Consider the following 113,603-nt stretch of genomic DNA (forward strand, 5'->3'; position numbering starts at 1 on the left):
CCTATTGATGCACGCCAGAATCCCATTGGCTTTTTTAGCAGCCGCATCACATTGCTGGCTCATGTTTAACTTGTTCCCCACGAGGACTCCAAGGTCTTTTTCGCACACACTGCTGTCAAGCCAGGCATCGTCCCCCATTCTGTATCTTTGATTTCCATTTTTTCTGCCGAAGTGAAGTATCTTGCATTTGTCCCTGTTGAACTTCATTTTGTTAGTTTTGGCCCATCTCTCTAGTCTGTCAAGATCGTTTTGAATTCTGCTCCTGTCTTCTGGAGTGTTAGCTATCCCTCCCAGTTTGGTGTCGTCTGCAAACTTGATGATCGTGCCTTCTAACCCTTCGTCTAAGTCGTTAATAAAGATGTTGAACAGAACCGGGCCCAGGACGGAGCCCTACGGCACTCCACTTGTCACTTCTTTCCACGATGAAGACGACGCATTGGTGAGAATCACCCTTTGGGTTCGTTCGCTTAGCCAATTACAGATCCACCTGACCGTAGTTTTGTCTAGCCCACATTTTACTAGTTTGTTTGCCAGAAGGTCGTGGGGGACTTTGTCGAAGGCCTTACTCATGCTCCTTCTGCTTGGAGTCCTCCTCCTCCTTGCCTATGGGTTATACAGAGAGGAATCCAAGGTAGAAATCTACACCTTGTGCTGGTAATAAAAGTTAAAAACACAGCAGGTAATGGTGGGATGAATGGGAACCAATGTAGACAGCTGTGGATGGTAAAGGGATGAGCCATTGCTCTCGTTTAGCTGTGGATGGTTAGGAGATACATAATGTCTACCATTTTGGCATCCACTAAACCAGAGGTTCACGTGCTATTATCCTCCAGATTTTTCAGTTCCCAAAATTCTCACCTACATTGGCCAGTGGTCAAGGAATGTCCAAAAGATCTGGATGTCCAAAATAGCTGGAAGGCCCGAGTCTGGAAACTCCTTGAGGCCACATCTCATACTTGCTATGAAACGTAAACAATGTTCTAAAGGTGTATAGTTGCAGTCCTGTAATTTTGGATTGGCAATGCTTTTCCATATCTTTCATCTTCCCTGGCAACCTTGAGATGCCTACATGAGCTTCCTTGCACACTCCACCACTGAATTGTGGCCGTTCCTTACATTCATTCATTTTTCCTTGCATGCTCAAGACCGGCAGCTTCAGATGCTACATGAGGGAAGCAGAAAAGGAGCAAATTGCCACAGAAATTGGTAAGAAATTCATAATTTTCATAATGGCACCAGGCAATGGCATTACTTTGGGTAATTATATACATATATACATGCATATATATATACAATATAATTTACAATAATATATAATACTAGCTGTGCCCGGCCACACATTGCTGTGGCAAAGTATGGTGGTATGGGAAATAAAGTATTGAGGAATTGGTGGTAGTTAAGGTAAAGGGTAAAGGTTTTCTCCTGACATTAATTCCATTATAAATGGGTAATATAGCTGTGTGGAAGGGCCTTGAGTCTACACTGCCATATAATCCAGTTAAAATCAGATAATCTGTAATTTATAGGTAGTGTGGAAGAGGCCTAAGTGAGGCCTAACTCTGCCTGTCCCCTGGGCTGAGTGGGTTGCTAGGAGACCAATTAGGCGGAGCTTAGCCTTTTAACTGGCAGCAATTGGATAAAAACAATTATTCCTCTCCCTCTAATTAGGACTTTATTTTTCTTTTCTTTTTGTTGTATGAACGTAGAGACATGGATGAGGGGTTGTGCTGCCAAGTTTAGTGTTTCTGGGATGTGTAGTTTTGTTGTTTTGTCCTAGGCTGAAATTTCATTACCCTTTTATATATATATAGTTATAATATATTGTATACACATATAATATTAATATTGTTTTGTAATATGATATAATACTAATAATACAATATAATAATATTAATTATATATTACATGTAATATTATTAATAATATTACAATATATAGATATAGTATATGGTAATTTATTGCCAGTATTGTGCTATGCTAATAATATCATATTGTGTGTAAATTTAATTTGTAAGCCGCTCTGAGTCCCCTTCGGGGTGAGAAGGGCGGGATATAAATGTATTAAATAAATAGTAATAAATAAATAAATAATGGGAGGAAACACAAAATGACATATTCATGTAATAAAGAGAATCCAGTGTGTACCATATGCTTCCTTTTCTCAGAAATTGTTCAACATTGTCCAGAGATTTGAACTCTAACTATTGCTAGAATTAATTTTAAAACATTTGGATTGTTTGTGCTCTCTCTCTCTCTCCTCTCTCTCTCTCTCTCTTGAAATAAAATTCCTTCGGATAACATGTCCACCATGTTGGAGATAGCAAAAAGGAATCAGGAAATAGATGAAATCCTGGCAAAACTGGACCAGTTGATGCCCCATGTTACTTTTAGTGATTTCAATAAGACCACCAGTGCCAAGAACAGCAAAATCACCATTTTGAACCCAAAAGACACTTACTGCGTTGGAGACCACTTGATGTTGCATCTGGAATTGTACGATCACTCAGGAAATAGGAAGAACTATGGAGGAGACTTCTTGAAAGCAAGGATTTATTCCTCGAACCTCAAGGCCGGAGCGTCTGGGAATATCAAAGACTTTGGGATTGGGACGTACCTGGTCAATTTCACCTTATTTTGGGAAGGAGACGTCAGAGTCTCCATCTTGCTCGTCCACCCCAGTGAAGGCGTTTCTGCTCTCTGGGCAGCGAGGAAGAAAGGCTATGACAAAATTGGTTTCAAGGGCAAGTTTCTGAATGGAACATCTGAACCCACCGCTGAATGTGGATTTCACCTGAACAGAAAAGCAGAACTGTGCGAGTATCTCGATGAGCGGGACCAAGAAGCCTTCTACTGCCTCAAACCAAAGCATGTGTCATGTGATGCTATAGTTCGCCTAGAACCCTACTACAATCCTGTTTCATATCTCTCAGCCTTGGAACAGAGTCTTTTGAAGAGGTATTTGCTTTTCTCAGTTTTACTCAGTGCACTTTGCCCAGTCCATTGTATGATTTTATTGCTATGTTTCATCATGTCTTTTATAATGATTGTGATTTTATTTTATGCCTTTTAATTTTATTTGTGTGTTTTTTGTATTTGATACCACTGTATGCTTGTTTTATATCTGTGAGCTGCCCCGAGTCCCTCTGGGGAGATGGTCGTGGGGTATAAAATAAAATAAAATCTGGGTAGATGTCCAGAAGTCGAAGCGCTGTTGGGGGAACAGGAACAGAGACTGTTAGAAGTGACAAAGTATCAACACTTGTATATAAAGAAACTAGTTTTGCCCAGCCACGCGTTGCTGTGGCTTATGGAAATCCTTTGTTGGCCAGGTGGAATAGCAGTGAATAGCCTTGCAGTCTCAAAGCCTGGCCGTTTTCTGGAGTAGCTGGAGCTGTTTGTTGTCCCATCCGGGAGATAAGGCGGTATATAAATAAAGTTTATTATTATTATTATTATTATTATTATTATTATTATTATTATTATTATTATTTTATGACACAGCAAACAAGATAGATATGCTGGATTTCATATCACAAAATCACAAATCGAACACTTCCCAAGTGTCTAGGACTGTGTGATGTATTTTCGGATGATGTGTGCAGATCTCAGCAGGGTGGCCTTTTGCAGTTGGCAGATCGTAATTTTGTCAATGTCTATTGTTTCCAAATGCCGGCTGAGATCTTTTGGCACGGCACCCAGTGTGCCCGTCACCACCGGGACCACCTGCACTGGTTTCTGCCAGAGTCTTTGAAATTCGATCTTGAGGTCCTGATAGTGGCTGAGTTTTTTCCTGTTGTTTTTCGTCAATGCGACTGGGATGGCGACATCAATGATCCAAACCTTTTTCTTTTCCACAACTGTGATGTCTGGTGTGTTGTGTTCCAGAACTTTGTCAGTCTGGATTCGGAAGTCCCACAGTATCTTTGCATGTTCATTTTCCAATACTTTTGCAGGTTTGTAATCCCACCAGTTCTTTGCTGCTGGAAGGTGGTACTTATTATTATTATTATTATTATTATTATTATTATTATTATTATTATTATTATTATTATTATTTTCTACCTTCTAATCCAGTGGTTCTCAACCTGTGGGTCCCCAGATGTTTTGGCCTCCAACTCCCAGACATCCTAACAGCTGGTAAACTGGCTGGGATTTCTGGGAGTTGTAGGCCAGAACATTGGGGACCCACAGGTTGAGAACCACTGTTCTAATCTGTCTGGTGTTCATCTATCTCCTTTCTCTTTCGTGTGAAATGTGATAGAATTTTCCAATGATCAAGGGCCATAGTGGTGGGAATAACCTCTCAAGAGGAACACACAGAAGGTATTTCTCTTTCTGTTCCATCTTTAAAACATGGCACCATGAGACTGTACTTTATAGGGTCAACTAAGGTTTTCCCAAATAAACCCATTCAATCCCAAGGTTGGGTTTTAGCAAAGAAGAAGTACTCTTGTTGGGGCTTAGTGAGTCCCTAGTATCTTTTCACTCAATTAGCCACTAGAGATAGGAGATCCAAACTATTATTTATTTATTTATTTATTTATTTATTAGTGACATTTATATCCCGCCCTTCTCACCCCGAAGGGGACTCAGGGTGGTTTACAAGTATATATACATACAATATATTATATTATACTAGCTATGCCCGGCCACGCGTTGCTGTGGCGTTGTCTGGTGGTATTGGTGAGAACTTGTTGAGGTAGTGATGGTATTGAATGTCTGTTGTATGGTTATCTTTATGTTTAGTATGCATTTGGTTGTTTGTGTACTGTGAAAGTGGTGAGGGTAGAGGGGGTCTATGTCCCTGTGTAGTATTGTATAGTATTTATACGTTGTCCATGTGTTGTGAATGCTTGGATTGTGTCCTGCTGCATAGTAGAAAGGATTGGGCTGGATGGCCCTTAGGGGTCTCTCCAAACTCTTGTACCTGTCCCCTGGGCTGAGTGGGTTGCTAGGAGACCAAGTGGTTGGAACTTATCCTTCTAACTGGCAGCAATTGGATAAAAACAATTATTCCTCTCCCTCTAATTAGGACTTTATTTTTCTTTTCTTTTTGTTGTATCAACCTAGAGCCGTGGATGATGGGTAGTGTTGTCAAATTTCGAGATTGGGGGGCCTGTAGTTTTGTTGTTTTGTGGGTCGCCGTGATGCCATCACTCTTTTATATATATAGATGACTATATTGCAATATTATTAGTAATATTGCATGTAATATAAATATACAATTATAATAGTGAATAATAATAATTATTATTACATTGTATTACATCATAATTGGGGCCCTTGGTGGCAAGTGCGTTAAAGCGCTGAGCTGCTGAACTTGCGGACCAAAAGGTGCCAGGTTCAAATCCCGGGAGCGGAATGAGCACCCGATGTTAGCCCCAGCTCCTGCCAACCTAGCAGTTCGAAAACATGCCAGTGTGGGTAGATCAATAGGTACCGCTCTGGTGGGAAGGTAGCGGCGCTCCATGCAGTCATGCCAGTGACCACATGACCTTGGAGGTGTCTACGGACAATGCCGGCTCTTCGGCTTAGAAATGGAGATGAGCACCAACCCCCAGAGTTGGTCACGACTGGGCTTAACGTCAGGAGAAAACCTTTATCTTTACCTACATCATAATATTATTATTAATATTACATGTATAACTAGACCTTTATTTCTGACCGGAACAAAACTGAGAATGACCAGCAAAAAAAGAAATGTGCCACCAGAACCCTTCAGTCCCTTTCTCTTCAGCCGTCCTCCTTTCTAGCTTGCGGGTCATCAAGCCCTCCTCTTGAACCTTTCCCCCACTTTCATATCTTCTCAGTCGCCTCTCTAAGACTCTTGCTGTGCTCTGTTTTGTCTAGCAGAAACTGACAAAGTGAGCTCAGATCAAGCATGGGTTTCTTCAGCCCTCCAAGTGTTTTGGACTTCAACTCCCACAATTCCTAATAGCTGTTAGTCCAAAACACCTGGAGGGCTGAAGAAGCCCAAGTCTGGCTTAGATCCTCTTCTCAAATCCTCCAATTCTCCCATCCCACCTGTGTCAATCTTCCTTTTTAACCTTCTTAAGATATCATTCTGATACAATTCACATTTATAAAATGTCATCCTCTTCACTCTTAATCTACTCTTTCATCCCAAATTAAAAAAAAACCCAAATTCCAAATTTATTTAATGCTTAAACCATAGGTCTTTCGCATGCAAGACAAAACAAACAAATACAGTAGAGTCTCACTTATCCAACATTCGCTTATCCAACGTTCTGGATTATCCAACGCATTTTGGTAGTCAATGTTTTCAATACATCGTGATATTTTGGTGCTAAATTCATAAATACAGTAATTACAACATAACATTACTGTGTATTGAACTACTTTTTCTGTCAAATTTGTTGTTAAACATGATGTTTTGGTGCTTAATTTGTAAAATCATAACCTAATTTGATGTTTAATAGGCTTCTCCTTAATCTCTCATTATCCAACATATTTGCTTATCCAACGTTCTGCTGGCCAGTTTATGTTGGATAGGTGAGACTCTACTGTACACAAAAGCCAGTATAAAACATGCCATTAAAACCCTATATAAATCATTAAAACATTAAAATGCTGCAAATATCAATGTCAGGATATGCCCTTCAAATACTACATATTTCATGGATTAGCACCAACATAATTAAAAACAAGATAAAACCAAGTAAGTACAGCATTATTAAAATCCATTTACCCCATTTCACCCCATTTGTCTTTCTCTCAAAGGTCTAATCTTGGAGTTGAGATTCCTCATGCAATAAAGGAAATTCGTGTGGCACAATGTGGAGGTGAGTTGGAGTTCCTCATTTTGGCCACAATTTGGGTGGCAAGCCTTCAAACCAGCAAGATCAATGCTGTATTTACTTGAAAAGATGGAGTTCATGGATGGCTGAAGATATCTTTTATAATAAGATTTGATACCTATACATTTCTCTCTCTTCTCATTGACTCTTGCTTCCTTTTTCCAGGCAACCAGACCAAGGCAAGTGAGAAATGTAAGTTTGGGGTGAGCTCCCCATCTCCCAGTGGCTTCGTGTGGCAAAACCAGTGGTATCCTCTCTTCTGCAACATGTCCCCTTTCAACACTTCGAAGCAGATTGAGACGTGCTTAAAAGGCAAGCTGGTCTATTTCATAGGAGACTCGACTATGCGCCAGTGGTTGGAGAACTTCAAAATCAAAGTGCCCAGTAAGTTCTGTGCTTAGTCATACTACAATATAATGCTGTAGCTCTCCATCGCTTTCTTCCTCTTTCTCTACAGTTAGAATAATTTATGTCACATGTTTGCTGAGATCTGTAATTTTAGTATAGGGTTCTCTAAGACATGAACATTGTTGAAGTGTTCATCCAAGAGAAAAGGTTTGAGAAAAGTATCAACGTTCTTGCCACAAGAGGGGAGCAAATTGCCATTGTAGTAGGATAATAGCGTTGAGGCTTAAGACGCAATGTAACGTGTTTCCCATTGTTGCAGTACCTCCCAACATTATTGCATTGCATTTTTATAGATGGGAAAACCCTCATTAATGGCTCTAATACTGCTGGTATTGAACTATTGTTTCTAGAATGGCGATTTATTTATTTATTATTTATTTCTCACATTTATATCCCGCCCTTCTCACCTGAAGGGACTCAAGGTGGCTTACAGTAATGGCAGCAATTCAATGTCCAACAAAATCAGTATCAAAACAATGCATAAAACAATTAAAATTATTAAAATACAATATAAATTACAATATATACATTTTAAACATAAAATCAGATCCATTCACTCAATCTAGTTCATTCAATCTAGTATCCAGATCGACATGTAGTTGAGTGGGAATGGTTCTCCTCTTCTCCTTTTTCCTATTTCCAAACAAACTGAAGTTACTGTACTTCTGGTGTCCAGACAAAGAGGACATCGTGGTATATAGAAACCACATTATTTTTACTCCATTCTCCATTTTATTATTTTAAAAATTCACTTCACTTTATTTCTTAATTAGTCGCTCTCCACCAGAGTGCTCCGAGCTACTTACAATTTAAAATATCATTCCACAATATAAAAACATTTAACATAAAAACATAAAAATTGACATAATTGTGCCACTGCATTGCTGTTGTGGGTCACAATTATGTAGTTAAAGGTAAAGGTTTTCCCCTGACATAGAGTCTAGTCATGTCCAACTCTGGGGGTTGGTGCTCATCTCCATTTCTAAGCCGAAGAGCCGGCATTGTCTATAGCTACCTCCAAGATTATATGGCCATGTGCATGACTGCATGGAGCACTGTTACCTGGAGCGGTACCTATTGATCTACTTACATTTGCATGTTTTCGAACTGCTAGGTTGACAGAAGTTGGGGCTAACAGCAGGAGCTCACCCCCGCTCCCTGGATTTGAACTGCCGACTTTTCGGTCAGCAAGTTCAGCAGCTCAGCGATTTAATCTGCTGTGTGACCGGGAGCTCCAATTACGTAGTTACAGCAGTGCAAAAAGCATTAAAGCTGTACAATTGCACAGCTGCAGAAGAAGAAGAAAAGAAAAATTAAACATATGTGTAGGGTGGACTTGGCCGCAAGGTGGGCTTTCCTTGCAGCTTTGATTGCCGCGGCATATGCCCTAAGATAGGAGCCTAGCCGTGTTCGGTCTGACTCGTTATACCCTGATCGCCACACGCACTCTAGTTCCCTCTTCTTTCGCTTCATCGCTGCCAGCTCCTCAGTAAACCAAGGAGCTGGTTTAGCTCGGTTACTCGAGAGGGGACGCTCCGGAGCAATCGTGTCTATTGCCCTAGTCATCTCTCCATTCCAGAGAGAGACCAGAGCATCAACAGGATCACCTGCCGAGGAGGCGGGAAATTCCCCAAGAGTCGTCAGGAATCCTTCTGGATCCATAAGTCTCCTGGGGCGGACCATTTTAGGTCCACCACCCCTGCAGAGGTTGGGGGGCGCAGTAAGTCTAAACCTGATCAGGTGATGGTCGGTCCATGGCAACGGAGCGATGGTGAGCTCCTCCACACCGCCACCTTCCTCCCATCCCTGACAGAAGACCAAGTCCAGTGTGTGTCCCGCACTGTGGGTGGGGCCTGTTACTAATTGGGACAGCCCCATGGTTGCCATGGCGGCCATGAAGTCCTGAGCTGCACCTGAGAGGTTGGTCTCGGCATGGACATTGAAGTCCCCCAGCACTATGAGCCGCCGGGACTCCAACGCCAGGCCCGAGACCACCTCAGCTAGCTCAGGCAGGGAGACTGTAGTGCAGCGGGGTGGTCGGTACACTAACAGAATCCCTAATCTGTCCCGGTCTCCCACCCTCAGGTGGACACATTCAAACATGGTCGACTGTGGGACGGGGCACCTGGTCAGGGGGATGGAATCCTTATAGACCACCGCGACCCCACCTCCCCTCCCTCCAGATCTCGGCTGGTGCTGTACGGAATAACCTGGCGGGCAGAGCTGGGTGAGATTAACTCCTCCCATCTCGTCCAGCCAGGTCTCCGTAATACATGCCAGGTCTACATGCTCATCCAAGATGAGATCTTGGATGAAAGATGTTTTTCCGTTCACTGACCTGGCATTAAACAGCACCACCTTTAACCTGGAGGGACCGCCATCCTGGCTACCCAGATTAGCTATGTCAGGAGACCGTTTTGGAACTATTAATGTCCTACCAAAAACCCTAGGCCGAATTAAATGATTTGGTCTCCCTTTCCCGTATCTCCCCCTCCCAGACACCACCTCTATAGGGGCTCCCCACCCATCAGAACACCCTCCTCCCCTATCACACTGTCCTTTCCCTTTCTCTTCCCCTGGTCCAAACGATGTTATTTGGTTTACTAGTTTTCTGTTATAGATTGGCATCCTTTCACACCCATTCCCTTCCCCCACCCTGCAGTCCCCATAACCCTCCAGCCTCCCCCACCCCCCTCCAACAATACAAAGTGCAAATGCAGTTGTAAAGTGCAGAGGGTGCATGAGCAGCATAGGTATAGGGGTCTGAGATGACTAAAGTGCAAGGCAGGCAGTGGGGATTATGATGGTGAACTAATTCAATATGGTGCAATATGGTATTATAAGGTGCCAGGGCAGGACCAATTAGAGATGATAGACTTAGTAAACTAGTCAGGGGGACCAGGCTTCACAGTGCATAATAGTTATTATAACAGCATTTAAAGATTGTTATAGCAGCAATATATAAATAATGAGTGGACCTCAGTAAGACAGACTCTTAGTTCAATAGCCAATGCTGCGGAGTAGCCAGTTGCAACTAGCTGCAATGAATCACTCTGACCAGGAGGTCATGAGTTCGAGGCCCGCTCGGAGCCTATGTTTGTCTTGTCTTTGTTCTATATTAAAGGCATTGAATGTTTGCCTATATGTGTAATGTGATCCGCCCTGAGTCCCCTTCGGGGTGAGAAGGGCGGAATATAAATACTGTAAATAAATAAAACAAATAAATAAACTGTCTCCATTAGGTCCAAGAGTAGAAGGCAACTCCAAGTAAAGTAATCCTCACAAGACAGTGGACAAATTATTTTCCAGAAAACAATTCAAAACAAAACCAATTTAATTTATTCCCCACTAGGCCTTGTCTATCTCGATATCCACATAACTGGAAGGCAACTGAAATTCATTGCTGTCGACACTGCCAAAAACATTCAGATTCAGTGGAAAAAACATGGACACCCGTACATCGGCTTCAGTGAGTACACCATGAAGGACTATTCCTACGTCACTCGGGATATAGATGGCATCGCTGGGGACAAAGACACGGCCGTTGTTTTTACCTTGGGCCAGCACTTCCGCCCCTTCCCCATTGAGATCTTCATCCGAAGGGCCATCAATGTCCGCCGAGCCGTCCAGCGCTTACTCCTGAGGAGCCCGGGCACCAAGGTCCTCATCAAGGGAGAGAACACCCGGGACTTCGACATGGACCAGGAGAGATTTAGCAACCTCCATGGCTACGCCCAGAACCTTGCCATGAAACACATTTTTCGGGATCTTGACGTAGCTTTTGTGGATGCGTGGGACATGACTGTTGCTTACGCCACAAACAACGTCCACCCACCTGATAATGTGGTCTGGAATGAAATTATAATGTTTTTAAATTATATATGTCCGGACATTAACACAAAGTGAATACTGTAGTTGAAGAAAAGCCAAGGATTGCACTTGAAGAGTTGAAGAGTTGGGACTGAAGAGATTGTATTTCCCCTTCCTTTTCTGAATTCATTTTGGGAATATGGCATTTCTTGCTGTATCAATGCTCAAAGTCTTTGCTGTAAAAATCCAGTTTGCTTGCTTGACTTAGGAACGCAATGTCTGGTGGTATGACAATCCTCCTCATTAGGGATTGGTATGGATATTGAGTATAATATGTGCTGTTTTGTAAGCCACTCAGAGTCCCTTTGGGAGATGGTGGCAGGATATAAGTAAAATTATTATTATTATTATTATTATTATTATTATTATTATTGTTGTTGTTATTTTATTGTATGACACAGCAAACAAGATAGATATGCTGGACTCCATATCACAAAATCACAAGTCGAACACTTCCCAAGTGTCTAGGACTGTGTGATGTATTTTCAGATGATGCACGCAGATCCCAGCAGGGTGGCCTTTTGCAGTTGGCAGATCGTAATTTTGTCAATGCCTATTGTTTCCAAATGCCGGCTGAGATCTTTTGGCACGGCACCCAGTGTACCGATCACCCCTGGAACCACCTACACTGGTTTCTGCCAGAGTCTTTGAAGTTCAATCTTGAGGTCCTGATAGCGGCTGAGTTTTTCCTGTTGTTTTTCGTCAATGTGATGAAACCTTTTTCTTTTCCACAACTGTGATGTCTGGTGTGTTGTGTTCCAGAACTTTGTCTGTCTGGATTCAGAAGTCCCACAGTATCTTTGCGTGCTCATTTTCCAATACTTTTGCAGGTTTGTGATCCCACCAGTTCTTTACTGCTGGGAGGTGGTACTTGAGGCAATTATTATTATTATTATTATCATCATCATCATTATCATTCCCATCTGTGGGCTGTTGCTTTATTCTCCATTAAGGCAGATATGAAGGGGTAGGAGGAAATGGCCATATAAGGAGGTACGAGCAGGCCAGGAACACAGCCGATGGGTTAACACATGGTTTCCCTGAAATCATGTGTTTTGAGAGAAACGAAAGTAATGAAATGTAATACTGCACCACAAATATGCACCAATGGTTTGATATGTGGGCGGTCGTAAACCGAACCCACTGAATTGTATAAATAGACACTCGACCCTGTCTGCGGGGTTCTCCCTTTTCAGCATCTAGTTGTGCGTGGGATGAACCTCTGCAGCTGCAGGAACTTTAGTAAAACTGCTTTCTTTGGAAAAAACCTCCAGTTGTCTGTCTCCTACTTCCACTGCGTCCGCTCAGACACACGACAAGCTGAGAAGAGGGGAAGTCTGGTTTCCGCTACACCATATTTCTTGGACAGATTTCAGTGGGGTTTTGAGTGAATTCTGTCTCTGTAGCTTAAAACATCATCCTGTTGTTCCCACCAACAGACTAGACTCCTGGGATTTTGCGCATCTCCTTAATGCTCATGATCCTGAATATAACTGAATACTGCTCAAGCTTGCAAATCTATAACCATAATATAAATTCAAGATGGAAATTTAAAAAGCATGTAATTTGGTGTTAAAAGAAACAACTCCATCTCCTTGGGCTAGAAAGCAAAAAAAAAAAAATCACAATTTCCAGTTGAACAGGAAGTAAGATTGTTTCCTCCCTTGCCCTGGGCACAGTGGGTTTGGGTTCATTTTTTGTTAAAGGTCTCAAAAGGCAGAGTGGAGAGCGGACTTCCCCAGCCGCTTCTGTTGGGCTTTTTCAGAAAGGAAGCGTGGTTCACCTCCTCCCTCAAATGTGTTGCAATTTAAGATATATATATATCTTCTGCTGTGCCATTCATCTAAATCAGTGGTTCTCAACCTGTGGGTCCTTCCCCAGTTGTTTGGGCCTACAACTCCCAGAAATCCCAGCCAGTTCACCAGCTGTTAGGATTTCTGGGAGTTGAAGCCCAAAACATCTGGGGACCCACAGGTTCAGAGCCACTGATCTAAATAAACCTCCAGCTGCACCACTGCTATATTAACTTACTACAGCACTATTACTGATAGGGTGGTTTCGATGCTTTAACCCAAAATTGGACAAAAGGTGATGTTTGAGGCCACACCGGGTCTCTGAAGCCATGGTCCAGTTCTGCCGAAAAGGTTATATTGACAAGTTGGAACATTTCCAGAGAAAGATGACCAAAATAGTCAAAGGTCCGGAAGGCAAGCCCTAGGAGGAGTGGCTTGGGAAGTTTGGGATGTTTAGTTTGGGGAAGAGAAAGTTCACAGAGGATGTGAAAGTCATGTTTTGGAATATTTGCAAAAATGCCATATTGAGGAGGAAGCCAGCTGGCTTTCTGACCAGGACACGTGAAGGAATTCCACCTCAACATTAGCAAAAACTTCCTGATGGTAAGAGCTGTTTAACAGTGGGCTCCACTGCCTTGGAGTGCTTTGGGTTTGTTTGTTTTTTTTAACAGAGGCTAGATGACCATCTATTGGGAGGGCTTGGGTTGTGTTTGCCTTCACAGATGGTCCTGGGAGTCATTTCCAGTTATGAATATTATCAGAGCGGAAGCACTTGGTAGCGTAGTTTTGTTCCACACTTTTATACCTCATGTTCATCAATAGTTTGGATACATGCTATTTTTGGACAAGAATCCCCAGGAGGCTGGAGGATTCTGGAAATTGCAGTTCAAAAAAAGGATTGTTTTTGCTGTATTCGCTTTCTGCAAAAAGGGATTCAAATGCCAAAGTAAGAACACAGAGGCTACAGCTGATAATAGGAGCCAACACTTTCCCTTTGTACACACATACGCTTATCTGTCAGAATCAGAAGGGTTTGATGTGGTTGACCTCCTCCCTCAATTGAAATGAAACTACTGAAAAAGTTTGGTTCCAGCTTCATTCTTTTCAGAGCAAACACGTTGGGACTCAAAGAGAGGAGAGCGACATATTTGTCTGTGTGTGTGTGTGTTATTCATGTGAAAAATGTTGCCTTCCGGTCCTGCAAAGCTGTTTCCGTGGCTCAATGCAGCACATTTCCGAAAATCGCAAGCCTACAATCCTGACCTAAGCAAACAGTGTCAGGGTGGTTTTAAGTCCAAAAACGGTCCCATTTGTTCTAGTTGTGGGACTGAGCGCTCTATCGAGTATTTTGGAGATGAGGGGAATTTTCCGGACTCTCCAAGTTATGACCTAGAAGATGATACATAAACACATCATCCACTGACAAGAGTTTTCCGAACTGCCACCTTGGATGAAGCTAGATTTTTTTGGAGCAACTGAGGATGGCGAAAGCGACAAATGGGAGAAGATAGAAGAGAGTTGCTTCTAGCCATTTTGAGGCTCCTTTGAGGAGAGAAAGAGCCAGGTAATAATAATAATAATAATAATAATAATAATAATAATAATAATAATAATAATAATAATAATAATGCTTTCTCAGCCATGGCTATGCAATGAAGTCCACTTGGTGCCACCACTGGAGATGCCAAGGGAAGAGGTAGAAGAGGGTTGCTTCTAGCCATTTTGACGCTCCTTTGAGAAGAGAAAGAGCCAGGTAATAATAATAATAATAATAATAATAATAATAATAATAATAATAATAATAATAATAATAATAATGCTTTCTCAGCCATGGCTATGCAATGAAGTCCACTTGGTGCTACCACTGGAGATGCCAAGGGAAAGATGTGGCTCTGTATGAAGACCTTTTTATTTCAAATATTAGGCTCACAGTTAACTTTGTAAAACTGTTTTAGCTCTGTATGTATTTCAGGAATTTTTAGTCTGATTTCACTTATTGTTCTTTTAGTGTTTTAACTTGTAAGCACCCCACTCTCAGACCTATTACACAGTGTAGAATGGAGATATTTGGAGAGCCAACATGGTGCGATGGTTTGAGCATTAGACTATAATTCTCGAGGCCGGGGTTTGAATCTTTGCTTGGCCTGGGAAACCCACTCTTGGACAAGTCACACTTTCTCGGCCTCAAAGGGAGGCAACGGCAAGCCAAGAATGTTCCTCTTGGGGTCACCATATAGTAGTAATGACTTAAAGGCAAACTGCGGCAACAGTGAGAGCAGGAAGCCTTGTTCTTGGAAGGAGGTGCATCTGCTTGCCTGAAAAACAAACCGAAAGAATACCTCCTGGCTAAAGATTATTGCAGATCCACGTATCCGATCTGGATTCCAGGAAAATAGAGTATCTCTATCCCTCCTCATCATTGGAAAAAGTGAGTTCAGGATCTGCTTTTATGTCCCTACATTTAGGGAGAATCTAGCATTTTTCTGGACTTTGGAGGAGGGAAGCTTGGCTGGGCTTTTTGGCTTCCAGACAAGGACTTTTCAGCATTTCTCCAATCCATGTGACCCCTGCAAAACCGAAACTATCTTTCTTTGCTCTCTTTCTCTGAATGATGACTGGATGGGTGTTATTAGTTTATTTTTACTGAGTCGGAGCTGAGCCTTATCTACTGAAACACTTGGCTTCCTGGCTAGAGAAGAACACCGGGCATCTTTCAAGAGCGAAGAGTCTGCACTCAGTAAACTCTGAAGGCAGCGGGAAAAAGAAGGGTTAGAGCAAACAGATCTAGCCGGAAGCAGAAGGCCTGGAGACTAAATATTTTCAGGTAATCAAGTCAATTGATTGATGGATTGGTTGGTAGATCTGAAATAGGTTTGATGCAAGTTTGATGTGTCCCATACAGAGGTTGGGAGATGGAGAGAAGGGCACAAATGACCACGAAGGTTGGTGATTCCCATCTTTTTGGAATTGTAGCTCCCTTGAAGAACATCTTGTGACCACAGAAAGCAGTGGCCAAATTCAAGGGATGTTCATCAAGGGTAGACCCAACACATAGATTCAAAAGAAGGTGGTGATTCTTTTCTCTTGAGAAGATCATAGAGGAAAACATTCCCTTCTAAGTGTGCTCTTGACATCACAACAGTTTGGTCTATGCTTTCCCACTTCCAGAGCACAAGCAAAGGCTTTGAGCTATGGTTTGGCTTCCCTCAAGTCCATTTCATGTCCTAATATTTGGGGAAGTTATCTTTGGATTACAAATACCAAATTTGGACTACAATTTTGGATTGTAGTCCAAAATGGTAACTGACTCATGCTGTGATCTTCTCGGTAGTAGGGAGATGACTAATGTTCTCAGATTTTCTTCTCATGTGCAAAGGAAAGGTGTTAAAAGCAGGAAACCAACGCTTTTTAAAACAAAGATACTATGATTCTAATGTGAAGTACTGCTGTTGTGTCCAGTCTGCAATTAAACCTGCTGGTGGGGCAATTTTGGCTGCTTCTGGATTCTCTTTTTATTTCGTTTTCAGAGGGATGCCTTGGGTGTTTTGATGCCTGTCATGTCCAGTTGGAAGCATCTTGTCATAGGCTTTGTTCTTGGTGCAGTCACAATCAACATCTACATTCCATTCAGAAAGAGCTGTGAGGTAGGAATCCATGCCCTGTTGGCATTAATAACATCATGTGCAAAGCCTGGACAAGTTGGGATTGCGATGACAATCCCGCGGCTGACATAGCAAGGAGAAAGTGTGATGTAAAGAGGAGCTTTCCCAAGGCCTGTAAAGATCTCCCTTTTGGAGGTACAAATGGAAGCTGAGCAGAAGAAGGGAATTTTTGGGGACCTTCAGTATCCCACCAGCTTGGTGGGATCCTGTTTGGGGAAAATCCTCATTTTCCCAACTTTTTGTATGGGTTTCTAAGCAATTAGCAGAATCTGGGGGTTTCAAAGTCTGAAGAAAAGGCTGGCGCTCTCCACCAACAGTGGTTTGAGTATTTACTCAAGGTTGGCATGTTTGCTTCCCATTGGGTGGTTCTTTCATGTCATTTCATGTTCTTTAACTTTCCTGGTTTTGTTCCGTGGTGTCTAGAATACACAAGAAAAACCCAATAAAAGGCTGTCACCCTGAACAAAGGTATTCACCAATGGAGTTTGGGTATTTACTCAAGGTTGGCATGTTTGCTCCCCATTAGGTGGTTCCTTCATGTCATTTCATTTACTTTAACTCGCCGGGCCTTTTTCAGTTGGGTTCCCGCAAAAGATGAGGAAGAAAGAAGCCACCTTTGCTCCCTTGCTTCAGGCCAAGGGTGTTTAAGCCAGCGGCTGAACTCAAGTGGCAGTTGGGTTCCCACAGAAGTTGAGGAAGCAAGAAGCCACCTTTGGTCCCTTGCTTCAGGCCAAGGCTGTTTAAGCCAGCGGCTGAGCTCAAGTGATAGGTGGGTTCCCACAGAAGTTGAGGAAGCAAGAAGCCACCTTTGCTCCCTTGCTTCAGGCCAAGGCTGTTTAAGCCAGCGGCTGAGCTCAAGTGGTAGTTGGGTTCCCACAGAAGTTGAGGAAGCAAGAAGTCACCTTTGCTCCCTTGCTTCAGGCCAAGGCTGTTTAAGCCAGCGGCTGAGCTCAAGTGGTAGTTGGGTTCCCACAGAAGTTGAGGAAGCAAGAAGCCACCTTTGCTCCCTTGCTTCAGGCCAAGGCTGTTTAACCCTGGACATTTCCCCATTCCAGAGGTCAGCCAGGGATTTGACAGAATCTCATGCCAAGGGGACAGGAAAATCCCCAAGAACCATCAGGAATCTGTCCAGATCCATAAGACTCCTGGTGCGAATCTTAATCAGTTCCCTACCCTGCAGAGGTTTGAAATCCCAGTGGGTCTGTAAAGCTGGTAGTAATCGGTCCATGACAATGGAACTGTATGGTATGAAGTTCCTCCATACCATATCAGGTTCCATCTCTCAACATCCTCTAGCCACAATGACTTGTATTGGGGATTCTGGAAGTTACATCTCAAAAAATAGCTCTTCCATGTTGTGCTAGGAACTCAGCTCTTGGTCTTCCCTCATTCCCATTCCCTATTAATGTTGAATAAAACAGAGCCAAGGGATGGAACCTGGGACAATGGCGTGAAAGGCAATATGTCCCCACATTGAGTTATGCTCTTTTCTTGTCATTATGTCTTCAGTCTGTGTCCCAGATGGAAGGGACCACAAGGCAAGCAGCAAGTGAGCCGCTAACTGCAGACACACTTAAGTGCTCCCAAAGCTTAAAGACCAAACCAGTCCCTGTTTCAGGTATGTATTTCAGGTAACAACAACAACAACTCTTTACTGATTAGTCAATTTTGACCATATCAAAATATGTGAAACATACAAAACGTACACACTTACCTATACATACAGTAAAACCATGTAAAAACAAAGCATCCTGGCCTACTAGACTACCAACCCACTCCTAGGTAGTTGTGCAAATACAGAATAAAAAGATTAAAATTAAAATTAATTATTCCCTTGAGGTAAGGTTTAAGCGGGGGCAAGGGTAAGTAAAACTAGTGGCTTGTCCATAGTAAATTTTAAATTGGGATTTTGTTATTGGCATTAATATCACAGCTGTCCGATTCCATCTTCTCGCAGATGGCCAACGCTTTTTGTGTAAAAAGGGTCAGTTTTAAAATAGGGTTTTTATCTGAACCCTGTAGAAGGATGTGCAGTTTCTCCTTATTCTCTAAATGAGTATGATTCCCCAGCAGAGGCTCTAAATAGAAAGATAACATTGCATTGGATTGCATGCTGTTGGTTTTTCTCTCATTGAATTAATATCTTTCAAAACCCTTGTAATCATAGATGGCAGCAGTAGATGTCTTCCCCTAGAAGATGGACTCTCAGACCAGATCAGAATGGGCTGGATAAAAAAGAGGAAAGAAACCAAAGAAATCCTGGCCAAGCTGGACCACTTGATGCCCCATGTTACTTTTAGTGATATCAACAAGACCACCAGTGCCAAGAACAGCAAGGTCACCATCTTGAACCCAAAAGACTCTTACTGCGTTGGAGACCACTTGATGGTGCAACTGGATTTGTACGATCACTCAGGAAATAGGAAGAACTATGGAGGAGACTTCTTGAGAGCAAGGATCTATTCCTCGAGCCTCAAGGCCGGAGCATCTGGGAATATCAAAGACTTTGGGAACGGGACCTACCTGGTCAATTTCACCTTATTTTGGGAAGGAGACGTCAGAGTCTCCATCTTGCTCATCCATCCCAGTGAAGGTGTTTCCGCGCTCTGGGCAGCAAGAAAGAAAGGCTATGACAAAATTGCTTTCACAGGTAAGTTTTTGAATGGAACTTCTGAATCCACCGCTGAATGTGGATTTAACATGACCAGAAATGCAGAACTGTGCGAGTTTCTCGATGAGCGGGACCAAGAAGCCTTCTACTGCCTCAAACCAAAGCATATTCCGTGTGGAGCTTTAGTTCAATTGAAATCCTACAACAAACCCATCTCCTATCTCACGGACTTGGAGCGGAGTCTTTTAGAGAGGTATTTACTTTTTAGTAATCAACTCAGTCAGTGTTTTATTTTAATATGGTATTGATCTGTATCACTTCTTTTTGGGAATCTTCCAATGGTTCAAGGTCATACTTGTACGGTCAGTCCTCCATATCCATGGATTGAACCAACCATCTTTGGCATGGCAATATTTTATTTTTGTTCCACAGTAAACCTTGATTTTGATATTTTCTGCCAGGGACATCATTTTACTATGCCACTGTATGGCCAATGGACCTTGCTTATCCACAGATTATGGGATCTAAGGAGGGTTCTGAAACCCAACCCTAATGGATACCAAGAGTCCACTGCATTCTACTAATTGCATTTTTCTTCTGATATTTGTTCATTGCTGATGAAAACAACTTTCCCAGAGGAAATCATGGCAATGTTGTGATCTACTTTCCACAGTGTGAAAGGCAAAAGGAAGAGAAGGTTTTTCCTCTCCTGTTCCACATTCAAAATATGGTAGAGTTGGCCAAGATATACTCAAAGTCAAGACCATTTCCCAAATAGGCCCATTCAATCCCAAGAGTTGGGTTTTAACAAAAGCACTCTTGTTGGATTCTTGATACTTTCTTTCACCCTGCTTTTCTTTCATTCTGCTTTTTCTTGAAGGTCCAACATTGGAGTTGAGATCCCTCATAGATTTGAGGAAATCCATGTGCTACAATGTGGAGGTGAGTTGCATTTCCTGGCTTAGGATGGTATCTGGATCAGTGTAAACAAAAGACATTCTGGGGTGTTACGTACTTCCTAGTTCTTGCTTCCAGGGTTCTGGGATTCTCATTGGTGGCTACGGACGCCTTCTTTGTCATGAGCTCATGCAGTCCATTCACCTTTGCTTCCTTTTTCCAGGGAACCAGACCAAGGCAAGTGAGAAATGTAAGTTTGGGATGAGCCCCCAGTTTCCCAGTGGCTTCCTGTGGCAAAACCAGTGGTATCCTCTCTTTTGCAACATGTCCCCTTTCAACACTTTGGAGCAGATCCAGACGTGCTTGAAAGGCAAGCTGGTCTATTTCATGGGAGACTCAACTGTGCGCCAATGGATGGAGAGCCTCAAGACAAGATTGACCAGTATGTTCTCTATTGGGTAATTTTCCTAGGAAGTATTGTTTCCTATAGGACAATCCAAGGTTTCTCAGCCAGGGTTTCTTTTTTAATAGAATTTTTATTGAAGTTTCAAATATTAAATACAGCGAAAGTGTGAGAACATTTTTTTTCGATAGAAAAGGTGAGTGAAAAGGTAGTACAGATCAAGAATAAGAATAAGAGAGAGAGAAAATACCCATCCACATAGTTCATCCTGATCCAAAAAGAAAAGAAAAGAAAAGTTAAAAAAAAGAGATCTTTGACTTCCGTTCTTCCTCCTTGTGCCCTTGATGGTTTGGGTATAAATCCATACCCTCGTTTAGTTCGAAAAAAATTACCCAATAGTATTGTTACAGTTTTTTCTTCTTCCCTTCTTAACACTCCAGTTATATTTCGAAAATGTTTTATTTACTCACGTTTATATAATCCTCAAAGATGAACCAATTGGTCATTCCAAAATTTTGTTTAACCATTGTGTTTTTGTTGGAATTAATTCTTGTTTCCACAATTTTGCAAAAGCCATTCTAGCTGCCGTAGCAAAAAAAGTGAACAGTTTATCTTTGTTGGAATCCTTAAAGAGCTGAAAGTCGAATATTCCTAACAAATAGATTTCTGGTTTCATTGGGAAGTCAATCTGTAATACTTTTTTTGCATTCGCTATGAACCATTTTCCAATATTTCTCTGTTTTGTCACAGGTCCACCATGAATGATAATATGTCCCTTTTTGCTTTTTGCATTTCCAGCAATTATTATCTACAGAGGTTTCTATGACTGGGTGGCGAAAACTTATCGTATATACTCGAGTATAAGCCGACCCGAATATAAGCTGAGGCACCTAATTTTACCACAAAAAAACTGGGAAAACATTGACTCCAGTATAAGCCGAGGGTGGTAAATTTCAGAAATAAAAATAGATACCAATAAAATTACATTAATTGAGGCATCCGTAAGTTAAATGTTTTTGAATATTTACATAAAGCTCAAATTTTAGATAAGACTGTCCAACTCTGATCAAATCATTATTCTCATCTTCAATGTAAATGTGCTTATTTATCCTTTTAATAATAATAGAGTAAAATAATACTAATAATAATAATAATACATACATACATACAGGAAAATAATACAAGTAATAATAAATAGAGTAAAATAATAAATGCAATAATAGTAATAATATCAGAGTGAAATAATAAATGTATTCTTAATAATAATAATAATAATAATAATAATAATAATAATAATAATAATAATAACAATTTGACGAAAAACAACAAGAAAAACTCAGCCGCTCTCAGGACCTAAAGATTGAACTTCAAAGACTCTGGCAGAAACCAGTGCAGGTGGTCCCGGTGGTGATCGGCACACTGGGTGCTGTGCCAAAAGATCTCAGCCGGCATTTGGAAACAATAGACATTGACAAAATCACCATCTGCCAACTGCAAAAGGCCACCCTGCTGGGATCTGCACGCATCATCCGAAAGTACATCACACAGTCCTAGACACTTGGGAAGAGTTCGACTTGTGATTTTGTGATACGAAATCCAGCATATCTATCTTGTTTGCTGTGTCATAATAAAATAATAATAATAATAATAATAATAATAGAGTAAAATAAATGTAATAGTAGCAACAACAATAGAGAAAAATAATAAATATAATAATACCAATAATAATAGAGAAAAATAATAAATGTACCATATATTCCCGAGTTAAGGTGACCCAAATATAAGGATCTTCCCAAATATAAGGATATAAGGATAAGGAACCAGGATCTTCACCCGAGTATAAGCCGAGGGGGGCTTTTTCAGTCTTAAAAAAGGGGCTAAAAAACTAGGCTTATACTCGAGTACAGTAGAGTCTCACTTATCCAACACTCGCTTATCCAACGTTCTGGATTATCCAACGCATTTTTGTAGTCAGTGTTTTCAATATAACGTGATATTTTGGTGCTAATTTTGTAAATACAGTAATTACAACATAACATTACTGCGTATTGAACTACTTTTTCTGTCAAATTTGTTGTATAACATGATGTTTTGGTGCTTAATTTGTAAAATCATAACCTAGTTTGATGTTTAATAGGCTTTTTCTTAATCTCTCCTTATTATCCAACATATTCACTTCGCTTATCCAACGTTCTGCCGGCCCGTTTATGTTGGATAAGTGAGACTCTACTGCAGGGGTCCCCAAACTTTTAAAGCAGAGGGCCGGTCCACAATTCTTCAGACTATTGAGGGGCCGAATTATCATTTGGAAAAAAAATACAAACGAATCCTATGCATACTGCACATGTCTTATTTGTAGTGCAACAACAACAACAACAACAACGAAAGAACAATACAATATTTAAAAATGAAAACAATTTTAACCAACATAAACCTATTAGGATTTCAATGGAAAGTGTGGGCCTGCTACTGGCCAATGAGATAGTCAAGATTGTTGTTTTTGTTGTGTGCCTTCAAGTCATGTCAGACTTTGGCCGAGCCTAAGTCTAAAATTAATTATTTATTTACTACATTTATATCCCACCCTTCTCACCCTGAAGGGGACTCAGAGCAGTTGTATGTACATATTATATTATATTATTAGCATAACACAATATTAGCATTATATATTACTATATTGAACTATACCACTATACTATTATTGTTATGATTGAGCCTCATGGCTCTGTTACTGACAGACGTGGGCGTAAGACTCCTCGGGAGTCAGATACTCTCGAGGAGCGAGAGAGAAAAAGACTGCGAGACATATTTGCAGCACCATCTGACGAAGAATCTTTCGAAGGGTTTACGGAGAGAATGGAGGAGGGGCTGGTTAGCTCAGAGGAGGATGAGATGGATTGGACTCGGGTAAGGGAGGAATTGGGTGCCACTGGCCATGATGGGGCAGAAGATGAATGGGGACCTTCAGGATTAGACCCATGGCTTAGCTGGAGGGATGGGACGGGATCCACAGCTGGAGATGCTGTTGGGCGTAGTCAGAGGTGTTCCAGCTCTGACGAGGAAAGTGATGAGGAAACGCCCGGGTTAAGGAGGACAGCTGACAGTGATGAAGATTTGTAACTGGCATAAAATGGGGCTTGGGAGCAATTGCAAATTGCGTCGGGCAAGGTAATCTGGGCAAACGCTTGGGATCCGTGTGTGTGTGGGACGCTTCCCTGAAGACTTGTGTGCTTTCCTGTGCTGAGACGTAAGTTGATTGGAATCCAAGGTCAGACGGCGGGAGGGATTGTGTGGGCATTTGTTTGTGCAAACCTGTGCTTACTCTTATTAGCTTGACCTTCCGTCGTCTTTCTGACGGACGCCATCTCCTGCTTTGAGAACCCGGACTGAACTGACCACGGCTTGTCTTCCCCCCTTCTTGGACTTGGAAAAACTACAAACGTCTGCTTCTGGCTTTGATCTACGGAACGGAACTGGTCTACTCTACTTCTGCAATCCTTGGCTGAATTGCTCGTGTTGGAGATCCTGTCTACTGTGTGTGTGTGGGAGCGACGCAAGTTACTCTAAGCACAGTGCTGGCAGCAGAGAGGAATCTGCTGCCAATTAGTTGCATTCTTTGTATCTTTTGTTCCTTGGCTTTTGTTCTGTTAATACCTAGGCTGAAGCAAGCAGTTTGTTTTTACCCGGATTAAACTCCGGTTTAATCCGGTTTATCTTTTGAACATTTACTTTTGTCCCTTTTTGCTACTAAAGGCAAAAACTGCCTGGCCCTTGTGTTGTTACGGGCATTTTTGAGTTCTGTAATCTAATAAACTCTGTTACTTTGAATCTTGTGGCGTTCTGTCTTTGACAATTATATAATATGTAATATATAACATATAATTAATATTATTATATGGTATTACTATTAGTATTATATTGTATAACATAAGATTATTATCAATATTATATGTATATACAATATATTATATTATTAAAACTTATATAAAAATATTATATTATAAAACTGAGGGCAGGGGCCAGGTAAATGATCTTGGAGGGCCGCATCCGGCCCCCGGGCCTTAGTTTGGGGACCCCTGCTCTACTGTATATACAGTGATTCAATTTTCTTCTGTTCTCCATTAGGCCTTGTCTATCTTAACATCCATAATAGTGGGAAGCCACAGAAATTCATTGCTGTCGATACTGCCAAGGACATTCAGATCCAGTGGAAAAAACACGGGCACCCTTTCATCGGAAGCCACGAGTACTCCATCAAGGACCACTCCTATATCGCTCGGGATATGGACACCATCTCTGGGGACAAAGACACGGCTGTTGTTATTTCCCTGGGCCAGCACTTCCGCCCCTTCCCCGTTGAGTTCTTCATCCAAAGAGCCATCAACGTCCGCCAAGCCGTCCAGCGCTTACTCCTGAGGAGCCCAAGCACCAGGGTCCTCATCAAGGGAGAGAACACCCGGGAGATGGACACCGACCAGGAGAGATTTAGCGACTTCCATGGCTACGTCCAAAACCTTGCCACAAAAGAACTTTTCCAAGATCTCAATGTGGGTTTCATTGACGCATGGGACATGACAGTTGCGTGCAACACTCAGAAAGTTCACCCTCCGGATTTCGTGGTTTGGAGTGAGATTCATATGTTTTTAAATTATATATGTTAAGACGGTTGTAATCAGAGAAAGCGCGGCAGACTAGAGAGATGTGGACCAGCTAGAAGGTGTCCAGAGAAGGGTGGCCAAAATGGCCAAAGGTCTGGAAGCGAAGACCTTTGAGGAAAACTTTGGGCGCTGGGTATGTTTAGCCTGGAGAAAAGGAGGCTGAGAGAAAGGGGACACGGGAGCCCTGTTTAAATACAGTAGGGTCTCACTTATCCAACACTCGCTTATCCAACGTTCTGGATTATCCAACGCATTTTTGTAGTCAATGCTTTCAATACATCGTGATATTTTGGTGCCAAATTCCTAAATACAGTAATTACTACATAGCATTACTGGCTATTGAACTACTTTTTCTGTCAAATGTGTTGTATAACATGATGTTTTGGTGCTTAATTTGTAAAATCATAACCTAATTTGATGTTTAATAGGCTTTTCCTTAATCTCTCCTTATTATCCAACATATTCGCTTATCCAACGTTCTGCCGGCCCGTTTATGTTGGATAAGTGAGACTCTACTGTATTCAAAAGGAGTTCACACTGAGGAAGGGGAAACCGTGTTTTCTGATGTTCTAGAGCAGGGATCCTCAAACTTTTTAAGCCGAGGGCCGGTCCACAATCCTTCAGACTGTGGAGGGGCCGGATTATCATTTAAAAAAAAAAATACAAACAAATTCTGATGCACACTGTACATGTCTTATTTGTAGTGCAAAAACAACAACAACAACAACAATGAAAGAACAATATAATATTTAAAAATAAAAATAATTTTAACCAACATACATTTATCAGGATTTCAGTGGGAAGTGTGGTCCTGCTTCTGGCCAATGAGATAGTCAAGTTAATTAGGGTTGTTGTTGTTGTTGTTGTTGTTGTTGTGCCTTCAAGTCATTTCAGACTTTGGGCGAGCCTAAGTCTAAAATGTATTTATTATTTATTTATTTACTACATTTGTATCACACCCTTCTCACCCCAAAGGTGACTTAGAGTGGCTTACAAATTATATGTACATACAATATATTACATTATTAGCATAACACAATATTAGCATTATATATTACTTTATTGAACTATACCACTATACTATAATATTATTAGTAATATTATATGTAATATAGAATATATGATTAATATTATTATATGGTATTATTATTAGTGTTATATTGTACAGTAGAGTCTCACTTATCCAACGTTCTGGATTATCCAACGCATTTTTGTAGTCAATGTTTTCAATACATTGTGATATTTTGGTGCTAAATTAGTAAATACAGTAATGACTACATAGCATTACTGCGTATTGAACTACTTTTTCTGTCAAATTTGTTGTATAACATGATGTTTGGGTGCTTCATTTGTAAAATCATAACCTAATTTGATGTTTAATAGGCTTTTCCTTAATGCCTCCTTATTATCCAACATATTCACTTATCCAACGTTCTGCCGGCCCGTTTATGTTGGATAAGTGAGACTCTACTGTATTACATTATAATATTATTATCAATATTATATGTATATACCATATATTATATTATGAAACTGAGGGCGGGGGCCAGGTCAATGACCTCGGAGGGCCGCATCCGGCCCCCGGGCCTTAGTTTGGGGACCCCTGTTCTAGAGACTAGGACACAATCCATGGAGCCATGGATTCAAATAGCAAGAAAAGAGATTCCACCTAAACATTAGGAAGTACTTCCTGATGGTAGGGGACCGCGGTGGCACAGTGGGTTAAACCAATGCAGTTCGAAAACATGCAAATGTGAGTAGATCAATAGGTACCGCTCCGATCTACAAATAGTACAGTAGAGTCTCACTTATCCAACATAAACGGGCCGGCAGAACGTTGGATAAGCGAATATGTTGGATAATAAGGAGAGATTAAGAAAAAGCCTATTAAACATCAAACTAGGTTATGATTTTACAAATTAAGCACCAAAACATCATGTTATACAGCAAATTTAACAGAAAAAGTAGTTCAATACGCAGTAATGTTATGTTGTTATTACTGTATTTACAAAATTAGCACCAAAATATCACGTTATATTGAAAACACTGACTACAAAAATGCGTTGGATAATCCAGAACGTTGGATAAGCGAATGTTGGATAAGTGAGACTCTACTGTAATAGTTAATAGAAATGTACTACATGCAAGGATAACGGAAGTGAAGAATATACAAAAAGAAAAAAATGATTGACAAATTAATAGCATGTGCACAAATTGTTTTAGTGAGGGGTTGGAAAGATAAAACAAAATGGACTCTTGACGAATTGGTATACAGTAGAGTCTCACTTATCCAACATAAACGGGCCGGCAGAATGTTGGATAAGCAAATATGTTGGATAATAAGGAGGCATTAAGAAAAAGCCTATTAAACATCAAATCAGGTTATGATTTTACAAATTAAGCACCAAAACATCATGTTATACAACAAATTTGACAGAAAACTTAGTTCAATACGCAGTAATGTTATGTTGTAATTACTGTATTTACGAATTTAGGGGGATGGACACTGGACGATGGGACTTGCATATGGGAGTTGGAGCTCACCCGCACCCACTGAACCCAGCTGACATTGGATAGAGGCTACACTTGGAACACAGGCAAACAAGGCCTTTCTCAAATGACCCGGGCACCGCCGGGTCTCCAAGCTAGTTATATTATAAAACTGAGGGCCTCATCCGGCCCCCGGGCCTTAGTTTGGTGACCCCTGCTCTAGAGATTAGCTCCAGGACTGAACCATCTCATCCAAATCTACGGGGGAGTCCCAAGCTCCACCCCCAAAATGAGAGCCAATGGAACAGTCCTCCCAGGAACAGCAAAGCAGGAAATAAGCAGGAGATAGGAACCCAGTAAGACATCACCATCATAATAATTTTATTTTTGTATGCCGCCTCGGACCGGGCTGTGGCGCAGGCTGGAAAGCAAGCCAGCTGCAACAAATCAACAAATCACTCTGACCAAGAGGTCATGAGTTCGAGGCCAGCCCGGTGCCTGCGTCTTGTCTCTGTTCTATGTCATGGCATTGAATGTTTGCCTTTATGTGTGCAATGTGATCCGCCGTGAGTCCCCGTCGGGGTGAATATAAATATATAAATATATAAATATAAAGGGCGGAATATAAATACTGTAAATAAATGCTGTAAATCTCACCTACGGGGACTCGGAGCGGCTCACACCGGGGCCAGCCCAATATAATAATATAATATCATAAAATCAACAGTTGAGACATCAAAGAATGCATTTGAAAACAAATTAAACAAGTCGTGATTTAAAATAGACATCATGAAAATATTAAACAATCATCCAATGATACAGCCATTAATTAATCAGCCCCAGAGGGTTTTTAATAATCTATCCCGTATTTATTATGATTTTACCATTTATGTGTTATAAATGCAATTTTTTATCCTGTATTTTTGTTTCAATTGATATATTGTATTACTGTTTTATCTTTAAATAGTGTGATTTGTATTTGTTGTCTATGTTTTGTTTTATGTTGTTTGGGCCCTGCCCCATGTAAGCCGCCCCGAGTCCCCACGGGGAGATGGTGGCGGAGTATAAATAAAGTTTTTTTATTATTTATTATTATTATTATCCAAGGCGCTAAAAGATCCAATAAAGGACAACAGTCTGGGCGACAGTCAAAACTGATGAAGAAAGTGTCTATTACAGAATAGAACATACCGTATATACTTGAGTATAAGCCGACCCGAATATAAGCCGAGGCACCTGATTTTACCACAAAAAAAACTGGGAAAACATTGACTCCAGTATAAGCCGAGATTGGTAAATTTCAGAAATAAAAACAGATACCAATAAAATTACATTAATTGAGGCATCAGTAGGTTAAATGTTTTTGAATATTTACATAAAGCTCTAATTGGCCAACTCTGATTAAATCATTCTTCTCATCTTCTTCCATGTAAATGTGCTTATGAATCCTTTTAATAATAATAGAGTAAAATAATACATGTAATAATAATAATAAGATCAGAGTGAAATAATAAATGTATTAATAATAAAAATAAAAAATAGAGTAAAATAAATGTAATAGTAGCAACAATAATAGAGTACAATAATAAATGTAATAATAATAGAGTAAAATAATAAATGTAATAATACCAATAATAATAGAGAAAAATAATCTGGTGTCGGCAGGTTTTTGAGTAATTACATTGGACTACCGTCGATTTCTGGGCCTGGATACATTGCACAAGATTTCCCTAGCATAAAATGATGCATTTTAATATATTGGGTTTATGGTTCCCGTCCCCTTGATCTGGTCATGTAAGTGCTATTTATTGTTATAATTGTATTTTTTACTTTGTTTAATAATGTGTTATTATGTTGTTATGTAATGTTTGTGTTGCTTTTATGACTGTAAACCGCCCTGAGTCCCATCCGGGAGATAAGGCGGTATATAAATAAAGTTTATTATTATTATTATTATTATTATTATTATTATTATTATTATGACACAGCAAACAAGATAGATATGCTGGATTTCATATCACAAAATCACAAGTCGAACACTTCCCAAGTGTCTAGGACTGTGTGATGTATTTTTGGATGATGCGCACAGATCCCAGCAGGGTGGCCTTTTGCAGCTGGCAGACCGTAATTTTGTCAATGTCTATTGTTTCCAAATGCCAGCTGAGATCTTTTGGCACAGCACCTAATGTGCCCATCACCACCGGGACCACCTGCACTGGTTCCTGCCAGAGTCTTTGAAGTTCAATCTTGAGGTCCTGATAGCGGCTGAGTTTTTCCTGTTGTTTTTCGTCAATGCGACTGTCACCTGGGATGGCGACATCAATGATCCAAACCTTTTTCTTTTCCACAACTGTGAGGTCTGGTGTGTTGTGTTCCAGAACTTTGTCAGTCTGGATTCGGAAGTCCCACAGTATTTTTGCATGCTCATTCTCCAATACTTTTGCAGGTTTGTGATCCCACCAATTCTTTGCTGCTGGGAGGTGGGACTTGAGGCATAAGTTGCAATGAATCATTTGGGCCACATAGTTGTGCCTCTGTTTGTAGTCTGTCTGTGCAATTTTCGTACAGCAGCTGAGGATGTGATTATTATTATTATTATTATTATTATTATTATTATAAATGTACCATATTCCCGAGTATAAGCTGAACCAAATATAAGCCAACCAGGATCCTCACCCGAGTATAAGCCGAGGGGGGCTTTTTTAGTCCAAAAAAAAGGTTGAAAAAGTAGTCTTATACTCGAGTATATACAGTAAACAAGTCATGATTTAAAATAGACATAATTAAAATATTAATCATCCAAGGCGTTAAAAGATCCAATAAAGGACAACAGTCTGGGCGACAGTCAAAACTGATGAAGAAAGTGTCTATTACAGAATAGAACATACATCAAATAGGCACAACAAGCTGGGAAGATAAATCTGAACGGAAATCAAACTATAAAGTGACAGGGCAAGTTTCAATGTGGATATGGGCCAGGTTATCATATCACACACAGAATCTTGGTCCCTGCAAATTCCCTTATTCCCAGTGCTAAGCAAAGTCATTCTGCACATGCCCAGGAATGATTTTATTGTCTGTGTGCACATTAAGCGCATTAACTCTGCTTCCGATGCGCTTCAGTGCTGATTCTCGGATGACTCCCAATGAAGGGTTACGAACTGTGTTAACTTTCTCGCTCTCAGGTGCGGCCCTTCCCTTTGCCTCGGGACAAACGCCAGCTGCAACGGGGAAAAAAGCCGAGAGGGAAATACAGTCCTGAATGACTACATGCCATTTTTTGCATACCTCTCCCTGGTCATTGGTGGACTTTGAGAGGGAGGGAAAGCATCGAAGAAAGAAGAGCAGAAGTAAAGGAGGAGTAAAAAGAAGACGCTTCGTCTGTCCATAATAGATTGCGGCAAGTTTAGTTTCTACTGGAAAGAGCTTGGTTTCGATTCCATTATGTTTTAAGTTCTTGGCAGCGGGTTGGACTACATGGCCCATGAGGTCTCTTCCATCTCTAGGATTCTGCGATTCTAAGTCTTTAACTTGTGTTTTTAGAAACCGAACTTTGCTTTCATTGTGTTTTAACTTTCTTCGGTTTTGATTTGTTAGTTAGATGGCATTTTCATGAATCCTCCTGAAATCCCACCAGAAGAAACCTGGCATTTTACTAAATCCTTCCAGGTCATTTTTTTTTTTGGATGAACTTCCAAACTTAATGGGACTTGCTTCTGAATAATTGAGAGATTCTCTATGTCCTTTCCGAGGCTTAATTCTTTCGGCTTCAGCCCCTGCCATGAAATTGCCATCGCTCCTGGCACTTCTGCTTGTCATGGTTGTCATCCTCAGCTACGCCTTCCATCGGATCCGGATCAAGGTAAGTGGACGAATCCAATGTAATGTCAACATTTAATGTGGAAGCTGGACAGTGAAGAGAGCTAGCGAGATGAGAATCCATTTGCAATGTCGTTCTGGAGGTGGGAAGTTCTACCTCTACTTCGGTCTACCAAAAAAATTGCAAATGAAGAGACCTGGGAGCAAGTCAAAAGGGTTAAAGTGAGGATATTTGGACACATCATTGAAGAACATGACTCCATGAAAGGACAATAAAGGGTAAGGCAGCAGGAAAACAAGGAGGTCATGTTATGGATGGGTTGACTCCTGCTTTAGAACTATATTTTTGCACTTTAGTTCAAGTCGACCCTCCATGCCAGGGGTCCTCAAACTTTTTAAGCAGAGGGCCGGTCCACAATCCTTCAGACTGTTGAGGGGCCGAATTATCATTTGGGGAAAAAAACCGAACCAATTCCTATGCACACTGCACATATCTTATATGTAGTACAAAGCAACAACAATAACAATGAAAAAACAATACAATATTTAAAAATGAAAATAATTTTAACCAACATAAACCTATGAGGATTTCAATAGGAAGTGTGGGCCTGCTTCTGGCAAATGAGATAGTCAGGTTAATTAGGATTGTTGTTGTTGTTGTGTGTCTTCAAGTCGTTTCAGACTTTGGGCGAGCCTAAGTCCAAAATTACTTATTTATTCATTTACTACATTTATTTACTACATTTATATCCCACCCTTCTCACCCCGAAGGGAACTCAGAGCAGCTGTATGTACATACAATATATTATATTATTAGCATAGCACAATATTGGCTTTATACTATATTGAACTATACCACTATACTGTAATATTATATGTAATATATAACATATAATTAATATTATTATATGATATTATTGTTAGTATTGTATTGTATAAAATGATAATATTATTATCAGTATTATATGTATATACAATATATTATATTATTAAAACGGATATAAAAATATTATATTATAAATGAGGGCGAGGGCCAGGTAAATTACCTTGGAGGGCCGCATCTGGCCCCCGGGCCTTAGTTTGGGGACCCCTGCTCCATGCTATTTCCTCCACCAACCTGGTTGATCCATTATTCTATTTTATTTTAATTTGATGTACCCAAAAACTGGCAAAGTAGTGTAAAAGACCAATGCTGGAAATGTGAAAAACATGTAGGCACATTCTTCCACATGTGGTGGGGATGTAAAACAGCAAAGGAGTATTGGGGAAAAAAATTCATGAAATCATCAAAATAAACATTCAATTGAGACCGGAGTACTTTTTATTAGGAATGATTGACATGAATCTTAACAAGACTCAAGAGAGTCTATTTAACTATTTTGTAACAGCAGCCGGAATAGTACAGTAGAGTCTCACTTATCCAACACTCACTTATCCAACGTTCTGGATTATCCAACGCATTTTTGTAGTCAATGTTTTCAATATATCATGATATTTTGGTGCTAAATTCGTAAATACAGTAATTACTACATAGCATTACTGCGTATTGAACTACTTTTTCTGTAAAATTTGTTGTATTACATGATGTTCTGGTGCTTAATTTGTAAAATCATAACTTAATTTGATGTTTAATAGGCTTCTCCTTAATCTCTCCTTATTATCCAACATATTCGCTTATCCAACATTCTGTCGGCCCGTTTACATTGGATAAGTGAGACTCTACTGTATATGCAAAGAAGTGGATTGGATACAGGTGGGCACATATATACATATGTGGTGGCAATGTAAATATGTAAATGAATTTTGCGGGAAGGTATTTAGAGAAATAGAAGCTATAATGGATATGAAGATAGGAAGATTTGTTGTCATTATATAATGTTAAGAATTTGGGGGGAAAAAACAGAGAAGGATGCAATAAATAACATGCTAACTGCAGCAAAGTTGTTGATAGCAAGGAATTGGAAAGGTAAAATAAATATACAAATCGAAGAATGGTATAAAGAACTATGGAAACGATATAAACGATAAGTTGACATGTAGGGTAAGAGGGGTTTGGAAGGAAAACGGCTTTGACGAAGTTTGGGGAAAATTCGTTGAGAATGGTTTAAAAGAAGTAGATGGGGAATTACCTCCACAAGAAGAAATGGTATTTTGGAACAAAAGTGAATAAAATAACTTGGTTGATACAATGAATTAAGTTTGAAATATAAGGGTATGGAAGGTACTGATGTATTGATTATTTTAAGAAAACTAATAAAAAAGAAATTTAAAAACAAGATACCACTTGAACTGCCATGGCTCAGTGCTATGGAATCCTGAGAGCTGTACTTTGACAAGGCCTTTCACTTTCTCTTCCAAATAATGTTGGTGCCTCGCCAAACTACAAATCCCAGTCAAAGTGGTATCAAACTCCATTAAGTCTACAGCTGAAAAGCACTAGTCTCCAATGGGTTGCCATATGCTGAAGCAAGCCTTATAGCACCAAATAACAACAACACTCGTGGCTAGCTTGCTTCCTCCAAATATCAATAGACCTGGGTGCAAAAATCAGCCTATTCACATCACTCCCAATCTGGAGATTCAGAATAAAACAATTAATTATTATTTCTTCCCTTGTTTCTTTATTTTTTCATACTTTTGTTTGTCATCTTTGAGGGTCCCAAGGAGCACCTGGAAAGAAACCAAGTTGCTGCAGATATTGGTGAGAACTCAATGTTAATAAAAATGTTCATAATCACATTTGCAATGCATATCTTTATCTATCTATCCAAATCTATCTATGTCTATACCTATAACTATATATATGGGCCAAAGAGAAGGTTCTGGCATTCGGTACAATAAAAATCTGTTGGAATCTACCAGCGTGTCTTGGTGCTTTTTTTTTTTTTAGATTCCAACAGATTTTTATTGTACTGAATGCCAGAACCTTCTCTTTGGCCCACATATATAGGGGCTCCCACATACCAGAGGGTCATTGAGGTTTTATGGCTGGTCCATTTTATGGCTGGCATCTGTTCCTTGTCAGCAGACCAGAGATATCAAGGATTGGAGATCATGACAGAGGGATATTATACTGGTTACTATAATGAGAGTAATGGCATTTCGTTACTATTTTGTTATAGCAATTGCGTATAATTACTATGACTGGGAAAACTTTAAGGGCTTCTTTCTCCTTCATTTTTACAGCTATTGCGGTGAAACTCGCTACTTAAGACACTCCGATTTATAGCACACACCTAATATCTATATCTATATCTCTACATGTATCCATCTCTATCATCTCTATAATCTCTATGATATTTCTGTCTAGTTATATCTGTCTATCTGCCTGTCTGTCTACCTATCTTCTATCCATCTCTCTATGTGTGTGTCCCTATCTCCATCTCTATTATCTATCTATTACCTATCTACCTATCTACCTCCCTCTCTCTCTCTCTCTCTCTCTCTCTCTCTATATATATATATATATATATATATATATATATATATATATATATACTAGCTGTGCCCGGCCACGCGTTGCTGTGGCTTATGGGAATCCTTTGTTGGCCAGGTGGAATAGCAGTGAATAGCCTTGCAGTCTCAAAGCCTGGCCATTTTCTGGAGTAGCTGGAGCTGTTTGTTGTATGAACGTAGAGGCATGCTGCCAAGTTTAGTGTTTCTGGGATGTGTAGTTTTGTTGTTTTGTCCTAGGCCGAAATTTCATTACCCTTTTATATATATATATATATATATATATATATATATATATATATATATACACACACACACACACACACACACACACATAAACACACAGTTGAGTCTCAGTTATCCAACATTTGCTTATCCAACATTCTAAATTATCCAACGCAGTCTACCTTTTAGTAGTCAATGTTTTCGTAGTCAATGTTTTCAATACATTGTGATATTTTGGTGCTAAATTAGTAAATACAGTAATTAGTACATAGCATTACTGCACATTTTTAAAACATTTTTTTATTTTTTTTTAAACACAAAAAATACATACCATACACATACAAAACATTTACAATTCCCACCACCAACACGAGGATTGTTTTCCTTTACATATTCATTTCTTTTTGAGACAATCTTTATATCTTTATCTTTATACATTTCCATTCTATATACGATATAACATTTGTATCTTATTTCTTATGGCTTGATCTCCGGATAGCATTACTGCGTATTGAACTACTTTTTCTGTCAATTTGTTGTATAACATGATGTTTTGGTGCTTCATTTGTAAAATCATAACCTAATTTGATGTTTAATAGGCTTTTCCTTAATCACTTCTTATTATCCAACATATTCGCTTATCCAACGTTCTGCCGGCCCATTTATGTTGAATAAGTGGAATTCTACTGTATATATATCCATCTCTATCTCTCATCACTGTCATCTCTATCACTATCACTATCTCTGTCTCCATCATCTCTATCTCTATTTATTTATTTATCTATTCACCCAACTCTGTCTCTATCTCTATCTCTATCACTAGCTCTTGCTCTAGCTCTGTCTATCTCTATCTCTAGCTCTATCTCTATCTCTAGCTCCGTCTCTAGCTCTGTCTCTATCTCTAGCTCTAGCTCTAGCTCTAGCTCTATCTCTAGTTCGATCTCTATCTCTATCTCTATCTCTAGCTAGCTCTATCACTAGCTCTATCTCTGTCTCTAGTTCTGTCTCTATCTCTAGCTCTGTCTCTATCTCTATCACTAGCTCTATCTCTATCACTAGCTCTATCTCTATCTCTAGTTTTGTCTCTATCTCTATCTCTATCTCTATCACTAGCCCTATCTCTATCACTAGCTCTATCTCTATCTCTAGCTCTAGCTCTATCACTAGCTCTATCTCTATCTCTAGTTCTGTCTCTATCTCTATCTCTATCTCTATCTCTATCTCTATCACTAGGTCTGTCTCTATCACTAGCTCTATCTCTATCACTAGCTCTATCTCTATCTCTAGCTCTATGTCTATCTCTAGCTCTATGTCTATCTCTATCTCTAGCTCTATCTATCTCTATCACTAGCTCTATCTCTATCACTAGCTCTATGTCTATATGTCTATCTCTAGCTCTATCTCTATCACTAACTCTATTTCTATCTCTAGCTCTATGTCTATATGTCGATCTCTAGCTCTATCTCTAGCTCTATCTCTATCACTAGCTCTATCTCTACCTCTAGCTCTATCTCTATCACTACCTCTATCTCTATCTCTATCTCTATCACTAGCTCTGTCTCTATCACTAGCTCTATCTCTATCACTAGCTCTAGCTCTATCTCTAGCTCTATGTCTATCTCTATGTCTATGTCTATCTCTATCTCTATCTCTATCTCTATCACTAGCTCTATCTCTATCACTAGCTCTATTTCTATCTCTAGCTCTATGTCTATATGTCTATCTCTAGCTCTATCTCTAGCTCTATCTCTATCACTAGCTCTAGCTCTAGCTCGATCTCGATCTCTAGCTCTAGCTCTAGCTCTAGCTCTAGCTCATCTATCTATCCCATTATCAAAAATTTAAAATATCTCTACAGTCAAAGAAGAGCAAAGGAATACATGGTTGATGAAGGACAGAATCCAAAACCAGACTGAATCGGAGTGGGCAAAAAGGAACCAGGAAATAGACGAAATCCTGGCCAAGCTGGACCAGCTGATGCCCCATGTTCCTTTGAAGGATATCAATAAGGCCACCAGTGCCAAGAATAGCAAAGCCACCATCTTGAACCCAAAAGACTCTTACTGCGTTGGAGACCACTTGATGGTTCATCTGGATTTGTACGATCACTCAGGAAATAGGAAGACGTATGGAGGAGACTTCTTGAGAGCAAGGATCTATTCCTCGAACCTCAAGGCTGGAGCGTCTGGGAATATCAAGGACTTTGAGAACGGGACGTACCTGGTTGACTTCACCTTATTTTGGGAAGGGAACGTCAGAGTCTCCATCTTGCTCATCCACCCCAGTGAAGGTGTTTCTTCCCTTTGGGCAGCAAGGAAGAAAGGCTATGACAAAATTGGTTTCACTGGTAAATTTTTGAATGGAACATCTGAATCCACCGCTGAATGTGGATTTCACCTGAACAGAAAAGCAGAACTGTGCGAGTATCTCGATGAGCGGGACCAAGAAGCCTTCTTCTGCTTCAAGCCAAAGCACGTCCCATGCGGAGCTTTAGTCCACCTAAAATCCTTCAACAAACCCATCTCATATTTGACAGCTTTGGAACAGAGTCTTTTAAAGAGGTATTTTTTACTTCCAATGTGTTTTATTTTAGGAGATAATCACGTCAAAGAAATGGATAAATGGTCTAAGGGTGCAGTTTGCCACCACTTTAACTGCCATGAGACAATACTATGGAATAATGGGATTGGTAATAGTATGAATTATTAAGCTTTTTCTGCCAAAGAGTGCTGAGGCCTCCGCAAACTATAACTCTCATTATTCCACAGTTTGAGCCAACATAGTTAAAGTGAATTAATTCTAGAGTGCAGGAACAATTCTAAGATAGGAACAAACATAAATGAACATGTAAATATTGTTTTGAAACGTACATGGATTAAGAAGAGAACTTACTGTATATACTCGAGTATAAGCCTAGTTTTTCAGCCCTTTTTTTAAGTCTGAAAAAGTCCCCCTCGGCTTATACTCGGGCGAGGGTCCTGGTCGGCTTATATTTGGGTTGGCTTATACTCAAAAATATATGGTACATTTATTATTTTTCTCTATTATTATTGGTATTATTACATTTATTATTTTTCTTTATTATTGCTGCTACTATTACGTTTATTTTACTCTATTTTTATTATTATTAATACATTTATTATTTCACTCTGATCTTATTATTATTATATTTATTATTTTACTCTATTATTACATGTATTTTTCCTGTATTATTTATTATTATTATTATTATTATTATTACATGTATTATTTTACTCTATTATTATTAAAAGGATACATAAGCACATTTACATTGAAGAAGATGAGAATAATGATTTGATCAGAGTTGGACAGTCTTATCTTAAATTAGAGCTTTATGTAAACATTCAAAAACATTTAACCTACTGATGCTTCAATTAATGTAATTTTATAGGTATCTGTTTTTATTTCTGAAATTTACCACCCTAGGCTTATACTGGAGTCAATGTTTTCCCAGTTTTTTTTTTTGTGGTAAAATTAGGTACTTCGGCTTATATTCTGGTCGGCTTATACTTGAGTATATACGGTAATTATTCAATTTTAATTATTCTGTAACCCACCTCGAGCCATTAGGAGAGGCAGGTAAGAAATAAAATTAGTTATATACTATTATTATTATTATTATTATTATTATTATTATTATTATTATTATTATTAAAATCAATTCCATGAACTGTAGAATATTAAGGTTACTGAAATTCCTAAAATTAAGAGCTATCTTAGTGCAGAATCCTTGTGATCTCCTAAAACACTCATATGGAAATTGTATTATGTTCAATAATAGTAGCCTGAATTTGGGATCTCCTCTGTGCAAAAGGTAAAAAAAACTATGTTTCGGCAATGTCTTGTCTCTCATCTCAATGTTATTTTCTTTCTTGAAGGTTCAAGACTGGTGTTGAGATCCCTCAAACGTTTGGAGACATTCACGTCGTAAAGTGTAAAGGTGAGTCAGACTTCTCAGTTTTCATCACAACGTTGGTGGCTTCTAAGTAGACAACCTAGAAAGGAAAGTCCCTTTTTCCTAAAATCCCTTTTCTCCTGGAAGTAGACTTGTTGGAATCGCAAATAAGGAACAGTTGAAACTCATGACATGTACGTTTGACAACTAGGAAACATCCTTTGACAGATCTGTGTTCTTCCAAAATACCAATGAGACCCTTTGGTCCCATCTAACTTGAACGTTCTCCAAAATGTTACCTCCCATTGCCAGCTCCAGTACTTCCTAGTTTCTCCTTCCAAAGACTTTGATTCTCATTGAATTTTTATCACGATCTATGCTTTCTTCCCTAATCCAGCTCCTTCAAGATGTCATCATCTTAAAGGGTCCATCTATACCAGGGGTCCTCAAACTTTTTAAGTGGAGGGCGGATTCACAGTCCCTCGGACTGTTGGGGGACCAGACTAGGATGAAATAGTCCAAAATTAGGATTGTTGTTGTTGTGTGCCTTCAAGTCATTTCAGACTTAGGTCAACCCTAAGTCTAAAGTTTAGGACAGAGGCCAGGTCAATGACCTTGGAAGGCCTTAGTTTGGGGATCCCTGATCTAGACGATCTCATAAGACCATAGGTAAGGAAAGGGACCTCCAAAGACCATCTAGACAATCTCATAAGACCATAGGTAAGGAAAGGGACCTCCAAAGACCATCTAGACAATCTCATAAGACCATAGGTAAGGAAAGGGACCCTCAAAGGCCATCTAGATGATCTCATCAGGCCATCAGAAGACCATAGATAAGGAAAGGGACTCTCAAAGACCATCTAGATTATCTCATCAGGCCATCAGAAGACCATAGATAAGGAAAGGTACTCTCAAAGACCATCTAGATGATCTCATCAGGCCATCAGAAGACCATAGATAAGGAAAGGGAACCTCAAGAACCATCTATATGATCTCATCAGGCCATCAGAAGATCATAGGTAAGGAAAGGGACCCTCAAAAACCATCTAAATGATCTCATCAGGCCATCAGAAGACCATAGGTAAGGAAAGGGACCCTCAAAGACCATCTAGATGATCTCATCAGGCCATCAGAAGACCATAGATAAGGAAAGGGACTCTCAAAGACCATCTAGATGATCTCATCAGGCCATCAGAAGACCATAGGTAAGGAAAGGGAACCTCAAGAACCATCTATATGATCTCATCAGGCCATCAGAAGATCATAGGTAAGGAAAGGGACCCTCAAAAACCATCTAGATGATCTCATCAGGCCATCAGAAGACCATAGGTAAGGAAAGGGACCCTCAAAGACCATCTAGATGATCTCATCAGGCCATCAGAAGACCGTAAGTAAGGAAAGGGACCCTCAAAGGCCATCTAGACGGTCTCATAGGGCCATAGGTAAGAAAAGTGACCTCCAAAAGCCATCTAGATGGCCTCATAAGGCCATAGCTAAGCAAAGAGACCTTCAAAGACCATCTAGGCAATCTCATAAGACCATAGGTAAGCAAAGAGACCTCCAAAAACCAGCTAGACTTAGGTCAACCCTAAGTCTAAAGTTTAGGACAGGGGCCAGGTCAATGACCTTGGAAGGCCGCATCCAGCCCACGGGCCTTAGTTTGGGAACCCCTGATCTATACTATAGAACTAATCTGAGATGATGCCATCTTGAAGGACCTCACCAATGCTATGAATCACAGGAGTTGTAGGTTTTCAATAAGGTTTGTAGTCTTCTCTGGCCAAGAGTGCTAGGGCTTCACTAAACTACACCTCACACAGTTTCATAGCATTGAGCTGTGGCAGTTAAAGTGGTGTTGAACTGCATTAATTCAACAATGTAGATCACTCTGAGACTATTTTCAAATGCACCTATTTATCAATAACTATGATGGTGGTGATGATGATGATGATGATGATGTATTTTATTTCTAGGCACCAAGACCACAACAAGCAAAAAGTGCTGGGTTGGCACAGACTCCCCAGTTCCCAGTGGCTTTGTGTGGCAAAACCTGTGGCACCCCATCTTTTGCAATATGCCTCGTTTCAACACCTTGGAGAAGATCAACACTTGCTTGAAGGGCAAGCTGATTTACTTCATGGGCGACTCGACCATAAGACAATGGATGGAGATCTTGACCAGAAGAGTCACCAGTATGTCCTTAGGTTCAATGAAACTCTGATTTGAGGAAAAGGTGGACCACGCAAAACATGTGGTCCTCCTTTCTGACCTTCCATGGCCTCCCAGGAGACAACCAAGCTTCCTGAGGTCCCAAATGAAAAACATTAAGCCCCAAACCAACCAACAAGTGGAGTGGCCCTACTATTCCTTTACCATTACCCTGAAATCTATATATATATATATATATATATATATATATATATATATATATATATAAAATTGGTGGTCAAAACTGAAGCTGAAATTGATGTCACAGCATTTCTGATAGAGCCTCTGGCAGAAACCAGTGCAGGTGGTTCCGGTGGTGATCGGCACACTGGGTGCCATGCCAAAAGATCTCAGCCGGCATTTGGAAACAATAGACATTGACAAAATTACGATCTGCCAACTGCAAAAGGCCACCCTGCTGGGATCTGCACGCATCATCCGAAAATACATCACACAGTCCTAGACACTTGGGAAGTGTTCGACTTGTGATTTTGTGAAACGAAATCCAGCATATCTATCTTGTTTGCTGTGTCATACAATAATAATAATAATAATAAGTTTATTTGTATCTCACCTCCATCTCTCCCGAAGGGGCGGCCCACAGAAATATCAAATACAAAACAGTAACAATATAAAATACATCAATAAACAAAGACAAGCACCAATTATAAAATTTAAACATTGACCAAAAAAAACCCCACTTACTAAAACATGAAATTAAAAACAGTGAGGTTGTAATAATAGATTAGCTAAAGTGCACGTAATACTACTACTACTAATAATAATAATAATTATTATTATTATTATATAATAATAATAACCTAAAAATCTGAACCAAGTTCACATCAATCACACAAAATATTAATAATATTTGTGTATTAATATTTTGGTTTGTTATTATTAATAATGATAATACTTGTTGTTATACTTTTAGAGTCTTTGCACTAGTCACCTTCTGTTATATGTGCAATTGATGTTAAGTTTTAAAGGAAATTTTATATAATGTGCATATTTTACAACTGTATTGTGTTAATTACTATTTTAAACCATTGTTTTTATGAAGTTATGTTGTTATGCTGGATTTATTCCTATTGCAAGCTGCCCCGAGTCCCTTCGGGGAGATGGTGGCGGGATACAAGAATAATGTTGTTGTTGTTGTTGTTGTTACATAATAATAAGTTTATTTGTATCCCGCCTCCATCTCCCCCGAAATATCAGATACAAAAACAATTACAATATACAATACATCAACAAACAATAACATGCACCAGTAGTAGCTTTTACACATTAAGTTGCAGAAAGTCATATGACAGATGTGGATAAAGTCTCAGTTGCAGAAAGTCATATGACAGATGGGTGGCAGCAGAGCTACACAAAACACGACAATAGGGATGCACCACGAGGTTCACTCTGTCCCAAATCTATATATATAAAAGGGTAATGAAATTTCGGCCTAGGACAAAACAACAAAACTACGCATCCCAGAAACACTAAACTTGGCAGCACAACCCCTCATCCATGCCTCTACGTTCATACAACAAAAAGAAAAGAAAAATAAAGTCCTAATTAGAGAGGAATAATTGTTTTTATCCAATTGCTGCCAGTTAGAAGGCTAAGCTCCGCCCACTTGGTCTCCTAGCAACCCACTCAGCCCAGGGGACAGACAGAGTTAGGCCTCACTTAGGCCTCTTCCACACTGCCTATAAAATACAGATTATCTGATTTGAACTGGATTATATGGCAGTGTAGACTCAAGGCCCTTCCACACAGCTATATTACCCATTTATAATGGACTTAATGTCAGGGGAAAACCTTTACCCTTGACCTTAACTACCACCAATTCTTCAATACTTTATTTCCCATACCACCAGACTTCGCCACAGCAACGCGTGGCCGGGCACAGCTAGTCTATATATATAAAAGGGTAATGAAATTTCGGCCTAGGACAAAACAACAAAACTACACATCCCAGAAACACTAAACTTGGCAACACAGCCCCTCATCCATGCCTCTACGTTCATACGACAAAAAGAAAAGAAAAATAAAGTCCTAATTAGAGGGAGAGGAAGAATTGCTTTCATCCAATTGCTGCCAGTTAGAAGGCTAAGCTCCGCCCACTTGGTCTCCTAGTAACCCACTCGCCCCAGGGGACAGGCAGAGTTAGGCCTCACATAGGCCTCTTCCACACTACCTATAAAATGCAAATTATCTGATTTCCAATACCACCGTACTTCGCCACAGCAACGCGTGGCCGGGCACAGCTAGTCTATATATATAAAAGGGTAATGAAATTTCGGCCTAGGACAAAACAACAAAACTACACATCCCAGAAACACTAAACTTGGCAGCACAACCCCTTATCCATGCCTCTATGTTCATACAACAAACAGCTCCAGCTACTCCAGAAAACGGCCAGGCTTTGAGACTGCAAGGCTATTCACTGCTATTCCACCTGGCCAACAAAGGATTTCCATAAGCCACAGCAACGCGTGGCTGGGCAAAACTAGTTTCTTTATATACAAGTGTTGATACTTTGTCACTTCTAACAGTCTCTGTTCCTGTTCCCCCAACAGCGCTTCGACTTCTGGACATCTACCCAAAAGAAAAGCTCCAGAAACTGCTGGCCGTGGATTTGTCTAGAAGTATTCAAATGCAGAACAAAAAACACGGCCACCCTTACGTCGGCACGTACGGCTACACGATGAAGGACCACAGCTACATCGCGCGGGACATCGACAGCGTGGCTGGCGACAAAAACACGGTGGTGGTCATTTCGGTGGGCCAGCACTTCCGCCCCTTCCCCATCCGGCTCTTCGTCCGACGGGTGGTCAATATCCGGAAGGCCGTCCAGCGGCTTCACCTGAGGAGTCCGGACACGAAGGTCATCATTAAGGGAGAGAACGTCCGGGAGATGGAGGTGGACCAGGAACGGTTTGGAGACATCCATGGCTATGCTCAAGCTGTGGCCCTCAAGGAGGTCTTCCGGGATCTGAATGTGGCATTTGTCGACACTTGGGACATGACAATTGCATATAATAGCAACCATGTGCATCCGCCGGAGCATGTTGTTTGGGAGGAGATTAATATCTTTTTGTCTTGCATATGTTGAAGAACATTTTAAAGAATGAGACAGGGGTGCTGTGTAGGGTCTGGATTATCATATTCCTTCCATTCAAAGGCATTCACAATTCTTTTTTTGAGATGTATATATTTGTATGTCTTGCAATCAACGAAATACAGTATTTTAATAGTTTTTAATGGTTCCATGTAATGTTCATTGTTTGCTTTTCACAATCCTACGTTTCATTTTGTCTTAATGTTTGTATGTCATAGATTTTAAATTGTAAATTGTATTGTTTTTAAGTGTTGTAAGCTGCTTCCGTTCTTGTTTAAGAGAGAAAAGAAGAAAGATACAAATCCTCACCCTCATCCAAGTCAAAAATGAGCAACTAATGAAAGTTAACCATCACAAGCATTTATCCCATTGGAACCATGGTGGTATTGTTCCAGCATTTAACCATTATTTGAGTGCATCTACATTGTAGAACAAATGCAGTTTGACACCACTTGAATTGCCCTGTCTCAATGCTATGAAAACATGGAATCTGTCCCCTTGATAGGTTGTGTGTTATTTATGGCTATATAATTGTATTGTTTTACTTTTCTTAATAATGTTTTATTATGTAATGTATGTGTTGTTTTTATTATTGGAAAACGTTCTGAGTCCCATCCGGGAGATAGGGCGGTATATAAACAAAGTTTTATTATTTTATTATGACACAGCAAACAAGATAGATATGCTGGATTTCGTATCACAAAATCACAAGTCGAACTCTTCCCAAGTGTCTAGGACTGTGTGATGTATTTTCAGATGATGCGCACAGATCCCAGCCAGGTGGACTTTTGCAGTTGGCAGATCGTAATTTTGTCAATGTCTATTGTTTCCAAATGCCGGCTGAGATCTTTCAGCACGGCACCCAGTGTGCCCATCACCACCGGGACCACCTGCACTGGTTTCTGCCAGAGTCTTTGAAGTTCAATCTTGAGGTCCTGATAGCGGCTGAGTTTTTCCTGTTGTTTTTCGTCAATGCGACTGTCACCTTGGATGACGACATCAATGATCCAAACCTTTTTCTTTTCCACAACTGTGATGTCTGGTGTGTTGTGTTACAGAACTTTGTCAGTCTGGATTCGGCAGTCCTACAGTATCTTTGCGTGCTCATTTTCCAATACTTTTGCAGGTTTGTGATCCCACCAGTTCTTTGCTGCTGGGAGGTGGTACTTGAGGCATAAGTTCCAATGAATCATTTGGGCCACATAGTTGTGCCTCTGTTTGTAGTCTGTCTGTGCGATTTTCTTACAGCAGCTTAGGATATGATCCATGGTTTCGTCGGTTTCCTTGCACAGTCTGCATTTTGGGTCATCAGCTGATTTTTCGATCTTAGCCTGAATTGCCTTTGTCCTGATGTCTTGCTCCTGGGCTGCAAGGATCAGGCCTTCTGTCTCCTTCTTCAGGGTCCCATTTGTGAGCCAGAGCCAGGTCTTCTCCTTATCAGCTTTTCCTTCAATTTTGTCAAGGAACTTTCCATACAATGTTTTGTTGTGCCAACTGTCAGCTCTAGTTTGTAGTGCGGTTTTCTTGTACTGGTTTTTTGTCTGCTGTGCTTTGAGGAGTTTCTGATTTTTGACTTCAATCAAAACAGGTTTATTATTATTATTATTATTATTATTATTATTATTATTATTATTTTGCAGGAGCTGATGCCTCACCAAACTACAACTCCCAGGTCCCATAGCATTCAGTCAAGACAGTTAAAGTGGAATCAAACTGCATTAATTCTACAATATAAATGCACCTTAGATTGTCCTCATAGAACCACATGGTTCTACCGGCTGTTAGGAATTGTGGGAGTTGAAGTCCAAAACACCTGGAGGGCCGAAGTTTGCCCATGCCTGGTATGAATCCAGATCTATACTGTCTTAATATATATTTTCAATTCTATTGAGAGATAAACCCCCTGAATATTCACTTTCAAAACCACAGTGAGTGACCAGACTGGTTGTATTTTCCAAATGTCATTTATCCCGAGAAGCAGAACATTGGAGGGCAAAACTAATCTTTGAGCTGTTTTTCTCAACCGAGGAAAGGGTTACTGGCCTAAAGCCAATCCATAGTGATTCAGGTGCCAAGAACTGATTTCAAAGAAGTGTTGAGAACAGAACAAGAGGCCCGGAGCAGGGAAACAACACATTCGCTTTCCAGAAAAGCTGGAAACAACATGGAAGAATTCACTGGCGGAGATGTTTACAAGAAAGAATTCAACCCTCAAGCCTATCTGGAATATTTCAAGTTTGGAAGCCACACTTTGGGAGATGAGTCCGTCACCTATTACCTGGAATGCCTTTGCAAGACCTTCGCTTCAGGTAGGATCGTTCCAGCAGTCAAATTAGGCTGGAAATTACTCCTGTCTTCCGCTCTGTGTGGAATGAATGCAACCTGACACCGCTTTCATTGCTAGGGATCAAGGCTATGAAATCCTGGGATTTATATAGGCGCATGCAACTCTTTGGCAGAGAAAGACCTTGCAAAACTACAGCTCCTCTGCTTCCATAGCACGGAGCCATGGCAATTAAAATGGTGCCAAAATGCATTCGTTCAGCAGCATAGAGAGTCTCAGCTCATTTGTATGAAGACAAGGAATGCTTCCACACTCGATAATAATAATATTATTTAATTATATAATATAATTTTAATTATAATTACATCATTATATAATTTAATTTAATTATATAATTGATTATATTATTATTAATATAATAATATAATTTATTTACATGCTTCCCTTCAACTCCAGGGATTCAGAATGGATTACAGCATTTACATACATAGGCAAACCTTCAGTGCCTTTACAATCATATACAATGAAGATACACAAACACAAACAAAGGCAAGGCTTCTCCTTTCATTTCCGGCTTCTGGCGGTGATGCTCATCTCTGGCTTCTGCGGAGGTGCTTTTTCTCCACTTTTGAGCCAAGGAATCTTCATTGTCACCTCCTGGTAGTGTGATCAGCAAGACTGCTTGGAGCATCTCTTGCCTCTTCCTGCCAAAACGGTACCTATTTATCTACTCACATTTGCATGTTTTCAAACTGCTAGGTTGGCAGGAGCTAGGGCTGACAGACGGGAGTTCACCCTGTCTTGTGGATTCAAATTTCCAACCTTCAGGTCAGCAGTTCACCCAACCTTCAGGTCAGCAGTTCACCCAACCTTCAGGTCAGCAGTTCACTCAACCTTCAGGTCAGCAGTTCACACAACCTTCAGGTCAGCAGTTCACACAACCTTCAGGTCAGCAGTTCACACAACTTTCAGGTCAGCAGTTCACACAACCTTCAGGTCAGCAGTTCACTCAACCTTCAGGTCAGCAGTTCACACAACCTTCAGGTCAGCAGTTCACCCAACCTTCAGGTCAGCAGTTCACCCAACTTTCAGGTCAGCAGTTCACCCAACCTTCAGGTCAGCAGTTCACCCAACCTTCAGGTCAGCAGTTCACACAACCTTCAGGTCAGCAGTTCAGCAGCACAAGGGTTTACCCATTGCGCCACTATAGCGCAATAATGGCCTTTTTCAAAAAATATTTTGAATGGTCTCCTTCTTCTTTGGGGAAAAATAATATGGACACAAAAATTTTCCTGACTTTTTGTTTGAAAACAAGCAAACAAACCGCCAAATTCACAAGGCTCTATGAATCACGGAGGAGGAGGAGTCTATCTAAAACAAACGGGGCAAAGAACAAGCGGAGTCTAGAAACGGGAAAGATCCCAGGCAGCTTTCCAAGATGAGAAGCAGGAGCGGAGCCAAAGCTGTCACACAAGAGACAAGTGCCTTGGACTGAAAAGCTCCCTCTGGCACTTGGTCTGCTGGACTGTAATTGCTCCTTTGGGAGCAGAACAGCCCTGGGTGTATCTAAACCAGGCATGGACAAACTTTGCCTTGGACTGAAAGCACCTTGGACTGAAGAGCTCCTTCTGGTTCTTGGTCTTTATGGGGTCTGCTGGACTGGTGACCACTGACCACCCTTCGGGTTCGGTCACTCAACATATTACAAATCCACCTCACAGTAGTATTATCAAGCCCACCTTTTACTAGTTTGTTTACAAGTAGATCAAGGGGGATATTGTCAAAGGCTTTACTGAAATCAAGATATGCTCCACCCACAGCATGTGCTAGGGCAGTTAAAGTGGAATAAAACCATGACTGTGAAAGCAGAGAAAGTGCATTAATTCTGCAGTGTAGATGCACTCCATCTAGGGAGCAGAACATAGTTGGTTGAGGAGCAAATCACTTGGAAAGAGGCAAAGGGAGGGAAAGGAACATGATGATACATTGAAGAGAACTAGGATTCTATTAGGCATGTATACAGAGCCGGCCCTAGGTAATTTTCAAGTGTAGGCGAACAGCATTTTGCCCCCCCCCCCCCAAACCAATCACTGAAAAATAAAAGTGTTGGATAAGCGAAAATGTTGGATAATAAGAAGGGATTAAGGAAAAGCCTATTAAACATCAAATTACATTAAGATTTTACAAATTAAGCACCAAAACATCATGTTTTACAAGAAATCAACAAAAAAAGCAGTCTCAACTGTGCCCCTGTATGTTTTGCGCCCCAAGCAACTGCTTAATTCACCTCATTCTTGGACTGTCTCTGCATGTATATTTATACAGTTGCCTTCTATATATGTCGATTCTGCATCCACGTATTCAACAAACCAAGGCTCAGAAATATTCATAAAACTTGACTGACAAGCAAATTTTGCACGTTCTCCTTCTTACAACTCAGTCTACAGGACACTAAGTTTATGAAGATCTGTGTCCCTGGTTTTACTGGACCAAATGTTTTTGGGGTTTCTAATTGATAAAGACCCTTTACTCTTCCTCTTCCTCCACTTCTTTTTTACTTCTAGGTTCCGTGAAAGGAGAAACCTTGATCGATGTAGGCAGTGGCCCCACCATCTACCAACTCATGTCGGCCTGCGAGTCCTTTGAGACCATAATTGCCTCTGACTACCTTGACCAAAACCTCCGGGAGATAGAAAAATGGTGGAAGAACGAACCCGGAGCTTTTGACTGGAGCCCTGTGGGGATTTATGTATGTGAGTTGGAGGGGAAAAGGTATGGGAACACTCCGAAAGCAAACCCATCTCCCCTGGTTGCTACTTCCCTTTGTCATCTTCTTATCTATAGACCTTGCCACTCATGAGGCTTCCTGAAGGCCATAAATATGTATTACCTTTTGAGTCAATGGGAAGTAGATGATGGGGTATGATGAAATGTTCAACTTAATGCGAGGAAGAAGAAAGGATGATATAGGGCTAATACGTTGGGGCTAAAGGCTGGCTGATGAAAAGCAAAAGGACAGAGCAAACCAAGTATCAGAGAATGAAACAAAATGTGAAGATACCTCTCTAGACATCTTTAGCTGCTCTATTCCATGGTGCATGGTCATATCTGTGGTTTAGAGATTCTATGGACTGAAGCTGAGGCCTTCTGCCTTCCCAAAGTCTGTCTATACTCTACCTCTGCAGCTGCATGAAAAACAGAAACATCTATCGTTCTTTCCATGGTTTGTCAATCACAACCTTTTCTTCGGCCTTTTCTGTGAGCTCTGGAGAACCTTTGAATGCGAGCATTGTCTGCATCTGAAATTTCAGGCATATTTAGCACAATGCATACTCTGTGCAAATTGGAAAGCCATTCCATGTTTGTGGCATCACCCAGTCCATTCTAGGACAGTGTCAAGTGCACAACAGGAAACATTGAGCTTTGTTTTATTGCCTGGTCCACAGGCTGGAAGCAAAGGTCATGTTGTGTGAGAAGAACATTCCCATCCAGACATCTTTATGTTAAGCCTAAGGGCTTTGACAGGGCTTGTGACCATTTGCTAGGAGACCTGAGAGCTCTTGGTGACTTGACACTGGCTTGATAATGACTATTGGCCACTTGATTGGAGACTTGGGGGTTCTTGGCCATTTGATAAGAGACTTAAGGGTCCTTGGCCATTTGATAGGAGACTTGAAGGTCCTTGGCCACTTGATTGAAGACTTGAGGGTTCTTGGTCACTTGATAGGAGACTTGAGGGTTCTTGGACCTTTGACACGAGACTTGAGTGTTCTTGGTCACTTTATTGGAGACTTGAGGGTTCTTGGTCACTTTATTGGAGACTTGAGGATTCCTGGACCTTTGACAGGAGACTTGAGGATTCTTGGACCTTTAACTGGAGACTTGAGGATTCTTGGTCACTTGATTGGAGACTTGAGGATTCTTGGACCTTTAACTGGAGACTTGAGGGTTCTTGGCCACTTGATTGGAGACTTGAGGATTCTTGGACCTTTGACAGGAGACTTGAGGGTTCTTGGCCACTTGATTGGAGACTTGAGGGTTCTTGGTCACTTTATTGGAGACTTGAGGATTCTTGGCCATTTGATAGGAGACTTAAGGGTTCTTGGCTATTTGATAGGAGACTTGAGGGTTCTTGGTCACTTTATTGGAGACTTGAGGATTCTTGGCCATTTGATAGGAGACTTGAGGGTTCTTGGCCACTTGATTGGAGACTTGAGGATTCTTGGATCTTTGACAGGAGACTTGAGAGTTCTTGGCTACTTGATTGGAGACATGAGGGTTCTTGGCAATTTGATAGGAAATTTGACACTCCATATAATTCCTTGGTTTCCTTTCCATCCCTTTCTTGCAGAACGAAGTGGCCCGAGAAGGAGGCCAAGCTCCGAAGAACCATCCAGCAGGTCCTGAAGTGCGACGTCAACCAACAGAACCCAATGGCCCCCCTCCGCTTGCCCTTGGTGGACTGTGTCCTCTCCACCGAATGCCTGGAGGCCGCCTGCAAAGACCAGGCCAGCTACAGGGCCGCTCTGAGCAACATCAGCTCCTTGCTGAAACCTGGGGGCCATTTGGTTCTTTCTGGAGTTTTGGAGACCACCTTCTACATGGTGGGCTCACGGAAGTTCTCCAGCTTGTTTCTAACAGAGGATTTCCTGAAGGAAGCCCTTCCGGCAAGTGGTTTCACCATTGTCCAGTTCCAAAAGAAATCCAGAGATGATAAAGTGATGCTGGATTTGTGTGATCTTACTGAATTTTACTTCATCGTAGCCCAGAAAGGGAAGGAGGCCTAACACCATCAAAAAGTTTGGGAGACCCATGGATATCCTCAGAGTAGACTGTGTTTCTTATTCGAATTTTAATTCAATGTAGTCTGCCATTAATTCATAATGTATCCCATAGAACAACCTATGTTGTCTAGGTACAACACAGTGTTGATGGGAAAGGGAAATACAATAAAGTCTTCCAGGAATAACAATAAAAATGGCCTAAATTCCATTATTTTGGTCAATGTTTGTAATACCTTACTTTTTATTACAGATCACAACAGATGTCCCAAATAATACATTTCCCAAAAGATCAAGAAGATAGCTTTAACATTACACACATGCAAAAATGAATAATAAATAGATAGATATAGATATTCCAGAAATGTAAACACGATTAAGGTATTTTATTCAGATTTGTAGTCAGAAAAAAAATTCGGAAGAGGTTGAAACTTTTTTCCCCCTGAGATGACTTTTGAGGACAGTGTCTCCTGATCTGGCATGAGATCTCAACAAAGCCCTGAAATGACCATCATTGTGCAAAGGTTCTTCACAGGTAACAGGTCCTGAATCATTGCTCCCTCTTGAAGATCACAAAGGACAATTGTGTCCACAATTGGCAGACATTTCTTTTGCTTTCTTCTTATTTGCTTTCTCATGGTTACATCAGTGATTCTCAACCTGTGGGTCCCTAGATCTTTTGGTCTTCAACTCCCAGGAATCCTAACAGTGAACTGGTTGGGATTTCTGGGAGTTGTAGGCCAAAACACCTGGGGACCCACAGGTTGAGAACTACTAGGTTACATCAAGGAGTTTTCCACTAATTAGCAAGAAGTTTTCAGCCAAGCCCAAGTTGTCCAGATGGAACTATTTTTTGGTGTCTATTGAAGACTTCTATTGCATCTTTCCATCACACAAATGGTTTAGCAAACAATGCACCAAGCTTCTGATGACCAACTTTGTCCCCAACATCTCCTCCAAACATCTCACCGTACTTACAGAGCACACCGTGTACATGCAATGAGTAGGTCAACCAGGTAAATCTGCTGAACCATTTGAGTTGAAAACTTAGATGTCTCTTCTTATCCACAAGAAAAATATATCCTGGCAATGGAGTCCGTGGATTTTGCACTCATTGAGCTTTCACTTGCTCATCAGTCACAGTCTTCTTCATATAAAGTTCAAGGTCTAGCAATGACACAGCTTCTTCTCTTTGCTCCTGTTCCATGGTTTCTTTGGCAGGGCTTGGATTAGTGGTTCTCAACCTGGGGTCCCCAGATGTTTTTGGCCTTCAACTCCCAGAAATCCTAACAGCTGGTAAACTGGCTGGAATTTCTGGGAGTTGTAGGCCAAAACATCTGGGGACCCCAGGTTGAGAACCACTGGATTAGATGAACCATTGGTAGACAGCTCAGTTTCCACAGTTTCCTCAGTTTCCACCTGTAATCCAGGTCAAATCCTCTTTATCTACCAGTTTCAAGTAGGCCAACTTGGTCACTTCCACTATGTCAGCTATTGCTACTACAGTAGAGTCTCACTTATCCAAGCCTCGCTTATCCAAGCTCCTGGATTATCCAAGCCATTTTTGTAGTCAATGTTTTCAATATACAGTAGAGTCTCGCTTATCCAACGTAAACTGGTCGGGAGAATGTTGGATAAGCAAATATGTTGGATAATAAGGAGAGATTAAGGAAAAGCCTATTAAACATCAAATTAGGTTATGATTTTACAAATTAAGCACCAAAACATCATGTTATACAACAAATTTGACAGAAAAAGTAGTTCAATACACAGTAATGCTATGTAGTAATTACTGTGTTTATGAATTTAGCACCAAAATATCATGATATATTGAAAACATTGACTATAAAAATGCATTGGATAATCCAGAACGTTGGATAAGCGAGTGTTGGATAAGTGAGACTCTACTGTATCATGATATTTTGGTGCTAAATTCGTAAATACAGTAATTACAACATAACATTACTGCGTATTGAACTACTTTTTCTGCCAAATTTGTTGTATAACATGATGTTATAATTTGTAAAATCATAACCTAATTTGATGTTTAATAGGCTTTTCCTTAATCCCTCCTTATTATCCAAGATATTTGCTTATCCAAGCTTCTGCTGGCCCATTTAACTTGGATAAGTGAGATTCTACTGTATATTGAAAACATTGACTACAAAAATGGCTTGGATAATCCAGGAGCTTGGATAAGCGAGGCTTGGATAAGTGAGATTGCAATGTAAATTGGTAGAAAGGTATGTAATGATAGTATTAATATTCGAAATTTGGTTGAGACGGTGCTTTCAGTTCTAGAGGGACTCTAATTTTAGCTTCTCGCAAACTTGGCATGGGGATTTGGTTCAAATTCATGAGTAAATCAGAATTTTTTGACCTGAAAATTTGGGGAGGGATGAACCCCTAAACTTCCGCCTTGGCTACGGGCTTGATATATATTTATTTATTACGGTCGATGACCAGCAACATAACGGGCTTGATAGTATCAGTTCAATTCTGCTGAAAGGTAAACCCCAACATTTATCAGCATTAATAGCCAGGTGAGTGACCAGACTTGTTCTATTTTGCAAAGTCATTTATCTGGAGAGGCAGAAATTAACCTTTGAGCGGATTTTATCTACGACTCCTCCAATGAGGAAAGGGTTACTAGCGTGTTGCTAAACTATAAAGATTTAGCTGCCAAGAACTGTCCTCAAAGAGGAATCCGAAACAAGAGGCCCAGAGCAGGGAAAAAACTCATCCGCTGCCCAGGAAAGCTGAAAACACCATGGAAGAATTCACCGGTGGAGAGGTTTACCAGAAAAAATTCGACCCTCAGGCCTATCTGGAATTTTTCAAGTTGGAAAGCGACAGTTTGGGAAACGAGGCCGTTACTTTTTACCTGGAATGCTTTTGCAAGACATTCACTCCAGGTAGGATCTTCCCAGCGTGTGGAGACCCTCTTTCGGAGATCTTTAGGCTGGAAATTACCCCGGCTTCTGCTCAGTGTGGAGTGAATGCAGTTTGACACCACTTTCACTGCTAAGACTCAATGCTAGAGAATCCCAGGAGCTGCAGTTTGGAGAGAAGCATTCTTGGCAGAGAAGGCTAAACAGCTTGTAAAGCTACAACTCCCAAAACTTGAGTTTAAGCAGGTAAAGTGGTGGCAAAATGCATTCAGTCTAGTGCAGAGAGTCTCTGCCCATTTGCACGAAGAGAGGGAGGGCTTTCACACTGGTCTTAGGAACCCAAATCCCTCCAGTATTTTCAGTTGGTCATGTGGGTTCAGTGTGGGAAGTTTGGCCCACTTTTATCATTGGTGGGGTTCAAGGGATTCTTTATTGTAGATGAACTAAAAATCCCAGCAGCGACAACTCCCAAATGTCAAGGTCTATTTCCCCCAAACTTCACCAGTGTTCACATTTGAGCATATTGAGTATTCATGCCAAGTTTGGTCCAGATCCATCATTGTTTGAGTCCATGGTGCTCTCTGGATGTAGGTGAACTACAACTCCAAACTCAAGGACAATGCCCACCAAACCCTTCCGGTAGTTACTGTTAGTCGTGGGAGTTCTGTGTGCCAAGTTTGGTTCAATTCCATCACTGGTGGAGTTCAGAGTGCTATGTGATTGTAGGTGAACTATAAATCCCAGCAACTCCAACTCCCAAATGACTACCCTGTTTCCCTTGAAATAAGACATCCCCAGAAAATAAGACCTAGTAGAGGTTTTGCTGAATTGCTAAATATAAGGCCTCCCCCGAAAGTAAGACCTAGCAAAGCTTTTGTTTGGAAGCATATCCGCCGAACAGAACATCAGAGCAGATCGGTAAATGTACGTACCATAGAGTGTTGTAAATGGAAATACTGATAGTAATAAGAAAGGATTCAAAGTTTGTCTGGTTATGCTGGTTTGTGATGACAACTACTGCACAGTATATAATAAATATTCATTTTTTTGTTCAACAATAAATGTGAATTTTTCTTCATGGAAAAATAATACATCCCCTGAAAATAAGACCTAGTGCATCTTTGGGAGCAAAAATTAATATAAGACACTGTCCTATTTTCGGGGAAACACGGTATATCAATATCCCCTCCCAACCCCACCAGTATTCAAATTTGGGAGTATCGGGTATTTCAGCCAAATTTGGTCAAGTGAATGAAAATACATCTTGCATATCAGATATTTACATTATGAAGTAGCAATGAAAATATTGTTATGGTTGGGGGTCACCACAACATGAGGAACTGTATTAAGGGGTCACGGCATTAGGAAGGTTGAGAACCTTCTTCTCACCTTCTTCTCTCCTTCTTCTCCTCTTCCTTCTTTAAATGGGAGTTCCTGGAAATAAAATCATATGTCAACAAAACTGTGTTTGAAAAATAGCAAGCAAACTCCTAAATTCACAAGGATCTGTGATCATGGAGGAGGTAGAGTCTATCAACAAAGATAAGTGGAGTCAAGGAACGGGAAAGATCCCAGGCAGCTTTCCAAGATGAGAAGCAGGAACTCAGCCAAAGGTTTTACACAAGAGACAAGAGCCTTGGACTGAAAAGCTCCCTCTGGCACTTGGTTTTTATGAGGTCTGCTGAACTGTGATAGGTCCTTTGGGATCAGCAGGCCAAGCGTTACCCTTGAGTCCCATCTGGGAGCAGAACCATGGGCAAACTTGGGTCCACCAGCCCTGGGCAAACTTGGGTCCTCCAGGTATTTTGGACTTCAACTCCCACCATTCCAGCTTAAGCGGCTGAGGGGGAAAAGGAAAGGGCCTGAGGCCAGGAATGGTGGGAGTTGAAGTCCAAAATACCTGGAGGACCCAAGTTTGCCGTTGCCTGATCTATACGGTCAAACAAATGAGGCTTTGGCACCACTTTGACTGCAATGACTCAGTATTATGGAATCCTGGGAGGTGCAGTTTGGTGGGACACCAGCACTCCTTGGCAGAGAAGGCTGAAGACCTTGGAAAACCACATCTCCAAGGATTCCCATTCATAGAGCCATGGCAATGAAAGTGAAGAAAAACCTTAATGTGGGTTAAGTGCATCAATTCTGCAATGTGGATGCATTCCATGTTGGGAGCAGAGTCTCTTGGAAAGGATGAAATGGGATGGAACGGAACATGGGAACTGTAACAAAGTGTGAATTTTTTAGTTTACAGATGTCACGTTTAATTGTGTTTTAAAAGGGTCAATATTTCAGTTACTCTGCACTCATGAGTTGGTTGCCATGGGGAAGGTGGAGAAGTGCAGGTTTGAAAAAGAAGCAGTAGTCTGTGCCCTGATGAGGTACAGTGAAGACTGATCCTCAGTTGAAGGGATCAGGGAGACTCCAATGCTTATTTTTGAGTCAATTGGTAAGTTTGGTGACTTATTTTAAGGTAGTCTGTCTCCTGATGAGGAACAGATAATCTGTGATTGTAATTCACAGGGTGACTGCAGTTTAGAGCAGTAAAGAAAGAAGTGGCATTTTAAGAAGTTTGAAACACCTCATTCTAGCCTTGCAACTGGTAACCAAAGTGCCTCTAAAGAGAAAGTTACTGTAACCATTAAGTTTTGTGCCAGAATAAATGTGTTATTGTTCTTTTAAACATCTCAGCTTCTGTCATATATATTACCATCAAAACAAACAAGAAGAAAGAAGGAAAACAAAATTTAAAAGGTCTCCTCTCTAAGTAGCTAGTGGTTATATCTTCCCATAGTGATGGCAAGCGTGGATAATCCCCTTTACATCTGGTGGCCGCATTATAAACATCTTTACACTGGTGGCAGCGGTTATAATATAATAATATAATTAAATAAACATCCAACATCTCTTTTCCGCAGCAACACATTTAAGAGAAGCTGGATTCTATTAGATAAGAAGTATATTGATACAATCCCCTTATGTATATGTTGGTTCTGCATCTGCAGATCCAACCAAACATGGCTCAGAAATAAGTGTGAATAGAGCAAAGTAAAACCTCAGGAATCCTCTCCGGTGTTGATCCTTCCAACCCTGTCTGCAGGACACTATATTTATGAAGCCCTATGTTCTTGGTTCCCCTTCCAGTTGACTCTTCCTCCTTTTTTCTTCCAGATTTCCTGAAAGGAGACACTTTGATCGATCTAGGCAGTGGCCCCTGCATCTTCCAATTCATGTCAGCTTGCGAGTCCTTTGAGAACATCATTGCCTCTGACTACGTTGATGGAAACCTCCAGGAGATAGAAAAATGGTGGAAGAACAAACCCGGAGCTTTTGATTGGAGTTCTATAGGGATGTATGTATGCCAGCTGGAAGGAAACAGGTAAGGGAACAGCTTCTTGCCTGTAAGGGAATCTTCTCACCTACTAGATTTTTTAAATAATGTTTTTATTAAGTACTAGCTGTGCCCGGCCACGCGTTGCTGTGGCAAAGTGGTGGTGGTATTGGTTAAAAGTTGTTGTGGAATTTTTATTTGACGTTATTTGTATTTTTTTTAATTAATTTTATTGTAACTTATCTTTTTTATTTATTATATTTTATTATTTTGTTGTATTGTTTTTAGTTATTTTGTTATAGTATTTTATTGTATTAATTTTTTTAGTGTTTTTTATTATTTTTATTGTATTATTTGTATTTATTTTATTTTTTTATTCTTTTATTAACTGCTAGGAGACCAAGTGGGCAGAGCTTAGCCTTCTACTGGCAGCAATTGGATAAAAACAATTATGTCTCTCCCTCTAATTAGGACTTTATTTTTCTTTGCTTTTTGTTGTATCAACCTAGAGGCATGGATGATGGGTTGTGTTGTCAAATTTCGAGGTTGGGGGGCTTGTAGTTTTGTTGTTTTGTGGGTCGCTGTGATGCCATCACTCTTTTATATATATAAGATTTCTGTACATAGAAAGAGTGAGAACAATGGTAGGTATAGGAAAGATAGAATGAGGGGGGAAAAGGAGAAAGGGAAAAAAATAAAAAAAATTAGGAGAGGCAAAAAAGAAAAGAAAAAAATATTTTTAAAAAAGTCTTTGCCTTCCAATTCATTCCTTTCAGGCATGTTTCATATCCATCTTATATAGATCCCGCCTTCTGTCTTTTATGTTTATAAGTATCATTATCTTACTGACTTCTCATATTGATTCTATAATTAATGGTGTTCGTTGCTTCTCTAGGAAGTCCTTGACTCTTGACCAGTCTGTTACTTTATGTCCTAATTTTATTATTTCTGTCAGAATGTCCATTTGCATTATCTCAAGTACTTTAGTAGTCCATTCATGTATGTCTGGTATTTCTTTTTGTCTCTATTTTCTGGCTATGATAATTCTAGCGGCTGTGGTTAGATAAAAGAACCATTTCTCTTGGTTTTTGTCTAATTTGATGTCAGTGATACTCAAGAGGAAGTATTCTGGTTTCATTTTAATATTGACCTGGAGGATTTCTTCCATACTCTTCCTAACTTCTTCCCAGAACTTCTGGATTTTCTTACATAACTAGATTTTTGAAGGCCACAAATATGTATTGCCTTTGGGGTTAATGGAATGTAGGTGATAGGATTCAATGGGATGTTCATGAAATACAACTTAATGTGAGGAAGGAGAAGAGCTAGCCTATATAGAGTTAACTAGCTGTGCCCGGCCACGCGTTGCTGTGGCAAAGTGGTGGTGGTATTGGTTAAAAATTGTTGTGCAATTTTTATTTGACGTTATTTGTATTTTTTAATTAATTTTATTGTAAGTTATCTTTTTATTTATTATATTTTATTATTTTCTTGTATAATTTTTAGTTATTTTTTGTTATTATGGTATTTTATTGTATAATTTTTTTAGTGTTTTTTATTATTTTTTATTGGGTTGCTAGGAGACCAAGTTGGAGGAGCTTAGCCTTCTAACTGGCAGCAATTGGATAAAAGCAATTATTCCTCTCTCTCTAATTAGGACTTTATTTTTCTTTTTTTGTTGTTGTATCAACCTAGAGCCGTGGATGATGGGTTGGGTCGTCAAATTTCGAGGTTGGGGGGCCTGTAGTTTTGTTGTTTTGTGGGTCGCCGTGATGCCATCACTCTTTTATATATATATAGATAGGTGGAAGCCTGGCTGACAAAAAACAACAGGTCAGAACAGACCAAGAACCAGAGAAGAAGGGACACAGTGAGCTGAGAGAACCTGAGGATACTTTCCTAGGAAGTTCTCTTGATGCTCCTTTGGTATGTTAGGACCTGAAATGAGGTAACTCAATGACACTTGTCCATATCTGTGGTTTCACATAACAATGGTCTGGATGGGAACATATTCCCCATGGATGCAGAGGTCATACTCATTGTGTCCACCATCTACTCCAAGCATTGACTGTTGGCCAAGGCTTTCCAGAGATGCTTTCCTAAACCTTCTTTGAGATTCTGGGGACTGAAGCTGAGAAGCCTTCCCAAATTGTACAAAAAGCGCATGCGAACTCTGCAGCTTCATGAGGAACAGAACCATCTATTGTTCTTTTCCATGGCTTGTTATTCATTGTGTTTTCTTCTGCCTTTTCTGTGAGCTCTGGAGAGCCTTTGAATATAGGCATTGTATGCATCTGAAATTCCAGGCCTATTTAGCACAATTTATACTCTGTGCTAATTGGAAAGTCATTCCAAGTTCAAGGCATCACCCAGTCCATTCTAGAAGAGTGTCAACAAGGACAACAAGGACCAGCCTCACTATAACTCTATTCTGAATTCTACTAGGTCCCTCTTATTTGGGTATTTTAATCTAATGATTCTATTTTTAAATTTATATTGCTGCTGCAGTCCTCCCACCTATGAATTTGACTGAATTGTATTGGTGGTTGTTTAATACGATTACTGTTGTATTAACTTTTGTTTTAACTTTTGTTTTTATTACCATATTGTGTTTTAACCTGTGCATGTTGTCTTAATGTATGTGTGTTGTTCTTTTGTAACATTGCAAGCTGTCCTGAGTCCCCGCAGGGAGATGGTGGTGGAGTATAAATAAAGTATTATTATTATTATTATTATTATTATTATTATTATTATTATTATTATTATTATTTTATTATGACACAGCAAACAAGATAGATGTGCTGGATTTCGTATCACAAAATCACAAGTCGAACATTCCCAAGTGTCTAGGACTGTGTGATGTATTTTCGGATGATGCAAGCAGATCTCAGTCGGGTGGCCTTTTGCAGTTGTCAGATCGTGATTTTGTCAATGTCTATTGTTTCCAAATGCCGGCTGAGATCTTTTGGCACGGCACCCAGTGTGCCCATCACCACCGGGACCACCTGCACTGGTTTCTGCCAGAGTCTTTGAAGTTCACTCTTGAGGTCCTGATAGCGGCGGAGTTTTTCCTGTTGTTTTTCTTCAATGCGACTGTCACCTGGGATGGCAACATCAATGATCCAAACCTTGTTCTTTTTCCACAACTGTGATGTCTGGTGTGTTGTGTTCCAGAACTTTGTCAGACTGGATTCGGAAGGCCCACAGTATCTTTGCGTGCTCATTTTCCACAACCTTTGCAGGTTTGTGATCCCACCAGTTCTTAACTGCTGGGAGGTGATACTTGAGGCATAGGTTCCAATGAATCATTTGGGCCACATAGTTGTGCCTCTGTTTGTAGTCTGTCTGTGCAATTTTCTTACAGCAGCTGAGGATATGATCCATGGTTTCATCGGTTTCCTTGCACAGTCTGCACTTTGGGTCATCAGCTGATTTTTCGATCTTGGCCTTGATTGCATTTGTTCTGATGTCTTGCTCCTGGGCTGCAAGGATCAGGCCTTCTGTCTCCTTCTTCAGGGTCCCATTCGTGAGCCAGAGCCAGGTCTTCTCCTTATCAGCTTTTCCTTCAATTTTGTCAAGGAACTTCCCATGCAATGTTTTGTTGTGCCAGCTGTCAGCTCTAGTTTGTAGTACGGTTTTCTTGTACTGATTCTTTGCTGTGTTTTGAGGAGTTTCTGATTTTTGACTTCAATCAAAGCAGGTTCTTCCCTTTGCTTTCCATATTCTGCCAGGGCATGTTCTTCTTCTTTGACTGCTTGTTTTACTTGTAAGAGTCCTCTGCCCCCTGATCTTCTAGGCAGATATAGCCGCTCAACATCACTGCGAGGTTGTAGTGAATGATGAATGGTCATGAGTTTTCTTGTTTTTCTGTCCAAATTGTCCAGTTCCACCAGTGTCCAATTTATAATGCCAGCAGTATATCTTATGACAGGTATGGCCCAGGTGTTTATGGCCTTGATGGTGTTGCCTCCATTGAGCTTCCTTTTGAGAATTTTTCTGACCCTTTGTGTGTATTATTTACTGAGCACAATCTTCACATGTTCATGCTTGATGTTGTCCAGCTGTAGTATGCCCAGATATTTGTAGGCCTCTGGCTGGTGACGCTTTATCATTTGGCCATTAGTCATATTTATGCCCTTACTTTCAATGATTTTTCCCTTCTTCAATGCCACTGTCAAACATTTGTCCAAACCAAACTCCATGCTGATATCAGTACTAAAAATTCGGACAGTGTTGGTCAGAGACTGGATTTCAGTTTCCATTTTTCCATACAGCTTCAGGTCATCCATGTACATCAGATGTGAAATTTTGTGAGATTTCTTAGATGTTTGATAGCCAAGATTTTTGTTGTTGTTGTTGTTGTTGTTGTTGTTGTTGTTGTTGTTATAAACATTAAGCTATGTGGCATTGCCTGGTCCACAGACTGGAGGCAAAGGTCAAGTTGTATGAGAAGAACATTCCCATCCCAACCTAAGGGCTTTTGTAAAGGCTCTTGGTCATTTCATAGGAGACTTGAGGACTATTGGCCACTTGATATGAAATTTTAGACTCCATGCAATTCTGAGCCCATAGCTATAGTAGTTGCACAGGCCATTTCTTTGACTTGAAACATTGCACTATATTCCTCTGCCCGAAATCATTTTAGAATATAACATTGTATTTTAGTTCTAGTGGTCCTTCCAGGCCATCCTCTCCTCCATCCCAGTGGTCTTTTTTCCTCTTTCTTTGCAGATTCATATGTTATTTGAGTGATTATATTCCTTCCGTTTATGTGATTGTTTTAGTCAATTGTTATGTTTTGTTTTTGTTTTTAATTCTTATAGCATTTTATAGTGTTTTCAGTGTTTTATTGTACAATGTTTTATGCTGATTTTATATTGGAAACCGCCCTGAGTCCCTTTCGGGAGAGAGGGCGGTATACAAATAAACTTTTACTTACTTACTTACGTGGTTTCTTTTTTGTCCCATTCTTGCAGAACGAAGTGGCCCGAGAAGGAGGCCAAGCTCCGAAGAACCATCCAGCAGGTCCTGAAGTGCGACGTCAACCAACAGAACCCAATGGCCCCCCTCCGCTTGCCCTTGGTGGACTGTGTCCTCTCCACCGAATGCCTGGAGTCCGCCTGCAAAGACCTGGCCAGCTACAAGGCTGCTTTGAGCAACATCGGCTCCTTGCTGAAACCTGGGGGTCATTTGGTGCTCAGTGGGCTTTTGGAGAGCACTTTCCTCGTGGTGGGCTCCCAGAAGTTCTCCATCTTGTTCCTGACGGAGAAATTCCAGAGGGAAGCCCTGGCAGAAAGTGGCTTTACCATTATTCAGTACAAAACACAACGTAGGATTGATAAAGAGATGCTGGATCTGTGTGATTTTGCTGCATTTTATTTCATCATAGCCCAGAAAGGGAAGGGGGACTAAGGCCTTCAAAACATATGGGAGATCCCTTGAATATCCTCAAAGTAGTCTGCCATTGATTCTTAGTGTGTCACTTGGTCATTTGGCTGAACAAGGGCAACTTACTTCATGGAACTGTTGGGGAAAGAAGATACAATAAATCTTTTCTTATATAAAAATTGATGTTCCATTATTTTGCCAAACACGTGTCATTTCTTCATAGAAATGTATACATTTTCACTCAGATACCACATATACTCAAGTATAAGCCGACCTGAATATAAGCCGAGGCACCTAATTTTATCACAAAACTGGGAAAATCTATTGACTCGAGTATAAGACGAGGGTGGGAAATGCAGCAGCTACTGGCAAATTTCAAAAATAAAAATAAATGTAGATACTAATAAAATTATTGTATATCCTCGTGTATAAGCCGACCCGAATATAAGCCGAGGCACCTAATTTTACTACAAAAAAAACCTGGGAAAACATTGACTCCAGTGTAAGCCGAGAGTGGTAAATTTCAGAAATAAAAGTAGATACCAATAAAATTACATTAATTGAGGCATCAGTAGGTTAAATGTTTTTGAATACAGTAGAGTCTCACTTATCCAACACTCACTTATCCAATGTTCTGGATTATCCAACACATTTTTGTAGTCAATGTTTTCAATACATCATGATATTTTGGTGCTAAATTTGTAAATACAGTAATTACTACATAGCATTACTGTGTATTGAACTACTTTTTCTGTGAAATTTGTTGTATAACATGATGTTTTGGTGCTTAATTTGCAAAATCATAACCTAATTTAATGTTTAATAGGCTTTTCCTTAATCTCTCCTTATTATCCAACATATTTGCTTATCCAACGTTCTGCCGGCCCGTTTACGTTGGATAAGTGAGACTCTACTGTATTTACATAAAGCTCTAATTTAAGATAGGATTGTCCAACTCTGAGTAAATCATTATTCTCATCTTCTTTAGTGTAAATGTGCTTATGTATCCTTTTACTATCTTTTTAATAATAATAATAATAATAATAATAATAATAATAATAATAATGTAAAATAATACATGTAATAATAATAATAATAATAATAATAATAATAATAATAAATAATACAGGAAAATAATACATGTAATAATAGAGTAAAATAATAAAAGCAATAATAATAATAATAATATCAGAGTGAAATAATTAATGTATTAATAATAATAATAATAATAATAATAATAATAATAATAAAAATAGAGTAAAATAAATGTAACCATAGCAACAAGAATAGAGAAAATAATAAATGTACCATATATTCTCGAGTATAAGCTGACCCAAATATAAGCCAACCAGGACCCTCACCCAAGTATAAGCTGAGGGGGGCTTTTTCAGTCTTAAAAAAAGGGCTGAAAAACTAGGCATACTCGAGTATATACAGTAAGTGTTCTTTATGCAGATCAAAGCATAACCCAAATTCTTCAGAATGTATACGTTTTCCAAAAGATCTAGAAGACACCTTCTACATGACATGCATGCAAAACCTAATCAGATATAGATATCCAAGAATTATACATATATGTTAGATATGAAATATTAAAGAATACAAAGAATTGCCATTTACATTTTCAATCGTCCACCGATTTTTAGGAAATTTGATGGGGTCTGATGGTGATTCCATGGTTGGCATATGTATCTAATGCCAGTTTTCATTTCTCCCGATGTACCCCTAACAATCACATCTGGTTTTAATTCCCTAACTAGAACATCTGAAAAATGTAACGCTGCACTTTGTATTCAATGTTTCCCTACCACAAGGAGTTGTAAAGAAAATCTGCTTTCTTCTTCCGCCTTGACACAGTTTTTGGTACGTGATGCTTTTATAAAGGCTTCAATACATTAAAGGTCCAAACCATTGTAGCACTGGCAGATTCTGGGAGTCGCTGGTGGCTTCTATTTTAGTGCGGTTAGTTTTAAAGGAGCTCTCCAAGGTACTAGAGCTGTTTGGGAATAGAGTTCAGAACCTTGGACAGCTCCTGTTCTAGAAATAATAATATCGTAGACTTTTTTATTATTATCTATGAAAATATGCTGGTCTGTGACTGCAATAAAGAAAGATTTTATTTGATTTGGTTATGCTTTCATCTAAGCATAAATGCTGGATAAGTGTACTTGTGGGTTGCTGGAGAGTTACTCTTAAAAATAGGCCTAAGTAGTACTATGCCCCATACTTTACCATACCATAAACTCTGTAGTGACTTGATATTAATACAGTAGAGTCTCACTTATCCAACACTCGCTTATCCAACGTTCTGGATTATCCAACGCATTTTTGTAGTCAATGTTTTCAATACATCATGATATTTTGGTGCTAGATTCGTAAATACAGTAATTACTACATAGCATTACTGTGTATTGAACTACTTTTTCTGTTAAATTTGCTGTATAACATGATGTTTGGGTGCTTAATTTGTAAAATCATAACCTAATTTAATGTTTAATAGGCTTTTCCTTAATTTCTCCTTATTATCCAACATATTCGCTTATCCAGCGTTCTGCTGGCCCGTTTATGTGGGATAAGCGAGTCTCTACTGTATTAAAATATAGCAATTAAACTTCTGCCAACCTAGCAGTTTGAAAACATGGAAATGTGAGTAGATCAATAGGTACCGCTCTGGTGGGAAGGTAACGGTGCTCCATGCAGGCATGCTGGCCACATGACCTTGGAGGTGTCTACGAACAACGCCGGCTCTTGGGCTTAGAAATGGAGATGAGCACCAACCCCCAGAGTGTGAGTAGATCAATAGGTACCGCTCCGGCGGGAATGTAACGGCACTCCATGCAGTCATGCCCATGGCCACATGACCTTGAAGGTGTCTACGGACAACGCTGGCTCTTGGGCTTAGAAATGGAGATGAGCACCAACCCCCAGAGTGTGGGTAGATCAATAGGTACTGCTCCGGCGGGAAGGTAACGGCGCTCCATGCAGTCATGCCAATGGCCACATGACCTTGGAGGTGTCTACGGACAACGCCGGCTCTTCGGCTTAGAAATGGAGATGAGCACCAACCCCCAGAGTGTGAGTAGATCAATAGGTACCGCTCCGGCGTGAAGGTAACGGCGCTCCATGCAGTCATGCCAATGGCCACATGACCTTGGAGGTGTCTACGGACAACGCCGGCTCTTTGGCTTAGAAATGGAGATGAGCACCAACCCCCAGAGTGTTATGGTTGAGCCTTCGGGCTCTGGTAATGGAAGAAGGGGTCGTAAGACTCCTCGAGAGTCAGACACTCTCGAGGAGCGTGAAAGAAAACGTCTCCGGGATTTGTTTGCAGAGCCGACAGATGAGGACTCATTTGAGGGTTTTTCTGAGGGTTTGGAGGAAGAGATGGTCAGCTCAGAGGAGGATGACATGGAATGGACTCGTGTGAGGGAGGATTTGGGTGTTGGGGAAACAGGCAATGAAAGCGTGGGAGGTGATTGGCGGGTTGCAGGATCAGACCCATGGACTGGTTGGAGGGATGGAGCGGGATCCACAGCTGGGGATGCTGTGGGGCGTAGTCGAAGGTGCTTAAGCTCTGATGAGGATGATGATGTTGGGGCGTCTGGAATTGGGATGGCAGCTGACAGCGATGATGAGCTTGAACTGGGATAAAATGGGGTTTGGGACCAATGTCTAATTGCATTGGGCAAGGTAATCTGGACGGACGCTTGGGCTTTTGTTTGGGAACTTCCTGAAGACGGGTGTGATTCGCTACTGGATACGTAAGTTTACCAAGGATATTGGGCATCGACGGCGGGAGGAACTGTGTGGGGTTTTTCTCTGTGCAACTTGTGTTTAATCTTGATAGCTTGAACCTCCGTCGTCTTTTTGACGGGCAATACCTACTTACACTGGATTGACGCTGGACTGACTGACTACGATTCCGGATTAACCCTGCTGCTGGCTATCGGTGAGACCTTTGGATTCCTTGACGACTACGCTTGGCTATTGATCTTCTGGACCGGATTGGGACCCTGCTGACTGCCGTTACCCTAAACCTGAATCCTGACTACGACCACGCTTTCGTTCGCTGCAGGGAGGAATAAACAAGCCTGTTTTACTCCCCTGCTGTTTCTGAGTAGCAGAGAGGAATCTGCTACCAGTCTTTTCTTTACATTCTGACTCCTGTTGATCCTCTTTTGTTTGCATTGTTTGCCAAGCTGAAGTAAGCACTTTGATTTAATCCGGATTACACTGCTGTTTAACCCGGTTTATCCCTTTGAACCATTTAAGCTCAAACTGAGCTGTTTTTTGTTATTTATCCCACTGAAGTCAAGTGTTTGCCCTGTTCTTTGTTTCCTACGGGCGTTTTTAGTTCTGTAACCTCAATAAACTGAGTTTTGTTTTACTTGCTGGCGTTCTGTCTATGACACAGAGTGTGAGTAGATCAATAGGTACTGCTCCGGTGGGAAGGTAACGGCGCTCCATGCAGTCATGCCAATGGCCACATGACCTTGGAGGTGTCTACGGACAACACCGGCTCTTCGGCTTAGAAATGGAGATGAGCACCAGCCCGCAGAGTCAGACATGGCTGGACTTAACGTCAGGGGAAAACCTTTACCTTTACCTTACAGCAATTAAAAGCAAATTAGGACCAATAAAGACAAACATAACTCAACAGCTTTGCGATTTTATTTTGATTTTTTTTCCAGATATTTCAATGTTGAATTTTTATCCTTTCTCGTTAACCCACTAGGTTTCATTTGGGCTTCCGGGCCACGAGAAATAGTGAGTCATATGCATCACAGATGCCCGGGGGAAAAGTAAACCCGAGGCTCTCACATGACAAGATTTCAAAGCCAGCATCTTTCACGGCACCTTCAACAACCTCTGGGGTCAGGGCCATGCAATCGAACTTGGAGGGGCCGACCATCCAGTAGCTGACTCCGAGAGTCGCAGCAAAAATGAGGTGACCCCCCGGTTTGACCAAAGCGCCCAGATTCTTCACGACGGAGCGGTAGATGGAATGGTCTTTGCAGGCCACTTCCAGGGCGAACGTGGAGAGGAGGCAATCGGCCGGCGGGAGCACCACCGGGTCAAAAGGGTTGGGCAGGGTGGCGTCACACGGAAGGACCCGCTTGATGGTCCTCCTCAGCTTCTCTTCCTTCTCCATCCACTTCTCCCTGCGAGGAACAAAAAGGCGAGATTGGAACAAAGCAACCATGGAGGAATCTCAAAGATTTGGAAGACATGTCTTACAGGTGGCATTTGCAATGCTAAGAGGGACAAAGGAGGAAAATGTCATGGGCCATTGAGCTCGTAACATATCCAAATGTTCTTTGGCCCATGTAGCATCTCTGTTCACATCTATTCCCTTGGCGATTGCCTGATTTCAGGTGCATGGTCCCACAGGGTGGGCCATTATATCATCATCATCATTATTATTATTATTATTATTATTATTATTATTATTAAACTTTATTTGTACCCCGCTAGCATCTCCCGAAGGACTCGATGCGGCTTACAAAGGCCAAGGCCTCAACACACAATATAACAATATACAAAACAAAAGGCAAATTAAAACAATTAAAACAGTATAAACAACAAGCAGTAAACAATACGCTAAAACACAATAAAACTGGGCCGCAAACTGGGCCGCAGACTCATGTCTGCAAACTCTTCTGTGGCTGCCTTCTTATTTATTTATTTATGTATTTATTTATTTAATACATTTATATCCCGCCCTTCTCGCCCCGAAGGGGACTCAGAGTGGCTTACAAATTAAATTTACATACAATTTTATATTATTAGCATAGCACAATATTGGCAATAAATTACTATATTGTACTATATCAATTGGGAGCCCCAGTGGCGAAGTGTGTTAAAGCTGCTGAACTTGCGGACCGAAAGGTCCCAGGTTCAAATCCCGGGAGCGGAATGAGTGCCTGCTGTTAGCCCCAGGTCCTGCCAACCTAGCAGTTCGAAAACATGCCAATGTGAGTAGATCAATAGGTACTGCTCCAGCGGGAAAGTAACGGCGCTCCATGCAGTCATGCTGGCCACATGACCTGGAGATGTCTATGGACAACGCCGGCTCTTCAGTTTAGAAATGGAGATGAGCACCAACCTCCACAGTCGGTCATGACTGGACTTAACGTCAGGGGAAACCTTTACCTTTACCTATAATTTGATGTTTAGTTGCTGATAATGGACAAAATAACTGTAAACTTAAGAGGAGAACCTTTAGAGAACTTTCTTAATTAATGGCAACCAATGATACAATATCTCAATGTGAAATTAATTTAAAAATGTACATAGAGGAAGCTAATAGACTGAATGGAAGAAGGAAATGGATATTAATTTGGAACTTATAATATTTTTATATGTACTATTCAAATAGAAGACTGTGACCCCTTATTGAAAATACATTGTCTGAGAAATGATTATGAAAGACCGGCCCGTTTACATTGGATAAGTGAGACTCTACTGTATATCTTTTTTTGCCACAGCTTTTTTATTTTATTTCCCCTTCCCATCACAACTGCAATTAAGCAATTATGTTTTTGTAAATCTTGTTGAAAACGAATAAAAATTACTTAGATTAAAAAAAAATCCAGGAGCCATTCCAATCATGTTGCAATTGCTTCATAGCCACCTATTGCACTGACTACCCTCCAAAAGCTTGGATCCCACAGCCAAGTTTTTAGTTTCTTTCTAAAGGTCAGGAGGGAGGGAGCTGATCTGATTTCACTAGAAAGGGATTCCACACGTTCCTCGCATAATAGTCGCATCCATGATTTATCAGTAAGCCCATTCGCCTGCCCATCTGCTCGCCTGCCCAAATACCCACCTGCCCGCTTCAGTCATTCATGGAATCATAGAATCCTAGACATGGAAGAGATCTCATGGGCCATCCAGTCCAACCCCCTGCCAAGAAGCAGGAAATCACATTCAAAGCACTCCTGACAGATGGCCATCCAGCCTCTGTTTAAAAGCCTGCAGCCAAGCACAGGAATTTCTTGCTCTAGAGGCGTTTGGCTGCAGGCACTGGAAGGCACATGTGCACAGGTGGCACATGACTCCAAAGACATTGGGTATCATGTATAAATAATCAGAAAATACGTGTTGGAAATGCCATCAGCATGAAGGCAGTTTCTACCACATGTGGTGGTCATGTGAGCAAGCCAGCAAATATTGGAAAATGGTTCACGAAATAAGCCAGAAGATTCTAAAGATAAAATTTGAAAAGAAACCAGCATATTATCTATTAGGTATGACGAATCCGGAAATGAACCTAAATCAAAATCAGGATATTCTATTCACCTGTCTAACAATGGCAGCGAGAATGGTCTATGCCAAATTATGGAAACAAAAAGAGATCCCATCAAGGGAACAATGGTTAGAAAAGATACATGGATCGGTTAACTTTTTTTGTTAAAGAGAGTTACAGGAAAACAAATCAGACAGACTGACTGGAAATATTTTGAAGAATATAAGCTTGGATTAGGATAACTGAAATATGTATGAAAGAGCATCAAAAGATAAATAATGAAGAAGAGAAGGGGACATAGTTACCGAATAGTGAGACTATTATGCAAATCAAATATGGCAGATTTTGAGCATCCAAAGTAAAGGGGTGAGCAAACTAATCTAGGAAAGCAAATAGAGCATATAAGAGAGTTGCTTTGCCTCGATATTCGCAGTTGTTGCTAAAATAGTAGAAGCCCCCATCAGATGCCCCCTCTTTCTCAACATAATAATAATAATAATAATAATAATAATAATAATAATAATAATAACAACAACAACAACAACAACAACAACAACAACAACAACAACAACAAAATGTTGCATGGAAAGTTCCTTGACAAAATTGAAGGAAAAGCTGATAAGGAGAAGACCTGGCTCTGGCTCACGAATGGGACCCTGAAGAAGGAGACAGAAGGCCTGATCCTTGCAGCCCAGGAGCAAGACATCAGGACAAAGGCAATTCAGGCCTAGATTGAAAAATCAGCTGATGACCCAAAATGCAGACTCTGCAAGGAAACCGACGAAACCATTGATCATATCCTCAGCTGCTGTAAGAAAATCGCACAGACAGACTACAAACAGAGGCACAACTATGTGGCCCAAATGATCCATTGGAACTTATGCCTCAAGTATCACCTCCCAGCAGTAAGAAACTAGTGGGATCACAAACCTGCAAAAGTATTGGAAAATGAACACGCAAAGATACTGTGGGACTTCCGAATCCAGACTGACAAAGTTCTGGAACACAACACACCAGACATCACAGTTGTGGAAAAGAAAAAGGGTTGGATCATTGATGTCGCCATCCCAGGTGAAAGTGGCATTGACGAAAAACAGGAAAAACTCAGCCGCTCTCAGGACCTCAAGAGTGAACTTCAAAGACTCTGGCAGAAACCAGTGCAGGTGGTCCCGGTGGTGATGGGCACACTGGGTGCCATGCCAAAAGATCTCAGCCAGCATTTGGAAAAAATAGGCATTGACAAAATCACAATCTGCCAACTGCAAAAGGCCACCCTGCTGGGATCTGCGCACATCATCCGAAAATACATCACACAGTCCTAGACACTTGGGAAGTGTTTGACTTGTGATTTTGTGATACGAAATCCAACATATCTATCTTGTTTGTTGTGTCATAATAAAATAATAATAATAATAATAATAATAATAATAATAATAATAATAATAATAATAATAACACAAAATACATCACACAGTCCTAGACACTTGGAAAGTGTTCGACTTGTGATTTTGTGATACGAAATCCAACATATCTATCTTGTTTGCTGTGTCATACAATAAAATAATAATAATAATAATAATAACAATACAAAATACATCACACAGTCCTAGACACTTGGGAAGTGTTCGACTTGTAATTTTGTGAAACAAAATCCAGCATATCTATCTTGTTTGCTCTGTCATACAATAAAATAATAATAATAATAATAATAATAATAATAATAATATTATTACAAAATTACGATCTGCCACCTGCAAAAGGCCACCCTGCTGGGATCTGCGCGCATCATCCGAAAATACATCACACAGTCCTAGACACTTGGGAAGTGTTCAACTTGTGATTTTGTGAAATGAAATCCAGCAGATCTATCTTGTTTGCTGTGTCATACTTATAATATTAACTTTATTTTTATATCCCGCTCCCATCTCCCCAGAGAGGACACGGGGCGGCTCACATGGGGACAAGCCCAGTTTCAACATACAATAAAATACAGCATAATTAAACCAATGAAAAACAAGTAAAATAGTATAAACATACAAACCAGCATAAAACATCAACATCAAAACATTAGAACATTAGAGTCTGAACATATTACCTGTTTCCTTCCAACTCGCAGACATATTTCAGAATCAGAGACCAGTCGTACGCTTCCGGATCCTTCTTCAGCCACTTCTTAATCTCCTCCTGGTTCTGCTCAAGGAAATCACTGGTGATGATCTCTTGGAAATATTCACAGGCAGACACGTGTTGGTAGATGGTGGGCCCACTTCCAATATCAATCAGGGTGTCCCCTCGGATGTCACCTATATTTCAAAGAAACCATTAAATCCCCCGTCTCTTGTCATGTCCAGTCCGTCTCCTTGATTGGTTTGCCGGTATTTCTTTTCAGCAAGTATGTCAGTCTATCCATATTTTTAATATTGATTATTTTCTCTATCCAAAGTTCCCGTTCAGGAATAGTTTCCATTTTCCAAGATCTTGCAGAAACCATTCTAGCTGCTGTTGCTAGATAGGTAAAGAGCTTGTCTTTGTTTGTTTCTTTCATCACTTACATATAATAATAATAATAATAATAATAATAATAATAATAATAATAATAATAATAGAGTCTCACTTATCCAACATAAACAGGCCGGCAGAACATTGGAAGGTGAGCACCTATCTCTTAGCTTCCTCTGTTGAATCTCTACCAGTCTTAAGCCAATTTTTAGCTCCACATACTGAATTTCCACCACCTTTCCTTCCTTCTCTCCAAGGAATTAAGAGCCAAAGTGATTCCATAGGTCAATGATGGGCAACCTTTTGCACTCGGTGTGTCAAAATTCACCAAAAAACTTGCATGACTTGGATGATGTGTCACTTTGAGAAAGGTAAAGCTAAAGTCCAGTCATGTCTGACTCTGGGGTTGGTGCTCATCTCCATTTCGAAGCCGAAGAGCCGGCGTTGTCCGTAGACACCTCCAAGGTCATGTGGCTGGCATGACTGCATGGAGCGCCGTTACTTTCCCGCCGGAGCGGTACCTATTGATCTACTCACATTGGCATGTTTTCGAACTGCTAGGTTGGCAGAAGCTGGAGCTAACAGCGGGCGCTCATTCCGCTCCCGGGGTTTGAACCTGGGACCTTTCGGTCTGCAGCTCAGTGCTTTAGCACATCACCACCGGGGCTCCAGTTAGGGGGAAAAAACCCATAATTTCGCAATATGTATAGTTGAAATACCAAAAATGTATAATTGTAATATATAACTGTATTCAATAAATCAAAAGCTATATTTACTACCATTATTTCCATGTACAACAATCTATGGTACCTCTTGCAGTTTCCATGCTGATTTCTCTCTATTCTAGTTTCAATGTAGTCATGAATAATGAATAATATAATAATAATATAATGGTAATACAGTAGAGTCTCACTTGTCCAAGCTAAACGGGTCGGCAGAAGCTTGGATAAGTGAATATCTTGGATAATAAGGAGGGATTAAGGAAAAGCCTATTAAACATCAAATTAGGTTATGATTTTACAAATTAAGCACCAAAACATCTTGTTATACAACACATTTGAAAGAAAAAGTAGTTCAATACGCAGTAATGTTATGTTGTAATTACTGTATTTATGAATTTAGCACCAAAATATCATGATATATTGAAAACATTGACTACAAAAATGGCTTGGATAATCCAGAGGCTTGGATAAGCGAGGCTTGGATAAGTGAGACTCTACTGTAATATGATAATATACTACTATAATAATAGAATAATAATAGAATGATATATATATATAAATGTAATGTGCATAATTCCCGTGGAGTAAACAACAAAACCACTGGACCAAATCACACCAAATTTGGCCACAAAAGACATAGTCATCTAATCAATCTGCAGAGTGTCAGCAAAAATGGCTAAGCGTGTCAGTGCTGACACGCGTGTCATAGGTTGGCCATCATTGCCATAGGTTGTGGGTTGAACTAGGACTCTGGGGACCAGGATTTGATTCCCTGTTGATCCACGGAAAACCATTGAGTGGCCTTGGATGAGTGACATAATCTCAGATCCAGAAATTCCCAAGCTAAGATCGCCTTGGGGCTGCAAATAACACACCGAGACAAATCTGGGGAATATGAAGAGAGACTCACCTCTACTGAATGTCTTGTGGAGCTTCTCCAAAGCAGGAGCATATATCGTGCCACAGGTTGGAGGGCCACCACACCCAACAGACACATAAGTTGTTAAGTATTCCTTGGCAACGAAATTCTGCTTTAAAGCTTCTCTTCCGATTAATTTATCCTCCATGGTGCCTCCGAGCCTGCGAAGTATTCAAACGATATCTGGTTTCTGCAGTGCCTCAAATTTATATCCACCCCTTCACGATTGCCTAATTTGAGACACATGACCCCAGACGAAGAGCTGTTGTATAATATAGAGAGAGGGAGCTGGACAGATTTGACAAAAGAAACCAAAAAAGGCAACCTGGGAATGTATCCTTTCCCCACCTTCCAACAACCCTATGAAGTAAGAAACTCTTGTTTGGCCAAATGACCATGAGACATGTAATCAATCAATGGCAGGCCTCTTAGAAAAGATATTAAATACAAATTTTAAAATGACACCACAAATGTAACTTTTGAACATGCCCAAAGAAGAATTGGAAAGGAAATATGGAAGAATTTTGTTTTACGTGACAGTGGCAGCTCAGATAGTATACACTAGATATTGGAAAACCTCAGAGGTGCCTCCCTTAGAAGAACTGGAACAATATATTACAGAGTTGCTGATAATGGACAAAATAACTGTACACTTAAGAGGAGAAGGGCATCTTGCTTTTGTGAGCTCTTCTTTAAGGCTTCTGCTTGTCAGAGTTCTTTTCTTGGCAGCTGTAACTTCCAGTAGATATGTTTGCTTCTGAACAAATGCAACATGCTATGCTAAAAATATAATAATGTATGTACATTTAATTTGTAAGCCACTCCTAGTCCCCTTTGGGGTGAGAAGGGTGGGATATAAACGTGTGTGTGTGTGTGTGTGTGTGTGTGTGTGTGTGTGTGTGTGTGTGTATATATATATATAATTCCATGCATGCCCAGATAGGCTTTGTTGTTTTTCCCTCTGTCCTATCCTGTTTACATACACCCCATCCCCTACCAAGAAGGACACATTTTGCCACTCTCCTAGGCAAAATGTAGCTATTTAGATATCTTTGTTATTTTACCTGCCTACCTACCTTAGATGCTAGCTTAGACAGCTAGTTAGCTCCAAAACCTTTTTCTATCTACAATGGATTTCTTTTTACCTCAATAAATACCCTTTTTGAACTTTTAAACTGACTTTGCAATCCTTTGCCATCCTAAGAAGAAAGGCTTCCCTGAACTCACCTCACGTAAGTTTCTGCTGTTTGGAAATGTGCTTCTGCCACTCTGCCAAATTTTTGGGAATCTCCCTCATAAAGAGGGTTAATTTTGAGCCTAACAGCTCATAGATTTCCAACACAAAGAGAGTGCGTGTGTCTGGCGGCACAGGCAGGCAGGTCCAGAAAGAATGTGTGCTTGCTAGTGCCTACAGTTGAGCATCTCTTAATCGAAGAGTAGAAACAACAGATGTCAAGTAAGAAGAAGGCACGCTGGAATGGAAGCCAGTGGGTAGTAAGTCCCCTCCCCAAAATAATGGCCCAATTTCCGGGACCCAAAACAAAAGAAACAAAAACAACCCTTCCAATTTCAGGAAGTTTACAAAAAACAGATCAGGGCCCCCAACGAAAGCTGGGACACAAAACGTAACAAGGTTTCCCCCGAATGCACATGTCTACTGGTTATGCCCTGATTTTTATTTCAAATATTATTTCTTTGATGCGGAGGGTAGTTGCTTGAGTTCTGATTATTTGAGGTCTCTTCTACACTGCTATTTAGTCCAGATTATCATATCAAATAATCCAGATTATCTGCTTTGAACTGGACTATATGAATCTACACTGGATATAATCCAGTTCAAAGCAGATAATCTGGATTTTATATTGCAGTGTAGAAAGGGTCTGAGAACCTCCTGTATTTGATCAAATGTTCATTTTGGGCTCAACAAGGGAAGCCATTCTTTTCTATATCGTATTTGGTTGGTGCATTTTATTCCTGCTACGAGGCAGTCTTTGGAAAATTGCAGTTTTTTCAAAGTTATGCACAGTTCAAGACTTATTCTGCACAAAATCCACAAGTGGTTGTTTTGCACAGAAAAAACAGCATTTCCTTTTTTGCCCAAGACATGACTTTTTGTGCACAAAATTAGCATCCTGTCTTTGCAGAGAAAAGGTTTTCCACAAAAAAGCAAGGACAGGCAAATTTTGTGCTGCATGTGTCTGGAGCAGTGAATATTGTATTCGGCTTTTTTTGAAACCATTCTTTGAATGTTTTCACATATTCCTCTTATTCCTAATTTACATCCACCCAGAGCTCCTTTCCCACAAGGAATCTTGCCTTTTCTCTAAAATTGTTTTAATTCAAATTGTTCTTATACGGATCGCAAGTGATGCCCAAAATTCTACAGAATGCATACATTTTTTCCAAAGGATCGAAAATCACAGAATCATAGAATCCTAGAGATGGAAAAGGCATGCAGGAAAAGCACAATCAAAGCGCCCCCAACAGATGGTCATTCAGCCGCTAAGGAAGGAGCCTCCACTGAACTCCGAGGCAGAGAGTTCCACTGCTGAACAGCTTTTCTTACAGTTGGGAAGTTCAGGTAGAATCTCCTTTCCTGTCATTTGAGCCTATGCCTCCATTGAGTCGCTGAGCCTGCAATGTCCACAAATTATTTCTGGCTTCTGTAGTGTCTCAGTTCATACTCACTGCAGTTGCAATTGCCCAATTCAAGACACATGATCCCAGAGGAGGGGCTGTTATGTAATGATAAATATATATCTGCCAACCATTCTGTTGCCACATTCGCTCAACAAAGGAGTCGGGAATGTGGTCCAAACCCCTTGGCAGCAGGACTGGATGTTGCAATGCATTGGAATCTGGTTTTATTGCAAAATTCCTCAGAAATGAAAGCCATGGCCTTAGCATTCTAGGACAGTGTCCAATGCGCAGCCACAAACAGGAACACTAACATTGTCCATCAAGCCATAGCCAGGTAAACAGCCTGGACGTAAAGTCAAGCAAGAAAGCTCAAAGTTAAATCCTGAGGGTACATAGTGACTGCTATTCTTTTTCAATCTAAGATCCCATGCTTGTTTGTATATTTTTTAGCTTCACAGGATTGTTGGAAAGGAAGATATAATAGCTTTTTTTCCCAATTATAATGAATATAGCATTTTTATCTGGGTAAATATTAGTATCATACCTTTGTAGAGAGAAAAATATATTTTCAGTGCAAGACAAGTCCGTGAGAATTTTGCATTATATGAATCCTGAGCATCATTGACTTTTAGCGATCACAGCATTGTTTTGCATGGAAAATAGTATTTCCTTTCTGGCCAGATATTAGTATCATATCTTTGCAGGGGGGTGGGAGTTGTTTTCAGTGCAAAACAAGTCCATGAGAATGTTGCGTGATATGAGTCCTGAGCAGCGAATATTGTATTCCGCTCTGGGTTCTTCTTATCGGGCGTCTCGGCAGCCCAAGAAACACTTTTGAAAGCTTTCTTTGAATGTTTCCATATATCCTTCCCGTTCCTAAGTCACATCCAATCAAAGCTCATTCCCCACAATGAATCTTTTTTTGCAAAATTATTTTTAATTCAAATATCTACTCTTTTTACAGATCACAAAAGATGACCCCAAATCTTTAGAATGGATGTATTTTCCAAAGGATCAAGAAGGCATCTTTAACCTTACATGCTTACCAGAGCTATTTGAAGATATAGATAGATAGATAGATAGATAGAGATAGATAGATAGATACATACATACATACATACATACATACTTGAAGATAGATAGAAGCAAACACACATATATATCCTATAAAATCTGCTTTCCTGTTCCCCTCAATTTTTTTTTCATGTCAGGAGTGACTTGAGAAACTGCAAGTCACTTCTGGTGTGAGAGAATTGGCTGTCTGCAAGGATGTTGCCCAGAGGACACTCGGATGTTTGATGTTTTTGCCATCCTTGCAGGAGGCTTCTCTCATGGAGCTGGAGCTGATTGGGGGAGCTCATCCACGCTCGCCCCGGGTTGGATTCGAACTGTCAATGTTCAGGTCAGCATCCCAACCTTCAAGGCAGCAGTCCTGCCAGCACAGGGGGTTAACCCACTGAGCCACCGGGGGTATGGTTTTGGAAAATGTGACTTTTTTAACTGTTACAAATCCCAGAATCCCCAAGACAACATAGCTATTGGAATATTCTAAGAATTGTCATCTCCAAAAAGCAATTGTTACTATCGACTTCCATGTCGGTGGTCAGTGAATCCCTTCCAGGTATTGGATAGTTTTAATGGAGCTCTCCAAAGTTCTGGGGTTACCTAGGAATGGCTTCAGCACCAAGGATGTCTCCTTAGAGCCCAGATTAAAACCTAAGCTTGGTTCACCAACTCACAGACATGGGAGACCCAAGCCACCTTGGCACAGCATGGTCTACTCTACCTGATATGTGCTTCTGACATAGAACTGAAGAATGGGCTTCATTTATGGCTTTCATTTGGTCAGCTGCTTTCCTTTCCAGTTAACTCATTAGATCTCATTGGGCTTCTGGGCCACTATGAACAATGAGGCTTTGATATCTGAGATAGCCAATGGAACATCATGCAGAAAGACCTCAGAGGACACAACATCAAAGCCCGCCCCTTTCAGAACATCTCTAACCATTTCTGGTGCCAGGTAAAGGGAGGAGAACTTGTTTGGCCCCACCATGTAGTAGGTTTCTTCAAGAGCCACCACCAAGATGAGATGTCCCCCAGGTTTGACCAAGGAGCCCACGTTCTTCATGGCTGAATGGTAAGTGGGGAGGTCTTTAGAAGCTGCCTCTATGCAGTAAGTGGAGAGGACACAGTCAGCTGGATGGACTTCTATCGGGTCAAAAGGATTGGCCCAAGTCACGTCACATTTCAGGACTTGCTTGATGGTCTTCCTGAGCTTCTCCTCCTTTTCCATCCACTTCTCCCTGCAGGGAATGGAAAGGGAAAATTGTTCCAATCATGAAGGAATCATCTAAGGTTGGATTGCATAAGAAGATGCATTATTTGTAATATCAGGAGAGAGGTATACATAATGACCTTGCACCTGAGACATAATTTTGAGGAGAGAGGCAACAAAAGTCAAGAGTGGCACAAATTTTGTTCTGCTTTCTCATAAATTGCAATCAGTATGTTAAAACTAAAGCAATTCATTGCTTTTTGAAGGGTTTGGGTGAAGGTAGCATAATGAACTCAAGTCAATGAGATGTGTAGATTTGAATGTTATTCTCAGTCTCTTGGAGAGAAGGGTTCAACTTGGTCATGGAAGCCTATTGGTGGACCTTGGACCAGTCTTACTATATCAGTCTCTGAAGAAGACCATGGCAGACTTTTGGGAAGTTTGGGTGTTGGTTAAGATATGAGGGCTATCCAGAAAGTACATTACGTTTTGGAATTAAAAATGAACGAAGTATAGGAGAAAGCATTTACCATATTCAGTTGAAAGCAAGACCCAAATACAACTTCTCAACATAGTCCCCATTGAAATCTAGGCACTTCTCATAGCGATAAAAGAGTTTGGAAAGTTCTTCCCCACCAAACTTTGCCGCTTGGCTTGCATCCTCAACCAGGCGGGCATCCCTTCCCGCAGCTGCGCATGTGCATGCACTCATCAGTCCTGGATCACTCTTGTAAGGTTTTGCAAGAAGCACATCTTTCCTGTCCCAAAAGACGGTTGCCATAACCTTCCTTACAAGCATTTGCAAAACAGAAGAGCGATCCAAGACGAGCGTGGGGGAAAGTTGAGCGCATGCACATGCGCAGCTGCGAGAAGGAACGTCTGCCTGGTTGAGGACGCAAGCCAAGCAGCGAAGTTTGGTGGGGAAGGACTTTCCAAACTCTTTTATCGGTATGATAACAGCCTATTGAATGTGATTTCCTGCTTCTTGGCAGGGGGTTTGACTGGATGACCCATGAGGTCTCTTCCAACTCTACTATTCTATGATTCTATGATTCTATGATTCTATGATTCTAGATTTCAATGGGGACTATGTTGAGAAGTGGTATTTGAAACTGGCTTTCAACTGCATATGGTAAATGTTTTCTCCTATACTTCGTTCATTTTTAATTCCAAAACATAATGTACTTTCTGGATAGCCCTCGTAGAAACTTTCAAGGGCCACAAACTCTCAGCTAAAATGATACACAACAGGCACCAGATATCATCTCCACCTCTCCATACCTGTCCCCCTCCAACTGGCAAACATATTTCAACACGGGGGCCCAGTCGAAGGTTTCCGGATCTTTTTTCAGCCACTTCTTCATCACCTCTCGGTTCTGCTCAAGGAAATCACTGACGATGATCTCTTTGAAGGACTCACAGGCGGAGAGGAGCTGGTGGATGGTGGGACCGCTGCCAATATCGATCAAGGTGTCTCCTCGGATGCCATCTGTGTTTCAAAGAAACCATGAAATTGTCCTTTGTCTTAATCCTTAACACCTTCTTTTACATCCACATTCTTGCCCATTTCCCATGCTGATGGGGGATGACAGGACTGCCTGTCCATTCCATTGGGAAGGTGGGCTCTATTTGGGGGACGCTAATCTTCTACTTTCAGCTGTGGAATCACTATAATTACCCCCACCCAGTTCATTTTCACAGTGACATTTAATAGTTTGCATCTTAGTTTAATACTGTTAAACCAGGATTCAATTGCCGGGTGAGTGACCTTGGGTGAGTTACAGATTCTCAGCCCCAGAAAACCCCAGGATAGGGGTCACTTAGGGTCACTACGCATTTATTTATTCTTTATTTATTTACAGTATTTATATTCCGCCCTTCTCACCCCGAAGGAGACTCAGGGCAGATGACATTGTACACATATAAGGCAAACATTCAATGCCATATAACATAGAACAGAGACAGAGACAGACGCAGAGGCAATTTAAAACTTCTCCAACTTCCTGAGGGTATGCTTGATTCCGGTCACAGGGGGAGAAGCAGCTTCATCATCCACTGCAACGGCAACTTTCTCATTCCAACGACGGCTGGATGATTTTTATGATGTTGTAAATTAGCCTCCCCACATATAAGTGGTACCTAAATTTCCTACGTGATAGATGCAACTATCTTTCGGATTGCTAGGTCAGCAACAAGCAGGGGCTATATTTTATTTTTAATTGTCGGGTGCTCACCCCGAGACAGGCTGGCCTTGAACTCATGACCTCTTGGTCAGAGTGATTTATTGCAGCTGGCTGCTAATCAGCCTGCGCCACAGCCCGGCCCACATTAGAAACAACTTAGAAACACCAACCCTCCTGTGTTTTACTCAGACCATTGCTGTTGTTGCTGCCAATTGATGTTTATGTTTATTTACACCCCACTTTTTCTCTTCACAAAGGACCGCACATTAAAGGTATTTCAATACAATCTAAAACGGGGTACCATTGTCCACGACAACTTTGCAGAAGCCGCAATCTAATACTAGCTTTGAATGCAATTTCCTGCTTCTTGGCAGAATGGGGTTGGACTGGATGACCCATGAGGTCTCTTCCAACTCTACGATTCTATGATTCTATGATTCTATGATTTTAGATCCTTCCAATTGAGCAGATAACTCTGCCCCTTTGAAGCCCACTTTGGGAAATCCAGGCCGGCCCCACATTTCCATCCCTTGGGCTCCTGTCCCTATTTCACCCCTCCCTTAATGGGACAGCATTAGATGCATTTGTATGAAAACTGTTCTGCTGCAAACAAGGAGACAGTCTTGCAAAACTCACCCTTTGCGAATGCCTTGTGAAGCTTATCCAAAACGATAGCGAATACAGTTCCGTCACCAGACCCGAAAGATAGATACATGTTTAAATACTCTTTTGGACAAAATGTTTGCTCATAAACCTCTTTCCCCGTAAATTCTCCTTCCATGATGCCTCTGAGTCCACAATGTACTAAAATGTTCTTTTGCTCCTGCAGCTTCTTGGTTCACAGCCACACCCTTTGCGATGCCTAGATTCGGGCACATGATCCCAGAGGAGGGGCCGGGATATAAATGGAAACAGTATTCCCCAGCTCTGGAAAACTCCTTGAAGCTACGTTCCTTCAAACAAGGAGTCAGGAATGTGATCCCACTCCCAAGATATGGGAGTTGGATGTTGCAATGCCTCAGATTGGCTCAGCTCTGCAATCCGTTACGGTCGTTTTGAATTCTGATTTTGTCATCTGAAGTATTCGCTCCCCGCTCCAATTTGATGTCATTTGCAAACTTGATAAGCACGCCCTTTAAACCTTCATCTGAGTCATTTATAATGATGTTGGAAAGTACTGGGCCCAGGACAGAACTCTTTTTATGGCACTCCACTGATCACTTCTTTCCAGGATGAAGTGGAACCATTAGAGACAATCACCCTTTGGTGATTGTCTTAACCAATTGGTTAACCAATTACAAATCCACCTAATGGTAGCATTGCCTGCCTCACATTTAACTAGTTTGCTTGTAGGGAAGCTCATGGGGGAACTTGTTGAAGGCCTTACTAAAAACCAAGATATGCTCCATTCACAGCATTCCCAAATATACGCTAAGATTGTAAAAAAAAAGGTAAAAGTTTTCCGCTGACGTTAAGTCCAGTCATGTCTGACTCTGGGGGTTGGTGCCCATCTCCATTTCTAGGCCGAAGAGCCGGCGTTGTCGCTAGACACCTCCAAGGTCATGTGGTCGGTATGACTGCATGGAACGCTGTTACCTTCCCGCCGGAGCGGCACCTATTGATCTACTCACATTGGCGTGTTTTCGAACTGCTAGGTTGGCAGAATATAGCATTTGTTGATATGTCTATTTTCACCCGGTCTATATAAATCATATGTGATATCTTATAAAGAGCACTGTATTAGACCATTTTCCTTTTATCTTTTTAAGAAAACTTGAAGCTGAGCCAACAATACAAATATTCAAAACATTGCCGCTTACCAGATGAAGGGTTAACTGAAACTGGAGTAAACCTGGGAACCAGTAGTAAACGGCTTATGTAAACAGCTTACTTCGGCTCACAGCCAGCCACTTTAAAATAACAACTATTTGACCGGGCTTCCTGGCTGGGAACTGTAAATGACTGCAACATTTGTACAAACTGAAGCTGGAATCAATTGGGGTAAACTGTGGAAGTGATGCAGATATTTGATCTGAACGGGATCTTGTTAACAGCTTGTTTATTTTAACTTCTTTTGTATTGCGGGTTGTATGTTGTATGTATGTCTATGTGTTAAATGTTTTGATACGGCCGATGGGCTAATCAATAAAATGTGATTTTGATATTATTTTTTTTGGTATATGTGTGTGGCTTTCAACTGCATAAATGTTTTCTCCTATATTTTGTTCATTTTTCATTCCAAAACGTAATCTACTTTCTGGATAACCCTCATATTTGAATATGTACAAAGGTTTTCCCTGAATTTGTCCGTGATAATGTCTCCCATCATGACACCAAAACATTGGAGGTGAGAGTTATTCCAGTCTACTGAGCCCACAATATACCCAGATGTTCTTTTGCTCCATTAGTTTCTCTGTTTCTCCATTATGTCACAAGTGTAGCTGTGTTCCTACAAACAAACAACATTTTAGGCCACTGAAAATTGCTCAACCGAAATCAAGAACACAAAGATCTTCTGGGCACAGCCTGGTCCAAAAGTGAGACATAGTGTTCAAGTGAGCGTCCTTAGAGGTACATCCTCAAAGTAGGGTGTGCTTGTGATGTTCTGAAGAGTCCTACCATTTCCCAGAATTGTAAATCTCGACAAGAGTTTCCTTCTTCGCAGGGCTGTTGGAAAAGGGAACACATTCATGGGTTTTATTATGTGATAATTGATCACAAGCCCAGGCTCTTGGGAGGAGCCTCCTTATGTAACCCTCACATGCTTTGACTTTTGAAATAGTGTGAATCAAAGCATATGGCAGCCATTGCCAAAACTATAAAATTATGAAACGGTATATATAAAAGGATGAACCCATGACAGTGGCAAACCTGATGAGCCAAAGTCCACTTGATGTTTTGCGGGCTCCAAGGCACCATGGAAGGGGATTTCACGGGGAAAGAGATGTACCATCTGAATTTTGATCCCAAAGGTTATTTCAACATGTACAAGAGCTTCGGCCTGAGCGTCTCTCCAGGAAATGATGAGCGGCTGCGCTTCATTCTGGAGCGTCTCCACAAGACATTTGCACTTGGTGAGTGTGACTGGGCTTCTTCTTCTTCCGTCGGAGTGGAACATTGAGATCCCTGAGATGATCTCAGTGCAGCATTTGCAATGGGTTTGGGTGAGTTCAAGAGATGTTTTGGTCACCTCAACTGGTGTAGCTCAGCCTTGCCATCATCTTCACCCAGAATAGCAAATGAGGGTGCTGTGGAGGAGGATGAAATGAGGGCTAAACCCAGTTTTAGTATCACCTTTCATTGGGTCCTTTGGAGGCAAAGGGGTGCATTTCAGAGTTGACTAGCAAGTCCTGTTCATTTCAACTGCTCTACTGGATCTGGGGTTACAACAATAATAATACAGTAGAGTCTCACTAATCCAAGCCTCGCTTATCCAAGCCTCTGGATAATCCAAGCCATTTTTGTAGTCAAGGGTTTCAATATATCGTGATATTTTGGTGCTAAATTCGTAAATACAGTAATTACAACATAACATTCCTGCATATTGAACTCCTTTTTCTGTCAAATTTGTTGTATAACATGAAGTTTTGGTGCTTAATTTGTAAAATCATAACCTAATTTGATGTTTAATAGACTTTTCCTTAATCCCTCCTTATCATCCAAGTTATTCGCTTATCCAAGCTTCTGCCGGCCCATTTAGCTTGGATAAGTGAGACTCTACTGTAATAATAAAAATAGAGTAAAATAAATGTAACAGTAGCAACAATAATAGAGTACAATAATAAATGTAATAATAATAGAGAAAAGTAATAAGGTAAGGTGCACCGTATAAATATTGTGAACACGAGGTGACTGATAAAGTGCTGCAAATTCTTGGAAGTGCAAATTGGGATGGGAATAGACCCTGTGTCTTTACTGGTAATGCAGCGTTTTGGCGATGCAAGCGGCAGAGTTTTGGGGGGAAGGAGTTGCTAAGCTCATTCATCGCTATGGTAAGTGCCTAGATTTGAATGGCGACTATGTTGAGAAGTGGTATTTGGGTCTGGCTCTCAACTGCATATGGTAAATGTTTTCTCCTATACTTTGTTCATTTTTAATTCCAAAACGTAATCTACTTTCTGGATAGCCCTCGTAATTTGTGGCTGCAGGAATCACAACAGCAACATCTTGGAAGTGGGAGGGAGGGAACGACTCATTAAGGATTGGAGAAGGAAATTTGTTGAGTCTGTCCAAATGGCCAAGCTCTCCAACAGCTTAAGGGGAGGAAACAAGGAAGGGTTTGTGGGAAAATGAGGACTGGCCTTTGAGTATTTTTTTTAAAAAGAAGACAAAAGTAGATTTCAAAATAGCCACACGAGGAATGCATTAATGTAAGGGTAAGGATAGAGACGAGTTGCATATGGTGTGGTGTCAGAAGGTTCACGGGTGGGAATAAGGAGGTGGTGGGACTGGGGAAATCATAGGTGTATCTCAATGGTTGAATTTTGAAGAGAAAGAGTTTTTGAAGAGAAAGAAAGAGGGGAGATGTTTTGTTTTTTTTGTGTCGGGAGCAACCAGAGTGAGAGAATTGGCCGTCTGCAAGGACGTTGCCCAGGGGACGCCCGGATGTTTTGATGTTTTTACCATCCTTGTGGGAGGCTTCTCTCATGTCCCCGCATGGAGCTGGAGCTGATAGAGGGAGCTCATCCACACTCTCCCCAGGTGAGATTCGAACCTGGCAGCTTTCAGGTCAGCAACCCAACCTTCAAGTCACTTAGTCCACTACGCCATCTGGGGGCTTCTAGGGGAGATGTTGAAAGTGAGGAGTGAGTGGTTGGACTTAGCTTTCTGGGAAGAGTGATGGCCGTCATATTAAAGAACCGGGGAGCTAATACTCCCAGGGTTTCTGCACATCAAAGAGACTGAATTGGTTAGTTGGTCCAAAAGAGACCATAATCTAAATGGCATGGGTCAGGGATGAGGAAGTGGAGAGTTCATCCAAAGAGGCAGGGAATTCTCACAGCGTTTCTCAAACACAGATGGCATCCGAGGAGACACCCTGATCGACATCGGGAGCGGTCCCTCCATCTACCAGCTCCTCTCGGCCTGTGAATCCTTCAAGGAAATCATCGCCAGTGATCTGCTTGAGAAGAACCGGGAGGAGATGCAGAAGTGGCTGAAGAAGGATCCAGAGGCATTCGACTGGACCCCCATGGTGAAATATGTCTGCCAGCTGGAGGGGGACAGGTACGGAGAGATAGCTTCACTAATAGAAGGAAAGGGAAGCTTGTGGTTCTCCAGGTAGTTCTCGGGTTGCAGTTCCCAGCATGCCTCACCATTGGCAATGCTGCCTAGGACTGGTCAGATCGGTGATACCATCACCAAGGAATACCCAACCTTGTAGGTACATATTTCAGTGGAAGGAAGGTTCTCCTCCTAGAAAGCCGCCATCCATGACCATGAGACACCATGTGTCCATTATTTATTTATTTATTTACTTACAGTATTTATATTCCGCCCTTCTTTCTCACCCCGAAGGGGACTCAGGGCGGATTACAATGAACACATATATGGCAAACATTCAATGCCAACAGACAAACGACATTCAGTTTTAGGCAGACACAGAGGCATTTTAACATCTTTCCAGGTTCGCAATTCCGGCCACAGGGGGAGCTGTTGCTTCACCGTCCATTGGTGGCTGTTCTTCCTCTTCTTTTCTTTGTGAGCAGTTTTATGGTGTTGTAGATTAGTTAAATTAGCCTCCCGCATAAAGCGTACCTAAATTTTCCCTACTTGACAGATGCAACTGTCTTTCAGGGCTGCTAGGTCAACAGCAAGCCGGGGCTATTTTTTTTTTAATGGTCGGAGGCTTAACCTCACCCGGGCTTCGAACTCATGACCTCTCGGTCAGTAGTGATTTATAGCAGCTGGTTACTAGCCAGCTGCGCCACAGCCCGCGACACAGCCAGGCCCCATTATTACCTTTGTAAACCACCTTCCACCAAAGGTTGGAAATGTTCCTTCTTTGGACTCCAGCTCCCAGAATTAGGCATGTCTGATCGATGAAAAAAATGTTTCAATTCTCGTTTCTAAAGTAGGGGGCGCTGGCGCTTCGATATAGAAAGTATTTCCGATTTTTTCACCCAAAAATTTCGGATATTTCTGAAAATTCGTAATGATTCTAAATGTTTCTAAAATGGCGCAATCGCTACACACCGGGCTTGTATGGCAATCTTCCATGTGGACGCAGAGGACGTTAGCCATCACCTTTGCGTCCATCGTGGAAGATTCAAGGTAGGTTGCAGAAACAATTTTTTAAAAATATTTTTTAAAATATATTTTAAAAATTTGGGGGGGGGATTAATGAAACATTAAGAGACAATGAGAGAATGGCCCAACAATGGTTCGAATTACATTGCCGGTTGCGCTGTGAGACAATGTCTTGGAATGCGTATCAAAAAGCGAGAACAATCCGAAATAATTCCGATATATGATTCAAAACGATTTTTTGGACATGTCTATCCAGAATTCCCCAACCCCAACTAAATAGCGCTGATCCAACTCTCTCTTTTTTAAAATCTTTTTATTGAGGTTTTGCCATACGGTACATATTGGGGAGGGAAAAAAACTAGGGAAAGAGAAAAGGAGACGGAAAACGGGAAAGGAAAGCTTTAGGGAAGGGAAAGTTTAGACGTGGGGAAAGAGAGGGTATGTTGAAGGGCAAGGGATAGGAAAAAAGGGGGGAAGGAGAGAGGGGTGGGGTATATCTGGGGACGGATAGGTGAAGGTGAATTAGGGGATAGGGAAAAGGGGTGGTGTTGACTTCCGATCTTTATTCTTCTTGCTTCTTTCTCTTTTATCTCCGCCTACATCCACTTATTTCCATTGTCTTTGCTTCCTTAAACAGTCCTCCAAACAAGACCAGTCCGTCTCTTTCACCATTCTGCCATCATTCTTCTTTAACAGAAAGGTTAATTTGTCCATGTCGTTTATATCAGTTACTTTATCGATCCACCAATCTTTCATCAGTGGTTTTTCAGACTTCCAGTGATTGGCAATTACCATTCTGGCTGCCGTGATTAAAAAAAAAGGTGAAAAGTTTATCTGTATTAGAGTCAATTTTATCCTGTTGGTCATATAGCCCTAGCAGGAGAAGCTCGGGTTTTAGTTCCAATTGTGTTTTTAAAATCTTGTTACATTCCCCTAAGATCAATTCCCAGTATTTTTTTTAATTTTCCTACAACTCCACCACATATGGATGTAGGAACCTGTTTGTTCTTTACACCTCCCACAGCTTGCATTAGCATTTTTATACATTTGTCCTAATTTTTTCGGTGTGTATGGTTTTCAGCCAATTTTCCTTCAGATCTGTGAAATAGGTGTATTTCATTTTAACCCGCCAAATTGATTCCCATTCCTGTATTAGAATCGATCTTCCTATGTTTTTGGCCCACTGTATCATCGAATTAGTAATTTCCTCTGTTTCCGTTGTCCAGTTCAGTAATTTATTATACAATGTGTTGTCGAAGGCTTTCATGGCCGGGATCACAGGGTTGTTGTATTTATTTTTATTTACAGTATTTATATTCCGCCCTTCTCACCCCGAAGGGGACTCAGGGTGGATTACAATGAACACATATATGGCAAACATTCAATGCCAACAGACAAACAACATACAGTATAGACAGACACAGAGGCATTTAACATTTTTCCAGCTTCACGATTCCGGCCACAGGGGGAGCTGTTGCTTCACCATCCACTAGTGGCTGTACTTCCTCATTCATTTCCTCATGAGCAGTTTTATGGTGTTGTAAATTAATTAAATTAGCCTCCCGCATAAAGCGTACCTAAATTTCCCTACTTGACAGATGCAACTGTCTTTCGGGGCTGCATAGGTCAACAGCAAGCCGGGCTATTTAATGGTCGGGGACTTAACCCGACCCAGGCTTTGAACTCATGACCTCTCGGTCAGTAGTGATTTATTGCAGCTGGTTACTAGCCGGCTGCGCCACAGCCTGTAAATAATGTATGTCTTTCGGGCTGTGTGGCCATGTTCCAGAAGCATTCTCTCCTGACGTTTCACCCACATCTATGGCAGCCATCCTCAGAGGTTGTGAGGTATGGACTCTACACAGATATATATTCTTTCCTTTCCTTACTTAGTTTATCCATACCTCACAACCTCTGAGGATGCCTGCTATAGATGTGGGCGAAACGTCAGGAGAGAATGCTTCTGGAACATGGCCACACAGCCCGAAAGACATACAACAACCCCAATTTATTATACAGTATGGAAATATTTTTCTTCTCTATTTGGAGACGTTTATCCCAGAACCCCTGTTCCATCTCAAATCTTACAATCTTATTTTTTTTATATGCTTCTTTTAGTTGAATATATTGATACCAAGATATATTCCTAAATAGCGCTGATCCAACTCTTGTAGCCCAGAAGAATATTGTCTTCAGACTGTTTACTCTGTTTTGAAAGAGTAGTGACTTCTCATGTCACAACCAAAGTGAACTGGCCTTATGCAGGTTTATCACACTTTCTCTTTATTTATTTATTTATTTATTTATTTATTTTTATTTACAGTATTTATATTCCACCCTTCTCACCCCGAAGGGGACTCAGGGCAGATTACAATGAACACATATATGGCAAACATTCAATGCCAACAGACAAACAACATTCAGTTTTTAGACAGACTCAGAGGCATTTTTAACATTTTTCCAGCTTGATGATTCTGGCCACAGGGGGAGCTGTTGCTTCACCGTCCATTGGTGGCTGTTCTTCCTCTTCTTTTCTTCATGAGCAGTTTTATGGTGTTGTAGATTAGTTAAATTAGCCTCCCGCATAAAGTGTACCTAAATTTTCCCTACTTGACAGATGCACCTGTCTTTCGGGGCTGCATAGGTCAACAGCAAGCCGAGGCTAATTTTTTTTTTAATGGTCGGAGGCTTAACCCGACGCGGGCTTCGAACTCCTGACCTCTCGGTCAGTAGTGATTTATAGCAGCTGGTTACTAGCCAGCTGCGCCACAGCCCGGCCCCCTTTAGGTAGATCTTTATCCCCTTTAGCTAAAAGAATGGAATGGCTAGATATCCAGCGTTGTCATGTGCCTGTAATGGACTGGATTGGACTGGTTAGATGCCAAAATTTCCATATGCCTGATATGGAATGGAATACCAGGTAATCTTTTAGGAATATCTTATCAAAACATTAAAAAGAAAGAAAAAGAAAGAGGATCGTATTAATCCCAGAGAGAGAAACTCCACACTCTCCCATCGTTTTGATCATTTTGAGTACAAAATGAGGCCTGAGTGGTAGAAACGGTCAGAGTATTTGCAGCGCAGCAGTAGTTGGATGGAAGCAGTGGAGCACAGAACGAAGAGACTCTCAGAGACATTGGTAAAACTATTTACAACGTTTTACTGTATGCAGCAGTAATCAACACAAACAGACTTGCAGAAGACAGACGAACACAGGACTGCTCTGTTCTCCAACAGAACTAGACTCGAACTCTAGGCAGACAGAACTCAACTGAACAGACGCAATCGGTATGCACAAACACTTGTGTCTGGATACTCCCTAGTTCCAGCCACACATCAAGGTCATCATAGCTTCTTGGCAATTAACTTTTTCCACATTATGGTATATTCTGGATGATGCAATCCATTGCAATACAAGCATGGCACAAACTGCATTTAAATACTGTCAATACACAAATCCCACGTTAACAGAAACCTTCCTGAGATCCAAGTGAAATCCTTTAGGAATATCTTCTCAAAACATCTATATATATAAAAGAGTGATGGCATCAGGGCAGCGGACAAAACAACAAAACTACAGGCCCCCCAACCTCGAAATTTGACAACACAACCCATCATCCACGGCTCTAGGTAGATACAACAAAAAGAAAAGAAAAATAAAGTCCTAATTACAGGGAGAGAAATAATAGTTTTTATCCAATTGCTGCCAGTTTGAAGGCTAAGCTCCGCCCACTTGGTCTCCTAGCAACCTACTCAGCCCAGGGGACAGGCACAGTTAGGCCTCACTTAGGCCTCTTCCACAGATTATCAGATTTTAACTGGATTATATGGCAGTGTAGACTCAAGGCCCTTCCACACAGCTATATAACCCATTTAGAATCTTATATTATCTGCTTTGAACTGGATTATCTTGACTCCACACTGCCATATAATCCACTTCAGTGTGCATACTAAACATAAAGACAACCATACAACAGACATTCAATGCCACCACTACCTCAACAATTTCTCACCAACACCACCAGACAACGCCACAGCAACGCGTGGCCGGGCACAGCTAGTTTTTTATAAAAAGAAAGAGGACAACATTAATCCCCGATACAGAAACTCCACGCTCTCCAATCATTGTTATGATTTTGAAATACAAATTAGTTAGGGCTGTCAAAGACCCCCAAATATTGCAAGCAGCTGCTTTGTGTTCAAATGAGGGGGAGGGTATATAAAGGAGGGTTGGCCGGAGCCTCCCATTCTTGGCTTTTCTGATGTTCATGTTTCCTACAGTAAAAGTTCCTGGTGATACCACAAAGAGTCTCGTGTGTTCATTCAGGAGCGGCTGTGGTGAGCTGACACTAACACATTGCTTTCTAGCTTTGGAAAGGAAGGCTTTTCCCACGATTGTCCCGTGCCAGTTTTCCCCTTTCATTCCTTGCAGGGAGAAGTGGGTGGAAAAGCAAGAGAAGCTCAGAAGGACCATCAAGCAAGTCCTTCCGTGTGACGTGACCCTGGCCAACCCTTTCAACCCTTTGGTGGTCCCTCCAGCCGACTGCGTCCTCTCCACTTACTGCCTGGAAGTGGCTTCCAAAGATCTTCCCACTTACTGCTCAGGCGTCAGGAATCTAGGTTCCTTGGTCAAATCCGGGGGCCACCTTGTCTTAGTGATGGCTCTTGGAGGAACCTACTACAACGTTGGGCCAGAGAAGTTCTCTTGCATTTGCCTGGCACCAGAGATGGCCAAAGAGGCCGTCAAAGAGGCCGGGTTTGATATTATGTGCTTTGAGACCCTCAACTTCAATATGCCAATGACCATGGCTAGTGGCCAGACTGTGGGCTTCCTAGTAGCCCAAAAGCATCAAGAAGCCTAGGTGGCCATTGTTTCCCAAATTGTCATTTGATGAATTCCTAACGCAGGAGTAGTATTTTGAGTGATAGGTTCAATTTGGTCCACACAAATAGGCAAAGCTTGCAAACAACAGCATTTGGAGATAACAACTTCCATAATATTCGCAGATGACATGGATACTGGGCATGGTAGACCTTTATTTTGATTTGCATTGTAAACTCATATCAAAGTTGTGAGGTCGTCTTCCAGTTGTGCTGTGGGTTAAGTCTTCTCCAGAAGAAAGCATCAAGACACACACTGGGTACATCCAAAAAACTTTATTGTACAGAATACCAGAATCTTCTCTGTAGCCCATTTATATAGGGGCTCTCAGATACCTGAGTCCTTGTCTTGCAGTTGTGCTGTGGGTTAAGTCTTCTCCGGAAGAAAGCACCAAGACACACTCTGGGTAGATCCAAACAACTTTATTGTACAGAATACCAGAATCTTCTCTGTAGCCCATATATATAGGGGCTCGCACATACCTGAGTTCGTCTTCCAGTTGTGCTGTGGGTTAAGTCTTCTCCAGAAGAAAGCAGATCTATGCTGGGTAGATCCAAACAGCTTTATTTTACAGAATTCCAGAATCTTCTCTGTAGCCCATTTATATAGGGGCTCGCACATACCTGAGTCCTCATCTTCCAGTTGTGCTGTGGGTTAAGTCTTCTCCAGAAGAAAGCACCAAGACACACACTGGGTAGATCCAAACAGCTTTATTGTACAGAATTCCAGAATCTTCTCTGTAGCCCATTTATATAGGGGCTCTTACATACCTGAGTCCTCATCTTCCAGTTGTGCTGTGGGTTAAGTCTTCTCCAGACGAAAGCACCAAGAAACACGCTGGGTAGATCCAAACAGCTTTATTGTACAGAATACCAGAATCTTCTCTGTAGCCCATTTATATAGGGGCTCGCATATACCTGAGTCCTCATCTTCCAGTTGTGCTGTGGGTTAAGTCTTCTCCAGAAGAAAGCACCAAGACACACGCTGGGTAGATCCAAACAGCTTTATTGTACAGAATACCAGAATCTTCTCTGTAGCCCATTTATATAGGAGCTCGCACATACCTGAGTCCTCATCTTCCAGTTGTGCTATGGGTTAAGTCTTCTCCAGAAGAAAGCACCAAGAAACACGCTGGGTAGATCCAAACAGCTTTATTGTACAGAATACCAGAATCTTCTCTGTCGCCCATTTATATAGGGGCTCTCACATACCTGAGTCCTCATCTTCCAGTTGTGCTGTGGGTTAAGTCTTCTCCAGAAGAAAGCAGATCTATGCTGCATAGATCCAAACAGCTTTATTTTACAGAATACTGGAATCTTCTCTGTAGCCCATTTATATAGGGGCTCGCATATACCTGAGTCCTCGTCTTCCAGTTGTGCTGTGGGTTAAGTCTTCTCCAGAAGAAAGCACCAAGACACACGCTGGGTAGATCCAAACAGCTTTATTGTACAGACTTCCAGAATCTTCTCTGTAGCCCATTTATATAGGGGCTCGCACATACCTGAGTCCTCATCTTCCAGTTATTCTGTGGGTTAAGTCTTCTCCAGAAGAAAGCACCAAGACACATGGTGGGTAGATCCAAACAGCTTTATTGTACAGAATTCCAGAATCTTCTCTGTAGCCCATTTATATAGGGGCTCGCACATACCTGAGTCCTCGTCTTCCAGTTGTGCTGTGGGTTAAGTCTTCTCCAGAAGAAAGCACCAAGACACATGCTGGCTAGATCCAAACAGCTTTATTGTACAGAATACCAGAATCTTCTCTGTAGCCCATTTATATAGGGGCTCGCACATACCTGTGGGTAATTGAGATTTTGTGGCTGGCCATCTGTACTTTGTCAGCACATGCTCTGTGTCCGGAGATGGCATGAGATGGGGGATCACGACAGAAGTCCACAAAAGCTTTGCACGAAGTCACTACTTTGTAGTTTTTGCTGCCCTGATTCATTACTGTTAAGGACGAACCATTATTATTTGTGGACATCACGGCCAGCATTGCAAAAATAAATTGTTGCTTAAAACAAACTGTTTCAAGTTCTGTCCCCAATCCCCCCATTCATTCCTTGCAGGGAGACGTGGCCGGAAAAGCAAGAGAAGCTCAGGAGGACCGTCAAGCAAGTCCTGAAATGCGACGTGACTTTGGCCAACCCTTTCCATCCTTTGGTGGTCCCTCCGGCCGACTGCGTCCTCTCCAGTTGCTGCCTGGAAGGAGCTTCCAAAGATTTTCCTGCTTATCGGTCAGCCCTGAAGAACGTGGCCTCCCTGGTCAAACCTGGAGGCCACCTGATCTTAGTGATTCCACTTGAAGCCACCTACTACATGGCTGGGCAAAGCAAGTTCTCCGACTGTTTTGTGAAGCCAGAGATGGTTAAAGTGGCTGTGAAAGAGGTTGGTTTTGATATTGTATGCTTTGAGAACCTCAACGTGGATTTTCCAGTGGCACTGAGTGATGTCAAGGCTTTTGGTTTTCTAGTAGCCCAAAAGTGCAACAAAGCCGAGGTGGCCACTGGGAAAGCGAAGGAGTGATTCTCTGAAGGATTCCTGGAGACATAAGCAGTGTTGTCACGCTTAAACGTGGTGACAGCTAAATCTGACCCACACAATTGGAGAAAGCTTGTAAATATGTTGTCAAGTCTTTCAGGGTTGCTGTATGTTTTCCGGGCTGTATGGCCATGTTCTAGAAGTATTCTCTCCTGATGTTTCGCCCACATCTGTGGCAGGCATCTTCGGAGGTTGTGAGGTATGGAGAAACTAAGCAAGGAAGGTTTATATGTACAGTAGAGTCTCACTTATCCAAGCTAAACGGGCCGGCAGAAGCCTGGATAAGCGAATATCTTGGAGAATAAGGAGGGATTAAGGAAAAGCCTATTAAACATCAAATTAGGTTATGATTTTACAAATGAAGCACCAAAACATCATATTATACAACAAATTTGACAGAAAAAGTAGTTCAATGCGCAGTAAGGCTATGTAGTAATTACTGTATTTACAAATTTAGCACCAAAATATCATGATATGTTGAAAACATTGACTACAAAAATGGCTTGGATTATCCAGAAGCTTGGATAAGTGAGACTCTACTGTATATCTGTGGAAAGTACAGGGTGAGAGAAGAACTCTTTGTCAGTTGGAGGCCAGTGTGAATGTTGTCGTTAATCACCTTGATTAGCATTGAATAGCTTCATCTCCTGGCTTCTTCCTGCCTGGGGGCATCCTTTGTTCAGAGTCATTAGCTGCCCCTGGTTGATTCATGTCTGGAACTCCTCTGTTTTCAGAGTGTTGCTTCTTATTTACTGTTCTGATTTTTGAGTTTTTTTAAAACAAAGGACGCCCCCCAGGCTGGAAGAAGCCAGGAGATGAAGCTATTCAATGCTTCATCTCTGGGTTGTGGTGCAGACTGGTGAGCAGCCTGCTGCAATAAATCACTCTGACCATGAGGTCATGAGTTCGTGGCGGGGTGAGCACCCGTCAATTAAAAAAAAATAAAAAAATAGCCCCTGCTTGTTGCTGACCTAGCAACCCAAAGGATAGTTGCATCTATCAAGTAGGAAATAAGGTACCACTTATAAAAGTGGGGAGGCAAATTTAACTAATTTACGATGTTGGAATGAGGAAGTGCCGTCACAGTGGATGATGAAGCAGCTGCTCCCCCTTGTGGCCAGAATCGAACATCCCCTCAAGAGAAGGTTAAATTGCCTCTGGGTCTGTCTCTGTCTCAGTTCTATGTGTATTTGGGCATTGAATGTTTGCCCTATATGTATATAATGTGATCCGCCCTGAGAAGGGTGGAACAGAAATACTGTAAATAAATAAATAATAAACAATCAAGGTGATTAACTACAACATTCACACTGGCCTCCAACTGACAAAGAATTCTTCTCTCATTCTGGACTTTCCACAGATATATATAAACCTTCCTTGCTTAGTTTCTCCATACCTCACAACCTCTGAGGATGCCTGCCACAGATGTGGGTGAAACGCCAGGAGAGAATATTTCTGGAACATGGCCAGACAACCCGGAAAACATACAACAACCCAATGCTTTTTCAAATAAGCTGGGCATCACCGAGTCCCCAAGCTAGTATAATATATTAACGGGGGTTTTTTGCTTCAAAAAAAGCTAGCATGGAAAGTTGGGATTCTGTGCCTTTATTTTGATTTGATTGATATCCCTTCTTTTCCCCAAAGCAGCTTGCAAAACAAATTGAAATTGAGAGATCCACAAAGGGTTTACACCAAGTTATTTTAGTTTGTCTCCCCTTCGTGGTTTTTGCTGCCCTGAAATAAAGCTAACTCCTCTCTGTTCCTAATCCATTCATATTAAAAGCCAACCAGTTCTAGTTCTCAAAAAAACGCTGTTTGCTTCTGCACTTATCAGACAACGTGACTCATATTTCACTAATAAAATGTTGCTCAAAACACTCCATTTGAAATCCTTGAAAACACAATCTGTCCAAAAAAAACAACAACTCAAAAGAGCCACAACGAGAGATGGAAACATAGCATTGGGAAGCTCACCTTGCATCCTTGGTTTCCATCTTTGCTTGGTGATACCTTTGGTCATCCAAGAACAATGTTTTTCCAATAGGAATATTTGGCATCAGTATGAAGCAAAGCGCAGCGTTGCCAGTGCAATTTGTTGTTGAACTTTTGCTATAATTTATTTTATTTATTACAGCATTTCTACCCCGCCCTTCTCACCCAGTACGTGGACTCAGGGCGGCTTACAATATAAAACACATATAATAATATTTCAACTCGATTTAAAATTAAATTACATTAAAAACATTCATAAACACACATATAAATACAGTAGAGTCTCACTTATCCAAGCCTCGCTTATCCAAGCTTCTGGATAATCCAAGCCATTTTTGTAGTCAATGTTTTCAATATACAGTAGAGTCTCACTTATCCAACACTCGCTTATCCAACATTCTGGATTATCCAATGCATTTTTGTAGTCAATGTTTTCAATATATCATGATATTTTGGTGCGAAATTCGTAAATACAGTAATTACTACGTAGCATTACTGCGTATTGAACTACTTTTTCTGCCAGATTTGTTGTATAACATGATGTTTTGGTGCTTAATTTGTAAAATCATAACTTAATTTGATGTTTAATAGGCTTCTCCTTAATCTCTCCTTATTATCCAACATATTGGCTTATCCAACATTCTGCCGGCCCGTTTATGTTGGATAAGTGAGACTCTACTGTATCATGATATTTTGGTGCTAAATTCGTAAATACAGTAATTACAACATAACATTACTGCGGATTGAACTACTTTTTCTGACAAATTTGTTGTATAACATGATGTTTTGGCGCTTAATTTGTAAAATCATAACCTAATTTGATGTTTAATAGGCTTTTCCTTAATCCCTCCTTATTATCCAAGATATTCGCTTATCCAAGCTTCTGCCGGCCCATTTAGCTTGGATAAGTGAGACTCTACTGTATTTGGCATCAGAATGAAGCAAAGCGCAGCATTGCAAGTGCAATTTGTTGTTGACCTTTTGCTATAATTTATTTTATTTATTACAGCATTTCTACCCCACCCTTCTCACCCAGTACGTGGACTCAGGGCGGCTTACAATATAAAACACATATATAACAGTTACAATAATATTTCAACTTGATTTAAAATTAAATTACATTAAAAACATTCATAAATACACATATAAATAGGTATTTAGGCGCTTTATAATGTTAAGATCCCATGCTTAAGCCTTGCCAAGTTTCTATGCTTGTGATGTTCTTCCATGAATGGTTGCAATATACATACATGTAATCCATGTTGACGAATATAGATATGTTGCACATGCTGTGGCATAGTATTATATACAAATGCATGTTTAAGTTTATTAGGATCCTACATGTTGTTTAGTTAATAGGTAAATATATAATGGGAGTTGGCCAGCAAAGGGTGGTAGAGGTGTTCAATGTGTTGTCGAAGGCTTTCATGGCCGGGATCACAGGGTTGTTGTGTGTTGTGAGGTATAAACCTCACAACCTCTGAGGATGCCTGCCATAGATGTGGGCGAAACGTCAGGAGAGAATGCTTCTGGAACATGGCCAGGACAACAACCCTAGAGGGTGGCAGAATCTCCTTTAGAGATGTCATGTTTTGAACCACCCAAGGTCTTTCTCACTGGAAGGGTAGAACTGTGGGAATGAGATAATGTTTGGATTGTTTGACAAAGAGAAGAAAAGACTGCGAAAAATACAATGCCTATTACAGTCTGACAAATAGTGAAACAGCCTACGAAATGTTTAGAAGGTGGTCGGTTTGATAATAAGCATGATGTAGTAGCGATTTCTTGATCTTTATCAATAAAGCTTATCTCCAGTGATGGCATGTATGTCGGCTTTTTTGCAAAATTATCATTAAAGGCACCACAGGGAGCCCCGAAGTTTCTAGCAGTGGGTTCGGAGGGGAAGACACTTGAGTTAAATCTCTCAACGTGGCTGGATATGGATCCACACACACTTTCTTTGCTTCACATATGGCCACCTTATAGGTGTCCTTACCAAGTCTGGTTGCACAGAACTTGGGTTTTCCTCCATGTGCCCTATAGCTGTCAATTCCTTGAGAGTCTCTGTATAACAAGGAGACTAGAGAGGATGTTTGGAACCAACCATGTCAAAAGCCCTAGTTAGATGTTTATGCCACTTATTGACCAGGTCTTCAAAAGGATCCTTAGTGATCCCAGCCATAGAGCCCTCTGAGGCCTCCTGGCACCTCAAAGGACCCACTCGTCTTTGAAAGTGGACCATGTTAATAGGTTCCCCAGCTCTTGATATTATCCCTGACCAGATAATGGTCTGTCCATGACAAGTCACCTCTGCCCAGAGATGCATATGTTGAAGGACACATCAAGCTGAAGGACATATCAAGCTGAAGGACACATCAAGGGTATGATTTGATTAGTATGTTGGTCTGGAAACGAGTTGGGATAAGCCCACGTTTGTCATGGACTGTCAGGACCCAGGCTGCCTAGCACCAATAACCATACGCAGATGCCAGAATCTATCTAATATCTTTATTAAAGAATTATATAAAGTCAATAAAACAAGTGTAGAATATAGTCCAGGAGTAGACCTTTCAGGAAAGGTCAAATATAGTCCAGGAAAACAATGTCCAATATATGATATTAAAGTCCAAAGTTATAATCCACTTCACCGAAACACACACTATTTGGCAAGCAATAGTGTGGGGAACTGTCCATAGTCTTTGAGGCTCAAGGTAAATCCGAAGGAAGGGAAAACAAGGCTGGAATCCGAGAAGCAGGGTCCGTGGTTTAAAACGCAAGGCAAGGCAAGACTTGAGACTTGGCAAGGTCCAACTTGAAACAAGGCAATCGTGGAACAAGAACTGAGTCCATAGAAATCCGTGGAACAAGGCAGGGCTGGGAACTTGATTCAGGAGCTGGGAAACTGGGGTACGAAGTCTACACACGATCTCACTCCACGAGCTGACGAATTGACTCCGCAAGGATTCCTTTGTGGCCAAACACCTATATAGGATCTTGTTTTCCCGCCAAAGCACACTTTCTCTGGGGAACAAGAACCGAAACCTATACTGTCCAGATGCAGGACTCCTTAAACTTTCCCAAGGGAAACAGACTTAATCATCTAATTGTCTGGCAGCTATCCTGGCGCTTCGGCGAGTCGCCTCCCGAGCGCTTCTATCTTGATTATAATAAAGGCGGCGAGAAAATGGGGGAGATTTCTGTTCAAGGCTTGTTTGGCTGACTTCTTGTGGGCAAACATCCTGCAGCTGCAAGGGCTCCAAATCTGGCAGAAACGGTGGGAAACCCGTTTTCCTCTTCATCTGTCACAACAGTACTAGGAACGGGACTACATGGCCCATGAGTCATCACATGGACACCATGAACTCCCCAGCTGAACCTCACAAATGGACCTTCAGTGGTATGTTGAAGTCACCAGAAGCAAACGTTTGGGTGGCTCCAACAAGACCTCTGAGATCAGTTTATTTATTTATTTATTTATTTGCAGTATTTATATTTTGCCCTTCTTTCTTACCCCGAAAGGGACTCAGGGCGGATCACATTACACATATAAGGCAAACATTCAATGCCTTAACATAGAACAAAGACAGAGACAAACGTAGGCTCCGAGCTGGCCTCGAACTCATGACCTCTTGGTCAGAGTGATTTGTTGCAGCCGGCTGCAGCTGGCTGCTCACCAGCCTGCGCTGATAGACAGTGGGTGGATATTGTGTCAACAGAATTGTTAGTGCATCCCTAGTTTCGAGACTCAGGTACAGGCACTCAGTGTGATATATACTCATAGAATCATAGAATCATAGAATAGTAGAGTTGGAAGAGACCTCATGGGCCATCTAGTCCAACCCCCTGCCAAGAAGCAGGAAATCGCATTCAAAGCACCCCCGACAGATGGCCATCCAGCCTCTGCTTAAAAGCCTCCAAAGAAGGAGCCTCCTTATACTCGAGTATAAGCTGACTTGAATATAAGCCGAGGCACGCAATTTTACCACAAAAAAACCCTGGGGAAACATTGACTCAAGTATAAGCCGAGAGTGGTAAATTTCAGAAATAAAAACAGATACCAATAAAATTACTTTAATTGAGGCATCAGTAGGTTAAATGTTTTTGAATATTTACATCAAGCTCTAATTTAAGATAAGACTGTCCAACTCTGATCAAATCATGATTCTCATCTTCTTCAATGAAAATGTGCTTATGTATCCTTTTAATAATAATAGAGTAAAATAATACATGTAATAATAATAATAATAATAATAATTATTATTATTATTATTATTATTATTATTATTATTATTATTATTATTACAGGAAAATAATACATGTAATAATAAATAGAGTAAAATAATAAATGTAATAATAATAATAATAAGATCAGAGTGAAATAATAAATGTATTAATAATAATAATAAAATAGAGTAAAATAAATGTAATAGAAGCAACACTAATACAGAAAAATAATAAATGTAATAAAACCAATGATTATAGAGAAAAATAATAAATGTAATAATACCAATGATAATAGAGAAAAATAATAAATGTAATAATACCAATGATAATAGAGAAAAATAATAAATGTAATAATACCAATGATAATAGAGAAAAATAATAAATGTAATAATACCAATGATAATAGAGAAAAATAATTAATGTAATAATACCAATAATAATAGAGAAAAATATAAGCCAACCAGGACCCTCACCCGAGTATAAGCCAAGGGGGGCTTTTTCAGTCTTAAAAAAGGGCTGAAAAACTAGGCTTATACTCGAGTATATACAGTAATTCCCTAATAGGTAATCTGAGTATGTTAACAGGGTCTTCATAGATCACAGCTACTCTCCCTGTTTGCTATCACACTACCCATCTTACTACATGTTTGCCATTGATATTGAGTCCTTTTTCCCCAAAATTCTGACATTTCCTTTTCAACACTGCTATTTTTAATTATTCACTTTTAAACTCAAGAGATAGCTTGGGCATCTGATGGTGGACTTTTCATAACAGAAGAGTAACTTTTTTCAGGGTGCGGGCTCTGTTGTGAAAGAATTCCCAGAGGGTTAAATGCAAGGTTATCTCGCTTCTTCTTTCTTTAAACAAACCCTTATCCTCTTTAGTTAAAAGTTGCATGCATCTGGGATGTTTATTTGCACAAGGCTGCAATTTCCAGTTATTGCTTTGCTGGAGGCCGGCTCTGTCTTCTCTCAGGCGCCCGTCTTCCAAATGTGTTTCATCTCCCAACCCAGGCCTTGACATGTTTCCAACTTTTGCTAATTGTCCAGCGGTTCTTGTGGTTTCGGCTGATCAGGTTTTAGCATTGTGGACTGCCCAACAAGGAGACAAAAGAGACATGGTGGGCAATCCAATGCAGTCCATTCTGCCAAGAAGCAGGAAAATCACATTCAAAGCACCCCTGACAGATGGCCATCCAGCCTCCAAAGAAGGAGTCTCCACCACACTATGTAGCAGAGAGTTCCACTGCTGAAAAGCCCTTCTCACAGTGAGGAAGTTCTTCCTCATGTTCAGGTGGAATCTCCTTTCCTGTAGTTTGAAGCCATTGCTTCATTACGTCCTAGTCTCCAGGTCAAGTGGTCCCTGGTCAAAGTGGTCCCTGGTCAAAAAAAAGGTTGGGAGCCAAGGTTCTAGACTGAAAGATGGTGTAAATGTGCCATTTGCATGAATGGTGTAAATGTCCCATTTGCAAAGAATATCTATATATATAAAAGAGTGATGGCATCATGGCAACCCACAAAACAACAAAACTACAGGCCCTCCAACCTCGAAATTTGACAACACAACCCATCATCCACGCCTCTAGGTTGATACAACAAAAAGAAAAGAAAAATAAAGTCCTACTTAGAGGGAGAGCAATAATTGTTTTTATCCGATTGCTGCCACTTAGAAGGCTAAGCTCCGCCCACTTGGTCTCCTAGCAACCCACTCAGCCCAGTGTTAATAAAAGAATAAAAAATAAAATAAATACAAATAATACAATAAAAATAATTAAAAACACTAAACATTAATACAATAAAATACTATAACAAAATAACTAAAAATAATACAACAAAATAATAAAATATAATAAATAAAAAAGATAAGTTACAATAAAATTAATTTTAAAAAAATACAAATAACATCAAATAAAAATTCCACAACAACTTTTAACCAATACCACCACCACTTTGCCACAGCAACGCGTGGCCAGGCACAGCTAGTACTGTATATACTTGAGTATAAGCCTAGTTTTTCAGACCTTTTTTTAGGACTAAAAAGGCCCCCCTCGGCTTATAATTGGGTGAGGGTCCTGGTTGGCTTATATTTGGGCCAGCTTATACTCGAGAATATATGGTACATTTATTATTTTTCTCTATTATTATTACATTTATTATTGTACTCTATTATTGTTGCTACTGTTACATTTATTTTACTCTATTTTTATTATTAGAGTAGAGTCTCACTTATCCAAGCTAAATGGGCCGGCAGAAGCTTGGATAAGCGAATATCTTGGATAATAAGGAGGGATTAAGGAAAAGCCTATTAAACATCAAATTAGGTTATGATTTTACAAATTAAGCACCAAAACATCATGTTATACAACAAATTTGACAGAAAAAGTAGTTCAATACGCAGTAATGTTATGTTGTAATTACTGTTTTTACGAATTTAGCACCAAAATATCACAATATATTGAAAACATTGACTACAAAAATGGCTTGGATTATCCAGAGGCTTGGATAAGCGTGGCTTGGATAAGTGAGACTCTACTGTATTAGTACATTTATTATTTTACTCTGATCTTATAATTATTATTACATTTATTATTCTACTCTATTTATTATTAATTATTTTCCTGTATTATTTATTATTATTATTATTATTATTATTATTATATGTATTATTTTACTCTATTGTTATTAAAAGGATACATAAGCACATTTACATTGAAGAAGATGAGAATAATGATTTGATCAGAGTTGGACAGTCTTATCTTAAATTTGAGCTTGATTTAAATATTCAAAAACATTTAACCTACTGATGTAATTTTATTGGTACAGTAGAGTCTCACTTATCCAACATAAACGGGCTGGCAGAATGTTGGATAAGCGAATATGTTGGATAATAAGGAGGCATTAAGGAAAAGCCTTATTAAACATCAAATTAGGTCATGATTTTACAAATGAAGCACCAAAACATCATGTTAGACAACAAATTTGGCAGAATAAGTAGTTTAATACGCAGTAATGCTATGTAGTAATTACTGTATTTATGGATTTAGCACCAAAATATCACGATATATTGAAAACATTGACTACAAAAATGCATTGGATAATCAAGAACGTTGGATAAGCGAGTGTTGGATAAGTGAGACTCTACTGTATCTATTTTTATTTCTGAAATTTCCACCCTCGGCTTATACTTGAGTCAATGATTTCCCAGTTTTTTTTGTGGTAAAATTAGATGCCTCGGCTTATATTCGGGTCGGCTTATATTCGAGTATATACGGTAACTGGTTTCCTTCAACCAACATTGGTTGAAAAGGAAGAGACTTTTGCAATCGTTTCAGAAGAACCGCAAAGAGTTTGAAGCAAAGTTATCTTATTCCAGGAAAACACCATATACCTTCCGGGGTTCATTTGAAATATATGTTTCCCTTAACTTGCCCAAATAAAGATCCTAGTTTTGATTGCGGTTTATTCTTTCAAAAATGAAGAAGTGAGATAAGGCAGGCTGAAGCACGCGAGCAAACATTTGGCCTGCCTAGGGGGAATATTAGTGCTTTCAGAGCTTGAAGAAGTTACTTCTTTTTCAGTTGGCTATTTCTGAAATCCAACGGGCATCAAAGCTGTAGCTCAGGCATCGGCAAACTTCGTCCTTCTCTCCAGGAGTTCTGGACTCCAACTCCCACCGTTCCTAACAACAGCCTCAGGTCCCTTCCATCAGTTTGGAGATGTTTTGGATGAGAGAGAGGGCTTGAAATAAGATAGAGGCATTCTTTAGTGAACCAACTGATAACCGAAAATTGCAGCCCTGTCCATACGAAGATCCCATCTTTTACATTTTTCAGCTAAAGGGGATAAAACCAGGTTCTAAGACATTGCAACATCCAGTCCTGGCATCTGGAGCGATGGCCACATTCCTGACCCTTTGTTTGAGGAAAGGCAGATACACGGGGTCTGCAGATATATATATATATATATACAGTAGAGTCTCTCTTATCCAAGCCTCGCTTATCCAAGCCTCTGGATAATCCAAGCCATTTTTGTAGTCAAGGGTTTCAATATATCGTGATATTTTGGTGCTAAATTCGTAAACACAGTAATTACAACATAACATTACTGCGTATTGAACTACTTTTTCTTTCAAATGTGTTGTATAACATGAAGTTTTGCTGCTTAATTTGTAAAATCATAACCTAATTTGATGTTTAATAGGCTTTTCCTTAATCCCTCCTTATTATCCAAGATATTCGCTTATCCAAGCTTCTGCCGGCCCGTTTAGCTTGGATAAGTGAGACTCTACTGTACTAGCTGTGCCCGGCCATGCGTTGATGTGGCGAAGTCTGGTGGTATGGAAAATAAAGTATTGAGGAATTGGTGGTAGTTAAGGTCAAGGGTAAAGATTTTCCACTGATATTAAGTCCATTATAAATGGGTTATATAGCTGTATGGAAGGGCCTTGAGTCTACACTGCTATATAATCCAGTTCAAATCAGATAATCTGTATTTTATAGGCAGTGTGGAAGAGGCCTAAGTGAGGCCTAACTCTGCCTGTCCCCTGGGCTGAGTGGGTTGCTAGGAGACCAAGTGGGTGGAGCTTAACCTTCTAACTGGCAGCAATTGGATAAAAACAATTATTCCTCTCCCTCTAATTAGGACTTTATTTTTCTTTTCTTTTTGTTGTATGAACATAGAGGCATGGATGAGGGGTTGCGCTGCCAAGTTTAGTGTTCCTGGGATGTGTAGTTTTGTTGTTTTGTCCTAGGCTGAAATTTCATTACCCTTTTATATATATATACTAGCTTTGCCCGGCCATGCGTTGCTGTGGCTTATGCTTTCAGAGTGTTGTTCTTTATTTACTGTCCTGATTTTAGAGATTATATTGTTCTGTATTATTATATTACAGTAATTATTACATATTATATTTATAATCTTATATTATCTGTTTAGAACTGGATTATATGAGGCCCCTTCTACACAGCTGTATAAAATGCACACGGAAGTGGATTATATGTCAGTGTGGAGTCCAGATAATCCAGTTCAAAGCAGATAATATAAGATTATAAATGGGTTATATAGCTGTGTGGAAGGGCCTTGAGTCTACACTGCCATATAATCCAGTTCAAATCTGCTAATCTATATTTTATAGGCAGTGTGGAAGAGGCCTAAGTGATGCCTAACTGTCCCTGTCCCCTGGGCTGAGTGGGTTGCTAGGAGACCAAGTGGGCGGAGCTTAGCCTTCTAACTGGCAGCAATTGGATAAAAACAATTATTCCTTTCCCTCTAATTAGGACTTTATTTTTCTTTTCTTTTTGTTGTATGAACATAGAGGCATGGATGAGGGGTTGTGCTGCCAAGTTCAGTGTTTCTGGGATGTGTAGTTTTGTTGTTTTGTCCTAGGCCAAAATTTCATTACCCTTTTATACACACACACACACACACACACACACGTGTGTGTGTGTATGATTGTTGCATAGTCACCCCTCCTCTGTGTTCATGGGTCTTAAATTACGTAACTAGTGTCAAAGTCTTTGGCCTTTCCTCAGACTCTGCCATGTAATGCCTTGAAGCCAAAACGGACTCTCTGCCCAGAGCGAAAGCCATTGTCCCCTGGACCCTAACAATTCTGTCTTTGTGGGGCAAAGCAGTTGAGAAGGCACCTTCCCTCCATGTCAGGACCCAGGCTACAGAGCACCAATAACCATACGCAGAGACCAGAATCTATCTAATATCTTTATTAAAGGATTATATAAAGTCAATAAAAGCAAGTGAAGAATATAGTTCAGAAGTAGACCTTTCAGGAAAAGTCAAATATAGTCCAGGAAAACAATGTCCAATATGTGATATTAGAGTCCAAAGTTGTAATCCAATAACCGAAACACACACTTTGCCAAGCAAAGTGTGGGGAAATGACAGGGTCCTTTAGTCCAATGGAGCTTGGCAAACAATGCTGAAAGCAAACTATATTCTTGGCGAACAAGGCTTGATACGTGGCAGCAAGAGGCAAGAAACAAGAACAAGGTCCGTGGCGAGGTCCGTGGAAACAAGGAAAGCTTGATGCTAGAACAAGATCCGAGAAACAAGGCTTGGAACTTGGTCCTGGAGGCAAGGGACTGGAGTAGCGTAGTCCACACATGATCTCACTCCACAAGGTGACGAATAGACTCCGCAAGGATTTCTTTGCGGGCAAACACATATATAGGATCTTGTTTTCCCGCCAAGGAACACTTTCCCTGGGGAATAAGAAACGAAACCCATACTGTGTTCAGATGCATGACTCCTTAAAGTTTCCCAAGGGAAACAGACTTAATCAGCTAATTGTCTGGCAGCTATCCTGGCGCTCTTGCGAGTCGCCTCCCGAGCGCTTCTATCTTGATTATAATAATCCCGGCGAGAAAATGGGGGAGATTTCTGCTCAAGGCTTGTTTGGCTGACTTCTGGTGGACAAACATCTTGCAGGTGCAAGGGCTCCAATTCTGGCTGAAACGGTGGAAAACCCAAGTTTTCCTCTTCATCTGCCACAATAGTACTAGGAACGGGACTACATGGCAATGAGTCATCACACTCCAACTCCAGGCAGTCTTGAATGAACCACACTTCCTTGACCCATTTCAAACCAGCTTCAGAGCACGATATGGAGTTGATATTGCTAAGGTTGCGTTTGTGAATGATCTCCGTCTCAACATTGACAAGGCATGTCCTTGTTGGTGTGCTTGGTGCTTGTGTGCTTGGTGGTCTGGGGAGACCAAGTCACCTGGTCTGTCTCCTGAGAAATCTGTATAAAGACCAAGTAGCCACAGTCAGAACAGACCACGGAGCAGGAGACTGGTTCAAGATTGGGAAAGGAGTGCGGACATCAGGGCTGCATCCTCTCACCCTCCTGATTCAATTTGTATGCAGAACATATCATGCGACATGCGTTGCTTGAGGAATCCAAGGCCAGAGTTAAAATTTCTGGAAGAAACACTAACAACCTTAGATATGCAGATGATACCACTCTGATGGCTGAAAGTGAGGAGGAGCTGAGGAGCCTTATCACCAAGGGGAAAGAAGAAAGTACAAAAGCCAGGCTGCAGTTAAATGTCAAGAAAACCAAGATCAAGGCAACCAGACCAATTGACAACTGGCAAATAGAGGGAGAAAACGTGGAGGCAGTGAAAGACTTCATATTTCTAGGCGCGAAGATCACTGCAGCCAGGAAATCAGAAGATGTTTCCTTCTTGGGAGGAGAGCAATGGCCAACCTTGATAAAATAGTGAAGAGCAGAGACATCACACTGGCAACAAAGGAAGGTCCGCATAGTCAAAGCAATGGTCTTCCCCATAGTAACCTATGGATGCGAGAGCTGGACCATAAGGAAGGCTGAGCGAAGGAAGGAAGAGAGAGGCTTTTGAACTCTGGTGCTGGAGGAGAATCCTGAGAGTGCCTTGGACCTTGGCAAGAAGATCCAACCAGTCCATCCTCCAGGAAATAATGCCCAGCTGCTCACTGGAGGAAGGATATGAGAGGCCAAGTTGAAGTATTTTGGCCACATCATGAGGAGACAGGAAAGCTTGGAAAAGATCACGATGCTGGGGAAAATGGAAGGAAAAAGGAAGAGAGGCCGACCAAGGGCGGGATGGATGGACAGTATCCTTGAAGTGACTGGCTCGACCTTGAAGGAACTGGGGGTGATGACGGCCAACAGGGAGCTCTGGCCTGGACTGGTCCATGAGGTCACGAAGAGTTGAAAATGATTGAACGAATGAGACGACAACGACGACGTCCCTGTTGATACTTCTGGATCTGGCATGAGATCCCATCAACCATGGTCTCCTTCTGGAACATCTGAAAGGGGTTAGGAATCAGAGGCACTGTGTTGCAATGGTTCTGTTCGATCCCCTCAGGCAAGTTCCAGATGGTGGGGCTTGGAGATAGCTGTTCCTATGTGGCATCCCACATCTGCCAACCTTTGAGGAGTCTCTAAGCTTCCATGTTTACCACTCAAGCCATGGACCTTCCACTTCCATTGACAATTATTATTTACATCATTTCTATCCTGCCTTTCTCACCTGAAGGGACTCAAGGCGTTGAACAAGGTCAACATGAAGCCTGGAGATCTTTCAGGGAATTTATGGACTTCACGTAGCCACCCAATTGCCTCCCACCCTAGCCAAGGTTGGAAGACCAGTCATGAGGATGGGTTTGGATGCCTACCATAGTCAACTTAGATGTAGCACAACCCTACCACCCATCTATCCATCCATCCGTTCCTTCCTCCCATCTTTTCTATGCCAACTTTCTCTCCATGTAGGGCCCAGGGCAACCCACAATGCTAAAACTCAATCAGATCAAAACACAGGAGCCCATTGACATCTAGTAAAGACTGGAAGCATGTCAAGGCATCAGTTTGGAGATGATATATGTTTTGGATAAGAGGGATTAAGATAACATTCTTTAGTGAACCAACTGATAACCGAAAATTGCAGCCCTGTTCAAATAAAAATCTCATGTGTTTCATCTTTTAGCTTAAGGGGACAAGGATTTATCTAAAGAAAGACTATATGAGATAACCCAGGATAAAGCCAGTTCTCTTTGGGCAAGTCACCACTCTTTCCCAACAGCCTGAAAAAGTAACTCTTCTGGGCTACAAGAGTCCTATAGAATGGCATTGGCGAATTATGCGTTTTTGGGGTGCCATGGAAGGCTGTAGAGCAGTGGTTCTCAACCTGGGGTCCCCAGATGTTTTTGTCCTACAACTCCCAGAAATCCCAACCAGTTTACCAACTGTCAAGATTTCTGGGAGTCGAAGGCCAAAAACACCTGGGGACCCCAGGTTAAGAACCACTGCTGTAGAAGGATGGGAATGGGGACAACTGTTGGATCTCAACCATAGCTTATGTGAAGTTCCTATAAAGCCAACAGAGTCATCCCGTCCTCATTTTGTTGAAATGCTGGGCTAAGCCCAATGTCATCCCAGCTCCCGTAGACCACTTGAATCAAATGGGATGTGTTAGTCAACCTTAAGATGCAACACTTTGGCTTCAAAGGAATCTACTCAAGGATGAAGCTAAAATTGGAGTCAATCCTCATCTTCTATCCTCATCAACAGCACTGCCATTTGCCATACCAATTGGGGATGATGGGACTTCCTGCCCAACCCATAGAGAGGATGGGCACCTCCTTAGCACAAGACCAAGCTATACTTGTTGGCTTGGCCATAGCATCTTTTGGACTCACCCAACCCACTTCAAGTGCCTCACTGAAACAAGAACTGCCTATTGCAGGCAAAGCATATGTCTAGGCACACAAACCCTATACCAGGGGTCCCCAAACTAAGACCCATGGGCCGGATGCGGCACTCCAAGGTCATTGACCTAGCCCCTGTCCTAAACTTTAGACTTAGGGTAGACCTAAGTCTACTTGGTCTTTGGAGGTCTCTTTGCTTACCTATGGTCTTCTGAGATCGTCTAGATGGTCTTTGAAGGTCTCTTTGCTTAGCTACGGCCTTATGGTACCATCTAGATGGCTTTCGGAGATCACTTTCCTTACCTATGGTCATATGAGACCGTCTAAATGGCCTTTGAGAGTCCCTTTACTTACCTATGGTTTTATGAGATAGTCATGATGGCCTTTGGGGGCCCCTTTCCTTTCCTATGGTCTTATGAAACCATCTAGATGGTCTTTGAGGGTCCCGTTCCTTATCTATGGTCTTCTGATGGCCTTATGAGATCATCTAGATGGTCTTTGAGTGTCCCTTTCCTTACCAATGGTCTTATGCAACCATCTGGATGGTCTTTGGAGGTCTCTTTGCTTACCTATGGTCTTGAGATCATCTAGATCAGGTGTCCCCAAACTAAGGGTTGACCTAAGTCTGAAATGACTTGAAGGCACACAACAACAACAACTTTTGGACTATTTCATCATAGTCCGGGGCCCCAACAGTCTGAGGGACTGTGAATCGGCCCTTCGCTTAAAAAGTTTGAGGAGCCCTGCCCTATAGGAATGTCCTGTGAAGGTCCTCCAGAATGAAATGTGGGCCTCTTGTTATTTGGTGATTTTCCCATGTTGAAAACTTTGAACGCGTTCAAAAAAACTTGGGAATCAAAATGCAGAGAATACGCCTCTTTCCTAGTGGAGTTCCCTTCCATGGTTCCTCGGAGCCTGCAAATCATCAACAGGTCTTTTGCGCCTGTGGTTGCCCACTCATAGTTCCATAGGATATGGTTCAGTAATTTCAAACTCTGGACTTTCCAGTCTTTAGATGAGGATAGTATGCATTCTTTCTCCATATGTGACAGGGCAGAGAATGCGAGAGCTGCACTCCCAAAGTAGTCCCCCAAAAAACAGGGAAGCCATGTTAAAGGGAGAAAGGATGCCCTAAGGAAGAGGAGAAGGCTTTGTTTCCCACTGCACTGAAGACTAAGACTCAAAGCTTTGAATGTGTTCAAATGACAGGAAAGGAGATCCCACCTGAACATTTGGCTCCAAATAGAAGGGACTGACAGCAAACCAAGAAGTTTCCAGCTTCCTATCAAGTGGCCAAGAGTCCTGTCAAAAGCCCTTAGGTTCCACTCAAAGAGGACTGGATGAGAATGTTCTTCTCACACAACTCGGCCTTAGGTTCCACTCAAAGAGTCTGGATGGGAATGTTCTTCTCACACAACTCAGCCTTAGGTTCCACTCAAAGAGGTCTGGATGGGAATGTTCTTCTCACACAACTTGGCCTTAGGTTCCACTCAGAGGTCTGGATGGGAATGATCTTCTCACACAACTTGGCCTTAGGTTCCACTCAAAGAGGTCTGGATGAGAATGTTCTTCTCACACAACTTGGCCTTAGGTTCCACTCAGAGGTCTGGATGGGAATGATCTTCTCACACAACTTGGCCTTAGGTTCCACTCAAAGAGGTTTGGAAGGGAATGATCTTCTCACACAACTTGGCCTTGGGTTCCACTCAAAGAGGTCTGGATGGGAATGTTCTTCTCACACAACTCGGCCTTAGGTTCCACTCAAAGAGGTCTGGATGGGAATGTTCTTCTCACAGAACTTGGCTTTAGGTTCCACTCAAAGAGGTTTGGAAGGGAATGATCTTCTCACACAACTTGGCCTTAGGTTCAACTCAAAGAGATCTGGATGGGAATGTTCTTCTCACACAACTTGGGCTATGCTTCCAGCCTGTGGTCAAAACCATGCCATGAAGCTCAATGGTTTTCTCCATTTGTGGTTCTCTCTTTGACCTTGTTCCAGATTGCAAAATTTCAGGAGGGATTTGCAACAAAAACCTGGTCCTGAGGCATTGCAACATCCACTCCCGGTATCTGGGGCTATGACCCTTTCTTTAGGGGAAGGCAGGGTTTGCAGACATGAAAGAATATATATGATTCTTGTCTCCATGTATCTTAAATTAGGCAATCGCGAAGAGGCAGGTATAAATTGAGGAGCGACAAGAGCAAACAAAGCCATCGCAGGCTCAGAGGCAACATGGCAGAAAAACGCTGTGGGAAAGAGTATTACAGGAAGAATTTCTTCCCACGAAATTATTTAGATATGTACCTGACTTTTGACTCTGGTGAGTCTTTGAATTGTGGCACTGCACAAGCTCCCATCATGGACAAGCTCCACAAGGCATTCTCAGAAGGTGAGTATTGGGGACGTTGACACGGCCTCTTGTTTGCAACAGACCAGATTTTATTCCAGTCAGAGAGGAAGAGGGGAGTGAGGAAGAAGAGTGAGGTGACTGTCAAGAGCAGAGGTCCTCAAACTTTTTAAGTGGAGGGCCGATTCACAGTCCCTCAGACCGTTGGGGGGCCAGACTATGAAATAGTCCAAAATTGGGATTGTTATTGTTGTGTGCCTTCAAGTCATTTCAGAGTCAGGTCAACCCCAAGTCTAAAGTTTAGGCCATGGACCTTAGTTTGGGGCCCCCTGTTCTAGACAAACTCATAAGACCATAGGTAAACAAAGAGACCACCAAAGACCATCTAGATGGTCTCATAAGACCATCGGTAAGAAAAGGTACCCTCAAAGGCCACCTAGATGATTTCATAAGGCCATCAGAAGACCATACATAAGGAAAGACCATCTAGATGCTTTCATAAGACCATAGGTAAGGAAAAGGGCCACCAAAGGCCATCTAGACAATCTCATAAAACCATAGGTAAGGAAAGGGACCCTCAAAGGCCACCTAGATGATTTCATAAGGCCACCAGAAGACCATACATAAGGAAAGGGACCCTCAAAGAC

At 41.0% G+C, this 113,603-nt stretch overlaps 8 protein-coding genes and 1 long non-coding RNA gene across 11 annotated transcripts; 7 read left to right on the top strand and 2 right to left on the bottom strand.

Annotated features, from left to right (window-relative positions):
- Positions 1–1,941: 1,941 nt before the first annotated feature.
- Positions 1,942–11,146, top strand: LOC100554458 (NXPE family member 1-like). Its single transcript, XM_062960976.1, has 4 exons — positions 1,942–2,955; positions 6,742–6,797; positions 6,984–7,202; positions 10,579–11,146. Exons 1-4 carry the CDS (start codon positions 2,300–2,302, stop codon positions 11,130–11,132), a joined length of 1,485 nt encoding a protein of 494 aa, XP_062817046.1. The 5' UTR covers positions 1,942–2,299; the 3' UTR covers positions 11,133–11,146.
- Positions 11,147–13,345: 2,199 nt separating this feature from the next.
- On the top strand, positions 13,346–33,319 carry LOC100554261 (NXPE family member 4). 3 transcript variants are annotated; one of them, XM_008122606.3, is made up of 8 exons: positions 13,346–14,453; positions 16,417–16,533; positions 18,061–18,169; positions 18,719–19,415; positions 20,043–20,104; positions 20,283–20,501; positions 24,588–25,088; positions 30,796–33,319. In XM_008122606.3, exons 2-8 carry the CDS (start codon positions 16,438–16,440, stop codon positions 30,870–30,872), a joined length of 1,761 nt encoding a protein of 586 aa, XP_008120813.2. In that variant the 5' UTR covers positions 13,346–14,453; positions 16,417–16,437; the 3' UTR covers positions 30,873–33,319. The 3 variants fall into 3 exon arrangements, with proteins under 3 accessions (XP_008120813.2, XP_003228836.3, XP_008120815.2); XM_003228788.4 differs by lacking the exon at positions 13,346–14,453 and adding an exon at positions 14,675–15,713; XM_008122608.3 differs by lacking the exons at positions 13,346–14,453; positions 30,796–33,319 and adding an exon at positions 14,676–15,713 and having other exon boundaries at positions 24,588–26,698.
- On the top strand, positions 31,343–44,484 carry LOC100554074 (NXPE family member 4). The gene is made up of 6 exons (XM_003228787.4): positions 31,343–31,472; positions 34,085–34,130; positions 36,966–37,668; positions 39,007–39,068; positions 40,997–41,215; positions 43,805–44,484. The coding sequence occupies exons 1-6, from the start codon at positions 31,392–31,394 to the stop codon at positions 44,338–44,340; spliced, it is 1,647 nt and encodes a 548-aa protein (XP_003228835.3). The 5' UTR covers positions 31,343–31,391; the 3' UTR covers positions 44,341–44,484.
- Positions 44,485–46,431: 1,947 nt separating this feature from the next.
- On the top strand, positions 46,432–51,625 carry LOC134292301 (nicotinamide N-methyltransferase-like). Its single transcript, XM_062960942.1, has 3 exons — positions 46,432–46,655; positions 49,195–49,402; positions 50,982–51,625. Exons 1-3 carry the CDS (start codon positions 46,511–46,513, stop codon positions 51,415–51,417), a joined length of 789 nt encoding a protein of 262 aa, XP_062817012.1. The 5' UTR covers positions 46,432–46,510; the 3' UTR covers positions 51,418–51,625.
- Positions 51,626–53,890: 2,265 nt separating this feature from the next.
- On the top strand, positions 53,891–63,197 carry LOC100551703 (nicotinamide N-methyltransferase). The gene is made up of 3 exons (XM_003228786.4): positions 53,891–54,326; positions 57,471–57,678; positions 62,607–63,197. The coding sequence occupies exons 1-3, from the start codon at positions 54,182–54,184 to the stop codon at positions 63,040–63,042; spliced, it is 789 nt and encodes a 262-aa protein (XP_003228834.2). The 5' UTR covers positions 53,891–54,181; the 3' UTR covers positions 63,043–63,197.
- A 3,040-nt stretch (positions 63,198–66,237) lies between these two features.
- On the top strand, positions 66,238–67,405 carry LOC134293431 (uncharacterized). The gene is made up of 2 exons (XR_010000398.1): positions 66,238–66,779; positions 66,866–67,405. It is a non-coding gene; the product is annotated as an uncharacterized LOC134293431 (long non-coding RNA).
- A 266-nt stretch (positions 67,406–67,671) lies between these two features.
- On the bottom strand, positions 67,672–74,621 carry LOC100553677 (indolethylamine N-methyltransferase). Its single transcript, XM_003228785.3, has 3 exons — positions 74,399–74,621; positions 72,363–72,570; positions 67,672–68,180 (listed from the first exon to the last, which is right to left on the bottom strand). Exons 1-3 carry the CDS (start codon positions 74,553–74,555, stop codon positions 67,757–67,759), a joined length of 789 nt encoding a protein of 262 aa, XP_003228833.2. The 5' UTR covers positions 74,556–74,621; the 3' UTR covers positions 67,672–67,756.
- A 2,103-nt stretch (positions 74,622–76,724) lies between these two features.
- Positions 76,725–82,540, bottom strand: LOC100553476 (nicotinamide N-methyltransferase). Its single transcript, XM_003228784.4, has 3 exons — positions 82,142–82,540; positions 80,604–80,811; positions 76,725–79,350 (listed from the first exon to the last, which is right to left on the bottom strand). Exons 1-3 carry the CDS (start codon positions 82,284–82,286, stop codon positions 78,921–78,923), a joined length of 783 nt encoding a protein of 260 aa, XP_003228832.1. The 5' UTR covers positions 82,287–82,540; the 3' UTR covers positions 76,725–78,920.
- A 285-nt stretch (positions 82,541–82,825) lies between these two features.
- On the top strand, positions 82,826–98,989 carry LOC100553278 (nicotinamide N-methyltransferase). Its single transcript, XM_062961216.1, has 3 exons — positions 82,826–84,579; positions 86,524–86,731; positions 94,705–98,989. The coding sequence occupies exons 1-3, from the start codon at positions 84,399–84,401 to the stop codon at positions 95,159–95,161; spliced, it is 846 nt and encodes a 281-aa protein (XP_062817286.1). The 5' UTR covers positions 82,826–84,398; the 3' UTR covers positions 95,162–98,989.
- The last annotated feature ends 14,614 nt before the right edge of the window (positions 98,990–113,603 follow it).

The sequence above is a fragment of the Anolis carolinensis genome, unplaced genomic scaffold (genome assembly GCF_035594765.1).
Source record: "Anolis carolinensis isolate JA03-04 unplaced genomic scaffold, rAnoCar3.1.pri scaffold_8, whole genome shotgun sequence".
In the NCBI taxonomy this organism is placed as follows: Eukaryota; Metazoa; Chordata; class Lepidosauria; order Squamata; family Dactyloidae; genus Anolis; species Anolis carolinensis.

What these genes read in the sequence shown, in the direction of transcription:
- LOC100553677 (XM_003228785.3), bottom strand. Translation starts at nt 74,555, where the DNA reads ATGGAGGATAAATTAATCGGAAGAGAAGCTTTAAAGCAGAATTTCGTT. An exon ending in CCACAAGACATTCAGTAGAG is followed by an intron (nt 72,571 to 74,398) that starts GTGAGTCTCTCT and finishes TTTGAAATATAG; the next exon opens with GTGACATCCGAGGGGACACC. An exon ending in TGCGAGTTGGAAGGAAACAG is followed by an intron (nt 68,181 to 72,362) that starts GTAATATGTTCA and finishes TGTTCCTCGCAG; the next exon opens with GGAGAAGTGGATGGAGAAGG.
- LOC100551703 (XM_003228786.4), top strand. Translation starts at nt 54,182, where the DNA reads ATGGAAGAATTCACCGGTGGAGAGGTTTACCAGAAAAAATTCGACCCT. An exon ending in TTGCAAGACATTCACTCCAG is followed by an intron (nt 54,327 to 57,470) that starts GTAGGATCTTCC and finishes TTTTTCTTCCAG; the next exon opens with ATTTCCTGAAAGGAGACACT. An exon ending in TGCCAGCTGGAAGGAAACAG is followed by an intron (nt 57,679 to 62,606) that starts GTAAGGGAACAG and finishes CCATTCTTGCAG; the next exon opens with AACGAAGTGGCCCGAGAAGG.
- LOC100554261 (XM_008122606.3), top strand. Translation starts at nt 16,438, where the DNA reads ATGCCTGTCATGTCCAGTTGGAAGCATCTTGTCATAGGCTTTGTTCTT. An exon ending in GAGCGGAGTCTTTTAGAGAG is followed by an intron (nt 19,416 to 20,042) that starts GTATTTACTTTT and finishes TTTTTCTTGAAG; the next exon opens with GTCCAACATTGGAGTTGAGA. An exon ending in TCCGGATTTCGTGGTTTGGA is followed by an intron (nt 25,089 to 30,795) that starts GTGAGATTCATA and finishes TCTCGCTCTCAG; the next exon opens with GTGCGGCCCTTCCCTTTGCC.
- LOC100554074 (XM_003228787.4), top strand. Translation starts at nt 31,392, where the DNA reads ATGAAATTGCCATCGCTCCTGGCACTTCTGCTTGTCATGGTTGTCATC. An exon ending in CCAAGTTGCTGCAGATATTG is followed by an intron (nt 34,131 to 36,965) that starts GTGAGAACTCAA and finishes ATATCTCTACAG; the next exon opens with TCAAAGAAGAGCAAAGGAAT. An exon ending in TCACGTCGTAAAGTGTAAAG is followed by an intron (nt 39,069 to 40,996) that starts GTGAGTCAGACT and finishes TTTTATTTCTAG; the next exon opens with GCACCAAGACCACAACAAGC.
- LOC100553476 (XM_003228784.4), bottom strand. Translation starts at nt 82,286, where the DNA reads ATGGAAGGAGAATTTACGGGGAAAGAGGTTTATGAGCAAACATTTTGT. An exon ending in TCACAAGGCATTCGCAAAGG is followed by an intron (nt 80,812 to 82,141) that starts GTGAGTTTTGCA and finishes TTTGAAACACAG; the next exon opens with ATGGCATCCGAGGAGACACC. An exon ending in TGCCAGTTGGAGGGGGACAG is followed by an intron (nt 79,351 to 80,603) that starts GTATGGAGAGGT and finishes CATTCCCTGCAG; the next exon opens with GGAGAAGTGGATGGAAAAGG.
- LOC100553278 (XM_062961216.1), top strand. Translation starts at nt 84,399, where the DNA reads ATGTTTTGCGGGCTCCAAGGCACCATGGAAGGGGATTTCACGGGGAAA. An exon ending in CCACAAGACATTTGCACTTG is followed by an intron (nt 84,580 to 86,523) that starts GTGAGTGTGACT and finishes TCTCAAACACAG; the next exon opens with ATGGCATCCGAGGAGACACC. An exon ending in TGCCAGCTGGAGGGGGACAG is followed by an intron (nt 86,732 to 94,704) that starts GTACGGAGAGAT and finishes CATTCCTTGCAG; the next exon opens with GGAGACGTGGCCGGAAAAGC.
- LOC134292301 (XM_062960942.1), top strand. Translation starts at nt 46,511, where the DNA reads ATGGAAGAATTCACTGGCGGAGATGTTTACAAGAAAGAATTCAACCCT. An exon ending in TTGCAAGACCTTCGCTTCAG is followed by an intron (nt 46,656 to 49,194) that starts GTAGGATCGTTC and finishes TTTTACTTCTAG; the next exon opens with GTTCCGTGAAAGGAGAAACC. An exon ending in TGTGAGTTGGAGGGGAAAAG is followed by an intron (nt 49,403 to 50,981) that starts GTATGGGAACAC and finishes CCTTTCTTGCAG; the next exon opens with AACGAAGTGGCCCGAGAAGG.
- LOC100554458 (XM_062960976.1), top strand. Translation starts at nt 2,300, where the DNA reads ATGTCCACCATGTTGGAGATAGCAAAAAGGAATCAGGAAATAGATGAA. An exon ending in GAACAGAGTCTTTTGAAGAG is followed by an intron (nt 2,956 to 6,741) that starts GTATTTGCTTTT and finishes TTTCTCTCAAAG; the next exon opens with GTCTAATCTTGGAGTTGAGA. An exon ending in CTTCAAAATCAAAGTGCCCA is followed by an intron (nt 7,203 to 10,578) that starts GTAAGTTCTGTG and finishes ATTCCCCACTAG; the next exon opens with GCCTTGTCTATCTCGATATC.